The sequence below is a fragment of the Rhinatrema bivittatum genome, chromosome 18 (assembly GCF_901001135.1).
Source record: "Rhinatrema bivittatum chromosome 18, aRhiBiv1.1, whole genome shotgun sequence".
NCBI classification, from domain to species: Eukaryota; Metazoa; Chordata; class Amphibia; order Gymnophiona; family Rhinatrematidae; genus Rhinatrema; species Rhinatrema bivittatum.
The window spans coordinates 54,385,629-54,496,813 of record NC_042632.1 but is presented as its reverse complement, the minus strand read 5'-3'; the positions used below and the strand labels follow the sequence as shown (position 1 = coordinate 54,496,813).

Here is a 111,185-nt window from a genome sequence, read left to right as displayed (position 1 = left end):
GTTTCCCATGGAAAATTCAGGCCAGAAAAAAAAAATGCACATGCGACAGTGCGCTTAGGACAATGCACTTGCTTTAGCACAGGTGCAAAGTCCATACAGGAAAGTCCTCCTGGGGATTTGTTGCCAGGGGATGTGGTTAGTGCAGTTAGTGTAGCTGTGTTTAAAAAAGGATTGGATAAGTTCTTGGAGGAGAAGTCCATTACCTGCTATTAATTAAGCTGACTTTGAAAATAGCCACTGCTATTACTAGCAACAGTAACATAGAACAGACTTAGGGGCAGATTTTCAAAGGGGTACGCGCATAAGATACGAGCGAACCCCCCAAAAACCTGCCCCAAGCTCCCCCTGCGCTTGCCGAGCCTATGTTGAATAGGACCAGCTGTGTGTGCAAGCCCCGGGACGCGCGTAAGTCCCAGGGCTTTCCTGGGGGGCATGTCGGGGCCGACGCGTCATCGGGGGCGTTCCGGGGGAGGGGCCATGGGCGTGGTTCCGGCCCGGGGGCATTTCGGGGGCGTGGCTGAGGCCTCCGAAACTGCTCCCGGGCCAGCGCGCGCGAGTTACGCCTGCCTCGGGCAGGCGTAACTTTTATAATAAAGGTAGGGGGGTTTAGATAGGGCTGGGGAGTGGGTTAGGTAGGGGAAGGGAGGGGAAGGGAGGGGAAGGCGGAAAGTTCCCTCCAAAGCTGCTCCGATTTTGGAGCCACCTCGGAGGGAATAGAGGCAGGATTTTAGAATCCGGCGTACTCTTGTTTGTGCCGGGTGTGCGAACAAAAGTACGCACGCGCGTACTTTTAAAACATCTGCCCCTTAGTTTTTGGGTACTTGCCAGGTTCTTATGGCCTGGATTGGCCACTGTTGGAAACAGGATGCTGGGCTTGATGGACCCTTGGTCTGACCCAGTATGGCATGTTCTGATGGCTTTTATATTTGCAGTTTTATACTGAGATATTTTATGTGGTTATGTTATTTACTTGAGGGTAATTTTCAAAAGGATTTACACACTTAAAACTGGGTTTTGAAAATTGCTATGATATATACTATTTTTACGCATTCAAATTCTTTTGAAAATTACCCCCTTATAGGTTTTTCTTATTATATATTTTATGTGGTTATGTTGTACCTTGCTTTGAGCTGATTATCGCCTGGAAAGGAGAGTCATACAATTGACAAAATAAAAGATGAAATAAAATAAATGTCTGATGAAGGGCTGCTCAAGAGATAGACAGCATAGCAGAGCAACCATGGGGTAACCATCTTCACCAATTAATGAACCAACAGGGAACACAGCCCACGGTGAGGACAAAATATACCGGCCAAGAATGGCTGGTTACCTGCTGGGCCAAGCAGAACACAGGAAAACACTACAGATATATAAGTAACAAGAACTAGGCTGCACCGCAATCCCCAGGAGGGCCAATAACTCCTCCTGGAAACACAAAGACTCAGAAACGAATGGGGCACCAAGACCAGTGGCCCATATTTGACAGTTCGTTCACTTTGAAAATTGGTGTAACTTAGGCCTGGATTCACCATTCTATCACAAATGGTGAATCCAGTGAAAACGGGGGGCAGGCCTGCGAAAGCTGGCAGCCTTCGCACCACTGCGGCGTTTTCGCTGCCGGATTTCGCACCCATTAGCGCCACTGGCGACAATAACGTTATTAACCTTATCGCCGCCAGCGAAGACACCGCTGAGTCCGCCTCCTCACTGCCCCCTGACTCCTCCCCTCGCCACCCCGACTCCTCCCCTCGCCCGCCCGACTCTGCCCCAGCACGCGATAAGCCTTTGAAAATGACCCCCTTAGACGTGTATTTTATGGAAAATGTTTGCGAGCTGTTAGAAAATGACTCCCTTAAAGGCCATTCATATGATTGTACAGGTCATTCCTTGTCCTAGGTGTTTAGCTCAGACAGGAGCTTTATGTGACCACCCTTAACGTATTGTGTGAAAAAGAATCTCGCCGATGACATCCTATGGGATCAGGTCCCAGAAACAGTTTGCCAGCCAAGCACCTTCCATTCCCATTCTTGTGAACTTTCAGCAACTGTCGAATCTCAACAGACTGAGCGCAGACTGTCCTGTAATTTCATGAAGTGTTTAAAACTGATCCTTGTGTTGAGCTGCCACTGATACATGAGTAAAATGTCAGCAGTGACAGCCTTCCTCCTACTAATTATATTAATGCCTGGGATTAAACCCCCTAGAGCTTAGAAAATACCCTGGCGTTTTTGTACATGTTGAAAAAGAAATTGAACACAAGCAGGTTTCAGAGTCTGCTCGTCCACTACTGGAAAGGTAAGCACCTGCTATTTTTTTTTTTGTGGCAATTAAAGCAGAATTATTGGATATTAAAAAGATAAATGCACTCAGCCGTTTTCTTTTTGTCCTCCTGCTTTCTGTTTCATTCCCTGAAATAAATGTTAAATATGTTTCGAATCTTCTGCTCTGCCAGTCTCACCTTGGTGAGCCTCAGAACGCGAGGCTTCTGTTTTGCTTCTGAATCTGTGCTCATCTTAGCAGATGGGGCAAAAAAAAAAAAGCCTGCCTGATGTCCTGAATAAAACTGAAGCCATCTGGTAGCGGCGTTCCCAGCATGCAGAGCTCCTATTCAGGGTGGCGCCGTTCCCATCAGATGGATGCTTGGGATGTTTATGCTCTGATTAAATGACTTGAGAAGTATGGGTGGCAACGACCGGAGGGCAGTGGGGTGGGAGTCAGAAAACCAGGAATCACCCCCCCAAAATCTCTGACATGGAATCTGGACGGCAGTGCTGAGCGGGCCTGGCACGTTTTTCAGTGAAGTTAGTCCTCCCTGTTCAGCCCATCTCGGTCCCCTCCTCTTGGCAATGGGAATGGACTTCAAACTCAAAGAATGACTTGGAATTCCGGGGACCATTTTCAGTGCCGTTTCAGCGGGCAGATCGGGTATTTTCCTGGGTAAGTTGCTCTTCTCTAAATATCGCCCTCCTGGTGCGCACACATATTGTGTTCCTCAGGGAGCTGCAGTCTGTGGCTCTTGGCCAAGGATGGTCACTGCAATGGCCGGGCATTGTGGGGGAGAGGAGGGGGTTTAGAAAAATAGGGGGACACCCTAGTTCAATAGAGGCTCGATCGGATTGAGCTGGAAGCTGAAAGGAGCAGCAGAAAACTGTTGGGCCAAAGCATCCCCCATACACACCAAGAATATCACTGCAGAAACATGCACATGGTGACTGCTGGGACACCAAATCTCTTCCAGCGGGGAGGGCCTGACCTACAGTAGGTGGTGGCTTTTATCTCCCTTAATAAGAGGCATCCTGTGAGCATTCAGTTTGGGAGAGTACATGCACGTTTAGGGGTGAATTTTAAAAGCCCAGCATGTGCCAAAATCAGGAGGTACGTGAGTATGTCCGGCCAGCTCACAGCGAGCGGATATTAAAAGCCGCCCGGGTACGCGCATATCCCCCGGAATGTGCCCAAATAAGAAGTTGCAAAAAGGGGCGGAGCAAGGGAGGGGCATGGGCATTCCGGGACTTTAACATGGAATGTGTGTGTAAGTATTTACGCGTGCAAGCACACGCCGGGGTCCCATGCCGCGTAACTTTACTACCGCTATGGATGGCGTGTACGTGAAAAAAAAGCAAAAAAAAACCCAGGCTAGTCAGCGGTGTTTTAAGGGTTGGTTTAACTGGGGGGGTTAGGAAATCCTATCCCTTACCTGGATGAACTGGGAACGACCTGGGGAAACTGGAAATTGCATCGGCACGCATGTCTTTACTAAAATCCCCCCCCTTACGTGGTAGAGGTGGCATTTGCACACACATGCATGCGGCCATATAAAATTGTGTGCACATGTATGCACGTATAGCTGATTTTATACCATGTAAGCATATGCGTGCATATGCTATAAAATGACCACGTCGTTTGGCATGAGCTGGCATACACGTGTACATGTGCACCCGTGTACTGGTATCAAAGTTACCGTCCCTGTTTTCAAATACCTGCATGCCAGCTTGTTCCTGCACATTAGCAGGTGCAGAGTTCCACGCCATGCACTTACTGGGTGTTATCCTGCACGGAGCGGCAATTACTACCCTTAACAGACACATGGGGGTATCCTGCACGGAGTGGCAGTAACTACCCTTAACAGACACATGGGGGTATCCTGCACGGAGTGGCAGTAACTACCCTTAACAGACACATGGGGGGTATCCTGCACAGAGCGGCAGTTACTGCCCTTAACAGACACATGGTGGTATCCTGCACAGAGCGGCAGTTACTGCCCTTAACAGACACATGGGGGGTATCCTGCACAGAGCGGCAGTTACTGCCCTTAACAGACACATGGGGGTATCCTGCACAGAGTGGCAGTTACTGCCCTTAACAGAAACATGGGGGTATCCTGCACAGAGCGGCAGTTACTGCCCTTAACAGACACATGGGGGTATCCTGCACGGAGCGGCAGTTACTACCCTTAACAGACACATGGTGTTATCCTGCACGGAGCAGCAGTTACTACCCTTAACAGACACATGGGGGTATCCTGCACGGAGCGGCAGTTACTACCCTTAACAGAAACATGGGGGTAAACCTGCACGGAGCAGCAGTTACTTCCCATAACAGAAACATGGAGGTAACCTGCACGGAGCGGCAATTACTACCCTTAACAGACACATGAGGGTATCCTGCATGGAGCGACAGTTACTTCCCATAACAGAAACACGGTTAACCTGCATGGAGCGGCAGTTACTACCATAAGAAACTTGCTGGACAGACTGGATGGATGATTTGGTCTTTTTCTGCCGTCATTATTATGTTAAAGATCTGTGCAAACACTTTATCTGCACAAGGCTTTAGGTGCATAGTTATAAGAATCTTGACATTCATTCTCTCTCTCTCTCTCTCTCTCTCTCTATCTATCTATCTATGTCTGTCTCTGGCCATTATTCTTCAGATCCATTCTACTCATCCCCAGACTTAACTGCCAATCCATATTTTTGTAGAACATATTATTTATTTATTTATTTAGTAACTTTTATATACCGACGAACGTTGGGAACATCTCGTCGGTTTACAGAGAACAGAACTTAGCAACAGGCTTTACAATTTTTGCGTAATTAGATAATTAAATAAGGAACATTCAGAGCATACAAATAACAGATTAGATTATATAAGTAAAATTATAAAAGTGTGATACATGAAAGAGGTTATCTAAACGGGGGTGGGGAGGGGGAGATTCTGATATATAGGGGTGGGGAGGGGGAGATTCTGATATATAGGAGGGTATCCACGATTAAAGGAGGTATATATACACGTGATTGGGAACAAATTTTTTATATAGAAGTTTTTTATATACAATATGTAGTTCTGATAAATTCACTTTATGGGGGGGTGAGGGGGAAGAGGTAGTTTAGAGTAGAGGGAGGGGGTGAAAAGGAGGTGGAAAATAGGTGGGGGGAGGGGGAGAGATTAGGAGTTGTAGGGGGTGGGGTTAGAGTGGTTGTGTGAATATAAGGGGTAGAAGTAATTGAGGAGCTAGGATTGGACACTTACTTTGACTTTTGTAACACAAGGTGCATTTTTAGCTGTTACTATTATCAGACGTTTATTTCTCTTGCTTTGTGTGCCCAGATGACAGCTGGGAACCGTTGCATGTGTGTGTGTGTGTGTGCGTGTGTGTGTGAGACCTTAGGACTTACTGCTTGCTTTTTGTGTCATTTTCTTTATTCCTAGGTAACGTGACAATGTAGCTTCACCACTGACATCTATTTGTATGAACTGCTTCAGCGCTAACACCCGTCACTTGCAGTGATCGTGTGCTCAGGCACTTCTTGCATTTAAAGTGTGTTTGTCATGTTGGCAAAGCTGCCAAATGATTTATTTTCTGGAGGGATTATTAAGTCCAGGGCTCGTCTTTTTGACAACTCTCCCCCGTCTCCCCCCAATGCATTTTGGAAGGGAAAAAGCAGGCAGCACAAATATCACAATTGTCTGGAATATAATTTCAAAACCCAGGCATGGCTAGAACTCTCCCTCCTGAAAGTGGAGCATCTGGCAGTAGAAGTGCCAGGTTATTCTGGTGATAGCAGTCTGAGAAGTGAGGCAATTTCTTAAGTAGAGAATACAGAGCATAAACCTGTCTAAAACCACCCACCCTAAACAAACAAACATGTCTGCCTCGGGAAGTGACTGTTCTTAATAACTACAACTGCTATATAACACACCAGAAATAAACATATTGAGCTCCATTTTAAAAGCACTGTTTGTGCAAAAATGCCCACCTATGTGCGAGCAAAGCGGATTTTAAAAAGCCACGAAGTACGCGCATATATACCCGTGTGCGTGTCAAAAATAAGAAGGCGGAAAATGGGCGGAGCCTGGGCATTCAGGGGAGGGGCCAACACTTACACGCATAACTCTGTATTTTAAAACTGGAGAGCACAGCGCTTGTCAGCTTGTTGTCCGCACAGGATTACTGCTGCTCCTGATCAAGAGCAAGTCTGCAGATCTTGGGTTTTAGGGCTTACAGGACAGGGCGAGGGGTTTGGGTTAATTGGGGGCCATGCAGGATGAAGAACCAGATTGGATTTGAAGACCTTGCTGTTAACTGGACAAACTGGTGAACTAGCTGTAAAACCTGGGTTGCCCCGTGCGCGAGCGTCCTTTAAAATCCCCCCGCAGGCGCGCGTTAAAGCTGACAAAGTCCTCGGAAAGATATGCAAAGTACATTTTCTCCAGCAATCTCTTAAGATTAAGCCCATACTTTATGTGTGGGAGATGCAATCTAAAACAATCGCACACAACAGTAAGCGCACGATTTAAAACTGCAGCGTATCGCCTCTCGCGCGTGCGAAGGGAGGAGCAGGCGCGCTCGTTTTAAAATGACCCTGATTGTGAGCTCTGGGCTGGGATTTCTGGCTGCCAAATTGGGAGGGGCTGATCAGCAGGACATTCCAGAGCAAGGAGGGCAGGAGAAAGAGAGGTGTAACAGAGAAGGATGGTACAATCTGGTGCTCCCATGAGTCGTGCCATTAGAGACAGAAAGTGCCAAAGAAAGCCCTCTCAGAGAGAGGAACGAGAGCTGTTTTCTTTCCAGAGAGCAGGGATACCCCCCTAGTTCTCTGACGACATCTTACTTCACAGGTTGTACCTGCCTTGGGTCACCAGACGTTTGGGAGCAGCAGAGATCTTTTGATCGAGGGCATCTCTAGGCTGTCCCTCTCTGGAACTAGAGATCTAGGAGTGTCCATAGTAAATGCTGTGCTGGGAGAGAGGAAACAATCCCGGAGCGATATATAGGTGAACTGAGCAGATTGGAGTAAAGTGGACATTGTCTCAGTACTAGGAAAAAAACAAAAAGCTTTCGGTATTCCTGTTTGGAGTCTGAAGAGGAATCAGGGACTGTGACAGACATTTTGTCATCTTCTGGTTGTGAACCACAGTAGCAATTATCCGGCGTTAAAGAGTTCATCCATCCAATATCTGACTGGGCAGACAGTAAGTAGACTGGAAGGGGGACGTTTTCAAACACCCCGCCTTGTACTCAGTTTTTGTAAAGGAAAGTAGGTGTGCAGTGCACTTCCCTTTGGAAATCTCTGTGAGGACAGAAGGCCCCAGGCAGAGCTTTGCTGTAAAATGGCTTTCGTAGATTTAAAAATCCAATCCATGCGCGTCGTTTCTCAGCCCCCGGGAATGCCAAGTAGCACCTGCAGAATGGAGCCCTGGGAAGGACAAAGGGGAAACCTTCAGATGCCCAGTTTACCTTGGAAAAGGGCTGGGAACATTGCCCTCTAAAAGTTTTGATCATCATTAAAGTCAAGAGGACAACTTTGGGAACGATCAATTTGCTTGGCTGTGAATTATTAGAAGAGAGTCGGAAGTGAGAGGCTGGTGGATGTGTGGAACGGCCTCCCAGTGGGAGGTAATGGAGACAAGGACAGTATCTGAATTCAAGAAGGCAGGAGGTAAACACAGGGGATCTCTGGGGGAGCGATGGGAATTGTAATGCTAAATTAATTGAATGGCTGGGCAGACGACAGGCCATGTGGTCTTTTTCTGACATCAGATTTCTAGACGTGCCTTGTAAGAGCCTTGAAGCATAACCTCCCCCCTCCCCCCATGACAAAGGACCCGATAGCCCCTTGCATGCTGGATAGAAAGTCCAGACTACACGGCTTATTTTCCAATTATAGTTGGGTAAAGTGGCTCAGGACAGAGAGAAAATTAGCAATATAGCCAGAAATAGAAATTACTAGTTTCATTGGTGCCCAATGAGTTGAAATGTTTTAAATAATCCTACACCTTTGCTTACCATGACAGTAAATATATAAACTCTTACTTTTCCGGCTCAGTTTTGTGCAATAACTCTTTGGCTGCCTTGAAGGATTCACATTTCTATCCCTGTGGTTCTTCTTTCTTATTGCCTCCTCTTGCAGGTTGTGGGTAGTACGGGTTGAGGACGAGACATGGATTAAGAGGACACAGCCTGCTAGGAATTCTGCAAGGTGTTCAGGATGTACTGAGGGGGAATGTGAAGGATAACAATGAGACAGCTTTATGCAGATTGCCCTTTGCTTTGCCTCCTGGTAAGATTAGAGATACGTTGCATATTCAGCCGTGCCACTTTGGATTGATTGCCTGTTAGGGCACACTCAATCCTTTCAAGAAATCTGCACTGTTTGATGTAAAACATGTGGTGTGAGCATCATTACCACCGACTAGAAAAGTGGAACAAGACAGATAAATATTGTCTGGCGTACATTATTAAGAATGATCGCGCTCTGGCTGGCAGCAGTTTCCATGAGGTTGGCCAGGGCTGGGAATGCTCTGGAGGCTGTATTCAGAGATCTCCGGGTGGTGGGTATGGATTCTCAGGCACTGCTTAATGGCCGGACTTAGGGTGCACTGGTACTGGATTCCTGAGAGAGTCCTGGTCTGGCCTTCCTGCCCAAACACTGTAGGTAGGTGTGAAGGGAGGCTCCTGGCACTACAGATCTGACGTAGCTGGAAACCCAAAGAAGCAGAGGGAAACTGTTGGGCTCAAAGAAATAGAAAGACTTATCCTAATCTTTGGTTTTCTCCTGTAAGGAATAGGGTAGGTTACCTCTTCTGACTTTTTTTGTATGCTGTGTGATTATATGTAATTTGCAGAAAGCTGTGACTGTGCCTTTTATAGTAATTCACTTCAGGGTCCATAATGTGAAGCGGGCATTCAGAGCTGCGTTATAAATAAATGAATAGAAGCACTGCAGGTGGGAGGGACCCTCCCAGGCCAGCAGTCCAGAAGCCAAGAAAGGAAAGGTGGATAGGAAGAAGCCTATATGAGGTGAATCTGTGTGTGTGTGTGTCAGAGCTGATCAAACTAATCCCGGCCCAGACTATCACTCCTCTGATCAAAAGCAGCAGACCTTTGCATGTAAGAAGTCCATGCCATTCACTTGCCCTCCTGGTTTCTCCATGCTGAAGACAACTAGACAACTCTGCCTTGTGCCTGTGGTTGCACTGGGAGAGCAGCTCACCCCAATGCAATGTTTCAAGGAGTGTAAATGCTCTGATTCTCTGAGTTATAGGAATGGGTCTTGGATCTAATATATGCAGCTGTTTCTCATGAATATTCAGGGTGGAAATCCTAAAAACCAGACCTGTCTATGGCACTTGAGGGCTGGAGTTTGTCAACCTTGGGATAGAATATTAAAATGTCTTTATTACAATTTACCACACTAACTTCAGATTTGCTATCTTTTTTTCAAAGTAAAAGCACCCAAGTGGATTTTCATTGCAAGATTTCAGGCTTTGTGGTCTGCTAGTTTGTTTAGAGATGTACGGTAACGACACAAAACCTTCTGTGTCATTAGTTTGAACCCTAATGGGATTTTATTTGGATGGAAGGTGCTATATAGATCCATAATTACCTTATGAAAATAATAAAACAGTGAAAATCTCAAAGAAAAGAGCTTGCTCAGTCTTCGTACAATGCTGTACAATGCATAGGGGCTGGAAAGTGAACTGTTCTTAATCCTAACTACGGTTGCCATAGCTCTGCTCACCGGGACCAGGCAGTTCCAGAGCAGCCATAATGTTAGTTCTGTCAACTAAACTCTGCATCGTCCTGCGGTGAAAGGACCTTCTTTACATTAAAAGGTCACACGGACCGACGTTTGAGTGGTTTAAGGGTCAGGTAGCGCTATCTAAAACGCAGTTCAGTATCTCATCCCACTCAAGGTTATTGTGGGTGTTTATGGACTAAGCCTGTTTAGAAACATGCAAATGCATTTCTGGCTACAGATTCTCAATATGCTTTTGGGGTGTTTGTTTATTTCACTTTGCTTTCCTCTCAGTACGTCTGAAATATCATTGTCGCATGAAGGTCAATCACACTTGTTTGTGGGGGTCTCCAGATGGTTGGCCATCATGAAGAAGGATGAGGCTTGCTAGACTCTTTCTGAGTGACTGTGTGGTATTACAGACAAAATTTTTTCTTTCACGTTAATTAATGTTTTCATGTAAAAGAGGAACTTTAGTATTTAGTATGGAAGAATGTCCCAAGAATACTACAGCATGTGGGGCTTTTATGCACTCAAGTACCAAACTTGTACTGGTTTACATTTTTTTTTTTACTGTAACCCATGTGGCTTCTGATCCTAAGGAGTTTATGACTCAGTGGTGAGTTCCATCTCCTGCGTCCAGGCATTCTCGGGGATTCTCAATGTGAAAACCAAACAGGACTTGCAGAACCCATGCCCGGCTCTTTTGAGGACATTTCTCTATTTATTGGCAGCATTTGTTTTCTTGGTTAATGGAGGACTCACTCACATGTCCTTCTGATTCAGGATTTTAATGGGGAGAGGTAACTGCTGATGTCTAAGACTTGAGAAAATACCACATCTAGAGCATTGGTCTGAGCCAGTCTGACAGATCTTATGCTCTTAAACTCCTCTCAAATCAGCCCTAGCCACACACTGGCTACGACCATCCAGCTATTTTTGTTCTGGTCTCCCCTGAGACCTTCTCTCTCACTTTTTTTTGTCATTATATTACTTTTTAGTTCTCTATGATATGACTGACTTTTATGTAGTTTTATTATGTATATTTTATTTAGTAAACCATTTTGACTAATGTTTGATGTAAAGGCGGTATATAAAAATTTTTAAATAAAATAAATAAATAAATATTGCAATTACCTCCAGTGCAATATCCACTTACCCAGTGAGTTGAAAGGAGCTGATAACGCAGTGCCCCAACAGCTCAGTTCATGCCATCAGGGATTGAATTTGTCAGTTTGGAACACAAGGAGTTAAATTTTCATCAGACATTGATAAAAAGCATGAATGTCTCTTGAGACCAGCCTGTACCCAGTGATCTCAATCTGTGTACAGTACAGGGAACTCTCAATTTTATTTTGTGTTCACTTCTTCCTGCATTTTTTCTTGCCTGTACTCAGTGATCTCAATCTGTGTGCAGTCCAGGGAACGCTCAATTTTATTTTGTGTTCACTTCTTTCTGCATTTTTTCTTGCCTGTACTCAGTGATCTCAATCTGTGTACAGTACAGGGAACGCTCAATTTTATTTTGTGTTCACTTCTTCCTGCATTTTTTTCTTGTCTCTCAATGAGCCTCTGATTGCTGCTGCTATTTGTCTTCTGCTAAAGGTTCCCTGGCAGGACTGGTTCCTGCCTTCCCTCTGTCCTCACTTTCATCTCTCCTCTCTTTTCCATCTCTCCCTCTCGGTCTGTTTCGTCTCACCTCTCCATTATTCCTCTGTTTCCACCCTTCACTGCCTTTCTCTCTCCCTCCCTGATTCCTGCACAGGCTATGGATTTTTTAGTGGCTATTGCTATGAAAATAAACCCGATGGTCTACCGGATGGAAGAGAGTAACTTCGCTGTAGCACAGAACAGCCCCCCTGAGCCCAATGTAATAGGAAGGCATCCAGGAATTGTAGTAAAATAAGAAACTGTTAGCAAATTCAATTTATTGGTTGCAGGAGAGGAAAGTTCCAGAGGTTATCATTGCTGCATGAGCATCTGAAGTGGATCGAAGGCTGAGATGTGTTCTTGTGCTGCAGTGCAGAACATTACAGAGAGAGCAATTTCCATAGGTAAATCAGCTGTCTGACAATTTCCTACCCTCAGTGAGGCTAAAAGTCCACGGTGATGTGGGAATGTAACCTTCTTTTCGGGGGCCTCCCAGAACGCAGGGGCACACGGTTGTCTCTGGGGCCCCTTCTGTATCCAGATCTCTGGTTGTGACGGGGTCACTATGTCATAAGACCAGAGGAACCACAGGTGTGGGAATTTAAGGGTGGAGCTGGTGAGGCCAATCCATGGTTTCAGGGGGAGGGCCAAAGTGAGGAGGAGCCTTTCCAGGGCCAATCACCTATGAGTGGAGGAGGAGTCTCCACAAGATAAAAAGGACTCCCTAGGAGAGCAGTCTCAGTCTCCAGCCGGGGACTGAGGGAGGAAGGTCGGACTACCAGGCTGCTGTAAGGACGCTTTGATACCAGACAACCCGACCGTGTGCAGGACGACCAACCCCATCACAAGGAAGGTGAGCCAGGGGACTTTGTTGGTCTGGACTTGCAATATAGACACGTTTGCTGCGAGAACAGCCAGTGGGTGGTTGTATCCTTGGGAAGAGAAATACCCAACCCGAAGGATACGGTGGGTGGTGGCAGTTAGGCCCAACAGGGCCAGACTCTGGAACAATGAATATTGAACTGGATATTTGTTAAAGCTGAACTTGTAAAGCTGAACTTTTATACCAAACTTCAGGAACTGAGCGGTGGCTCAGTAGAGAAGGCATCTGCCTTCTAGTCAGGTGGAACAGGGTTCAAATCCCACCTGAGGACTTACCGGATAAATGCTAATAAACTGTTATTTGGAATTGTGGAGTATTCAGAGACGCTCGACCAGGGATTTGATTCCAGGAACAGACGCTTGCAGGCCAGTGCAAAGCGTCACACTGGTCCTCTCCACTTCACAATCCGACACAGTTCATTGCCAGCCACCGGGGTGCTGGGATTCATCCCGTTAGGGAGGAAGATGAATGTCCTGGGCTCATGGAGCTGGGGACCCTTGCAGTCTCTCAATTCCTTTGTTCACGCTTGGGATGTCCAAGTTTGAGGGCATCTTTCACACTGAAGAAACGTGCTGGGCACTGTGGTTGGGTGTTCAACAAAAGATTTACTGCAACCAAAAACACTCAAAAGTCCAGATAATCTTCATACAAAAGTAAAGAGTCTTTCTCAGTGCCGTTAACTGAGTCAGTGTCCCTTTGGATGGCAAGCACCTGAGTGGCAGGGAGCGGGATCACAGTAGGGCTGGGACCTCCTATCTCTCTTTCTCTCTGATGATAAAAGCTCCAATGGACTTCTGGTGGAAAAGCCCCCCCAAAAAAGTGTCAAAAATCCAGCAATGACTCTCTTCAAAGTAGGTAGGAACAACAGAAACAAAGCTCTCTGTATAAATATTACTTTCTTCTTTTCTGACAGTATTCTCTCAGGTCACTGCTGTCCCTTCTTTAACAGGACGAAGGGAGCCCTGCACCTTCCTGCCCTCCCCGAGGCAGGGGGAAGATCCCTCTTCAGGCAGGGCTCAAAAAGCAATAATCTCAGAAAACCAAAACAGCTCTCCCAAATCTTCTCCTTCACTCTTCCAAGACCATCCCGTCCAAATCCACGAGGAATCCTGCAAGGGCACAGTCTCTTCCCTGGTACCAGGCTGGGCGCCCAGAATTGGGAAATGCCAACCACCAAAAATCTCCTGCACTTTCCGCACTCAAACCCACGCCCAAAATAACTTCCCCCGGTATCAAGCTGGGGGCTCAAATATGGAGAAAGCTGCAAAACACAACTTAACTCAGGAAAAACCACGCTGAACCTGGTGCAGAGCCTGCCTGTCCGAGCCAGGCTGAGTTCAGGGAGGAGCCTGCAGGGATGGTCTGCCAAGTATTTACACACAGGGCGATACAGTAAAACTCACGTGGAAAACGGGTGCTCAGTGTTGAGCGTCCTCTTTCCTAATGCATGCACAGTCACCTGTCCTGGGCGTGCGATGCCGTACTTAAAGGAGGGGGTCATGTTAAAAAGGAGGCGCTAGGGATAATAGCGCGTCCCTAGCGTCTCCTTAGCAGCGGAAGCCCAGGACAGGTGGCTGTCAGCGGGTTTCGAAAACGGACGCTCGTAAAATTAAGCATCTGTTTTCCTAACGCTTTTATTTATTTATTTATTTTTTACCTTTTGGTTCCTCCGACTTTGTATCGCCACGATATTAAGTCAGAAAATGTACAGAAAAGCAGTATTTTCTGCTTTTCTGTACACGTTTTTTGGGCTGCTCAGAAATTAACACCTGGAGCGGACTGGGAGGGAACTGGGGGAGGCCCGGAGCAGACTGGGAAGGACCTGGGGGAGGCCTGATTGCGTTGCTGTGCGTTGCTTTGTAAAAATTCCCCCCCCCCCCCCGCTCGCGCGAGTCTCAGGCCGCGCCCGCACACGCATGCGCGGATTTTAAAATCTGCCACGCATGTATGTGCAGCCATTTGATTTTATAACATGCAGGCTCCAAAAAGCTGAATCGAAAAAAGTATTTAAAAAAAACCACAAAAAGCCAATGCATTAACTTACCATTATCCTACTGCATCGGGAGTTAACTCAATTTTTATCACATGAGTAAAGAAAATGTGAACTAAAATTGAAGCCAAGTTGGGGTCAGTACCGATTGAGCTGGAAGCCCACAGAAGCAGGAAGTGGCTAGGAGGCAATCAGTCAGTAACAGATGCAAAGATCTAGTCTGGTACCGTCATTCTGCATTGTTGCAGGAAGAAACAGGCCCACAAGTACCAGAAGAGATCAAATGCAGAGCTTTTGAATGAAAATCCTTCAACAGATGCTGCCTGGGCTTACTAACGTGGGAGCTGCTGTCTAAGAATGAAAGTGGCTTGGATTTATTAAGCCGTGAGTTTGCTGTCTGTCAGAGCAGACAGTAAGTCATCGTGCAGCGACTGAATCCTGCACTTCATGAGCTTAAGATCAGGAGCCACAGAGCTGCAAAGTCCACGCGCGGTTCTAATACGCCTGCTAAAAAAAACTGCATGAGGGACAGAGCTTAAAACTGCTCGCCAAGCTCTGCATCTGCTATTTGGCTTGGGCGGCTGAGAAGGGGGAAGATAGGAAAGTGTCAGGCCTGTGCGCTATTTTTCTGCCCCCCCCCCCCCCCCGACCTTGACATGCCCCGGCTAAAAGCAGGCGCGCTGTGCAAGCTCGGAGCATCCCTTCCGTTCCTGCACAGCCAGACTGCTGTGAAGGTTGCCTTGGAAGTGCAGATCACCGTGCGACCCTGGGTTACCAAGTGAGGGGGGAATCACATGGCCCTGAAGCTGGGAGTCGCAGGAGCCTCTGCCTTAGATAGGTTTATATATTATTTAGTTAATGAAAGTTCTTATAGACCACGCTAAGCACCACAGACACATTTCTGGGAGTGAGACTAAGGGGGCGAGAAGGAAAAATAAGAAACAAACAAGCTCCAGATGGAAAGGGGGCAAGGCCTCCTGGATAGAGGTCAGAGCTGAAATTAAAAGTTAAAAAGTCCTAGTGCAAACACGAGCCATTGAAATGTCTTTCGTTGGAACATGGCTGCAGTCCTGGTGCACAAATGCTCAGCTCTGGCCCCTTTTTGAACTGTTTAAGCAATTGTAAAGCCATAGCCTGGGAATATGTCATCCTTTCTTACATCAGGCTAATAAGAAGTGGAGGTGAAGAGCGGAATTCAGTTAGGTAAACACCATAGAAGAGGGTATAGCGCTATAAAGGTTCATGGATCCAATTTTTAAAGGATTCAACAAATCAAACTTGAGAAATTGATGAGATCAACACATCCTTCATTTATTAATTAAATAATATTCTTGCAGAGAGGTCTTTAGGTCCCCCGACACGGACTGTGTTTCGCCACAAGGGCTGCGTCAGGAGGGACAAAGCCCAATAGTAGAACAGTGGAATGTGTGACTTGACAAAGTGGGATATGTTGAATGTTGAGCATCAGAAATCAGTGTAGAGCCCTACGGAGGGGATCCAGAGCAACTGAAAACTTGCAAATATAAGCAGCAGCGTCTCCTTAAGGAAGGGTTTCAACCGAAAAGTTCAAATTTTAACCGATTCGACAAAAAACCAATTCAACGAAAAAGTACTCCACCTGAGTTGCCCTTGATCTTGGATCCAGTGACCCATAGAACCACAAGGAATAGGATCGAGTGCAGGCCTGGTGGATTTTTTCCCTCTTTCACCTGTGCTCATTTCTGGGTTACCTTGAAAAGGCAAATATTGGAGAGGCTAGGCAGAGAGGAAGGCATGTTTGTTTCGTGCTCCCATTGTGTATAAGGTAGCAGGGAATGCATGATGCACTGTTATAGGCACACAAAGGGCTTGACTTGATAGAAAACATGTGAGGGGTGCGAGGAGTAGGGACCAATTGTCAAGGCCTCAACTCCAGCTTCTGACTATTTGTGGATCTTTCATAAGCAATCAGAATTCAGTTACCTTAATAAGATACAAATAAAAATATCTAAAGGAACGTAAGCCTTGGATGGATAAGAAAGCCTGCCTTGGAGATTGTTTTTAAAGGCACCCATCAGAAAATAAATGGAAATATGAAGAGGAAATGGAGGTTTGCAGGGGAGTGCAATTGTCTGGGGAAAAGCCCATTTTTTAATGTAGCTAGGAAGCAAACTTGGGGACTGACATTGAAAACATAAAAATACAAGAAGACATTGCCAGAGAGTCTGCCACAATTAACTGTAAACAGTAATGCCTATTGATTCAGATAAGATAACATCCTCTAACATCAAAGAACTGTTTCTCAATCAATAATTCCCTTAGCAGGCAATGCTGATGTGATGGGATGACATAATTACCGTTTCCTCTTCCAGAATGGGATCCTAAAGCAACTAGAGACTGCCACTTAAACCTCCTCCTCCTCATTAACCCTTCAGAAGGAAACAGTAAGCTCCAGAGGAAATATCGAGCTCCATATTCAAAAACCATTTACACAGATAACATAGAGGTCCATATGAATATAGACCTCATCATTTTCCCTCAGTCCCCATTCCCTGCCTTGGGACATAAACACATACATACATGCACACATACTTACATGCACACATACTTACATGCACACATACTTACATGCACACTTACATGCACACATACTTACATACACACATACATACACATATTTACATACACATACTTAAATGCACATATACTTACATACACAAACTTACATGCACATATTTACATGCACACATACTTACATACACACTTACATACATACACACTTACATGCACACATACTTACATACAAACACATAGAAACATAGAAACATAGAAATGACGGCAGAAAAAAGTCCAAACGGCTCATCCAGTCTGCCCAGCAAGATTTCCCACTTATTTTTTTTCCTCATACTTATCTGATACTCGGCCTTTATTAGTAACTTTTTGGTTCTATTTACCTTCCACCCCCGCCATGGATGTAGAGAGCAGTGCTGGAGCTGCATCTAAGTGAAGTATCTAGCTTAATTGGTTAGGGGTAGTAACCGCCGTAACAAGCAAGCTACTCCCACGCTTTTTTGTGAATGCAAATCCTTTTTTCCACATTTCCTCTTGCCGTTGAAGCATAGAGCAATGAGGGAGTCGCATTAACCGTGTGTATGTTTATTGAATAAGGATATTAATCTCCAGGTAGTAGCTGTCATTCCTGCACCCCCATGCCTCTTCTCTTCATTCACATCCTCTAGACTTTATGGATCCACAGTGTTTATCCCACGCCCCTTTGAAATCCTTCACAGTTTTGGTCTTCACCACTTCCTCTGGAAGGGCGTTCCAGGCATCCACCACACATACTTACATACACATACATACATACACACATACTTACATACACACATACGTACACACACTCATACACATATACATACACTCATTTTTACATATACATACATACAAACACACATACATACATACACACATACATACATACTTACATACACACAATCTTACATACACATACTTACATGCACATACATACATACACACATAATTACATGCACACATACTTACATACATACACACACATACTTACACACATACTTACATGCACACATATTTACACACACTCATGCACACATACATACACTCATTTTTACACACACATACATACACACATACTTACATACACATACATACATACTTACATACACACATACTTACATGCACACATATACATACACACATACTTACATACACAAAATTACATGCACACATACACACATACTTACATATACATACTTACATGCACACATACACATACTTACATATACATACTTGCATACACACATACATCCCCTCACACACAGTCACACATAACATTCACCTTAAAGAGGCATTTTAACTGCTGAGTTTAAAAGCTGATATTGTTGAAATACTCCCTGAGGGTGTTTGGCATCCTCAAACACGGAAAATAAGTTTTGAATTAAAAGGAATGTGTCTCCATGAGAATGTAATGATATTTCCCACCTAACTTCAGAAAATAAAAATCATCTCCCACAAGTACACTGGAAATCTGTTTAGAAATGAAGACTATTGATCTTTACCCATCTTAAAGTGGTTTGCCGCAGCATGAAACATTTGAACGATAAGCTGCATGTAATGTTATCAAGCCTCTCGCTCAGTTGCAGGATTATTGTGCTCAGCTCTTGGTGGTTTCTGCAGTGCCAGCTCTTATTCATACTCTCCTCCTCTTCCCCATGCAAGATCTCAGAGGAAGGAGACCCAGACGGCTCAGCCTGCTATAACAGTTCCACCTGTCCACCTGCAGTCCCCTGCTGGCTTGCTATCGGTTTGATCCCATTCTCCGATTAACCCATGACCATGCCTGGGCGGACCCACTGTGTGGACAATTCCCAAGTCTGAGCAGGGCTTCTGCTCTGTCTCTGAGCGTAAAATAATTAATTGTGTGTAACAATGCAGAAAAGCTACCTGCACGCATTCAGCAGAAAGGTCATTATTTCTTCTCTTGCTGCAGCAGGCTTTAAGCAAATATTAGCCTGCAGCATTCCCCCAGGATGCATTTCAACAAGCAGCAATTTTCAAGTGAGCCCTGGGAAAGCTTGCATCAGAAGTGTGCTCAGGAGATGCGTAACCCAGGATGACTTTCTGCCAGGTCACCAACCCGGAACCTTTTCATATATTTATTTATTTTTTATTCAAGCTTGCTTCCTGCCCCCCTCCCCCCCCCCATGGGAAACAGTGGAAGATGGGGGCTGCCACAGAATCTGACCTGGCCATAGATTTTTCTTCTCTTCTCTGCTTCTGGTCTGACCCATGGTCAGGGCCGGACGTTAGCAGCAGCTCCAGGAGAAACAGTGAAGCAGAGCTCTCTCTTTTTACTGGGGAAACTGGGATGCCGGAGCTGACAAGGCAACACGGGGATACCCTGAGACCATGCAAGAGGCTTTGCTCTTCCCATTACCGGAGGACGGGCCCCTGCACGGTGAGGCCAGCTTCCGAGTGCTTGTGGATGATTTTGATGAAGGGAAACAAGAAGACAAAGAAGAACCACAAACAGATTTACAGAGGACCCCAAATGCTGTTAGTGTAGCAAAGAGCCGGGACAGATTCGGAGGGCCTTGGTCCCATGTGCTTCCCTGGCCATTGTCTCCTCCTTACGCCCATCCTTAATTTGGCCCTGTATGGACCCCAGAGAGCTGTCCTATTCTCCCCACCCACTTTAATCCATCAAACCATTGCAAAGTGGCATAGACCAGATTGCGTTTTAGATGAGATCTGGGATTCTGGTGATGTGAGGACTCCTAGGGAGTTTGGGTGTGATAACTGCTGAAGTCATTACATGTTAATTCCCGGCACTAATTAGCACTTTGCTCACTGTGGAATGTGTTAGGAGCAGTTTCAGCCCAGTCCTTTTTGTTCTGGAAGTGATGAGACAGGCTCGTTCCTCATCACTAGGGCTGTAGCACGGTCTCCCAGCAACCTCTGAGGGCCCAGGGGTTTACAAAGCGTTTGAATACCCTGCTAGTTTGCCTCCTGCACTAATTATTTCATGTAGAAGCTTGTTTCAGATGTACGTAGGTCCAGGAAGAGGTTCACTCCTGTGTAATGGAAGAGCTTTAAACATTTGAAAATTTCATGGTTGAGTAAAAGCCGGGAAATGCCAAAGAGCACCTCAGCCCGCAAAAATGGCCTTGAAACGTCTCCAGTGTTTTAGGAGCTCCGTCCCAGTAAAATTCAGAAGGCTTCCCAGTATAGCTTAGAACTGGGCATTTGCTGCCATTTTGTAGTACCCGGTAAGGTTTGATCCCGAGCTGCTCAGCCAATCTTTGAATGGCTTTTCAATACACGAGCGGCTGCTGCTGGAAGATATAGGGAGTCCCGGAAGAGCAGTGTAGTGTAGGTGAGAAACGGGAATAGTGGGATAAAGCAAACTGAAGGGGAACTCCATTCTCACCAAGGCTTGCCCTTGTGACCTCACAGCCACTTGGGTTTTTATGATATGTATGAGACAAATTTACCTACACTGGAGGCTCAGTATATCAGGGGTGGGCAACTCTGTTCCTTGAGTGCTGCAAACAGGTCTGGTTATCAGGATATCCACAATGAATATGTATGAGAGAGATTTCCATTATCTGCCTCCATTGTATGCAAATATATCTCATGCATATTCACTGGGGATATTGTGAAAAGCTGATCTGTTTGTGGCACTCGAATATATGCAAATTGATCTCATGCATATTCTTTATAGATATCAAAAGCCTTCAACTAGCTGTGGGGGTCCTCAGGACCAGTTTGGGAAGTCCTGGATGAGACATTACCTCAGACCTTCAGACCCTGTTCTTTTGCTGAAGCAGGGGTGACCAATGCAGGGCCTCATGCGCCACAAACAGACCTGATTTTCAGAATATCCATCATGAATATTCATGGTGCCCAACGCACGCAGAATATCATCCCTGGCTGGCGAATGTAATACAATACCACAATTATGGATATCATCTCATTGCACTCTGCTCTGGGTTTGGAAGCAAAGAAGATATATAAATTGAATGAATGAATGAGTTTCCGCCTCACCTGGTGAACCCAGAGAAGTGGTGATCCAGGACTGATTTTGCCCCGTTGCATATACTCAGATGCACTTCATACTTTTCTTAGGGAAATCAGAATGCTAAACCCATGCATGAAGTGGTACAAAGCCAGGACCAGATTATCCTGGGTGAAGTGGCAGGTCTGCAGATTGCTAAGGCACCTACAGTGTTTGAATGCTTTCAGATCAGCCTTTTCGCCATCAGTCAATTCATCCAGAATGGTTAACAGCAAGGCCATTTTGGGTACTGGAAGTATTCTGATAAAAATATTTCAGATAATTGGAGCTTTTACAATTATCAGTCCATATGAAGCCAAGGGTTTTCTGGATAACAGATCATGCTGTGGGGATTGTGATTTTTTTTCTGGATAATAAGCGTTTCCAGTTAACAGATCTCTGGCTAAACGCTGCTGAGCCCCAGCACTTTCAGTCTCTCCCTGTGATTAAAATTCATGCAGGGCTCTTTTAGGTCTGGGCTCCTGTGACATCATCTGCTGCTATCTGCACAACACGGGGCATTTCAGGGCTGTAGCTGGAAAGTATCAGGGCACATTTATGCTTCCAAAATGTGTGCTAGGCATGCTGCCCCTGTGTGTCCTTTCTACCATGGTGCAATGTGCGTTAGAAAATGACCTGGGTTTGTGTATTGTGTGGGATGGCACCCAGGGCCAATTTCCAAAGGGTTTACCTTCCTAACTTTTGGGCATTTTGAAAATTTACTGGAGCCGGGTGCCTAAAGTCACTGGGCACCAAAATGTAAGATCTTAAAAAGTGGGAGGCTAGACGGGCAGAGTTAGGGAAGGAAACAAAGTTAGGAGCTTAGCACTGATTTTCAGAACGAGACACCTAATTTAGGATTCATAAATTTAGGGTCCTAAATTTTAAAATTGTAAATTTTTTTTTAAATTTTCATCTAAAAACAGGGAGGATAACTTTCAAAGAAATGCACACAGTGGCGTATACGCCCATATATGGCTGTGAGCAGATAGAGATGCATTTTATAATATATGCGAATACATGCAATGCATTGAGACCATGTATATCAATGTGCGTATTTCCCCTACCTACTTTAAAAATGTGTGTGTGTATTTTACACGCTAAAATAAAATAAAACGTACATGTCATCCATTTTTAACATATGCGCATGTAAACGAAATCAGTTTACCAATTAGTCCACCAGTTTGCCCAGTCCTTCTCCAGATCATCGAGATCTTCCTGGTTCTCTCCAGTTCACCCGGACCTCCCAGCCATCAACAGCACACAATCGGCACATTTGATATCACTTCCACCAGATAATTAGCAGGAGTAAAAACACACCAGAACATTGGCAAATGTATGCTTGTCTTTTAAAATAGCAACTTACGTGCGTAAATACCGGCCCCTTGTTTACATGCGCGTGTAGGTGAGCATGCGCACAAGTGTTTGACTTTTATAAAACACAGACAACGCGATTAGAGGGTTCTTGCACGTGCACGTTCGGCTGAAAGTAGATGCCTACCTTAGACACCTAATAAAGGATGCTAAATTTAGAGGCTCAGCTTTTTTTTGAATGTCACCCGCCTGCCCAGCCCATTTAAAATGAACTCTTAGGAGCACTGCAAGCTCAGATGCGGAACAAAATCCTCAGCATCCTGTGCCCTGTAAGATGTGGAAAACAACACTGCCGGTCTGGCTGGTTTTACACCAATAGACTACAGCCCAGAATCTGACTACCAAGTCAGCTGTGGTCTGGGATAGCAGTCCCTATGAAACCTCGAGTCATTATGTTGTGAATGATGCAGGCACCTGTGCACGTGGAAGGGTTTTCCCCCATCTGCTTTTGGGTCTTCCATTATATTACCAGCTCAGTCACTCACTGGCACCCCCACCCAAAGCTTAATCCATTTGCTTTCAAATCCTTTGTCCATGTTAAATGGAAAAGAAGGAGCTGAGATGTAGTGAAATCATCACTGAATGTTTCCTCCTCCCCTCCCCTCCCCCCGCCCCCCCTTTTCTGCCCGGGGATTGGATGGAGCTATGCAGAACAAAGAAAATGGCTGCTGGGTTTGATACGTCTCGGCGGAGCGCTTTCATCCTCACAAAGCCAGGGCCTTCATTTCTTTCTGATTTATCAGGAATATTGGAGGTCACAGATTGTCAGATGAGTGAAGCACTCCTAAAACGCACCGTGCCACTGTTCCACCCCTAGCTAGAGTTACATCGGCACTGAACAGTAGTAGATGCAGTCATGAGGGCTTGTGAATGACAATAAAAGACTTCTGCATGTTTGGGTAAATGGATGCCTTTGTCTGCAGGCCTGCGTGTTAAGTGAAGAGTAGAAATAGAACAAGTAGAGTGTTCTACCTCTTTTATGCTTCAAATATTTTGTTTTCATGCCATGGCAAATATATCCTATAGCCAAATATCTCATTAGTTTCTGCTTTTATATCAGTTTCTATTTCGATTTTGTTCGCCATTATTCAGTGGTCAAAATGAATTTGAGTGAATTAAACACATTGTGCAGGTAGGCCAACCATGATTATCTTAACAGGGTGCAAAAATCCTTTCTCATGAAAAACTGCAGGCCAACTGTGACATTAAACTGCTAAAAGAAAATAGATTAAGAGAAGACTGGATTTAAAATGATGCATTTGTATCAGGTGTATGCATGAAGAGTACTAAACCCTGGGTGAATATGGACTAGGAAAGACTCTGTTACCGTTCACTGTCATTATGGAGAAAGGTGGAAATCCTTCGGAGCAAAGTTAGGATCAGTAAGGGGGCAACAGCTGTAGAGTGGAGCTCCTATCCCAGGTTTCTTTAGTGCAGAAACCAGGAGACCTGCGCGAATAGTCAACTTCTCTCTGCAGCAAGGCCTAAAAACCGAGCATGCGTAAAGATTACTGGCACGGCTTAGTAACTCAGAAAGCTCCCAGAAATCATGGGCTCAGGCTGATAAAAAAAAAAAAATCCCTTAGCTAAAGCAGCTGAGAAATTCAAAGCCACGGGAAGGGGTGAAAGTGAACGCTCTCCCTAAATTCAGTGGCGTTCAGTATGGGAGCTGCTTTTCTTGATGTCTTTTTGACATCAGACAATGAGTAATCTGCTGAAGCTGCTTCTTTTGTTTAAATAAATATGAATTACTGTGTATTAAGCACCAACAGAAGGAAAGAAGAGGCTTCATTTGCAGCCCCCGTCTGGCACTTAAAACGACACGTTGCTAGAGAGCTCAAAAGCTAAACACTCTGGGCTAGATTTTACAAATTTGCGCACACTCGTACTTTTGTTTGCGCACCAGTCGCAAACAAGAGTATGCGGGATTTTAACAGATACGCGCGTAGCCGCGTGTATCTGTTAAAATCCGGGATCGGTGCGCGCAAGGCTGTGCAAAATCGGCAGCCTGCACGCACTGAGCCGCGCAGCCTACCTCCGTTCCCTCCTGCAGCTCCGAAATCGGAGCGGCCTCGGAGGGAACTTTCCTTCCACCTTCCCCTCCCTTCCCCTACCTAACCCACACCCCCAGCCCTACCTAACCCCCGCCTACCTTTGTTGCACAAGTTACGCCTGCCCGCGCCGGGCCGGCCACCGGCGCACGATTCCCAGGCCCAGGAGCCATTTCGGAGGCCTCGGCCACGCCCCCGGGCTGGAACCATGCCCGCGGCCCCGCCCCAAATGATGCACCTCCACGACGCCCCCCGATACGCCCCCCCCAGGAAAGCCCCGGGACTTACCCGCGTCCCGGGGCTTGCACGCACCGCCGAGCCTACTCAACATAGGCTCGGCGCGCGCAGGGGGAACTTCGGGCAGGTTTTCGGGGGGCACGTGTGTATCTTACTCGCCTACCCCTTTGAAACTCTGGCCCTCTGTTGGGTCTTTCTTTTCTTGTTCTTATTCCTAGCTGCCTTTTCTGTATTTTTCCTAAAGTATTTTATTTCTTATGCAACCCCCTTTCTACTTCTGCACAGGACAAACGGGCACATCGGGGAAGCTTCTGGGCTCCCTGAGTTCTTCCGGCAGAGGGGAAGATTTGTTTCTGGGCCCCTGGAGACTGAGACACTCTTTGGGGATCCAGAAACGAAGACACATCCACTTCAGTTTGGGTTGTTCCAGAAATGAAGTTTAGTGAAACCTATGTTGAGTGATTAACAAAAACCCAAGTTCCTGAATGTCACGTCTACGATGAAGCAAAATACTGAGCAGCCACATACACAGAAAGCAGGGGCTTCCTCTGGCTCCTAACCCTATCAGGATATTCCTAGATTTACAGATCCACCTGTTGATTTCCTCCTCCCAGCTCAAATACTCCCCACGCCCAAGCTGCAGCAAGGAATACAATGCTAGGAAGATAAATATACAAAGCATGCCATAATCCGGCCAAGTAATCCATCACATAAGCACAGTCCATTGCAATAACATACTTAACTTTTACAATTAAAACAAAAATATCCTTATAAATCCTTGCACAGAAAATGTATCCACCTTACACATCCCACTATGACTTTGGAAAACCACTCGGTCACAGTGAGCCAATGATCTGGTTACGGGAGGGTGGGTAGTAACGGTGAGGGAGGGAGGCAGGAGGGCCTGCATGATCCCGCAGCCCAGTCATGGCTCCTAATTAGGTCACAGGCTGCCAAGGACACAGCACTGGATGCTGGATCCCGCTGACCTCCCAGCCGCATAGTGGTCTACATGGCCACACAGCCCTGCAGTATCCACTGCCAGCCTCACTGTTGTCCCCCCCAGTCGCTGGGACCTGGTGAGTTCCTTGGGCAGGCTGCCCAGACCCTGACATCCCGATTATTGGAACTGGCCATGCACATGCTACGGCGTTACCCATTTACTGCTTGGCAGAGGGCCTGTGTGACCCTTACGTGGTGCTCTGATGAGACCTTCCTAAATTAACCGTGATAGAGAATGTCCTAGCAAGAGGAACTTGCAAAATCCCAGCCCCATATCACCCCTCAGATAGGGGAGACCTTAATGATTACAATTGTCCGTCAAAATCTAGGAATTTTCTGCTGCTTTCTCTGCCTTTAGCTCTCCTCTTCCAGCAAACTGCTGATTTTCCTTTGATATGTGAAACGCAGCTATATTATGTCACTTCACTGTGCCAGTAATGATTTTGGCTTGGACCCAGGTCAGATCTCCGGCGCTGCGGGTTCAGAGCCGCGGAAGAGATTCGCAGGGGACTCACCCGGGGCGAAGGGTTCATGCGGGGAGGCAAAGGATGTGATCGAGGACCCGGCTCTCAGAACAGCGAGCCGTGCACGAGCTGAGACGACGACGATGATGATGATGATAGTAGTAATAATAATAATAAGGCTCCCGTGAATGGCACAGTTGGGGACGGTGTGATAACTTGTGTGACCAGTGCCAGACTGGATCCTGTTGCTAGGTTACCGATCTGTGCAAGGCAAGTCCCTGGCGACTTTCTGTTTGGCAGCGAATTCCTTAATCCCGTGTTGGGCTGTAGGTGGCAGAAGGAAACAGAATCCATGCCGACTTCGGCTTGAATCCTGTGATATTCTACTCCAGGATTTTGTTTTTCCAGGGGGGGGGGGTGGGGAATGCATCATGCAGTTCCGTGTTGTCGGCCCTCGTATCTGATACGGTATTATTGGGTGCAGAGCCCACGGGTGGGCATTTGAATGTGATTGCATCGCTCCCTCTTCCAGACCAGGCCGCAGTGTGTGTGTGTTCCAGTCACAGCACCTCAGAAACGCACACGCAGCCTCCTTTTATCGGCAGCTGTCGTGTCGGTCATGCACCGCCTGTGTTTGGTACGTGACTGACACGTCGGCTGCTGATGAAAGAGAATCAGCAGAGTTTTCCCACACTGCGCCTTCACAGTTATCAGAGATATTCAGTGGGATAAACCTCCGGCTGAATATGCTGAAATAAGGTTATCTTCGAAACCTGACCGGCTACATAGGAATATCGCTGCTTAGGTTTTTAAATTATCTGGAAATGTGATCCTGGGTAACTTTAACTTAGCTGGTTAAGTATTGAGAGAAAAAAAAAAAAACCCCAACCTAATGGGCCTGCCAGCCTTATCCCCCTCGAAGATAGTCCAAAAGTTTATGACCTTTCCAGCCGATAGCCACCCATTCCCTTCCCACAGATTGCCAAAATAAATAAACCTCTTCCTCTCTCCTCTCTTTTCCCTACCACCCCAACCCTCCCACCCAAAAAGGCACCCCCCAAACACCCTCCGACCTGCTGGGATCACGGGACATTTTTAATGGCCTCTGGTGGCTTCCAGAGTTGCTGGGTGGATCAAAAATGATGATCGCTCCTATGATGAGAGGCTACGCGGGAGAGGGCTCTTCAGCTTGGAAAAGCGACGGCCGAGAGGGGACAGGAGAGAAGTTCATACAACCATGAGTGGGGTGGAACGGGTAACCAAAGGTGATTAACCTTTTGAATGACACTAAAACAAGGGGACACTCCATGAAACTAACAATTAGCAAATTGTAGAAAGTATTTTTTTTCACTCAGTCAAGCTCTGGAATCTGTTGCCAGGGGACGTGGTCGAGGTGATGAGCATAGCGGGGTTTAAAGGAGATTTGGACAAGTTCCTGGAAGAAAGGTCCATAAAATGTTATTAGGCATGGAAAGCCATTGTTTTCACTGGCAGTGAGTAACAAGAAATAGATCTACATTTTGGCAATTGCTGGTTATTTGTGACCTGGATTTGCTGCTGTCGGAGACAGGATGAGGGTTTGGTGACCTTGGGCTGACCTTGCATGGCGTATCTTGTGTTCTGTTTAAATTGTAAGCTTGTTCTACCAGTTGTGTACTTGTTCCCCCAGTCCTCTATTGAGGGTAATTGACTGACAGTGCAAGTAATAATTCCCTGGTACAATCTTGGCTCCCTACAGGAAGGGGCAGATATATTTTCCCTCTTGCCTTAGAGTCTTATCCTATTAAAAAGGGTGGAGGCTTGCTTAAAGACCCTGAAGACTGCACCTGATAACAGTATATTGAGTGTCTGATGCTGATCGCTGCCATACCAGGCTTCTTGTGCTTTTCTGAAATAATATGAAATTATAAAACGTGTTGAGACCTTATTTGAAGAAACGGTGCTGAATACCATCCACATTATTGTTACAACAACCACGAGCAGAGCCTGTCCTGGCTCCCAATGTAATAGTAGTGGACTGGGATACATTGTTAAAGGCAAAATTGCCAAAAAAAAAAAGATTTTTGTAAAGCAGAATTTGATCAGAAACCGTTTTGCAGTTGTTGGTCTTCTGCTGATTTTAATGGAGACAAAGCTTTGCTGCTGAGGTAATTGCCCTGGAAGGAACCACAGATGCCGAAGAATAAATTAGTTCCTCTCACATCTGTATCTGAGTGATTTTTTTTTTTTTTTTTAAATCCTGCTTACAAGGAGAACATGTCTACAGTCCCTTCCCTGCCCCGGCCTGCTAAACATAACAGTTATGAAAATACGCAGTCCTGAAGCTGAATGATCACAACAGAAATTGGCATTTACAATGGAGTCGATTTTTTTTTTTTTTTTACCTGGGTGCCAAAGGTAATAAAGCTGAACTGGCAATGGCCCAAGGTTATAAGGTAAAAGCACCAGTATACCATTCATTAACACTGTAAATATTTGATTTCCCTCTCTACCATCACTGTGTCACCTTAGGCAAAGCAAGCGGATTGTAAATGTAGTGTGAATGCTGACGATATGCAAATATATTGTGGTCTCAGAAATGATCGTGGAGAGAAAAGAGAGAAACTGGATGCGTAACCTAACCTAGCATGTTTGTCTGGCTGCAAATAAACTATGAATCTCTCTGAATCTGAAAACGATATGCTTTTGTAGTCCATCTGTGGCAGCCTCTCGTCTTTTAGTTTATTCACAAAAGAAACAGTTATGCCAAGTTAAGAGAGAGAATTTCTGGCCGTGGTTTTGACTCCCACTTGACTTCCTTGCCCCGATTAGCGAGTTGGGGAAGTTTTTTGTTTTTTTTTCCCAGTTATGGGACATTCAGAATTTATATCCATTTTTGGAGATGGAAGAGTAGTTCGTGAAGAGATGGCTGCCTGCTTAGACTAACTCCTCAAACACAGATGTGCCTAAATCCCAACGAAGGAGGCTGCAGGCGATTTAAAATAATGACCGGACTCCGGGCCTACGATCATATTTCTCTTACTCTTAAGCAGGGGGCGGCTCAAGGCAATCTGTTGCCTGAGGTGAGGGGTGAGATGGCGCCCCCCCCCCCCCACCCACACAGGTCAAATCAGTGAGAGGGCAAAAAGGAGGGGAGGGGGGTCCCTTGAAGTCTGGCCTTTTGGGTGATTTGGGGAAGGGGGAGGCAGGGTCAGCGTTCCCAGAAGAGTGGCAGATAGCGTCAATGATAATATTTCTAGGAAGCTGACAGCTCTGTCACAATCCCAGGAACCCTAACATCTGCCTCTTACCCTCCCCCAGCATCTGCCCTGGGGAAGTAGATGGGTGAATGGTGAGGGTCTATGGGTGCGGTGCGCTCTCTCAGGGCCGGTGCAAGGGAGTTAGGAGCCCTAGGCAAACCTTACAGCTTTGTTCCCTGCCCCCAGTGCCCAGCCCTCCCCACACACAATTAAAATTATGCATTAATAATAAGGACAAAGGACATTCAAAGTAGAATCTTATGAGATAAAAACATTACTTACAACATTTATATTAAATTTATATGCCCTGTTATGATGCTAATGACAAAAGCATGCAGAAAACACACGTGGAACCCATATGGTCTATTTTAACAAGTGTTGGGTGTGGACTTGCCCTCCGAAAACCATGAGAAAACTGAACTACAATACTATACTAAGACAGCACTAACTGCCCAGCACTCAAACCCTACCTATGAAAATGCAGCACTGCAAATATTACATCAGATCCTAAAACACCAATACACCTACTATTAGGAAATGAACAAGCCAAGCTGATATAGATCTTATATAGAAACTACAAACTAGCAGAATATCTCACCTTGGTTAACCATGTAGAACACAGACAGATGTTCACCTATTACAGAATAAAGATCCATAAAATATAAATAGAGCATGTAAACAAAAACTGAATTGGAAACTACAACAAGCCAGACTCTGTATGCAGTGCAACAATGAAAAAACAAATATTACTATTCTTCATAAAACATCAAATAAAATCAAGAAATATAAAACATCAATCATATCAGTAAAACCATATTAAAAGAAAAAATATTTTAAAACAGGTGACATATAGAACATCAAATAATTAAAAACGCATGGCCTCCCCATTGCACACCCAGTAGTGGCTCGCCTGATCCCACTTTCCCTTCCTCTTTCTTCCCTCAACCCACAGCTTCTTACCCTTACTCACGCACATCCTCTTCTCTTTCCCTTTCCCTCTTACCTCATCCACAACCCCTTCCCCCTCCACCCTCCTCCACTCTCTCTTCCTGGCAAGCCTTTGCTCTGCAGGCAGAGGGTGGAAATCCAGCCAATGTGCAATTTTTCTTTTATTGGTGGGGTCTGGGAGCCCCCACTGGTACATCATCAAATGGCGCTGCCGCACCTGCATGGAACTCTCTGCCTACCGAGCAGTCAACAAATTGCGCCTTCCTTTTCTTGCTGGTGGGGGTGGGAGCCTCACCTGCAAATTGATAAAGCGCACCATCCTCTTACCAGTGGTGGGGTGGGAACTTTACCGGCACATCCATAAACCATGCCACTCACTTCTTGCTGAGAGGGGAGGATCGGGAGCTCCACTGGTTCCTCCACTTGCGTCACTGTGTGGGACTTTTACTTATTTTAGGCTGGGAAATGAGGCGGTCATCGAAATGCTGTTTTGGGGGGGGGGGGGGCAATTTTTGCCGCTCCAAAATTTTGCCGCCTGAGGCAACCACCTCACCCTGCCTCATTGTAGAACCGCCTCTGCTCTTAAGCCTTTATATTGGTTGCCAATCATGCAAAGGATTGAATTTAAGACAATAGTGTAGGCTTTTAAGGCATTAAACAATATTGATCCTTAATATATAATGTCCCAGCTTCATTTCTATGTCCCAGGGTGAATCCTGTCTTCCACTCAGTTATCTCTTTTAAAAATTCCAAATAAACTTAGATTGTCTTGTGCAGGCCCAGTTTGCTGGAATGCTATTCCGCAGGACCTCTAACTAGTCCCACAGCTTTCGATAAGCCGTGGCTCTCTGACTGTACTGCTCTTTGATTACTCGTGCATTGTTTATCTTTGGTTGTTACTTTTTATTAATGGTTTTATGATTTTGTGTTTTTAAACTGTTGAACAGCCTTTCCGGGAGAGGTGGTTTACAAATGTGAATACAAACCACTTCTTGAATATAATTTTGTTGGCAATTAAAATTCACAAAATAACTGAACTCCTCCTCTCTTTTTCACTCCTTCTTATTTTATTTCTGACATGTTTAGTCTTTCTGAAAGCTCTTCCTGCTCAGGCAGTCTTATCTGAAGCCCATGCAAGCTTTACGTGAATACACGGACACAGTGGTGCCAGCTAGAGAACAGATTGCTGACACTTTTCTTTGCTCAGTTTGTAGTTATGTGGTTTTTTTAAAGGAATAATTGTGAACACAAAGCTCTTACAATCACTCTCTCGATACGTCTTTTTAAATCTATTCATACTTTTCCATATTGCACAACAGGGTATTTACATCTAAAAAATAGGATTGTTTTTTTTCACTACAGCTTTGAGAACTAAATCAGTCTGCTGTTTAATATATGCATTCGTGTGGAGCAGAAAAAACAAAGTGTAATTTTGGGGGCTCTAGTTTCAAAAGAGCCACTGAGAGGAAGCATCAGATGAACACAGACCGCTGAAATTACGGACTCAATAATGGATGAGTTTTTTTTATATTGCCCGGTTTCTCTGGGAGAGTTTACGTGAATTTTAATTTCAAGGATTGAAACCTTCTGACTTTTGGCTGTCACTTTATATCTGTCACTGTAGCGCAGATGGTGCTGTCATCCCTACTGTTCACTCTTTCCCAGAATCTGATTTTCCTGGTAGAAATTCTGGTAGATAGCTACAAAATTCAAGCACAGTGCAGTCAATGATTCCTTCACCTTCTATCCTTGCTGCTTTGCTTCAGAAGGTAGGGTGTCCACACCGATTCGTTTCATATACGGAACAGCAAGCATTCAAGACACTTCCTTTCTCAAAATCTTCTGAGATACCTGGATATCATTTTTTTATGGAGTCTGCTTTATCAACAACAATAAGTTTCACCCTCCAGGTAAATGTCCCCCAGTGGGACCCACACTTCAACTAAGCAGGCCTCTTCAGCCCATCACTGGAAAATCCAAAGATCCCCTGTTCATTCCCTCAGAAGTACAATTCTGGGCTGAGATGAAAGTGTTTTTTGCACATGGACTCCATTTAGCATTGTAGCATCAGGCTAGTCCAGTGCTTTATTAATTTCCATTCACACAGCAGCCTCTGATGTCCCTGCCACTGCTGACACATTGTATGAGAAGACGTTCCACAGACTCTCCTGTCCTCCACTTGTGAAAGAAGAATTCTCTCCATGCTCCTGGGAAATGTCGATCCGCCTTCCCACAAGGGTCTCTGCATACCCTCCACCAGCAGAAACCACCTACTGCATATCCAGAGGGGTGCACAGAATCCCCTGCACTAAGTGCATCTGTTTCTGTGAATCATTATAGTGAGGTACCTTATGTGAAGACGATGAATGCCACTGAAGTCTCTGGAAGTGAATGATGTGGTTAAGTGGGTGATGGTCTTTGAGAGGGCAGAGAGAAGCATAGGAATATTCTTTGCTACTATTGTAAAAACTAGACATATGAGTATCCCTGGAGTTATGTCAATGTCCATCCTTGCCCCAGCATGCAAAATATACTGCTAGTCAGCATTCTTGGATGCCTTAGGGAATCAGCAAATTCATTTCATTATATTTCATGCCAAAGAAGTAGAACTAGGAGAATACACTGGGCTGCCACTGAATGCCTACCGAACAGCTGAATCTGACTAATTGATGCTTGAATTTGCAATAGCTTAATAGCAGCTCACCGCTTCTGAGCTTCCATATCACGAGTACAGGGCATACACTGGAACAGAACCTTTTCCAGATTGAAACGTTTGAAGTCGATGCCAGTGTGACAGATTCAAAGGCATACAAAATTCAGCTATCCAGGAATATAGAAATATGCCACTTCCTGGTGCCACTATTAGGAGTGCCAGTGCTGGCAGCTTGCAGATCCAGTAATGAACTCAGTCAATGAGCAGTTGCTTGCTTAAGGGGCAAAGCACTCATATACAAGACTCTTGGGGGCAATTTGCAAATAGCCTGTGCAGCTGTGAACTATGCGGGTGTTTTCCTTTGAAAATGTGCCTTCCTGGAGTCTGAAAGGACCCACGGACCTTGCACTTGGGAAATATGTCTGCATAGGTTTGAGAATCAAATCCACCTGCATTGTCTTCCCAACCGGGTTTCTCCTCACCCCTAGGAACCCCCTCCCTTCATGGGCTTACAATGTCCAGGCAGGGGAGGGCACTTTGCCACCAAAACAATGTACCTGACCATTAAATTCAAGTAAGCAGAATCACTATGTATGTTTGTTTAATATCAATAGCCCTTAGCCTTTGTCGGGCCTTACAACCCCTCCTCAATATACACTAAGGTAGGAAGGTGAAAGCCACTTCCAGTACAGTGCTCCTGTCTCCCATGCTGTGGGCCATCAGCCTTTGCTCTTCTCAGACAGGGAAGTGTAAGGAGAAGATGTTTTCTACAGATCAAACCCAGGACTCGGAACTCCATGGGTTCTATCCCTGCCTGTGCCATGGACAGTGTCGTGGAACTGGTCTAGGAACTGTAGCTCCTGGTGCCTCCATCTGCCCAGCAATAAGAGAGGGAGGGCATTCAAATATGTCAGATCTTTAGGGAAGAAAATGTGCTGCTCTATGCAGGCAATCGCGCCAACCCAACATTAATATGAAAAGAATGTGATTTGTTTTTTTCATATTAATACTGGATTAGAAGAGAGGCTTTTTCTTTATTTACATAACAAAGTAAAGTATTTAGGAGGTACTATGTGGCAGGAGTACCTACCCTGGGGTTGTTACTTTACATGGAAGAAGATCCATAATATAATTTGTATATGAAAAATTCTTTTTCATTCAATGCACAATTAAGCTCTGGAATTCTTTGCCAAAGGATGTGGTTAAGGAAGTTAGTTTAGCTGGGTTTAAAAAAGATTTGGACAAGTTCCTGGAAGAGAAGTCCATAAACTGCTGTTAATCAAGTTGACATAAGGAATAGCCCATGCATATTACCAGCATTAGTAGCAAGGGATCTTGTCGCGGTTGCTGGAGTCTGGGTAAACCACCCCAGGAGTAGTTCAGGACTGCAAGGCAGGACACCTAGCTAGCCCCCTCCCCACAGGCTCAGCCCTTGGCTTCTGGGGGCCAGTAGGTCTTTGCGGTGGCAGTGCATCATGGTGAGTCTGGACAGGCTGAAACAAGGCTGGATAGGCTGGAGCATGGCGTACTGGATACTGATACAAGGCAAGCAGGCAATAGCAAAACTGGACTGGGCAGGGCCTGACAAGACCAAACAAAGACATGACTGGACACGGCAGACAGACCAGGACTGGACAAGGACTAGGCAAGACAACACAGAACAGAGAACACAAAAGCCCAAAGGCAGCAAGGCTGAAGGCTACTAGGCTATAGGACCGAAGACTTCTAGGTACAGAGAGGCCAGAAGGCCGCAAAGCAGGATTCAAGACAAGAGCAGGCCCAGAGGCCACAAGGCAAGACCTAGGGTAGGCCACAGAGTAAGGAGCTAGGAATGGCTAAGATAGGCCACTAAGCAAGGTTCAGGCATAAGTAAGCCTGAAGGTTTCAAGGCAAGGTTCAAGACGAAAATGGCCAGGTCAGAGAGCTAAGGCTGACTCCATGAAGAGGCAAGGTGGTTCTGGCAAGACTGGTTACATAGGGCTGAGACTTGGGCATGGCGAAAGCAGTGAGGAGGAGGAGGAGCTTAGCAAGGCTAATGGTGAGGCTCATTGAAGGCCTCTGCAGGTGAGGAGGAGGAGTCATCGCAGGCAGAACCAGAGCTCGGAGAAGCTGTGACAGATCTATTTAATATTTGAGTACTTGTACACTGGATTGTCCACTGTTGGAAACAGGATGCTGGGCTTGATGAGCATATCTATTATTACAATGGCCATTAACAAAGCCTTTTCTGAAAACCCTTGGATAGAAGAGTCTGCTCTCCTATGCTAATTCTCGTTTCAAGGCCAATATAGTAAAGTGCGCTCAGCTGAGCACACTGTTTTACCCACGGTTGGATGCGCTTCCACTACCCCTTATACAATAAGGGGTTTAGCATGTGCCAAACATGTGTCCAATTCCCCCCCCCCCCCGAAACTAATAGCGCTTATCACATGCAAATGCATGTTGATGAGGCTATTAGTTTTTTTTACCCGGGATACAGAAAATAAAATGTGCACCTGATCCGCACTTTTTCCGCTCAGAAATTAGCACCTGCCCAAGGGCAGGTGCTAATTTCTGAACAGCCCAAAAAAGCAGCAGAAAAGCATAAAACAATCAAAAGGTTAAAAAAAATGTGCCGGCAGGTCAGCTTAGGAATCTGACGCCCAATTTTACAAGCATCCATTTTCCTAACCCGCTGACAGCCACCTCGCCTGGGCTTCCACTGCTAAGGAGGTGCTAGAGACTCGCTATTATCCCTAGTGCCTCCTTTTTAGCACTACCCCCTCATTTAAATACAGTATTGCATGCCCAGGAGAGGTGGCTGGATGCCCGTTTTCCCACGCACTTTATTGTATTGGGCTGATAGTATCCATGATAGGAGCCTGATGTAAACAACCTCCTTTATAACCTTTGATTATAAATGGACCTCCTCAATCACCATTCACATTAACTCCAAACTCACCACTTATATTTTGCCCCTAACCCAGACTCTGCCTTTAATCCCTGCCCCTCATCAGGATTCAACCTTCCATTGTAACATGGAGCCACCTTTAGAATTTGAGGTCTTGGATACTTTTACAAGCTGTTGGTGTTGGATTCACAGCTCTGCCCGATGTAATAAACCTTCAGCACAGGAATTAAACAAATCCAATTTAACAAGCAGCAAAGAGGAAAGCTTTGGACAGATTCTGTTGATCTGCTCTTGAACTTGCATTGCTGAGGATGCGCCCTCTTCCTGTTTACAAAGGGATGTTTAATTGCGGTCATTACTTTGAGATGCGCAGCATTGATTCTGAAATAACCCCCTTTTCCTCCTAATCCGATTACCTGCTGACAGCAGGAGTGAGGGGATGCCTCAGGGCTTTCACTGCTGCTGTGTCCCTCTCTTTTTCTGCTTCTTGCTGAAAGCCGGGGCAGGGAGCTGCTGTATGAGATGAGATTTCCAAGAGAATACGGGTGCTGTTCCCTTCCTGGATCATAAAGAAAACAGAAACCGCAAATTCATCTCTGGAGCTGTTTCTGTGACAGATGTTAACAATGCGAGGCGCCATCGCAGTTAGCAGCTCCAGGCGGCTACTTACACCGAGGATCCATTTATTGGCATCAACCTATAAGCAAGATATTGTGTATTGATGACACCACCTTGTGAAGGAAATGGTTGCGGTGGGCCCAGCAATATGAGCGATCTTATTGCTGTAGCAGGAAAGACTGAAGATGAAAGTAGATGGTTTCTGTTTGTAGTATAAAATGTCACACAAAGAAGACCTTTGTGTGGAGGCCCAGTGCGGTGCTCCAGAGGTCATTCCGATGCCTTCTCTTTGCAAGGGCAGAATGCAGTGAGAGATGGAGGCGCTGCAGACCTCTGCACATGGGGGCCCCTATGGTATTACTTCGTTAAGGCAGGAGGGAGAGCTGCAGGCGTAGCTTTCAGTGCTTCAAGCTGCCAAAGCTGGAAACTAAAATGCACATCTCACAACTATCACTCTGTTGGGCCGATACAATAAAGATCGCAGAACGGGCTGTCCGTGTTGAATGCCCACTCTCCCAATGCGCCCCCAGCCACCTCCCCTGGGCACGCGATCCTATATTTAAATGCGGGGTCATGCTAAAAGGAGGCGCTTTTCTGTACACCTTTCCAGGCTGCTCATAAATTAATGCCTGCCCTTGGGCAGACATTATTAGTGTAAAATTGTGCGGATTGGCCACACATTTTACTTACAGAATGCCGGGTGACTGACTAATAGCCTCATCAACGTGCGTTTGCATGAGATGAGCGCTATTGGTTTTCAGGGGGTTTGACCGCACATTTTCGAGGCGCTAAGCCCCTTACAGTATAAGGAGTAATAGACGCCCCTCGAAAACACGCGGCCAAACGCGTGTTGAAGAGTGCGCGCGGCTGAGCTGTGTAGTGTTCAGCAAGGCACTTACCTTTCCTGTGCTCAGAAAGGCTGTAAGCCCTGTTCCTAGGGGCTTTGTAATTGTACTATTTGGTACAGACATTGCTATACAAATAAGAGCACAGTAACGTCCATGGAGTTTTGCAGTCTTCAAAACACTCTAGACAGGAAGGCAAGGATTTCTGATTGGGAGATGGGGGTAGGCAGGAGAGGTCCTGCAAAACTGGGTCCAAACGTCATTCAGTGGCCCTGTTTACACCGTATTACTCTCTTCTATGACTCTCATTTTTGTGTTGACAATTTGAGACCATATCATGCCTATTTGTTGATCAAAGGCATCTGTTCTTGGTAAGACTATCTATTTTCCAAGAATACATGCCCCACAGCAAACCCAATCACTGGAGCAGCACGAGCTGAGCAAACTGGGCCAGGAGGGCAGCATGGAGATGGGACTCCCATTATTTCTGTAATGCTAAAAGTGATTGTGTGAAAAGGAGGGCAGTTTTGTCACATGCAGGTCATACCTGCTCAGTTTTCCAGCAATAATCATGCTTTTGTCTTTCCAGTTGCTGCGTCGCAAAAATGGATTTTGAAATTCATGCTGTGTTCTCTCTGTTTCCAACAGAATTGAACAATCTACTGGTACCAGTGCAGGTTGCGAGAAGGGAGACCAGACCTTCTGTTTTCTAGCTTACAAGGGTAATAAGAAATAATCTTTAAGAGAAGGTCACACAGCAGATGCACCTGTACAGAATCTGAGGATTACCACTGCTCAAATTGAGTCATTGCAGATAATACATAACAATATACATTGCATTAGTACTTAAAAACGTTGCATCACACAGACAGCCTTTGTTAATAGATCATCCTAAGTATATGTGATTAACATTGATTTCTGTAAAGCAGAGAAAAAGCAACTGTATAAAATAAAAATTGAAATGCATTTGTACAAGGTTACACTACCACACAAGATCAATAGACAGATTTGATGTTTTTTCAATGGACTTTTAGGTCTTTTTCTGTTCTAATGTGTTAATTTGTATGAATTGGTAATAACCCCTCACTGCTGAAGTCTATTTTTCTTTCTTTTAGGGAGTGGGGTGTGCAATTATAAAACCTAATTATCAGCTTTCTCTAAAGACTCGTACCAGCTGATATGTGCTTCTGATTGACCAGGCTGGGATGCTATTCAGCACCTACTTCCCACTGTAATTATTTGTATCAATCATCCTTTACTGCTTCAGCATTTGTGCTGTAATAAATAAAGGAAATACCATCAGAGAATTAACTTGTTTTTTTTGGAAAGCTATAATTTGCTAGGCTTGTTTTAATTATCAATATAATGTAGCTAATAGGTGCTGAGCAGCAGTTTGGCTTGGCCTCCTGTTCCTCTTGCTCTGATTATTTCATATTAAAGTTGTCAGATTGACAGGACTGCTCCCGAGGTCGATATTTCATCCACACATAGAAATATGGAATCTGACAGTAGATAGGGACCGCCCTTTTTTTTTTCCTTGTACGGTTCCTTAGACCCTTGATCATCATTGTTGGTCTCTGCCATCCCCATCATGTCTGTACAATGAAGGATCTTCGTAACCAAACTTTCCGTCACCCTTTTCCATAAAAAGTGTTTTCTAATGTCTATTCTTGAGTCTACCGCCCATCCCCACCCCAGGAACCTCATGCCATGACCTCTTCTTCTAACCTTCCTCTCCACCGACAGCTCTTTGCTTCTCGTGCATTATTTATACTGTTGAGTAATTTGAATGTTTCTACCCTGTCCCTCCAACTCTCCTCTCCTTGAGGGTCTATACATACTTATTTTTTTTTTAATTATTTATGAATCACCCTCAAAGTGATTTACAGAAATAGCATATAATACAATAAACATATAAAACTAACACTGAAAAATAGAGTAATACATAAAACACAATTAAAACATTTGAAACTCTTGCGTTTGTATACTTAAAGTTATCTTCACCTCGATTCAGCCCCATAAATAAGATTTTAATATCCTCTCTTCATTAACCATGTTTTTACCCCCTTCTGGAATTTCATCTAATCATTTTCTTCCCTTCACGCCACCCGTCATTCATCCCAGAGTTTCAGGACTGCAGAAAGGCTGGATTTTGTAGGTGTAGGTGTTTAAACACCTTCACAGATGGTAAACTTAATTGTGCTCAAAGGTGTGTCCTGGGCTTACATCTACAATGGTGTTATTGAAATCGTCTCCAAGATGAGGAGGACATACAAACCCCTCAATACTTTAAAGACCAGATGGCGGTCAATGTAACCTTAAAGGTAACTGGCATGCTGGCATGCAGTGGCCAACATTCCATTAATTCTGAACTACCTGCAGTCTTCTGAGCAATTTTTCAGGTAACCCTAGACAGAGAGCATTGCAATAATCAAATTGCGATAACACCAGGGCATAAGCCACCTTTTTTAATGCTCCTATTTCTAGAAAAGGTCTCAATTGTCTCATCCAATCTGTAGAATGCTAACTTAGCCAATGAAAGAATCTGTTTCTCCATTGTTAATAAGGAGTCCAGCTTAACCCCCAACAATTTAATCACTTCTGCCACCATCAATTTGATATCTTCATCTAAAGGGGTAAATAATACCTCCCTTTCACCCAACCTTAGCTAGGATTTAGAATTAAGCCATTCTTTCCTAGCCACTCCGATATTGCACATAAGCAATTATTTAGTCGTTCCACAGCTTCCTTTTCCTTATCCCCTAAAGGAGCAATCTGTTTTTAAGTCTCATCTCATAGAGCTTTTGGTACAGGTTCTGTACCACTTCAGCAATTTTTCTCTGAATGGTCTCTAGTTCTTTTCTTTTGGAGCTATGGCCCTATTCTCCAGGAGAAAGGTACGGAGACATTATCACTCTCCTTATGCACACCCCAGCATTCCTGCCACGACGAGGAAATCATCACCATGAGATCTCTTTCCTGGTTGGCATGCATCCTGTACCACTCCCTTGCATTTCTGCACCTCAGATGCATAACCCTGCACTTATTTGCACTGAAGGTGAGTTGCCAGATAAGACATTGCTACTGTGGCCTTACACAAAGTTGAAATAGCATGGGCAGTAGCAGTGCAAGCTTTGCCTGCTGAGTCACAGCAGAGTCTTTCAGTCCTATTTTTAGATTATCACTCCTGGGGTAAATCAACATCTGTGAACATTCAGTCTTGGCTTTTTGGCTGAGGCAGGCATCAAAATGTTGACAATGTGTTTAAAAATTCTTAATAGTTATACAGAAATTTTATCAGTGAGATTCTGGCCACTTTATAATCTGCAGTGGATGTCTGCAATTACATGGGCCTCATACAGAGTGACTGATCTAGTGCAATCTTTCAGGTTACCTAACAACCATAACTTTCTAAGACTGCAGTAGCTGAAGGGTGGCATGAGAGCAGCTACCAACAGAGGGGAGCTCTGCCAAAGACTGTTTGAATATAATCATAAACACACCACCTACCACCCCCTGTGTTTCTATTTGAACATGCCACCAACAATAAAAGTTTATATATATATTGTGATGCAGTACGACCTGGCCCGGGGCAGAAACAGCTGAGACACAGCCGAGCAGAAGCTAGTCGTACCAAACTTAGCCACCGGAGGGCGCTGAGGAAGGTAGCAAAGACTACACTTCCCAGGTTCCCCGAACCAACACCTGACCCCTGGCTGGAGCCTGAGCTGGAACAGGTGGAGGAAATTGGGACTGATCCCTATGACTCAGCAGAGTCCATGGAGGCTGAGGAAGAGGGCTTGCCACCGTGCTGGACCTGGCCACAAAAGCCCGGCTCCTCAGAGTCTTGGGAGGAGGAGGAGATGGAGGTAAGCTGGGGAGAGGAAAGCTCCAGCTGTTCCTCTATGGAGGTGGAATAACCAGGGGGTTGGGGGATGGTAAATCCTGTATGGATGTATGAGCAAGGCTGGAAGGGAATTGTGGTTTTAAATGCTGTGTACCCTGGGGCTTGTAAGGACAACCCCGCATTAGTATAAGGCTGCAGCCAGTGAGCTACAGCACCCCATTAAACTCCTTATTGATTAAGATCCTTTTTCTGTGAACTGTTTGGGAGTGCCTGGACTGGGCCTGGCACTCTGACTAGAGGCCGGGAGGAGTCCATAGCAGTGCTGTGCAGGAGCTGTGCCAGTGGACAGGAAGTAGTAGGAGCGAAGCCGGAGGCCTGAAGCCCAGCAAAGCCCCACAGCGTGCTGAGCGGAGGGGCCTGATCGTGACAATATATATATATATAATCCCTGTGTCAATATTTCTTTTGTTGAATTCACTATTTATTACGTATTATTTTACATAAAATTATAAAATTATAATATAATAAAATTATAAAATACAATAGTGGTTTTGATTATGCCAATAGTAAAGTCTGTTTGAAGGCACATCGCATTAAGATTTTGATGTAATTTCATTATGTAGCTGAAATCCATTGTAGAATTCTTTCAAGGTGCTACCTCAAAGTCTTTCCATTGTGCTGCTTATATGCCACATCCCTGCAGTTGCAGCAGATGGAAAATGGTGACATGATAGATCTGGAGCGGTGAAGGGCTAGGCACAATCCCAGAGCAGTGCCAGAGAGCTGGGAATAAACTATTTTCTGCAGTGACAAATGGACAGGAAGTTTGTTCCCTTTATGTTAGTGAGGTTCTGAGCTATTCTTTCAAATGGTCCTTACCCCATCAGCAGCACTCTTGTAGGTTTCTTTGGTGTGGTAGAGTCTGGGAGAGGAGGAGAGTAACCTAAATATGAAAATGTGTTCTCGGAACTAAACCCTTAGAACTCAAAAGGATTTATTATACAGAGCAAGACGGAATAAAATACTCCTCCCGAAGAATAAAAGCATCTAATATCCTGAATCTTAATCCCTCACTTGAACTAGCAGAGGTTGCATTTTTGGCTACAATGACAACTGAACCTTATTCATGTTTATATTAAGTTGATTATTGCTAATATCAGTATTATATTCAGCTGGGAGCAGACGTGTGAGTGTGGGAAGGGTGGTGACAACAGCAACGAAGGTGGGACTTGTGTTTGCAATGTCATATGGAGCTTTAGAATTCCAAAGAGGTGAGAATACAAGTGTATGGACAGAAGATGGCAATAAGAGTGCATCAAGCTCTCAAGAAAGCTGGGCTAACCTCCATGGAGCAGCCATGATTATTTATTTATTTATCATCAATACAATCAGGCCAATGCAATGTTGGCGCGGGGAACATGGGCGCTCGTGATTGAACGCCCACTCTGCTAACACGCACCAATTGATCTCTCTGGCGCGCCCAGTTTAATATTTAAATCAGCTGCCCTAGTAAAAAGCAAGCACTAGTGGAAATTGTGCACCTCTAGCACCTCCTTGGGAGTGGGCACCCAGGAGAGGCCGGTTGTCAGCGGGTTAGGAGAACGGACGCTCCATTTTATGAACATCCCTTTTCCTAACCTCACCATTGGCACACTTTAAAAAAAATTTTTTTTTAAACGTTCTCCTTTTTGTTCCTCCAACTTAATATCACCAAGATATTACGTCAGAGGAAGTACAGAAAATCAGTATTTTCTGCTTTTCTGTACACTTTTTGGGCTGCTCAAAAATTAACGCCTGCTCTGGGCAGGCGTTAATTTTAGACGGTAAAAATGTGCGCGTCAGGCGCACTTTTATTATTGTTTTGCATTGGGGGAGAATAGCTAAATGGCCTCATCAACATGAATTTACATGTGATGAGCACTATTACCTTTGTGGGGCGTTGGACACACATTTTGGATGTGCTAATCCCCTTCCAGCATAAGGGGTTGTGGATGTGCATCCAACCACGAGTTAACCTGTGTGCTCTGCTGAGCGCACTGAATTGCATCGGCCTGAATATGCTCTCTAGGCGATGCACAGCAAGACAAATAATCATAACAATATCAACAAATTAAAATAATAAACCATACAAACTAAAAATGAATCAATATTATAAAACTGACCGCAATAACTCTGTCCAATGACTAAACTACAAAGATCATTAAGATCCATGTTAAATAATCATATTAAGATAAGGGCAAAAATCAGTTGAAAGCCTCTCTATATAAGACAGTCTTGACCATCTTCCTAAAAGCTAAATAATCACAGATGGTGCGAGCATCAACTGGCAATGAATTCCATACATGTGGCATGATGCATGAAAAAACATGTTCTCATTAATCAGGCAATCTTTAGGCTGGTTTCAACTATCAAGGCTCTTTGGGATGATTTTAAGGTATATTTTGGTAGATACTAGTCAAATTGTTCTTTCAAATATACTGTTGTGTCTCCTTTCAAAGACAAACAGACAAAGCATAACACCTTAAAGCAGATGCAGTCACAAATGGAGTTCTGCCAAAATAGGCAACATCTTTTTTCTGAACTTACAGCTTGAAACAAAGCTCTGCACAAGCTGAATGCTATGAATATGCAGTATTTATTTGGCACTCTGATTAGGAGTGCATCTAATTGGACGGTAGTCTAATCTACTAATGCTTGCATCCCTTTTGATCAGGTCAGACTTTGCCAAGAAAAAGCCCAGCTGGCACATATGCACTGTTGATTGATGAAATCTGAAGGCTCATTGTCAGATCATAAAATCCCAAATTCTTAACTCATCTTTTTATTGGTGCCATAACTCCCCTGGGAAGGACAAAGCTATCCAAATCCAGGGAACTTGGCCTAGCAAATCTCACATGTTAGCACTAGATCTAGTGCCCAAAAAGACTGGTAAGAGCTTAGGGTTTATATTGGATCCAAAATTGTCAATACAGAATCAAGTTTCTGCAGTTGTTCAAAATGTTTTCCTCCATTTGCATCAAATCCACCAAGTACGGGCAATTTCTTGACAACGTAGAGCAGCCATGATTGTCCTCTCCCAAGTTTCTAGTCTGTTGGACTTCTGTAATGCTTTATTTCAAGGTCTAGTATACTAAATGAACCATTCAAGGTGGAACCATACAATCACCTAAAGACATTATCCGCCTGTGTTAAATGACCCTTATAATTAAAAAAAATGACCGGAGGGCCAATGGTAGAAAGCAAACCCTCAGGCAGATTCTTTCAAAATGCAGATCCGCATTGGGACAATCATGAACTTTGCATGATTCATGATTCACTTTTCCAAGGGTTATATCAAGGCATAAGAACTGGGCATTTTATTTGCATTGAAACAAAAATTTATATAAAAAAAAAATTATTGGACAAAAATGAACTTAGATTGACCGATGATTGTATGAAGGCACTCCATGTCACATTGTATGGTTTGTGCTAGCCATGCATGGAGGTTCACAAAATGATCTTTTTTTTTTTTAATTATGTGTCATTTAACACGTGGATAATTTCTTTAGGTTTTATCAAGGTCTTCCATCTCTACGCCTAAAAGGATTACAGCTTCTGCAGAATACCACAGCGCAGCCTCTGACTGGAGCAAAAGTGGTTCATCCTGTAACTCCCATTGTCAGAGACCTCCTCTGGTTGCCAATGGAGTTCCGAGTGAAGCTTAAGGTATTATCAACCATTTGTAAAAAATCTTTAAATTTATTTATTTATTTAGCATTTGTTTATATACCGAGGTACAGCTGACATAGCCTTCACTCCGGTTTACATTATAACCAAACCAGTTACATTTAAATTCATAACAGTGTAAAGAGAATGAATCAGAAATGGCTACGCCAGCGTATCTGGTGGATTTATTCTCGTGCTGTACTCCTAGATCACTCAGGTTCTACCAACAGGCTCTGTCAGCTGTTCTCTCTTTGACTTCTGCAAGGCTGGCATGTATTAGACAGCAAGGACTGGGATGTTTTCCTCTGGGTATCTGGAATTGTTTACCATCTGACCTTGGTTTGGAATCATGCTACTTATGGATTTGGAAAAACCTGAAGGCATGGTTCTTCATGCAGCCATTTGGTTAGGGGATTAGCTTGAATCATAGGAGCAGTTTGTGAGGGTGGCATGGAGAGATGTGGTCTCCCCAATTACTCCCAGGTGCTGGTGCTAAATTGCCCCGTCTCCGCCCCCGCCGATATGATCTCTCTATCCCTTGCTGCCCCCACTGCCAAACTAAGGGGCTCATTTATCAAAATGCACTAAGGTGGAAGAGTTAGGGGCAGGAGTGGGCTGGGTTTACCAGTTTGTAAAGTCCTATTGCACAGAACTAATGCTGATTTTAGTTACACCTTTTTCAGTAGTGTTAGGCTGTGTGATAGCAGTGTTACAGGGCAGTAAGGTGTTAGTGCATTTCATGATGTCTCCTGAAAGGTCTGTTTCAGTAGGATTGAAGCTCCCAGAGCACCAGCCTAGCCATCTAGGGGGGATAGGGGGAGAGAGAGAGACTGCGAGAGAGACTAGCCATAATACCTTCTCCCTAAATAGGTATTTATATCCCTGTGGGAGGCCCACCTAGTAACTCAAGGTGAGGTTTAGGTATTAGTGTAGGGGGTTAGGGGCCACTTTGACATTCAATGTGAGACGTACGAACAGAACAGTGCTCTCTTGTGAAGATTTGATGACCTTCGGAGAGAGGAAACTCTCCCAAAGATGAGATTGGTGCAATGTTCTCTCCACCTAGCTTGTTGGTCTCTCTCTCTCTCTCTCTCTCTCGTGTCTGAGCTCCCTGGGACCATTAAAAATGATCCCCCAGTGGTTGTATGCAGGAAATACAACCGGTCTGGCACGTATTGCAAAGTGTGAAAACGTTATTGCAATTTGTGCTAACTTAGCTCTTTTTGCTATTGCATGCGATACTTATCGCATTTTGATAAATCCAGGCCTAAGCTGGCAAACTCTGCCTATGGGATTAATTAGGGTAAGGGCTTCCAATGCATAGTGATTTTAAATTTTGTGTTTTGTATCTTGTAGTTTTTAATTATGACTATTGCTTATGATGTTTGCTAGTTTTGTTTTAATCAAAATCGTCAGCTATGATACCATCTGTACTTTTTATGGTACCTTAATTTGAAACATATTGAGAAAGATGAGTTTTCAAGCTGAACTAGTAACTAAATGAAATAACTTCTGTTTTAAAACAGTTTAATTTCAGTCAATTTGTGGCAATCTAGTCACTCACTGCAGTCAGATAAGCTGACAAATTCTCCTACCCCCTTAGTGGGGCATAAAATTGGATGGATAGGGTCTGTACAAAGCAGATACTGAATCCCAAAACTGAATTCACTTTCCTAGGGTGTGTAAGTAAAGATGTAATAGTACAGGGGAGATAACAGGCCCCTGGGGGGCTCATTTCACAGACCATTGCTTAGGGGAAAAATCACCCAGCACGACTGCTTGAGTTCTATTACAAAGAAATGAAGTGCGCCATTTGAATACTACACCACCAATCCCCAGTGCAGCCAGCACAGCAAGCAGTGCACTGTGGTTGATGGTATCAAATGCTGAATTGAAGTCCAGCAAAATCAATAATACATCATTCCCTCGATCAAGCTCGAAAAGAATGCCATCAGTTAATGTGATGAGGGTAGGCTCAGTCCCAGAAACAACTTTGAATCCTGACTGATACTTATCCATATAATTGCCCTTTTCCAAATAATCTTACAATTGAAAGGCCACACTTTTCTCAATGAATTTACTCAAGAATGAAAGGTTTGAGGCTGGCCTGATGTTATAGCCCTAACATCAACAAATCAAGGTGGCCAGATGTTTGGACAACAGTCTCCCTAGTCTTGGTAGCTGTTTGGATTATTGCAAAGCTTGAAAGTAAGACACTGGAGGGAGTGTTGGAAGATGTCTGGGTATTATAAACACAATAAAGGAAGATGAGAAGGGCTGAAATATCCAACCAGTGGAGGTAGTGGAGCTCAGCACTGTCAACGTGCTTGGGATAGATTTAGAGAGCAGTGAAAGGAGCAGGGCTGAGAGGGGACAGCAGGAGCTGGTGTTGGTTTAAGTCTGGGACTTCACCTGCTGTTTTGTTCAAAGTGGTAGAAAACCAGAGGGGAAGACCACTGGTGAGACTGGATGGGACATTTGGTGCTTATCTGACAGCATCCATTGTTATTATGAGCAGAACTCAAGAGTGACTGCCCGCTGTACTCTCCTCTCCCCACTGGCATTGACATAGTCAACCATGTCAATTTGAATATGAGTTAATAACATGTAATAGGTCAAATGTTGAGAAATCATCCAAATTCAAACACAATACTGTGCCTTTACTTAAAGAAGCTCAGTGTTAACAGAGGTCACTTATTATAGTGACTCTGATCATTGCGCAAAGTTAAAATGTACATACCATGAACAACAGCCATTATCAAACTTTGATTACAGGTCAACTATTCCTACTCTCATCTGAACATGAGAAGCCACAGGTTATATTATATGTACTGTATGTCATAGGTCCGCAATTGTAGCTTCTTATCATTGCTAGAAACCTTGTACACATTTCTAGTAAACTTCCCATTTCTTGAAGACTTTTACTGCCTCTGAAACTAGGAATTACAGAATCACAACATTTAAGAACATAAGAACATGCCATACTGGGTCAGACCAAGGGTCCATCAAGGCCAACATCATGTTTCCAACAGTGGCTAATCCAGGCCATAAGAACCTGGCAAGTACCCAATAACTAAGTCTATTCCATGTTACTGTTGCTAGTAAAAGCAGTGGCCTTTTTCTAATTCAACTTAATTAATAGCAGGTAATGGACTTCTCCTCCAAAAACATATCCTTTTTTGAACCCAGCTACACTAACTGCACTAACCACATCCTCTGGCATCAAATTCCAGAGGTTAATTGTATGTTGAGTGAAAAAGAACTTTCTCCAATTAGTTTTAAATGTGCCACATGCTAACTTCATGGAGTGCCCCCTAGTCTTTCTATAATCCGAAAGAGTAAACAACTGATTCACATTTTCCCATTCTAGCCCTCTCATGATTTTAAACACCTCTATCATATCCCCTCTCAGCCATCTCTTCTCCAAGCTGAAAAGTCCTAACCTCTTTAGTCTTTCCTCATAGGGGAGCTGTTCCCTTCCCCTTATCATTTTGGTCACCTTTCTCTGTACCTTCTCCATCTCAATTATATCTTTTTTGAGATGTGGTGACCAGAATTGTACACAGTATTTAAGGTGCAGTCTCACCATGGAGCGATACAGAGGCATTATGACATTTTCCGTTCTATTAACCATTCCCTTTCTAATAATTCCCAACATCCTATTTGCTTTTTTGACTGTCGCAGCACACTGAACCAACGATTTCAATGTGTTATCCACTATGATGCCTAGATCTTTTTCCTGGGTGGTAACTCCTAATATGGAACCTAACATTGTGTAACTATAGCATGGGTTATTTTTCCCTATATGCAATGCATTCCTATTACTCACAGCTCAGGGTTTAATTTCTTCCCACACCTGTAAACGGAGTCTTCACATTGCAAAAATAAACCATATATTCTTTTAGCACACCTGCTGTTTAAATGGTGGCAGGGCTGGCCCATCATGCTTTGTGGAAACCCTTGACCAGCTGACCTCATACCTTCTCATTTTTGGCATTTCTGGAGTATTTTCTTGCTTACCTAGTAAGTCCCTTTTTTTAATGCAAAACTGTTAAAAGGACTATGGGACCTATGTAATAAAGTTTAGTCTGCACTTTATAGGCATTTTGCATGTGCTGAAATTAGTGAGCTATGGAAAAAGGTCTTAATGCACATGCTAAGATGGTCCCCAACATGTTATTCCATATTTTCTAAAATTAACACATACCCAAATGCAAATGAGGGAACATCAACTAGAAATAAGCCTTTAATGAGCCCACACTAAACAGTAACAGTTCAGCATGGGCCGATTAAAGGACACAAATTTAAGACCTGCCTTGGACAAGATGTAATATTTTTGCAGTCACCCTGTGACTGGAAATCCATTATACCAACTGTCCCAAAATGAAAGTGCTGGTTAGCCCAGGGGATTCCCCCCAGCACAAGATACAAGGAGCCTCTGAGGCCTGACATTCTCAAACCCCTCCTTCTGAAATCATAGTAAGGGGGTCTTTGAGGCCTGATCCTCTCATTCTTCTGTCATAAAGAAGGAGGAGTTTATATGCCCTGACATCACCCATTGGATCCAGAATTAAACAGCCTTCATGCCCCAACATAATTACCCACACCTGGACCCAAAATTCTTCCTAGTCCCTGGCACTAGGATCAAGGGGTTGCCAAGCCCTGGCATCATCCCTCACTGCCCAAACCCATGCAGATGGGGCCTTCAGACCCTCACATCACCCTTGTATCCCCTGCCATGAAGAAGAGATAACATTCATGCAATAATATAACCTCCCTTCCCACTAAGCAACAAGATCAAGGGACCTCTGAGACTCAATACCACACTTAACCCTCCTGACCCAAGATCAAGGGGTCATCAAGCCCTGACATCTCCTAAACCCCCAGACCCATGATCAAGGGACTTCCATTTTCCCTTTCTTCCTCCGGATGTTTCTCTCCCTCAGTTTCTACTCTATCCAATGATGACTAGATGAAGATTAGGGCAGGAGAAGTTATGCTCTCTTTCACCCTGTTGCTGGTTATTTAAAAAAAAAAAGCAAAAAAGCTCTGGCTGACCTCTTGCATATGCTTCTCTTGAGCAATAAACAAGTCAGTGGTTGCTTCTCAGGAGAAAACAACCCTTCTCCATACTTTCTACACCATCTGTGTTACATCTCGAGATGTAGGGCTGGAGGTGTGACTGTTGCCCAGCCTGGCAGCCTGGAGGGTGGCAGCAGGGAAGGAAGGACATGGGCTAGTCCCAGATGGCCACACCAGGTGCTGCCTTGGTCCTGGATACCAGGCTGCAGGGGCAGTGGGGGAATGAAAGTGCTCCAGAAGTGATGATAAAGGAACTTGCTTGGGGCCCATAAGTATTTATTTATTTAAAAGTCTTATATCCTGCCCTTCCAAGATACATATGTGTTCAGTGCGGATGAAATAAAGCTGCAGCCCTGTTATATCAACCAACTAAAGGTGGATTGATGTTTTGGTGATGGGTTATGATGGTGACTGGTGAGGTGATGGGGGGGGAGCTCACAGATGCCTAAATTAATTCCAGATTATTTATCTAGGTGTTGATAAGGGGAAGCATGATCATTAAAATGATTTCTTCTAAAAGTTTCCTGCTGCACTGGTACGGTATAAATTGACGCAGTTTGAATAACAAGGCAGATCTAAGGAAGGGCTAAATAACATCTCATTTTAAAACAAGAGGTCATTTGCTTGACAAATCTTTCTTTCAACACAATAAAAACCCCACATTTGTAAAGCTGGCAGACCTTGTTTAGTGATTAGGATTTGATTTGTTGCTATGGCAACCTGGTCCTGAAAAGAATGGCAACCGACCATTTACGGCTGGAAATGTATTCATTAATGCTTGTGTCACTGAAACTTTATTCAGCAGGGAAGAATTAACATTTCCTTTCCTGCCTGTACTGGTGATTTATCCCAGCGTCTTTCGCAAACACAAAAAAAAAAATGTCATAAATGTTGAAAACGGAAGCTCTTTATTACCTGATTAATTCTCAACTTGTTATAGGGTGTATTCAATCTGGCATGCAATTATTAGCTTCAGTCGCTAGGCAGCAGTCGCAACGATTTGCAGCTGAGAGTGCCCTTTTTCTGTTTGTAGCACAGGAGTTTCTGTCTCATTGTGTTTGTGTAAGCAAAGTGTGCACTTTACACCTGTTTGGTAGAATCAGCACTTTTTCAGGGTTCTGAGTGTGCTCCATTATCACTCTGTGTGTTTGATGTGTTACTTCTTTGCCCAAGAATTGTTCTATCAGTGATAATGCAGTGTTACTGCATTATCACTGATGCACTGATTACCTAATCATTTTTCTTCTGCACAATGCAGCTCCTACCATTTTGCATTTTTGTTTTTATTATAGAAATCGTTGGGAAGGTGTTAGCAGTTCACCATTTCACAGATGTCCTTTTTTGGCACAGCAGACATGAGAGGGAATCCACCGCCTTAACAATGTGAAATATTGTTTATTACATAACAATGCATTTAAAAACTTTCCATTAGTAAAGATTTAAATAGATATTTGAACCCTTACTGCCCAAATTTTACCAATAGTTTACAAAGCAGTCATATAATTAAAAACCAATAGCACACATATCACACACATACCCACCATGCAAAAAACTTCAGCATACCTCAATCACACAGACAGATAAGTAAAAATATGTCTTTCAGTCACATTTGTAAATGTGTAAAGACAATCACCTTACAATGGTTCAAATCCTATTTAGACAATAGATCATATAAAGTTAAATTAAACAATATAGAATCCAAACAAATCCATTTGCTTCATGGTGTACCTCAGGGATCCTCACTTTCTGCCCCACTTGTTAATATTTATATGTTTCCTTTATGTAAACTTTTATCTGGTCTTAATCTTATGTATTTTATCTATGCTGACGATGTTCAGACTTTAATACCAATTGAATCTTCAATAGACTCTAAACATTGGGGCATTTATTTATTTGCTATTAATAAAGTTCTGATACGGATGAGATCTCTCTCTCATTGCTAAAAAAAAACCTGAGATTCTATACATCTGCCCCAATTTAAGTCCACAGAAGGAAGCTGAAATTTTAGAAACTGCAAAAAATTATCTCATCTCTTTTGATGTCAGAGACCTAGGGATCATCTTGGACTGTGAAGTGAATCTCAAAAAATGGGTAAATAGTATGATCAAAGACGGATATTTTAAATTAAATGTTTTAAAGAGATTAAAACTATTACACTTGAATGATTTAAGAACTGTTTTACAAGCCCTTGTCTTTTCCAAGTTGGACTATTGTAACGCTCTCCTTTTGGGCCTACCTGCTTATTCTACAAGACCTCTTCAACTACTCCAAAATTCTGCCGCTAGACTCTTAACTAACACAAGAAAAGCTGAACATATTACTCCCATCTTGAAAGATCTTCACTGGTTACCCATTGGTTGCAGAATTCCACATAAGGCTCTCTCTTTAATTCATAAATCACTTTACAAAGACAAAGTTGAATGGTTCACAGCGTCATTACATTTCCATATTCCCTCAAGAACAACACAATCAACCAATACTGGGTTGCTTCCAATTCCATCATTAAAAGCTGCACATCTGAATACTGTCCGGGAAAGATCACTATCGAGATCCGGGCCCCGATTATGGAACTCCCTACCACAAAACCTAAGGATGGAATCTAACATTAAAGTTTTTAAGAAAGGAGTAAAAACATGGCTGTTTAATCAAGCCTTTCAATCATTTTTTCTTTTTTTTTTTTTCTTTTTATAGTTTATTTCAATTTTATCAATCTTAACATCAATAAAAATAAGGAAATAAGGATTACATATTGAAATAAACACAAAACAGATACATTTCCATAATTCTTAGATTTTCATCCAACCTTAATACAAATCCACATCATAATTGGGGAGCACTACAAAAAGGAAAAAAAGAATATAAGCATTCTTACAATGAGAGATATTTATTTCTACTTATTCATTAAACATCTCAAACTATTCTCTAAATAACCTTTTTTGACTCTTTATCCAAAATGAAAGTTTCTAAATGTAAAGGTTCATAAAAAATGAACTTATTTCCAACCAAAGTGATACTACACTTACATGGGAATTTAAGTATGAATAGGGCTCCCAAAGAGATAACCCTATCCCTTAATGACAAGAATTGCTTTCTTCTTAATTGAATGACTTTCGCCACATCAGGAAAAACCTGGATTTTCCTCCCACAGATAGGAAATTCCTTATTTTAAAAGTATTTTTGCAATACTACATTCTTATCGATCTCAGTACTAAAAGTTACTAATAGGGTAGCCCTTGTTGGAATGTCATCTACCAATGCTTCCAAAAACGATGTTAAGTTAGAGCTACTTCCCTGTACTATATCAAACCCTACATCTGGCCCCAGTGAACTGGTTCTAGATCTCGGGATATAAAATATTTTAGAAAACACCATTTCTTTATATGATGGAATTTGTAGAACTTCCCCCATATATTTCCTTAATAATTCTATAGCTGATAGTACCTAGTGCTTGGAAAATTTAGGAAACGGAGATTCTTTGATCTAATTACATTTTCCATATTTTCTAACTGTCTTGATGTAACTAAACTATCTTTAATGAAAGATGTATTAGCCATTTGTAAATTTGTAACTTGTGAATTTACAGTAATAAAATTACTTTCCAAATTAGTTAATCTCTTTGCTTGATCCTGAAGCATGCTTTTAGTTTCGGTATTCATAGACCCAAATTGAGTCATTGCTTGAGTCAGTAACTTTTGCATATTATTCACTAACCTCCATACATCAAGCAAAGTCACATCTTTTAGATCAGGAATCTCATCTTGCACATTTTCCATAATCTCGTCCGAAGCTGTCTACGGCAGGGGAGTAACCAACAGCCCCTCAGCCGAAGCAGCTGTGCTACTTTGGAGAATTGGGTCAATTATAGACTGATTCAAAGGATTCAATTCTTTATCATTTCTAGAGTCTATACTTTGAGGTGATGAATGATGGCTGGGACTCTGAATAGAGCCTGAGGAAAAGGATACTTCCGGATCAAGATTTAAAGCACCCAAATTCATCCCATGAATAATATGTGTGTCCATAGGACCCCTTACCACCACCGGGGTTAGAGCTGAAGGAAATACCTTGATCTTCCTTTTCCTGCCCATGGATCTACAAAGGCTTTTATCGCTTACCAGTCATGTTTGCTGTATTCGCAGGGGGGTGTGGCTCAACTCGCTCCATGCAGGGTGGTGGTTTTAGATGTTACCCAGGCTTTCTTTTTAGTTTTTCTGTCTCAATAATTTTAATTTTAATTTAAGTTTTAATATTAGATTTTATTTGTTAATTTTAGCAAATTTTATAATACTATGATATTATGTATTTATAATTTTCTTTTAAATTTTGAATTGCAAATGTTTTAATTGACATTTGTCTATTGCTGTAAACCGATATGATATGTACACATGAATGTCGGTAAACAAAAAAACAATAAATAAATAAAATAAATAAATAAATACAACATTGTAACTGTCAGTAGATACAATGTGTCTTCAATCAACACTTATAGGTGCAAAATGTACACAGATGCAATGTATATTGAAAAATATCCCAACAGAGGCCACTTTTTCACTGTGAACAGCTTCATCAGGGAGATTTTTAACATATATATATATATATACTTCAATCATATCCTTGAAGCTTCTCCTTTGAAGTTTCAAAACAGCTGCTACAATCGGTTTAAGTTTGTCTACTAACAACAAATCGCTCAGGGAGTGGAAGTGGGAGGGTTTACATTTCTATTATCTGACATAGCTTTCAAATAAGAAAGAATAGCTTTGCATTTAGCTGGATATCGAAGAGAAAAAGAGACCCCCAATGTAAGAACAGAATCTCTGAATTGGAGAAATGCTTTGCTTCTAACCTGAGTTTGCTTGCATACTTCAGGGAAGATCCACCCTTTATGGCCCATAAAGGAATAATTGTGATTACTGAAAAACAGCCGCAAAATTACATTTTTTTCCAGTTTGGAAGAACATGTGACCAATAACATGGCTCTTCCTTAATCTTTTCAGAGGACTGTTCCAAAAAATTAGTAATATTAAGACTATTAATAGGAGAGAGAGATTCTCTCCTTCCAGACTCATTGTTTACCCCTGAAGGGTAAATAATAAGCTTTAAGGAAAGATGGAAAAGAGTCCTCAGAGAGACTAAGCCTTTCCTTTAAATATTTCTTCATTATCTCAATGGGAGAAATAAGGGAGGCCAAGGAAAATTAAGAAGATGCAAATTAACTATCTGAGATCTATTCTCAAACATTTCCAAACGCCTATGAATCGAAGCACTATCTTTAACAGCAGCAATTTTAAAGTCCTGAAGAGTTGAATTCTGAAGCTCCAAAGCTTGAATTTTAACACCATGCTCAATAGTGGTTAGATTGAATGACTGCAAATTGACCTTTAACCAGGTCAGCAGAAATGTTAACCTCATCCAATCTTTTACTTACAGTTTTCTCTAGAAATGTAATCATTTTCCATACATCCTCAAGAGTTGTTATTTCAGGTTTTGTGAAACAAGATTTCCAGGAGTCCTCAGGATGCTGTTGAGAAGGCACCAAGGACTGAGAATAAACTCCCACATCAGATGTAGAACCATCGCTATTCCTCATAGTGCTCAATAAAGGAGGTGGTGGATGATCATTGGGACTCAAGGTGGTTTCCAGTTCTGGCTGACCAGGCGCTGCCTCTAGCCTTGAATCTGCAATGACTGAGGCTGCTCCATAGTAGAAGACACATAAGTAATAGTTAACGGGGCAGAGCTAGGCACTGGGCCTGAAAAACAGACCTGGCCTCTTCTCTTGACCATAATTCAGAAGAGGGGAAAAGGAGCATAGCTTCGCTGAACTGTGAAAATACAAATACCCTGCGATAATGCAAAAGAAAAAGAAAGTGGCACCCAGGGGCGTGGCAAGCCACAGAGTGCTGCTTCCTATGCCCAGAATTGGCTCCTCCCATGGGCTTCACTCGCTGCTGGGGGCCTCCAGTGCAGCGGTGACACAGGAAGCACAGGGGTGAAGGGCGGGTCCCTTTCCTCCACACCAGTTGCAGGACACCTCTCTTCTTATGCCTGGAGTTGGCTCCTCCCACGGGCATCGCCCACAGCTGGGGGACTTCGGTGCAGTGGATTTTTTGTGCTTTTGACTGGGCTGATGAGCAGAAGAACTCAAGTGAGGAAAACTCCTAAGGGCCTTGAGAAAGAGAAATCTTATCTTCCCCTGTATGGGGCCTGTGCTAGATCATGAACCTCTCCATGAGCCCCTGTGCACAGGACCAGATCAGGACAGGGAGGTTACATTAATTTTTTTTTACATATTTCTAGAACTGTATGACCTGTTCTAACACTCTCCCTTTGCTTTTAAGTTGTGACCGTATAGATGCACAAGAACAGTGCTTGATAAATAATATCTGCTGTGCATACCACAAGTGGTTTTGTGGGGACAGTCTCCCTTTAAATATTTCAAGGACATATCACTGTTTCTTCAGCAGAAGTTGAACCACAGGTTTCCTGCAGCTCCCCAGCAGTCAGTTGTGAGCACTTTCCTTACATCATTGGATGGGAAATGTTGGATGCATTCTGACTGCCACGTCTTCCTGCTCTGCAGAACTGCCCTTTGCATTCCCTCAGGGGGAATTCCAGCAATGGTAGCAGCTCATCTTGAACTGTTTGATGCCCTTTATCTTGTGCTGCATAATGATCGCACTGTCAAGTATCATCCCATTGTATGGCAGCACTGTGAAGATTAAACCTGATCTCTAATACAGGACTCTGCACAATCAGACTACCAGGGGGCATTAGATACAATACAGAAAAAGATGAATATGCTGGAGAGATGTCAATAGCAAGAGAATATTACTCAGCTTCCATTGTAATGAAGCATTTCCTGGAGAAGATTAGAAATCAGAGTTTACCATAAACATACCTAATAAGAAGACAAAGCCGTGTTATTTCAGAAGGAGCACTGTGACATAGAAGAAAGAATACATTGAGGGTCACTTATTCTGCAAGGCACCTTGAAGCACGGTGAGAGTGCACACAGTCCGGTGCTCTCCCTTGGAAAGACACAGTTTGTGGTCGCAGCCGATAAACAAAACCGCGATTGGGCCCGATGGAAAAAAACCCACATGTGAATCGGAACCGGAATCCGAACCGATTTCCGGTTCCGATTCACATCTCTACTAAAAGCCTGTTTTATTGTGAAAGCTTACATGTGATTTTAAGATGCTGAGGTTTTATGATTATTTTAATTGTTTTATTGTATGCTGTGATGTTTTATGATTTATGAATGTGTGACTGATTGTAATCCATGCTGAATACATACCATGGAAGTGGTGGAGTATCAGTATATGTAAATGAATAAATAGTGATGGAGCAGCATCTGTGGCGGCTCTTCCAGCAGTTTACTAAGATGAGATGTAACATCTGAGCAATGAGTTCTGGATAGTCCTTGCCTGGTGTTTTGGCTGAGATCGAGAATCTATATACCTTGGGGAGTTAATGTCCTGCCACCTCACACCCCCCCCCCCCTCAGGGACACAAAAACATTAAAAACACAGCTGGCAGCAGCGGCTTCCCCAAACCAGCAGTCAAGAGGAGAGTGGCCCATGAGGCTGAAAGAAACATCAGCCTTCCACTCCCCTCTCCACCCTGGCGGTCAGAATAAACGTGGCCACGGAGCCACAAGAAGCAGCAACGGCCTCCCAACCCCCTTTCCCGTCTCAGCAGGCAGGAGGAGGAGCATGGCCAGCATAGTTGCAAGCAGAATCAGCCTCCCCAGCCCCCCACCTCTCAGCAGTTATGAGGAGCAAGACCCCCGGCCTCCCCCTCACCAGTCATGAGCAGGAGTATCAGGGCCAGAGCCTAGAAGCAAGGAGAAGAGTCTAGTGACTGCCCGGCTGAAGAAGGAAGTTGCTACTGCCCCTTGTTCTTACAGATGAGGATGCAAGTGAAAGCATGAGAAACAGAGGTAGGTGTGTGTGTGTGTGTGTGTATGACTGAGCATGAGAGACAGAGTGTGTGAGTGTACATATGATTGAGCATGTAAGACAGAGGGAATGTGTGTGTGTGTGTATGACTAAGCATGAGAGAATATGTATGTGTGTATGTATATGTCTGAGCATGAAAGACAAACCATGTGTGTGTGAGACTGAGCATGAAAGACAGTTTGTGAGTGTACATATGCTTGAGCATGTGAGACAGAGGGAACATGTGTGTGTATGACTGAACATGAGAGACAGTATGTATGTGGATGTATATATGATTGAGCATGTGTGTGGGTGTATATGATTGAGTATGAAAGACAGACCATATGTGGTGTGTATGACTGAACATGAGAGACTGTATGTGTGTGTGTGTGTGTGTGGTGTATGTATGACTCTGTGTGTGTGTGTGTATATATATATATATATATATATATATATATATATATATATATATAAGTATGAGAGATAGAGTGAACATGTATATGTATATGATTGAGAATGTGAGACAGAGCATCTGTGTGTATATGACTGAGCTTGTGAGACAGCATGTATATGTTTTATTGAGTATGAGAGACAGCATGAGTGTATGACTGAACATGAGACAGATTATGTATGTGTGTGTATGACCGTGCATGTGTGAGTGTGTATGTGTGTATGACTGAGCATGTGAGAGAGAGCAGAAAGTTTGTGTGCAACACTCCTCCCTTCAAATCTATGACATTCTCAGGACATCTAGAAATCAAAAGTTCCCAGGTATGGAAAGTGGGGGATTTTTTTTAATATTCTCATTAGTTTAATTTATTGGGTGTTATTTAGGTGATGCATTTAATGATTTGGAATATTTTATTGCTATTTGGAATATGTTTAGATGAGTTTTTAATTATTGGATGTTCATCAGTTGTTTTGAAATAATTATTCTTTTATTAGTATTGTTGATAGTTTATATTTCTTGATTTTATATGATGTTTTATGAGGAATGGTGTTGTTTCTGTTTTTCCAAACTTGCACTGCATACAGAGTCTGGCTTGCTGTGATTGCCAGTTCAGTTTTTGTTTGCACATTTCTATTTATACTTTATAGTTTCTTTATTCTGTATTTGATGAGGGTGTATCTGTGTTCTGCATGTGTGACTGAGGTGAGGTATTCTGCTAGCAAGTAGTTTCTGTGTAGGGATCTATAGCAGCCTGACTTGTTCTGTTTTCCAAATAAGAGCAAAGTGATTAGAAAAATAAAATGTCCAGACAGCAAGGGTAGAAAAAAGCATTTTATAGTCAGTTTAGTGAATGGAATATGCCAGCTTTGTGAATGTGAGGCTCATGATGCTTTATTTTGCACAATACAGGAGGAAATACATTTCTCTTTCTATTTCATAGAAATACAAATGCATTTCATAAATAAATTTCTCTGATGTTGCATGATTGAAAAAAAAATTAAAGCCCCTACATTTAACAATCTCCCAGCTTGTGGTATCATGTGTTGTGTTCAGGGTGAAGGCACATTTGTTTCACTTGGCCATAGGTACCAAATGGTCTGGCCACAGCTCTTATATCATTCTCAATCTCAACCTCAAATGTAGCAGGTCTTCTTATACAGTGGGACACTCTCTCTCTCTTCCCCGGGGCCTACTAACCCTCTAATCCCTGAGGTCTTTTACTCTGGTGACGACTCCTCCCTTCACCCAGGATTCCCTGTGGGTCTCAACCTTAAGGAGGACTGTGTGAGACACCTGTGCCCAGTCCTTAAGGTAGTCTGAGGGAGTTTTTTGCCCACTCCCTCACAGGGAGCTTCCTCCTCCTACAGATGTGTGCAGATCAAAGACCAAAATGAGTAGGGAGCAGTTCACCCCAGTGGTGGCTGTGCCACAATACATACTTAATTCATTTTACTGTGTCCTAAATGATGCACCACTGTTCACACTTAATTCACAAATAGCATGCTGTGATTCACATTGAATTCATGGAACGGTGGTCACAAGCTTACACCTGCTCCTGCTGCACTGGGATCCACACACAGCTGCACATTTTCAATGCAGATTTATGCACATTAAGCCACTTTGAAAATTCAGGCTAAAATCTGTTTTGGCAGGCATTGAATATTACCCTCTTAATGAATATTACCAAAGTCAAAATAGACCACCAATATTCATGTATGGTTCATATTACCATAACCTGAATGATACATTGCTATTCATGCTTAATTAATATTACTATAGCCCAAATTTTGCCTTGCTATTCACATTTAATTCATATTACCTTATCCCAAATGGTGCAGCATTTACATAGTTAATGCGTAGTCATGTAACATGGAGTGCCCCTATTTTCCCCCTTAAACCTGTGCAGGACCAGGCTAGATGCCTGGTTTACCTTAATTCCCCTTGAGAGAGAGCTCTGTGGACATGGCCCAGCAGGGGAAGGATAAGAATGAATCCAGGGGATAGTCAGACCAGGCGCAGCTCTCCAGGAGGAAGGCAGCTCCTGTAGAATAATGCTATCCAAGCACCGAGCTGCATTGAAGCTGTGAGTACTGAAGGAAGTGGTACAAGACTGTAAACAATGGGAGTACACTGTTCTGAAGTTAAGGCAGTCTACAAATGTTTGTTGAAGCTGCAAATAAAGTTTATTGTGCGTTTGAAAAGGCTGGAGTCATGCTAAGTTTGTGGATCCAGCCTGGGGATCGCCGCTTGGGTCCCACAGCTTCATATTAACATAACTTGCATGATGCATCACTGAACATATAAAGGGAGCAAATTTCAAAACTGCCCATATTGGGTCAAGGACTGTAGATATTTTTTATCAATGGATCTTGCACCAATTTTCAGAAAGAAAGTATGAACAGAATTTCCCTTGGAAAATAGCCTCAGGAAAAAGTACCCACTGAAAATCGCACCTGCTTTTTCCAAGGAAAACAGCATACACAGTTTTAAAACTGAAAAAGTACACGTGGTATTGCCTTCCTGACCTAACCTCACCACTGGGAATGCTTCTGCCCAATGTGGGCAAAATTATCATATATTGTAGAAGGATGTGCATAGTTTTACTCACATTGAGAATGGGCAATTCTCAAACAGTCAATTTAGGGCCTCATGTTAGTAAATGAGGACCTTGATAAACTGGCATTTACTTGGGCAAATAAGATTGCCCTTCCCGTTTGCAGTACAGTGGCCTGAACAAGGCCCCACAATTCACATTGCATTCATAGATCAAAGCATGAATGGGGTGTCTGCTGGGGCTTTTTTGTCTTTTTTTTTTAAAATTTAATGTTTATTGTGGTTCTGCAAAACATTAAACAAACCATTAAAACCCCAAACTCCTCCTCCAAAATGGAAAAACAAGCAAACCAAACATGTTTCCCCTGCACCTCTCTGGAATGGTGTGCGGCAATACCTGGTTAATTCATAATACTGCAGCCCTTCTCTATGACCCTGAGCAACTGCAAACGTTTCTTCATGATAAACCTTCCCTCAGGCTAGATTTTTCCTAGGCGTGGCTGTTGTTTAGCAGTGTCACCCTTCAGTGGGAGTCCGATAAAAATTAGGTATAAACAGTGCTCAACTCATGCCTTTGTGATCTTCTTGCCTCTTATTATTTTGGACTTGAGATCAGGTCATGGGATTAGCAATGTTTGCTTTGTTTCCTTTTGCGTCTTTTATTTTTTTTGACTTTGCAAATCTTAATGCTGAACATGAATTGATATTTCTGGGATATTGTTATCCCATATTGTTGATGTTAATTACTAAATTGCAATATAAATAAATAATACTAAAGCTCAAATGGTGTACCTCTATTCATGTTTAATTCATATTACCCTAGTCCGAGCATTGATCCACAATTCATGTTTAATTCATATTAGAGTATCCCCAAATACAAGTCAAGTCTATTGCATATTACCATGACCCAAATAGTATACTGCTATTCAGGTTTAATTCATATTTATAATGTCCAATCTCTGTGTCAATTTCCCAGTTTAATTCATATTATCGTAGCCCAACTGGTGCACCGCTATTAACAATTAATTCCACATTGCACTAGCCCGAATGATGCACTGCTAGTCACATTTAATTCTTATTTTCATAGCTTGAATGATGCAAGACTATACATTTTTAATTCAAATTAACATACCTCAAACAATTCAGCACTGTTCGCATTTAATACATATTCCCATAGCACAAATGAATGATCCTTTTATAGCCCATGGATGTTATTCTATTCATCAGCTATTTTGAAATATTTATTTTTTTTATGTGTATGGTTTTATTATGATTGATGTTTTATGTTTCTTGATTGTATAGTTTGATGTTTTATGCAGAATTGTGATGTTTCTGTTCTTCCATCACAGTGCACTATTACTAATAGAAAGGTATAAATGAACGGAGGGCCAGCCGCCCAAAAATAAGTTTCCACACACTGCAGACAGAGCTGGCTTCTTGCGGTTTCCAACTCAGTTTTTGTCTGCATGCTTTTATTTCTGCTTCATGTGTTTTTATAGGATTGCTCATAGGGGGGAGGGAAGTTGCTGATCGTGATTGAGTCATTATCAACAATCTTAGGGGAAGGGAGGAGGAGGGCCTTAGGGGGCCTGTGTCCTGGATCTTTCAGGGACCTGGGAATGCCTCTGTCAAAATATAGATCACAACTTTTATATTTAACTGCAGCAAAATTACATTGCATACTGGCTTTTTAAAGGGTTCAGCTCAATGTGAACACTGATGTGAAAGAATCCAGGAGACAGCCTGTTCCAGGTGCAGGCAAATAAAGAAATGCCAGGGCCTTGTCACCCTTTGATTCCCTGTTTTTGCCTTTCCTGCTGTATCACCTGGTCCTTGTTCTGCTCAGCAGAGTGTTAAAGATCACGATGCCTTGATAAAGAGTTAGCAAAGCTGAAATGCATGGAAATCCCATCAGGGCATGAAGTAGGGCAGCTAGCGCTGTTCTCTATTCCTCTCCCCTCCCCTCCCCCTCTCTCCCTTTATCCCTCCACCCACATCCTAGACTGAAGCCCATTTGTCATAAATAGAAAAGGATGCAATTGTCATTTCTCTCTGCTTTAAAACCAGAATGTGCTAAGAGACAATGAATGGCTTTCACAGCTCCAGTAATGACTGTATCTATTGCTTGTAAGATCACTCCTGACAGGCGCTAGCCCTGGTGTGATTTTAATTGTAATTGGTTACCATAGACACAATGATGACAGATTCCTATGGCACATTAGTGCCTCCGCACAGAATCCCTCACCTCTCATTTCAGTGAGAACACACACACACAGAAATTAACTCTAAAAATGCACACAAGCCCTTACCCAAATAACGTGATGTGATGAGACGAGGCACAGGCATTAACGTAAACAGCAATGTACCGTTGGAGCCATAGCAATATGAACTGAAAGGACTATTTTCAAATGATTCAATGTGCCTGGGTAGCTAAGCAGTTACATGGGTAAAACTGGGGACCCAAAATTTCCCTCCCTCTCTGCGTGTAAACACTCCAAAGCCATAAAAACATGGAAAGCGGGGAAGTCTCCCTTTGAAAATGGCCTTGCATCTACATCTAACGTGGAGCATCATTCAGGCTACGTTATTATGAATTCATTGTGTATAGTGGCGCACCATTGACAGGAGCGTCAATAACGCCACGTCATTTGCACTATTGCAATATGAATTAAAGGTGAATAACGACCGAGCATTCGGGTTACAGAAATAAGAATTAAATGTAAAGAGCAGTGCATATTTGGTCTATGGAAATGTGAATAAAATTCATCACCTCCCGCTTAGACTACTGTAACCTGTCCTTACACATCTCCCAGTGAGCCATCTCTCTCCACCACAATCCATCCAAATTTCAGCTGTCCGAGTTATTTTTGTCAAAGCCACTACACCCATATGACCCCTCTTCTCAAGTCACTACCTTGGCTCCTTAACCGTTCCTGCATACTGTGATGGAGTGCAGCGCTGCCGGGGGCAGGAATGGATAAGATATCATAAGGCGGCTGGTAATACTAGAGCCAGCCAGCAGGGGGAGCAGGTGAAGGCGAGAAACTACAAATCCCAGGTTCCTAGAACCACCACCTGACCTGTAGGGAGAGCCTGGAGGAGAGCAGGTGGCAGACTCTGACACTAATGAGTCACACAGGTGAGCCTAGGGAGCTAGAGGAAGAGAGCGTGCCTAGGTAGCAGCAGTGGCCAGAAAAAGCCAGTGCCAGGAAGCAAAGGAGAGAAGGAAATGGAGGTAGGTTCCGGGGGAGAGGAATCCTCCAGCTGCCTCATGGTTGCAGCCTAGCCAGAAAAGGGAAACTGAGAACCTGTACCCTAAGGGAAGTTAGGGCAGGGGTGTTTGCTGGTGAACTGGAGAGCCGGGGGGGGGGCCTCAAACAGTACCTTTGCTCCAGCACATGTGTTAAGGGGTTTGCTGGTGAACTGGAGAGCCGGGGGGGGCTCAAACAGTACCTTTGCTCCAGCACCTGTGTTAAGGGGTTAGACTGCTGGAGAGCGGGGGCAGGGTCATTTGTTCAGCTCCTGAGGGGACGGAGCCAATGTAACAGATTCAGCTACTCTGCTTTATAAAATTGCTTTGAGGAACCTCTCTCTCTCTGTGTTATCTTTGGGGGTTGGGGGACTGCTTCAACCCCACTCCGTTCAAAGAGGACCCAGAAGCCCCGCAAAACCAGGGCCAGTGGAGACCTGAACCCAGGGAGTCCTGTGCGACTGAGGGACTCCAGGGATATCCAGGACTCGCGAGGGGCCTGAGCTGGAGGCAGCGGAGCGGCACCAAGGTCAGCACGGGCGGTGAGCCTTCACAATACGTTACAGACTCCTCTTACTCACCTACAAAAGCCTTCTCTCAACAGCTCCTTTCTGCCTCTTCCCTCTGATCTCTCTACACTGCTCCTTGTGCGCTCTGCTCATCAGACAAGTCACAGTCCTTACCCTTCTCCTTTACTGCCAGCTTTTGGCTTGGGATAATTGAGTTTAAAATATTTAAACTGTCACCCAGAATGCGTGACGGCTGTTGCAGAATATTTAGAAATCCATTGTCAGGTACACTGTAAGGTATTATTTGTTCGCAGGTCTAGGACCTGTAAGCCTAGTGCCCACTCACGTTAACCTTGGGGTGGGGGGCACAAAATAATTATTCAGTTCTGGCTATGCCACTGCTGACAAGGTGAGCTTTTGACCAATATCCCATGGTCCATCCATGCTGCTCAGCTGGTATTGGGTTGCCAACCTTGGGAAGAGCGGATTGGCTGAAGTCCAACCATGGAGACACCGGGACTAGAGTCACTTCAGCTCTTTGATCATTTTAATTAATGGAATTCTTCATGTTTGCAGGGGTGAAAGCTTTCCTTTTCCTCTTTGTTATTTAAGTGTTTTATGTATAGGACTGAGGAAGTGTTTGTGGGAAGATCTTTGCGTGGTGTGGTGGGCATTGTTTGTTTGTTTATTTATTTATTGATTTATTTAAAAGAATGTATATCCCGCACCCTTCAAGGTTCGGGGTGGGTTGCAATAAAACATTCATAATGATTTAAGCATAAAATAGGACAACTAAAATAAAATACATAGATATACAAATAAAACATTGGTCATAGAATGTGGAAAGGTTATAGGTATTATTGCATAATTCTGGGAATGCTCGTGTAAATAGATAATATTTTAACGCTTTTTTAAAATCTTTTGTGTTGGACAAAATTCAGAGATTGGGGGGAATTGAATTCCAGAGGATTGGTCCTGAGATAGAAAAGGCCCTTTCTCTTGTTACAACCAGTCTAGTAGATTTCGGTGAAGGGGTGTGTAATAATAATTGATGTTTGGATCTTAAGTTTCTAGCAGGTGTATATATGTGGACTGGCTCATAGCCAGTCATTGTTATTATGGTGAATAATGTTTTGTATGATAGTTAAAATTTTGTATTTTATTGGGAGCCAATGTAAATTGAATAGTGTTGGGGAGATATGATCATTTATTTTTGTGTTTGACAGTAACCTCACTGCTGCATTCTGTATTAGTTGTAGAGGTTGTATTGTGGTTAGTGGCAATCCTTCATATAGGGAATTGCAGTAATCAATGTTAGTATCAGAGATTGGAGGATGGTGCGAAAATCAGATGGATCAAGTATCGGTTTAATGTGTCGTAGTAAGCGTAACTTATAAAATGAGACTTTACAACAGTTTTAATGTGAGATTGCATATCTAAATTTGGATCTAGTATAATACCAAGATTGGAAATATTGTTTGATATTGGGATGTTTATATTCTCATAAGAAAAACTGTTTGGTGCATCGCTAAATTGTGGATGACCTAAAATCATAATAGATTAAGACTGAGTTTGTTATGAGCTAACCATGTACTAATCGAGGAGAGACAGAGGATTAGAAATTGAGCAGTAGATTTCCAAATGGTATGAGTGGGGAAAAAGAATTGATATCATCTGCATATATTCAATAAGTGACTCTTATGTGTTAATGAAGCATTCCTGGGGGCTCTGCTTCCTACATGCCTAGAATACCTTTCTTTTTTTTCCAGCTGTGACATCTTTTTTTTTTATGCCAAAAAGATGAATATTTCTTTTTATAGCATCAGCTATTTGGGAAAAGCTGAATCATTACTGTTGTTTGGTCTCTAGAAGCCTAAATGAATTTGGGTGGATGGAACCTTAATGAAAAGTGGTAAGTGTTGAGTTCCAAGCAGTGGGCTACTTGTAGGGTGTGATATTGCATATTTACTTGGAAATTCCTCTGTATCTCAGTATTATAAAGTTCTTTGGTTTCTAAATATATTTTCTTTGCCTCTGGGGAATATCAGAAAGCTGATGTTTTATATTTTCACTGTGTTTCTAGTAACTAAGCATTTGTGTCCTTTGTATGAGATATCTCAGAGCAAAGGGACTAGTCTAGTGGCCACTGAATTTTATGATATAGGTCTCCTTTCCTTGAGCCAGCTGGTGTATAAAAGTAGCTCCTGGGAGAAGGGAGAACCAGGCAGTAGGGTAGCATTAGGACCCAAAGGACAAATCCTTAGGTAAGTTTCTGAATGGTCCACCCTATCATCTTGGTCACAGGTTGTTTTGGGGTTTATGACAATTTACGTATACAGATTTCCCAAGGGCCTTCAGATCTCTGCTGGATTTTTATATGTTTTCCTGAAGGCTCAGAAACAGGATAGTAGCTGTGCATGCCAAACTCCAGTAAAACCATGGAGATGGGGAGAAATAGAATGCGGATAGTAAGCTTGGTTAAACACGCAAACTTCCAAAAATACCTGGGCGTCTATAATGCCTGCCTTTGCAAATCGCATGGGAAACCCAGACTTTACTAAAATGTCATTTAAAGATTTAAAAAAAAAACAAAAAACAAAAAAACCCCCCAACAAAACTGTGTGTTGAAAAGTGATCAATAAAGGGCAAAAAACACTTGGCTCTCGCGCTTCTCACTGGTGTTCCATGAAGCCTGGCTTTGGCATTGCTGTTCAAGAGCCATGGCTATGAAATTGGGCAACTTCTCCAAGCTCAGATCTTCATTCTGATCTGAACATGTGCTTCGTCATGAGAGGGCCTCTCTGCTCTCCATTTCCAAGCACCCACTGAGACCGCGAAAGCACGAATTCAGCCTCTGTGGTGTGCAGATCTGTGCCCTCTTCTGCGTTCTGTGGGGTTTTTTATTCTGTTTGCACCTGCAGAGCATACATTTCTCAGGAGACGCCAAACATTTGTCAAGGGTGAAGCAGCAAACCATGACAGACATGAGAACATGATGGCCTGTTAGAGAAAATAAACCGCTTCCAAGATCCCAAGCATGCATTTGCTGCTGAGCCGACTTTAAGTGTGTCAGTAAGCAGATTTCTGAGAGGGGATGGAGGAGCAATTTATTTTCATCCTGGTATCTCCAGGTAGGGCATGAGGAGGAAATGATGCATGAAGCTGCCTCTGCAGAAACCCCTGTACACTTAAACATGCGCTTGGATAATGGTGAAGGTAAATCTTTTCCTGTAGGTCGCTCATATAAATAAATTCTACTGACTGCAAATGTAATCCTTGAATGAATGAGAAGCTCCCGGTAATAGCTCCAATATTGGTGTTAGCAGAATCATTAAGAAGATGGGCCAAACGTCAGCTTTTCTCTGTTTATTTCCCAGCAAGAACACCCAGAGAATGCGGTGGCAGCTGTTGCTCCATTGAGCTTAGAGCCAGCACCGGGCCTTATATTTCTCGGCTGTTTAAATATCTTTTCTTCTTTGGCTTTGATGGTTCGGCTTCATACTCAGCTTGTTGGGAGCATGCCCACATGTATATTCTCTTAGTTTGTGAGCTCTACTGATGGCTTTTGGATAGCCACAGTCTGTAAATACGGACTAAATAAATAAAATATATAAATAAGCATTCACTTGGCCTTCTACAAACTGAAATTATATCTTTCTTTCTCCTTGTGAGAGACTTGCTTGCATTTGAGTTTCTTTCCATGACCACCACTGAACTGAAGAGGGTCTTGGCTTTGCAAGATTCTTCACGTGATCTTGAGCAAATTTAGTTTATAATGTGTTTATTGACAAGTCACCATTTCCTTGAGTCTCGCATGATAGGGGTATACCTGGATTCAGTGACCGGCGGGCTAGAGCCTAGGGGATGCTGTAGGCCTCATTAGACCAGGAGGAGCCCAGTAGACCACTAGTCATATCCTCAGAACGGCAGACTAGGGTGTGTCAGGGATTCAGGGGAGGGGTGGCTGGCTGGCTTCCTTTATTGAAGGGATCCTTTTGTTGATAGGGGAAGGGGATTTGGTTAGGGGGTGGGTTGTCAGTGCACCAATTCTTTTTTTTTTTTTGGCTGCTATTTTTTGGCTTTTCTCATTTGGGGGTGGGGGGGGGGGGGGGCTAGTTATTTTTGGCCAGTGTAGCCCTTTAAGAAGATGGTGGCCCTGATGAAGGGAGCCACCATTGTGTGATGTTTTTTTTTTTTTTTTTCATATTTTCACTGCGGTATTTTTTCCTTCTGAATTTTTCCGTGGTGGAAAATAATTTAGGTGGTTTCAAGAGCTGAGGTACCCAGTACTGCAGCTTGTGAATCTCCAGTAGTATTTTTCCCTTAGATTGTAAGCCCTCTGGGTATACCTGAATGTAACTAGCCTTGAGCTATTAATGAATAGGCATGAGCTAAATCAAAATAAATATATTTAAAACAACCCTTCCAGCACTTGTCTGGAAGTGCCGGGAGCAGATAAGAGAGTACCTTGTTCCGGTCGGGGGGGTGGCGGGGTTGTACGGGTTAATCAGGTTGCAGATGAATAGAGGATGGGGAAGTGGGGCAAGAGGAAGGCTTATTTTACAAAAATAAGAACAAAACAGGGAAGGAGTAGATTGGGGCAATCCGCGACCCCCTAAAAACATTTTTCACTCTTTGGTGGGGATTTGGGCGGGGGGGGGGGGGGGGGGGCTGTTCGCCCCAGTGGGGCCAGTCAGCGGCGGATTCCCGATGACGACCGGCCCGGGGATTCGCCGCCCCGGCCGGCCACGGAGATACCACGTGGTCTGCCGAGCGCGGCTCCGTCACGGCCGCGCTCGGCAGACCACGTGAGTAGAGTGACCAGCCCACCGGGGGGATGCCCGATCCCCCAATAGGCCAATCCGCCCCTGGGGCCAGTTAAAACATTTTTTGGAGGGGGGGGGGGGGGAGGTGGAAATCATGCCTCATGCCTGCATATCGTTTCTTTTTTTTAGGTTTCACAGGGTTATTTAAGCAGATATCTTTGAAGGTATCCAGTTAAACAGCAAGTTATGCAGGGCCGGATAACTAGAAAACCTAACCGGTCATATTCAAACGTAGCCGGTTAGGTTTTAGTTATTCGGCTACAAGAGGCCGGGATAGCTTTAGGCAGGTATGCGGGAAGTTTATCTTTCTAACAATACCCGGATATCTTGCCCGCTTGCCGGCTTACTGAATATGGACCTCTGAATTTACAACAGGAAGAAGTCACCCGCTTGAGAGGAGGATTGACAACTGGCCTTGCTTTTTTCTTCTTCTTCCAGAATGAGAGAGCTTCTTCGTTAGTCTGTACCTGGCCTGATTGAATTCTCAGGGTGGGCTGCTCGGGACAGCTGCTAAATTCTGCTTCTTACCTTTTTGGTGCGGAACTGCCAGGGAAAGAAGACGTAACCGAAAGGAATAAAGGAATCTCCCGGGCCGTGAAATGCGATTGCCAGGTTCCAGCATCTTTATGGTCTGTTTGAGCACATAAATAAGATCCGTAAAGGACAGCATTGGTACTGAGGAAGTCGTAGTTCTCTGGCACAGTGGGAGGAAAACAGAGGACAGTAAGACAGGCTGGGAATATGTTTTGGCAGAAGATAACAGCCAAGATGTGTCACTACTGGTTTCCTCTACGAGGCAAATAACTTTGTGAAGCTTTATTTCTTTTCATTTCTGGGTTTTCTTCTTTTTAATTTGATCATTTCCTCTGCGCCTTTTGAGCTTCCAGTTCAGTCAGACCCAGGGCTGGGATTTAGTGCCATGAGCTGTGATTCATGACTACTTTGGGTTTCCCCTCCTGTCCTCCAGCCAGGGCGGGTGCAAGGGTACAGGGCACCCTAGGTGAATCTTCGTGCGCCTGCTCCCCTGGCCATGGCCCCGGCCCCAGTCCCGACTCCTCTCGCTCACGGCCCCACCGAGTGTGTGCTTATCTGGGCCGCAAGCAGTATGCGTGCCGCCCCCGGCCCGCCGAGTCTCTGCGCGCCTCTCTGCCGTGAGTGGGGCAGGCTCCGCTTCTGGGCTGCGCTTCGGTGCACCCTGATGGTGAGCGCCTTAGGAGACCGCTTGGTCATTGAGTGCTGACCCTGGCCGGGAGGGTGGGGGGCCTTGTTCTCCTTCTGCAGCCCTGCAGTCGCGGGCCACCGAGTGTCACTAGAGTCTCTTCCCCGGGGGGGGGGGGGGGGGGGGGGGGTATCTTGGCAGCTGCGACATTGAAAATTAAAAAAAAAAAAATTCAAGGAAAACAAGCACCATTTTGTTAGTTTTTCTTTTGTTGTTTTGGATATTGGCGCGCAGAGAGCGCCGCAAATCCTTATAAAAGAATTACAAATACAATTTATTTTGTGAGCAGAACTGCTTCTTTACCTTTGTGGCTAAAAACATTTGACCACCCCCTCCTGCATTCTCCAATGCCTTTCTCCTACGTCTCCTTTGCTTGTTATGAACCTGCAGTGTTGGCACTGCCGTAGCTTCCTGGACGGGGATGTGTGATGCGCTGCATAAATGCAAATTATTATTTGTATTGCTATTAACACCTGGCAGATCTCTGCCTCCACCATCTGAGCCGCTTCTCCCTGGCCTCTTGCTGTCATTCTTGCAGTGGAAGCCTTTCAGGTGCCAAATTGCCTATTACGTCCCAATTAAATGATTCAGTCTGACTATTGCCACCATATGGGCTGTTTCAGTGAATTCCTCTCTTCTCATTTGGCTTCTTGTGCTGCCTCCTGGATCGCGAGGCTGGACCGCTGCTTCTGCACCAAGCGCAGAATTCCAGCAGGAAACCGCAGCTGTCAGGACTGCGAGGGCTGCTTGCCGCTCAGTGCAAGTGCAAATGATGCAATGAATAAAACACAAGCCAGCTTAACTAAAACTCAGACCACATTTTCTCCCTAGGGAACAAGACAATAGAAATGTATAATTCCTGGAAATGAAATGAAACAGAACTCCTTGTTAGCTGCTGAAATCCCAGCAGGGCCAGAAAGTGAGAGGCAGATAATTATCACGGTGACACCCGGCCGACGGGGAAGGAAATCCTGTGAAAGCCAATAAGTGTTCTATTACTATGGATCAACATTTTATTTATAATATTTTTCAGAAAGATTTTAAATTGATTGGCATTGTGGGATGGGAAAGAATCACTCACCCCTCCCCTCATCTTTCCTGCTGCAAAAAAACACAAAAGAGGAAATCTAAATTCCTACCAAATGATAAAAAGGAAATATATGGATTCTTTAATTCCCTCCCTCTCTGCCCCTCACTCACCCACCCACCCATCCACCCCTCTTCTTGCATTTCTTCATATACTGTAGATTGTTAGTGGGGCAGAGATCTGATTTTTGCAACTTCCCTCTATCAGATACACCTATTACCCGCCTTTGGTATTCTCCAAACGCTCCTGTCTGTCTTCTCTGTCTGTCTTTATTAGATTTGTAGCTCCACGGAGCAGGGACTGTCACTTACGTGTGGCTGTCCATATTTGTAGTGCTACAGAAATGACTATAAGTAGTAGTAGCAGCAGTAGTAGTGGTTCTGTGCATGCACTTAATCTTCACAAGACATGACTGAGGCTTTGCTATGCTTGAGTTATGGTGACGGGGTTCCAGAAGGTTCTGGGTGATCAGCAGCTGTGGAGTCGGTACCAGCGAATTCTGGCACTTAAACTTTGATTTAAAAAGAAATGGAGACTGCAAAGCCAGGACTATTCTGGGGCATTAAATGGAGGATTGATCTTGCCCACCCTAAATTATTTGAAACATTCCGGTAGACAATTTCAGTAGATTGCTAGCAATGAGTACATAGAAATGAATACTATTTGTTATTGAGGGGTAGAATCCTTCCAATCTGTGGCACACTCAGGAGAAACAGTTAGTCCGTGCTGAGCTCTGTCTCCAAGCTTGGCCCCTTGGTAAGCCTTAACATAAATAGAATTAGCCACATCCAGAACAGTGGATTGAGAAGGACAAAGTCATTAGATTTCAACAGCTCTCGATTGTGGAAGGATGAAAAAACTTTCTTATATTTTGATCTCTGCAATATTTAAAGAAGTGCAGGTGCATTTTTTTGGTGGATTATAAAATACACTTGCAGTTACATGGTGATAATGCAAAAAATAGCATCTCACACATCTCACTAAGCAATAAGATCACTGTGCCTTAAATATCCAAATGACCACATTGCAAGAAGACAGCTCCACTGAAGCACATGACTATTTTCCTAGAAGTGAACCTTGGCCATGAGCTTTCAGTACAGTTCAATTTAACCTAAGGGCCATGAGCCTGGATATGGACCAGACTGCTGCTAGTGGCCTTGGAGCTCTAGGATACGTTTAGCTGTGATCCATTTGTGGTTTCGCAGCTGTTTATGGTAATTTGAAAGACAAACACAGTTTCCACCCTGGTGATTCCTCATGGAGCAGACATACCATAGGTACAAGTAATGTAAAGAATTGGATAATTTGCTGATCATTCTCTGGAAAACATAGTTGGAGCTTTACAAGCCACTGTCTCTGGGGAAGTATCAGTATGCAAGAAGACTCACTAAAAAAGAGAAAAGTTTCATGGGCTTTAGATACTTATTAAAACAAGGCCTTTTTAAAACAGTGTCTGCGAACTTAAGATGGAACTTTCTTTTTCTCTTAGTTTTCCTGCTAAACTTCTAGCCTTCTAATCCAGGCAGGTCTTGTACGCTGATCCTGTGCTGCTCTGCAGTCAGCTCCTGATTCAGCCCAAGTAGGGCTACCAAGATCTGCTTCTCATCCACTCTGCCCTTCTCCTGTGTGGTGCTTCCGCCTCTCAAATGCTCTGCAGTAGCTTTCCCCTCTGATATCTCCTGAACATTAAGCAAAGACACCTGAGTTGTGTTGGTTTTCGTCCAGGCTTGCTTTGAGGTCCCCAAGTGGGCTGTTAAATGGCATTTCAGTGCCTCCCTCCTAGTCAGCTTGGCTGAAGTGCCTGATGATCCTGTGCAGGTAGGAGACTTTGCCCTCCACAAGGGTGCAGGAAATGAACAGACCTTGCTGGTCCCCTTGTTATGATCCCCGCAGAGGCTGCAGAGAACAGGCGTGAGGGAGGATGGGAGGCCAGAGAGAAAGAAGATGGTGAGAACTATTTGCAGGGCTCATGCCTTATCTTAAATCTCCTTCAGCCATTAATTTCTCGATGGAGTTCATAAGCGCTACTCAGAGCTCCAGCGTATTCTGATTTTCTTGCCACAGATGTGGAACCTGAAAGATTTGCTCTTCGGCAGCCTATGCACCTTTCTAACGGTACAACTGCTGCATTGCATATCATTTGACTGGTTACTTGGTACCTTTATCATTAACTGCTTTATTTTGTAAACCCCTAGAAAATGCTTATAGTCAAAATGGTGACGTGCTTGCTACTGGTATGTTAATAGCTGTTTTGATTTTGAACACAGTAGTGCATTATGTAAGCAAAGCTTCCTAAATACAGAATAGCATCTAATAATGTTGGTAACTTTCTTATTTATAAAGAATTAGAGGTCCATATTCACCCATTGGGCAGCTGGCAAAGTTAGCTGTTTACACGTAGGATAACTTCGCTGGGATTTTCAGTGGCGCATGTGCTAGGGATGTGCAATCGTTTTCCCCAAATTAGGCAATGTCAATGAAATTGCCTAATTCGGAATGGTTCGGGAGAACCAAAAAACGATTGAATTTTTTTCCACAATTTCAGAAAAATTCATTTTTGAGTTAGTGCGCACTAACTCCCAATAGTGCGCACTAACTCTGCCAGGTTAGTGCGCACTATCCTGAAAATTGGGCCCCCCCACAAAAACCCCCGAACCACGGGAAAAAAGTCCTTGGAGTTTAAACAAAAGTGAATTAGTCAGAACATTGTACTGGAGTTTTATCTACGTAAGGGCATACAGAAGTTCCTGTGAACTTCACAGGCCAATTAATTCTTTCTGGCTTTGAAAGAAAATTAATTGTCTGCAGGCATTTTTAATAATTAATGTCAATGAATGAATACAGTGAAGTGGACATGTCCAAGAGAGAGAGAGTGCTGCAGAGAAATATATTAGTAATTGATAATTAAGTTTTAATTTCAACTAAATGAATTAACTTTCATATTACAGCTGTAAGATGCACAAATGATTTCTTTATTCTCTCCTTTAAGGAAACCTGAAGGGAAGAGAGAAAAAGGTTTTGCAGATCGCAGACACCACCTCATTCCTATACATGTGAATGAATGAACTGAAGTTTTCTTTTTCAGAAAGTCCCTCATATATTTGCTGTGAAGATTAAAACAAAAAAACAAAACAATTCTTGCAGCAACTAATAACTATTTTGAAAACTTTTTAACAGAGTTATATTAAAATCTATTTTGCTTTCCATGGGAATTTATTTTAATACATCCAAAGAATTCTTTCAACAAACTACAGGGTCCAGACGTTCTGCATTTTTGAAAGATCTATTTTCTTCTGGCTCAGATTATCTTATCCATGTTTTTAAAGTATATCTTGTACATTTTTCAACTAGCTCAACTGTTTGTGAATATGTTATTCCCATAATTAACATTTGTAAGTTTGCATTATTTGGCAAAGAACAAGAAAAAATTATTTACAACAGATCTCTGCTGAGGCTGGAAGAATCAAAATGAAACTCTGTGTTTATTTTATCATTGGGTTTGAGATAACAGCATTCAGAGAAGAAATTTCAAAAATAATAACTACTGGAGTTAATTACAGAAATAAAAACCTCCTTTCTGAGGACAATTGAAAGCCACAGAGAAAGTTTACTGAGTTTTATTATTAGTGGGATATTGACAATGCAAGAATTAAAAGTTTATTTTTAGCTAAATTGTGACTAAATTTCATCAAAGTCTATGAATCATTTTGTTATTGTGTAAACATTATTAGTTCATTAATGGCACTTTTATTGCTTTGTATTATACATAATTTTTTCAATACAACTTAGTGGAGATTAAACATTAAAAGATCTTATTGATTTTCATATTCTTACTTTTCATTTATATTAATCATTATTATTGTTGTTAATTTCTTCCAGTTTACATATTAACTGGAAGTATCAAAGAAAATACATTTGTGCTTCTTATGACTTTTAGGGTATAATTCTGATCCCATGAAGATTCGTGCATGTGGTGTGCTCGACGCACCTCTGCAGTATAGTGGCTATTATTTTTGTATGCTGGTTTTCACAAAATCACCTGAGAATGACCTGCTTTGCATGATTTTGCATTTAAGCAGCTCATTACTGTAGGATTTGAAGAAACTTTCATGCATAGTTTTGCAATGATTTTTCACAAAAGGGGCTTTGTGTGAAAATAGTGTATGATGCTGACATTTTTGTGTTTTTGCACTTTTTGGGGTGTTTTGCACAATGTTTTGTGCAAAACGCGCTGCTGTGAAAACTTTTCAGCTTAGTATATTGGCCTTTTTGTCTTTAAGATCTCGTCAGATGCATCTCATCTTTCACCACAGAAAATTAAAAGGGGATGCTTATTTGCATTGACCATGTCATTATTGTTATTTCATTATTTTTAGGCATGGGGGCGGTAGGCACAGGCAGGCACCTAATTTCCTGAATAGTAGCTGCTGTTTCTCTGGCTCATTTTGCATTGTCTCTTGCATGACACTCTCTGTGTCTCAGGTACTCGCCGGGGTCTGTCCCATCACTTCTGTGCACTGAGAGCACAGTGTCCTAAGCCTTTCTGATGACCTCCTGTTTTTTTCAGCCTTTGCAGTGCCGGATTTAGACATAAACCTTCTACACTACCATTTGGGCACTCCGATTAACCATACAAGAGGCCTTTAAATCCCTCCAAAATTGTTAAATTTCTACATTTTTTTGGGAAATGCTCAGACTTGAGGTAGCTTAGGGACGTATTTTCTAAACTATCGCGGCTCTGTGAATTTGGCGGTACCGGGGGGGGGGGGGGGGGGGATGGGGGCGGTACTATCGCTGCCGGCTTTCCCAACCAATAGCGCCACTGTGAAAGGCGGTGCTATTGGGCGCGCTACTGGCAGCGATAAGGTGTCCTACCTTTTCGCCGTCAGCAAAGTCGTCGCGAAGTCTGCCCCAACGCCACCCCGACTTCTCCCCTTCCAGTGCGGACTCCACCCTGACTCCGCCCCGACTCCGCCCTGATTTAGCTATCGCACGCGAAAAGTCCCTTTTCGCGTGCGATCCCTTTGGAAAATGACCCCCTTAATGCGTCTTTTTGCGTGTCTCCCGTCCCTCCAGTATCTGCATGCCAGGGCTGCTCCATGCCCTGCGAGACCCCCAGAAAACCTTGCGCTGAACAGCACGAGCTTCCCCTTGGGGAGAGGGATGTGAAATACTTCACAGCAGATGATTGGAAGGAGGTTTTCTCTTCCTACCCTCCTCATCTGCCCTGTGCATTACTAATTCGGAAAGGGGGTTTATAGACCGAAGAAATAAAGTTAGAAAATGAAAGAAGGCAGCCCCTCCCCGCTCTGTGTATAGTGCAGAATCCAAGTGACTGCAGATCCTGAAGAAAACTGGGGTCGGTCTGTGTTGTGACAATCGTAAGGTCTCCTCCCCTTTGGCATTTTCATTGGAGGGGGGTGGGGGAATTTTGCACATTTTTTCAGTACCAAAGGGTTTAACCTTTTTACTACTTAAATGTTTATGGGGTCACTTTTCAAAAGGATATCCATGGGTAAATTGAAAAAAAAAACCCCAACCCAAACCCTTCCCCCTCGAATGTGAGAGAAAAGGGATGGAGCTAGGCCGGGCCCCTTAAACTACTGGCAAGGATTTCCCTTCTGCAGTGCCGGACTGGGGAAGGGAAGCTCCGGGGGGAGCAGCAGCATGCCAGCCACCACCGGGAGGATGCACGCTGACCTTCTTCATTGTTTAATTTTAAACACGCTTCAAAATTAAGTCTGTGGCTCCTGCACTTATTAGTAAAATAGCAAGGAATATTCCTGCCTCTTGAATCCCATATATGTCCAATCTGCACTATCACAGAAGATCTTTCCTGGGCTTGGAGAGCCCGTACAAGAATTTCTCATAATGTAAAGGATATTGACCATAAGGTCACTTCTCCAGTTTTCAAAGTGCATTCTGGGACCTGTAGTTCTCCTTTCTCTATTAGCAACAATGCAGTGAGAGGACTTGCTTGAAAGTACATATACATATATATATATATAAAAAGCTTTGGGCAGCCAAATCAGGCTGGCAAAGTGATTTACAAACCTAAGAAATAACTAAAGTCTGCATTAGACACAACCTTAGAGGACCTTCCACTCCTGCGCAATGAGATGCAGCAGGAACTGCTTGAAATGTTATTCATTGTTTAGTTTATTGATAGACGTTTGGTATTCTGTTTTTGTAAGAAATGGTCCCAAGACAAGTCACAAAAAAAGTTAACCACAGTTGTATTCAGATTTTAGTTTACAATTATTGCAGGTTCTTAATTGTAAGGCAGACTAAGGAGGAGGAGAGGAGCAGAGTTATCTGTGGCCTGGCAGGTCCGAGGGACTTGTTGGTTAGCAGTGTAGGACAGCAGAGTGGAACTGAAAGCCTATAGAGGGAGCCTTCCAGCACCAGCAGACGACGGATAAGAGATGCTTGGTAAGAAGTTAGAATAAATCTTTGGGTAGATCAGTGACTTTAGATAGGATGGGCTTAGTGGAGGAGGAGGAGGAGACTGTGTACTGCATTATGACATCTTGCTGGAGATCTCCAGATATCTCTGCATTAATAGAGGTGGATGCTGCCTCCTGGGCTGTAGTAAAGAAAATAAGAAATAGGTAACTTTCCTGCATTCAGTTTCGCACTGTACTTTTAGGTCTGCTCCAATTATATTTCAGATTTGTGTCTCTGCTTGTTTTTTAATTGCATCTTTGTGCCACATATTCCGGCATAGGAGGGAGAGGCCTGAGTTACTGCAAAAAGAGGATAATAAATCCAGACTGGGGGTGATTTCTTTTCCATGAGGAGACACTAAGTGCCGTCCAGACATTCATTAAGCAATCAGTGCCATTTTTCTGAAGAGCTGACGTCCGGCTGCAGGAGAAGCTGCAATTACCATTCATTCAAATTGACAGATGCCATTAATAACAGGGCCGCTCTCACCTGCTGCTCGGCAGATGCTGCAACAATTCACATCATTTTGGCATTGGCTTACCTTAAGAGTCATATTTTGTAATCTATTTTCTTCTTGTCGTTTTATTTTCAGAAGGAATGGAGAGTTAAAGAGTCATTTGCATCTGGCCAGCGCAGTCAGGGTTAGAGTTTCTCCTCCTCTGCCAATCTCAGGAGGCAACTCACAGGCCGGCGCTGCCAGAGGCTTTCGGACAGGAAGTTACTTCCATGTGAAAGGTTTATACTGTGCATAACCCAATGCCTGGCACGAGGCTTGTTCCCTGCCAGGCCCCTGTGGCGTTGCGGCTCTGCAAGCTGCTAAAGGTAGGGGAAGGGGGTGGGAAAAGGAAGCCCATTGGTGGGTGTTTGCGGGGGGTAAAGAAATGTGAATGGGGAGCGAGGAAAGTCAGAAATGAGAGAAATCTGAGGCGGGAATCGGAGGCCTCTGGGGAGGAGAACAGGTCCTCATTCTGGGAGCTTGTAAGGCGCCATTAGCACTGCAGGTGAATAATGCAATGGGACTTTAATACTGGTGGGGTTCAGCCTGGGCCTGATCAGCTGAAGCCATTTGGTGACCGCAGTTATGTAACAGATGGGGCTGGGGAATGGATATAGACAGAGCTAGGGTAGAGGGAGAGAGAGGAGAGGTCTGAAAATAGGGAAGTACGGATGATTTACTGGAACTGAGTGTTACGGAAGCAGACAAGAGCATGAGAGGGAATTGGAAAACTGCCTTGGTAAATCAGGCCCTGAAATAGTGTGTCCATGAAATGCAATAAATATCCCTCACCTCACTTAACAGCAGCGAAACCGCAAGACACCTTTGGCACTTAAAGACAAATCAGAGGGAGAGAGTCCTCCCTCTCTTCCTACCACCTGCACCATTCTAAACTTTTATTGAAAACCTCTGTTAGGGCCTCATTTTACTAAAAGGTGAAATTTAAGACCCGTGTGCGGGCACACGTGTGTGCGTACGCCGGCTACCACCAATGGATGTGGCCATTTTATAAGCATAGGCTCACATATGTGCTTATGTTATAAAATCATCTATATGCGCACACATGTGTGCTCAGTTTTATATCGACTCGTGCATGAGCGCACAAATTCTGCACAAACTGCGTAAGTGGGGAGAATTTCACAAGGGATGTACATTGAGGCTACTTACCCTTTCCCCAGTTCATTCCCAGTTCCCTTATTGGTAGGAATAGGACTTCCTAGCCCTCCACTGGCTAGCCTCGATTACTTTCTGACTTACATGCCAGCAATAGCAGAAGTAAAGTTACGCAGTGGGGACTCCCGGCGCATGCCTGTGCGTGTAAGTATATTGCGACCGTCGGTCTTCGATGGCTTCGCCCCGCCTACCTCACTCTTCTTGCGGCTCCTCCCGCTCACCTCGGACTACCTGCTGCCGTGGCGTCTGTCTGCCGACCTCTCTGGCGTCCCCAGACCGGCGTTGGTGCTGCTTCCCGCCATGTTCCTCCAAGGTACCATAGGGCGCGGGCGCACGCCGCCCTCATCTTTATTTCCTCGTTGGCGCGAACCTCAGGGGCGTCCCCCTGAGATGACGTCACGCTGCCCGGATATTTAAGCCTACCTCTTTTGCTAGCTCATCGAGTTAGCAACAACTCGGATTGCTACGGATGGGATTCCCTCTCCGTACCGAAGCTACTCTGCCACTCCAGCGTTATCTGGAACTTTTATTGCTAACAGGGGACCCGCTCCTCGGGGGCCTCTTCTGCTTCTTTCAGGTGCTATCAGGAAACCGGTACTCGCTCCTCGAGAGCCCATGTTCCCTGAGTCGTTGCCTGCATCTACCACCCTTTCTACTTGGAAGACTTCACTAACAGTTTCCATCTGTGAGTACAACTTCCATCTGTTCCACAGTACTGCTTCCCTGGTACCAGGTACTCGCTCCTCGGGGGTCTGCCCTCTGTTCCAGTGCCAGATCTCTCGTCTAGTGGAATCGCGGTGTGAGTACAATACCACTGAGTCTCCCTGCTCTAAGGGATCAGGCACTCGCTCCTCGAGGGCCTGCCCTCTGTTCCAGTGCCAGATCTCTCGTCTAGTGCAATCGCTGTGTGAGTACAATACAACCGAGTCTCCCTGCTCTAAGGGATCAGGCACTCGCTCCTCGAGGGCCTGCCCTCTGTTCCAGTGCCAGATCTCTCGTCTAGTGGAATCGCGGTGTGAGTACAATACCACTGAGTCTCCCTGCTCTAAGGGATCAGGCACTCGCTCCTCGAGGGCCTGCCCTCTGTTCCAGTGCCAGATCTCTCGTCTAGTGCAATCGCTGTGTGAGTACAATACAACCGAGTCTCCCTGCTCTAAGGGATCAGGCACTCGCTCCTCGAGGGCCTGCCCTCTGTTCCAGTGCCAGATCTCTCGTCTAGTGGAATCGCGGTGTGAGTACAATACCACTGAGTCTCCCTGCTCTAAGGGATCAGGCACTCGCTCCTCGAGGGCCTGCCCTCTGTTCCAGTGCCAGATCTCTCGTCTAGTGGAATCGCGGTGTGAGTACAATATGTTTATTGTAAAGGAAAACACAGCTGTAATAGTTAACTTTGAGACTTTATTAGGGAAAGACAGAGACCAAGGGAATAGAGACAGATACTGGAACAAAGTACAGATAAGTTTGTTCCAGGGAGCGACAGGTCCATACAAATGTATAATTGCCAAGTCACTCAAAGTTCCAGTAATGTGTAGAACCTTTTATACCTTCCATACTGACCAATCAGAACATACTGAGAGTGTTATTTCTAGATAAGTGCAGGGCTTCTGATTTGGGAATATATTAGACCAATCAGCTAATGGGTCTGGGGTGTTGGCCGCATTCCAGCACGTAGCAGAGATGAGGTACTTCAGAAAGTCAATGCACAATATCACATACATTAATACCACTGAGTCTCCCTGCTCTAAGGGATCAGGTACTCGCTCCTCGAGGGCCTGCCCTCTGTTCCAGTGCCAGACCTCTCGTCTAGTGGAATCGCAGTGTGAGTCCAATACCACTGAGTCTCTCTACTCTAAGGGATCAGGTACTCGCTCCTCGAGGGCCTGCCCTATGTTCCAGTGCCAGATCTCTCGTCTAGTGCAATCACTGTGTGAGTACAATACCACTGAGTCTCCCTGCTCTAAGGGATCAGGTACTCGCTCCTCGAGGGCCTGCCCTCTGTTCCAGTGCCAGACCTCTCGTCTAGTGGAATCGTAGTGTGAGTACAATACCACTGAGTCTCCTTGCTCTAAGGGATCAGGTACTTGCTCCTCGAGGGCCTGCCGTCTGTTCCAGTGCCAGACCTCTCGTCTAGTGGAATCGCTGTGTGAGTACAATACCACTGAGTCTCCCTGCTCTAAGGGATCAGGTACTCGCTCCTCGAGGGCCTGCTCTCCCTGCCTTGGAGCTTCTCCTATTCTACCTGGGACTCTGAATGCTTCTCATTGTGTACTCATAACTCTCAGTCTGTGCTGTAGAAGCAAATGATCTTCTGTTCCAGCGACCTGTGGGATACCTGCCCAGCAGGGCTCAACATCTAATACTCATTACTGCCACCTCTGGTGGTTTCCAAAACTGTTTAAATAAAGATTCAATCTGTGTTGTGTGTCCAGACTCTAGCCTGACACCGTGGTCCCTCACGGGACTGCCCCCATGGGCGTGGTCAGCTGCCACAGTGTCCAAGGATCCACCCAAATCACCAATAACCATAACAAAGTATTTAAGCGCACATCTCTTGGTCTTCTTCCACTATGCCCACGCCCTGCCAAGACCATGCCCACACCCAGTCTGTATGCATATGGGTGCGTCTTAAAATTTGCATGGCACGCACTGACCCGAGACACGCGTATGTGTCCGGGCTTTGGTGCACATTTGGCTTTTAAAATCTGCCAGTTAGAGTACGGGGAAAAATGAGCCCTCTGGGGACAGGGAAATACTTACAGTACCTGAATATAATCTTCTTTAAAGTGGGTAAAATGCAAACTATAAATAAACACAGGTTACCCCTTTTCATTTCCAACCATTAGTCAATAGGGATCTTCATACCCTTTTGAATTCCATTACCATTCTTGTTCTCACTACCAGGAGGCCTTTCCATGCATCCACCACCCTCTCCATGAAGAAATATTTCCTGACGTTGTTCCTGAGTCTACTCCATTGGAGCTTCATATTATGTCCCCTAGTTCTTCAGCTTTCTTTCCATTGGAAAAGGCTTGATTTCCATGCATCATTAATATCCTTCGGGTATTTAAAAGTCTGTATCATACCTCCCCTGTCCCTCCTCTCCTCCAGGGTCCTTCAGTCTCATTTCATAAGTCTTCCAGTGTAAACCCCACACCATTTTGGTTGTCTTTCTCTGGACCACCGCCATCCTGTCTCTATCCTTTTTGAGATACAGGCTCCAGAACTGAACACAGTACTCCAGGTGAGGCCTTGCCCAGGACCTGTACAGGGGCATCACTACCTCCTTTTTCCTGCTGGTTATTCCTCTCTCTTTGCAGCCCAGTATTCCTCTGGTCTTAGCCATCGCCTTGTCACAATGCTTCAGCACCATCAGATCATCAGACACTATCACCCCGAGGTCTCTCTCCTGGACCATGCACTCCCGGTCTTTCACTTCTCATCTCATAGAGCCCCTTTGGATTTCTGCACCATGCATGCATGAATCTGCATTTCCTGGTGCCTTGCAGAGTTTCCCTGTTGAAAATGAGCTTGCAGATCCATGGGTACAGATCAATGAGCCTGCAAGCTCCTCATAGGGTCTGATTATTGCCCTCCCTATGCCTGTGTACCATAGACTTTTTTTCCCTGCACAAATATCCAATGTTTCAGACCCAGAGCAGGGGAAAAATTACTATGAGTTTCTCCACGAAAAATAAGAAGGTACAATGGAAGAGGTCTATGGTATAATATAATTATTAGAGCATGGGAAAGATAGTGGGACCAATATATGCTGTAACATTTGCACATGAGTTGCTAACACACAATTAAATAAAATCTACATCCCCAAATCAGTTATAGCAATACTGAAATTGTACTGAGATGTGTAACAGCAAAGGAAAGCCTCTGGTGGAGGACTAAAAAGCCTTTTATTTTGCATGTACTTGAGAGTAAATCCTGCCATGGTGCTCAATGGATACACTTAGCCGTGTCCATGGAAATTGAATCAGCTGAAGGGTCGCTGTGGAGTGGCAGCTCTGCCCTTTGCTGAGCGCTGAGAAGTGGATTGCCCACTGCGAGAGGGAGAGAGAGAATTTACCAAAATGTTGGGGCTTTTGCTACTCGATCACACTGCACCCAATGGCCAGGGCCCAGGGACCTTCGGGAGACGGAGGGCTCACTTGGGGGGGGGAGGTGGAAATCCACCTCCGAGACGGAGTGGCACTGCTGCACTATAACACTGCAAACACTAGAAAGGGAAGGCTGAGTTGTACTTGCATTGTGTATGAACTTTGCTTTTTAATGAGAACATTCATGCTGGGACGTAAATGTAAAGTGGATAATTAAGCATATTGTAGTGCATCTAAATGTAGAGAGGCTGAAAGGACCCCGATGGAGCTCTTCCAAACATCATACAGCGATTAGACAGAAATCTAGAACAGACAGCGCTGATGGGTCTGGTAGCATTAGAGAATGATAAGAAGCTGTAGTAGTAGATAGACTACGTGGATAGGTTCGTGCCCTGTGGGAAGTTCAGAACAAAGTATGGGATGGCAGATGATACATCCTCTTGCAGTATTTAACTTGGTTATTCATTTAGCATTTCTTATATTCCGCTCTCTCCATATTATGATCGACATGGAGCACAATAGAACATTCATAAAACAAAATTATAAAACAGATTAAAATAACACAGATTAATACACATACAATAGGCATTCATACATTACCTACAGCATTAAAAACATCATTAAAATAAAACTTGCTTGCTTCCCGAAAAGCTTAATATCCTCCATAAGGCACAGTTCTTTAGGTAACGCGCTCCTTAACGTGGCAGCTGCAGAAGAGACGTTTAAAGGAGTCATACGTTTCTAGGGAGTGAATCTCATGATATGGGCAGGCCTGAGGCTGTTCTAAAACTGGGTTCACGTTAGCTGAGCAACAGATAGCAGAAGTGTGTGCTGCTGTGTAGGCACTCAGTGGGGGGATCTTAACGTCTCGGGTCTCTGCTTCTGATTGGACACTGACCAGCTCCCCAGTGAAGACTGAACTTTCCTACTGAAAACCGAGCTGTCGCCGACCTTTTGCCTGTGCTGGAGGGGCTGTTGCTTATTTTGTTATATTTTGATTAGTGTGTGTATGGGGGGGAGGGATCATTTTCAAAAGGATTTATGAGCTTAAAACTGGGGTTTGTACATGTAAATGCGCTTTACCTGTGCAAGTAGGCTCATAAGAACTGCTATGATAAATGCCTCTGCATTGTCACTAGGTTTTACCCACATTAAGTGCACTTAATGCAGGAAAATGGCTTTTGAAAATTGCTACGAGTATGTTACATTTACGCACATAGCTCCTTTGAAAATGACCTCCCCTGTGTTTTAGTGTGTGCTCATTTTTCAGTATGCACTAAATTGCACATAATGCACGCTGAAACAAAATGAAATAACAACAACAAAAATCAAAGACAAAACCTTCTCCAAAATGAAGCAAAAATTAAAAAGAACATTTTTTGGTTGCACACCCTAATACCCAGGCTGACTGTAGGCCAAATAGTTCCCTGTGCAGAGGGTGGAGGAGGCTACAAATCCCAAAAGCCAGGCTTAATCCAGCCTTATGGGGACAATTGTGTAGCAGATCACATAAATTACATGGAAAATATGCACATAAGCTGCACCAATTTTCATATGCGTACACACATACTTCCTCTTTTAAATTTTTATTTTTTGTATATTTCGCTCAGGCCTTTTCATTGGTAGTTCAAGGCAAATTGCATTCATGCGCTGTAGCTATTTTCCTGTCCCCAGAGGGCTCACAATGCTAAGTCTATATCTGAGGCAATGCCAATGGAGGGTGAAGTGACCTGCCCAAGATCACAAGGAGCATCAGTGGGATTTGAAGCCTGGCTTCCCTGATTCTCAGCTCACTGCCATAACCACAGGCTGCCCCTCCACTGAAACTACCCACTCACAATTACACCTACTATTCTTAGTTTAACCTACATCAGAGTCAGGATGACTTTGTGAATTGTGTTTTGAGAGAACTTTTCCCATTTCTAGTTTCAAGTGCTTTGGTTTTTTTTTGTTAGGGAGAAAGGGAAGATGTTTAGTGGTATCCAGCACGTACAAGTGCGTGTCAACCTTCTGCTGCTCAGATGCTTTACAAAAAGGACAATTCAGTCAGCGCGTAAGTGCTCATGGAAGAGAACTTTCTGTACGGCCATCTCGTGAACCTTGTACAGCCTGTTCTTGTCAGCTCCACTGAGGGAAAAAAAAAAAAGCACACTTGTTTGAACATATCCTTCTGAACAGTAAAGAGATCCGGTCTTCCCTCGGTCCAGATTACCAGCATAGGAAATGACATTTTTTCAAGGCTTCCCTCAGACTGACGGGAATAACACAGTAACAGAGGTCCATATTCTAAACGTTTTTGCCAGTAAAATCAACTTTTAGTCCTCATAAATCTGGCCCTATAAATAAGTCTGTCCTTTGACTGTAGGGTCATTATCTTGAAGGCACGGGTCTGAATCGGATAACTGCAGACAGAAAAACCTGGTGGAAAAGGGGATGGGCTGGAGGCATGGCCAGGGCAAGATAAGATGTTTAGCAAGATAACACCACATCAAGTGTTGTTATGCATGCAGACTTTTGAGTTGTGCTCACTTTGAGCTTGCTGTTGATTGGCTGGCTTGGGGGTGGGGTTGTGCTGGTGGTGAGAGGAAGCAATAGGATAGAAAGATAGAAATGTGACGGCCTATCTAGTCTGCCATCCCTACCCCTCCCTCACACATTTCCTGTGCTTGTCCCACGCTTTCTTGAATTCATTTACTGTCCCAGATTTCCAACACCTCCATGGGGAGGTTGTTCCACGCATCTGCCACCCTTCTCTGAAAAATATTTCCATAGATTACTCCTGAGTCTACAAGGGTTACCAGCTGGCTCCTGAGCTTCAGGACTGACTCATCCTGGACTGGTTTTACCACATTGAAGTCTTGCTTTTCTAAGGGGAGTTTATAGAGAAGTCATAATGGTTATACCCTATTGCACGTCCCCACATGCAGTGAGGGTATAACCAGGACTGAATCAACCCGGCCTGAAAATCTGGGCAACCCTAGCGTCTGTCCCCCTTCACCCTCATCTGTCCCATCCCCTCCTTGCTAATCCACACTTTCCTCTCTCTGCCGCCACCACTTTTCCTCTTCCCGTGACGACCCCATGCATTCCTCCCTCCCTGACCCCAGCCCTCTCCTTGCTCCCACCCCCTTATAAATCACAGCTCACAAACTTCAGCTGAGTCCCAAGCCCTGGAGCCACCGCAGCAGTTTTCCCCTCCAAGCTGCCTGCAGCGTGCGTGCTCCAGGCTTACTCCTCCCCTACCTGCAGGCTTACCGAGAGGGAGCGGCTGGAGCATTAAATAGAGAAGCCAAGAGCTTTGCTGCTTTCCCCAGAGACCTGGAGATTGAAGCAAGTTCTCTTTAGAGAGTTCCCAGCTGTGGCAATGCACAAAGGCATCCCAGGAACACTGGATCTTTGCTTAGCACATCAGCGTGCACAGCCTCCGAGGCAGAGTGGTTTTGTCAAATCTAGAAATAAAGGTCAACAAATACGTTTGAAGTGAGACCTTAATATTGAGCGAACTTCAAATATTTGTGTCATTTAGAAGTGACTTGTGTATTTATTTATTTAGAAAAGCTGCATTCAAACAAATACATTAATGTAGACCAAACAACAAGAGTCGCACAATAAACAAAAACAAATTGTAAAGAAGAATGAACAGCTGAAATCAAATAACTAAACATAAGCATTACACCTTAACCTAGGAAACTACCCAAGTGCATTAAATAAAAGATTTTAAGCTTCACATTCACAATCCCCCCGGCTAGTTTTTAAAAGGCCATTTACGTGCATAAAATCGGGTTTCATGCTCGTAACTGGCTTTGATTCATTTGACTGGTCATTCTCCAAGAGTTATAAACAGGGCCATTTGTTAAGAATTTCAGTAAATATGTTTATAGAAGATCAAATTTTAAAAGCATTGCTTGTGCTAAAAAGTCCATAAACGTGTGTGGGCTACGCGTGAGCGACGCACATTTTAAAAGCCGGAAGTTGTGCGCATATATTCGCACGGGTCAGTAACAAAAGGGGTGGAGTTGGGGGCGGGGCCTGGGCATTCCGGGGCGGGGCCCACGGTTTACGCGCGTAAGCTATGTATTTTAAAACCGAAGGCCTCAGCGCGTGGCGGCTCGTTAGTTGTAGAACTTCACTGCCGCTCCTGATAAGGTGCAAGTCTGGAGATCTTATATTATATATTATATATATTATATATTATTATAACTAATGTATTTAATGTATTTATCATATGTATTAACGTTAATATATTCTTCTTAATTCTTCCTTTATTTTCCCTCTCCCTCCCCTTCCCTGTTTGCATTCCCTGATCCAATTTTTCCTTGTTATAATCTCCTAATGTCCTTTCTAAGTTGAATATTAATTGTAAAGCACTGCCGCTATTTTCTATCTGTTCCAGCGCTGCTGCTAAACTTTTGTTGAATGTACACCGACATGATGTTACTAAACGAATGTCGGTATATAAAGAACCCCAAATAAATAAAAATAAAAAATCTTGCATTTTAGGGGTTGCACGACAGGATGAGGGATGTGCAGGATGAAGAGCCAGAGGGTCTGGATGACCTCGAGACTGACTGGGCAAACTGGTGGACTATTTTGAAAAACGGGGAATGTCCTCTTGTACGCGTGTGTTAATGCCAGTAAAGGCCTGTGAGAGAAATGTGAAGCAGGTTTGCTTGAATAACTTCTTAAAATTAGGAGCATACTTTTGCATGGTAGGCGCATTTTAAATCCTACGCGTGCAACTGCATGCATGATTTAAAATTCAAGTGTATCTCCGCTCGCACGCCAATAGTATGGGTGCACACACATTTGTTTTAAAATTCACTTGTTAGAGGTCAATATTTGAAAAAAGCACCGAGCGACTGACTTAGCAAGCCAAAATTTGACTGGCTAAATTAATCAGATTTTTGGCCAGCTCTAGCGGGCTAGATTTTTGGTTTAAAATACTCCTAAATCTAGCTGACTAAAACCTAGCTATTTCTGGGATGCTCAGCCATGTGCTCCTGAAAATATCTGGCTAGCGCTGTAAATCGGCATTGGCAAGCTTCATCTGCAACCCTGATCTTCATCCCATTACCCCCCCCCCCCCCCCAAATCTCAATATAAAAATGTCACTGGCTGGCCAATCTCCTTCCCATCTACCCTACAGCCCCCCTCCTGCCATGACCAGACTGTCTTCAAACTCTCAGACTTCATCATCCTTCGCTCATTCTGCACGGACTTGGTGCAGTTTAACTCCTGAAAGCTGCTTGGGCCGATAAAAAGGGAGCACTGGCAGCTCGTTTGCTGACTTTTATTCCTGCACCGGGACTGACGAGTCAGCAGCAGAGGGACAGACCACCAGAAGCCTGCCCAGGCAGACATTATCGTTATAACTTGAAAGCCTTTTGTAGGGGAGGGTGAGATGGAGAGGAAAGGAAAGCATCACCATTTTTCATGTCGCCGAGCTGTACGGTTTAGCTGTGTGGGTTACCTGCACCATCCTTTTTCTGCTCAGACCCTGCTGGCTGTGTTGTATTCTGGCAGTGTCTTGCTCATCTGGTGCTGCTTGACCTCCCTCCAACGCAGCCACCCACACACATTATTGCTGTTAACATTCAGGAGGAGGGAACAGCTAGGACCCAAGGTTTAGACTGAAGTCTGGATAGATATGGACTGCAGGGACCATGGGCTCACTTCCTCCTCTCCTGCTTCCCTTCTCCTCCCTGCACTGTAAAACCTTCCAGGATGCAGACTCTGAGGCCTTTGCTTTTGAGTTGCTTTGAATGGCAGAGGCCAGAGCACAGCCTATTATGAGCTCTTTCTGCAATCATTATAGCTCATGAAGTTAGCATGGGGCACATTTAAAACTAATCAGAGAAAGTTCTTTTTCACTCAGCGCACAATTAAACTCTGGAATTTGTTGCCAGAGGATGTGGTTAGTGCAGTTAGTGTAGCTGGGTTTAAAAAAAGGATTGGATAAGTTATTGGAGGAGAAGTCCATTACCTGCTATTAATTAAGTTGACTTAGATAATAACCACCGCTATTACTAGCAATGGTAACATGGAATAGACTTAGTTTTTGGGTACTTGCCAGGTTCTTATGGCCTGGATTGGCCACTGTTGGAAACAGGATGCTGGGCTTGATGGACCCTTGGTCTGACCCAGTATGGCATGCTCTTATGTTTTTACCTAGAAGCCATGGCCTTGCATTGCTAGACCTTAAGTATTTGAAGCTGGAGTTTCAGCATTAGAGGGGGGGGCAGTTACCAGCTGTGCTGAGCAGGTTTTTCCAGAACAGCACCTCAAGGGCTTGTTGAAATGTGTCAGATGCTGGCTCACTGCTGTCTGAGGCCAGAGAGGGAGTCACTGGCATCCGATCTCCGGCTTATAGTGATGGAGAGCAAGGTGGCGGAAAAAGGCTGTAGAGCTGTGTTGAGACTTCTGAACCTCAGCGATATTAATTATTTCATATTGTGCTGTTTTCCTTCCGAAATGACCCAAAATACAAACAACATTCAGGTGAATTTTCAAAGGAGTTACATGTGTAAATGTAACATACTATCATAGCAATTTTCAAAAGTCATTTACACACATAAAATGCACGTACACATGCAAAATCTATGGACAATTCGCTGGCATATATTGTTGCAATTTTCAAAAGCCCACTTACACCATAAAGTGCATTTACACTCGTAAAACCCGGTTTTAAGCCTGTAAATCCTTTTGAAAATCAGGCCCATAGTGCTTTGTGCTGCTATGTCATTTTAGCACACACTAAAAGAAACAAACAAATGAACAAAATGATATGCAGGGGAAAAATGAAGGAATAAAACATCATCAATCCAAGAGGGCACAGCATAACAAAACGAAATCACATTTTCTTGTCTATGCACCCCAGCCTTTTTGCCTGAACCCAGCTGTTCACCTAAATTGGCTGAAAATTTCAGTGAATGTTTGCCAAGGAAGATTTTACAGACATTTAAAAACCGCAAGTGTTTCAAAAACCTGTGCACATTTGCAGTTCAGCTTTTCTTAAATGTACGGAGCACTCAGCAAAGGTTCCTGGGATGGTCATTCACCTGAATATCACATTTAGCCTGACCAGGACTGGATTTAGGCACAGGTAACATACGCACATGTCTAGGGTACCAATTTAAGTGCTCAAAAAAACAGGGGCTTGCTACTGATTCCCAGGGGAGAAACCCCCCTACCCCCAGTGCTCTCTCTGGACGCCATTAATCTTGACTAGACCTCCAAGGAAACCTGACGGAAATCTGAAATTGCATTTGACTTGCAGGCCCCAAGTCCCCATCCGCTTCTGCCTGATAGAGATTCATTGCGTGACCTTCTCTGGAATAACCCTAAAAGCACGGTAGCCCTTGCTGAGGACACGTTAGCTGCCAGGTTCAGGAAGGGAAAGGCAGGAGGTTTATGGATAGTAATTATGATGATTGCTGTTTAAGCTATTCCTGAAGCAGTAAGAAGACACCGTCTGGCAAGCTGCACCCTTTGGTCTGCATCAAGTCTGATTCCCTGATTGCACATCCTATGCTTGTGACCAGAGTTGGAAATGTCATTAATTGCAAACCTTGTTTACTTTCACTGCAGAAAAAGAACGAGAGGGCAGATGAGAGTAGACAGATCGCGCAAGAAAGACAGAGAAAGAGAGGCTGAAGAAAAGGGACCTGCGTGGTTTTGAGAGGTTATTTATTTTCGGATTATGCTTATCTTGGGCCAGTAGATGGTGTCAGAACCTGCAAACACTGTGGTTTTCTCCTTCTCTTCACTATCCTGAAGTAGGGTTGCCAACTGGCTCCAGATTCTCAGGACAGGTTGATCCAGTCCTGCTTTTACTCCCTTGCATGCAGGTATAGTCTTGCTTTTCTTAGGGAATACAATTGGGAAATCAGGACTGGATCAACCTGTCCTGAAACTCTGGAGCCAATTGGCAACTCTAGCCTGAAGGGGCAGAGAGCTTCCTTGGCATTTACATTGTGATTTCTTCCTGTGGTTGACCTCATGTCCCATAACCTCCTGTCTCTAGGATGTATGAGCCTGTCTCCGAGCACAGCCGAGAGACAGGATCAGGATCCCTCAGGAAAGCACCGCACCACAGAGCCCCTGCTAGCTACCTCCTCTTCTCAGCATTTTCCAACTTAGCATAACAAAGTCAGATTTTTAATATCTGTTCTGCTTGCAAATTACAATCCTACTTATGGAGCTGACCTAATTGGTTTTCTTTTGGTTGTTATGAAACAACTTATGCAAAGGAAGTGAGTGTTTTTTTAATACAATTTTAATATGCATCCATAAAGCCTCATTAGTTAACGCCATTCTCCCTCCTCCCATCCCTTCCCAAGATGTTAAAATTCCTGAGGTATGAATACTGCATCTCTCTCACTTTCTATCTAGAGGGTATTGTTCTGTTGGTAGAGCTCCCTCCAGCGTTTGCTAGTTTATTCATTCAAAGCCGTTGGAGCTTGCCGATTCAGCCAGCGGACTGACGGATGTAGCACAATGCGCTGGATTATAGCTCATGGAGAAAAAAAATCTCATTTTAAACATTTTACAGAATGAATTCCTCCACTGCATACTTTCGCAATTTGTGTCTTAGAAGACAGAAGCATTTTGTGTATAAAAGATAAAGGACAAGGACTGTGTTTTAAGGCCATAGTTTCTAAAGCTGGCCATTCACAGTGAAAATAGAGCGCATGGCACATTAAGTTGTTTTATTTTTTAGCGCACACATGCTAAAATTTTAGCATAAGCTTGAATGCCTAGGCCCCTAAATTAATACAATTAGACTTTATCTAACTCCTGTCATCATGGTTCCACTGCGCTTCTTGGTTTAATAGTTCAGAGATAAACCAGCAGCCACCTCTAGGGTGGAAGACAACACAAAGGGTTTCTGATGCATGCCAGCTGCACAACTGGAGGCGGGGGGTGGAATTGGTGATGTCCGTACCATCCAATTACAGTCAGGCTACTTGAGCCAGGGCAGAGGAGGAGGAACTTTCAAAGCCACTTACAAAGGTTAAAAAACAAAATGTTTTCCCCATGTAAATGACCCATCTATCAATGCAACAGTTTTCGTCATATAGCTCAACAGACTAAATGTCCGTCCCAGCCATTGTATATTAATTCGTGTTAATTCTCCAGTTCTTCCTGCCCTTTGTTTCCTGGCTACTCTAGCCCCCAAGTTTTTATTCTCCATGTTATTTGTATCTGCGCTTCGGCCTTCTTGTTTTATGGTTCTGTTAAGTTAACCCGTAAGTTTGATGTAAACCGGCCTGTCATGAAGTTCGGTATAGAAAAAAAATGTTAAATAAATAAATAAACAAATCTCTGAAATCTGATTCAAAGTGTACGCTATTCCACAATGCATGGACTTTCGACTGCTTTGAGGTGGCGTTCCTGGGGACATGTTCAGGGTAGGGAGGAGCCTAATGCGTGTAGACAGCATTTTCAACTCTCTGTGGGCTATTTCACATAGAAAGAAGTTCATGCAGGGAAAGCAGGTGGAAGAGCGGGCTGGCACTTTCAAGGTGAAAGCACTTGTGTATTTTGTGCACGTTCACTGTGAAACCTGAGGAAAAGTCTGTGTCTCAAAGAGAGTAATTTTCAAAGGGACTTTTGCAGACACGATCTTTTACAAAAATGTCCACCTGATGTGCAGTTAAACTTACGTGTGCATGCCCAGTATGTGCAGATGTTTACCTGGATTCGGCGGAGGTGTTCTGATGGGTGCAGTTGGGGAGGAGTTGCAAATGTTCCCCATAAATCTATCTGAGCCAAAAGTGTGGAGGTAAATTTGGTGGCAAAATTTTCAAAGTGGTCTTTTGCACACGCTTTGACGATTAGGACTGTGTTCCCAAATCCTGCCAGATGTATTCATGCACGCGTACAGGTGGAGGTACATGCACGTTCCTCCAAAAATCACAAGAACCCCAACTCTGTCCCCTCCCCTTGGAATGCCTTTTTTGTGCATGTAAAAATAAGCGTCTGAGTTATGTGTGGACTTTTATGCATACAGTTTCCTAGGCGGTTTTCCAAAGCTCGTTTATGCAAGTAAATGCTTTTGAAAATCAGGCCCATAATGCAGAGTTTGAGAATGCCCCAAACATGACTGGGTCAGGGTCAGAAAGAGAGTTAGAAGGAATTTTCATTGCTCAGTACTTTAGACCTCATTCTGTGTACAGCAACATACGCTATTCTTGCCAGCTTCACTTACATTATCAGTGCTCTTGTCAAGATGATCAGCTGTGTATAACCACTTGACAAGGTGCTCCTTTCTACACTGGGTTGGATAGAGGGCACTTTATGATTGACTAAGAGATGTTATGAGGACCATGGGACACCTGAAATCTACCATCCACTACCAATACCACACCAAATAAGTATGCAAAATGAGCATTGGTTATAATAGTTGCTGTGATCTGAATTCCTTTTTCTGTGTTTTTCCTTGACCTGTAAATTATTACAACATGGTTCTGAAGCAAATAGGATTACGAGAAATAAGAGGTAATAAATAGAAGTGATAATTTAGCAAGCTCTTTGAGTCCAATGTTGCCAAAATGTGATGCTTGCTGTATACTTTAGTAAAAGAGAATTTAGGGATATTGCCTGCTGCACACAGCAAAACCTGATGAGTTAACTATGTTACTCAGTTGATAAAGCAACATTTCCGATGTAGAGTACTGTGCCATCCAAAATAATGAGTTTCTTGCCAGCTGTGTAGCTAACCCCAGACTCCCCTGGGCTTATAGTATATCACTGTTATCATTTAATAAATGACACATTTAACCAACACGGCGTACAGCAATTAAGTAATGATAAAATAAGAGAGTGCAATAGAAGAAAACCATAGCAGGCAGAGTTGCAATAGGGATGCTCATGGCTGACTGGGCAGCAGTAGAGCACAGATGAGGTTTAAAGATTGACTTCAGTAGAACGATCTGTTGTTGGCTGGATCCCAGATGAAGGCTGATTCCATTGCCGGGGGGGGGGGGGGGGAACAGGACCAAGGAGGCCCATTTTAATTTGAGGAGAGAGGTCTGGAATGGACGTGTGAGATGCAACGGCAGACCAAAGGAAAGCAAGAGCATGGTCGTGAATTGTTTTCTCTCCTGTGCTCCGCCAGCCATTAAGGGGCACCTGACGTGGCCTGGCCTGTGGCCCTTGCTAGGATTTCCCCGAGGAAGCTTTCCTGCAGGGGACGGCGGATCTTCCATGCTCTGCGTTTCACCACGGTCGTTTGTGTCTGGCTGATTCCCACTTCCGCTTGTTGCCTTTTGACCTGTTGACTCATAAAACAATGAAGGACTTGATTAAGTTATATTTTTCAATGTCACCAATATTCTCTGTGCTGCACAAGAGAAAAGAGATAAGAGGATGCAACCTATATAAGCTCTATACAATGATATCAACATCACAGAAGCAAGCAGGCATAGACCAATGGCTTCTGACCCAGTGCTGAAGGCCAACCCAGCCAGTCTAGTTTCAGGATCTCCCAATGAATATATGAAGGGAAGTAAATCGATCAGATCAGTTTAAACTGCTTTAATTCTACACAAAAATTCACCTGATGTATTCACTCCCCTCAGACATACAATATATTTGTGTACATTGGAGACCCAACATACGCAAATATATCTCATACATAATCATTGTAAATGTCCTGATAACCAGACTAACTGGGTAGAACTTGCGGAATGAATTGTAAACCACTTTCATAGAGCACAGAGGTTCCCTACTACAAGGAGCTTATGGTCTAGATGACTCACTAGGGAATATCGATAGGAGGGGGGGAAATAAAGCAGGGACATCTGGGCTTCTTTCAGAACGAGGAAACTGATAAGATAAGCAGCTGTGTGAGGCCTTGTGTGGAAGACTGAAAGGGCTGCTGCCGATGAGAGTAATGGGAAAGTCCAACCAACCTGAACTGTAAAAATACACATTGAGGTTTTTACTAAATGCAAGGATTAAAAATCACCATTTTTGAAATGAAAAATACTTTTGAGTCTTGGTGAAGTACAATAAACGAAATCGTCAAGCCTTAGCAAAGGCCGATACTTGACAGATAAGAAAGATGTGCTGGAGGAAAAGCATCAGAAATGATTTGAGATGAAAGAGTTAGATTGATGCATGAACAGTGCTCTGTCTGAGTTGGTTTCCTTCTTATATTAATTTTAGTAGCACGTGCCAGACTCTGGAGCCCTTCAGACAGTGCTGCGCTGGCTGTTACAGAGCTGCACACTCCTAGATGATGTCTGGGTGTCTCTGTTTTAGAGGAAGATGCCAGGGAAACAGAAACTCTTTGCAGACAATGTTATTGTTGGTGGAAAATCTTCTGAGCAGTAGGCTTGCTTCCATCAATCTTCGTCTACGACTCCAGAGCCTGTTTTGTATGTGGTTCTCATAGGCAGAGCTTAGCTTCTCATCATAGACATCTGGTGCCTGGCAATGAGCATCTCTTATTGGTTGCCTGGCATCTTGTGGCCAAGCCTTCGCCTATGGGATTGGATATGACTGCCATGTTGTGATTGGCTTCTGCAAATCAGGGGCATGTCCTGCACTATCAGCAGCTCACTGTCAGGCCTTTAATTAGTTAGAGTTTATTTCAGGTCAGATTGAATGGAAAGGACATTTTGCTTATGAAATCAGTTCAGTGTCAGACCAGCGAAGCAATGTGGGCTGCATAGAGAGAGGAATAATCAGTAAGGAGAAGGAGGTGGTGATGCCCTTGTACAGGTCCTTGGTGAGGCCTCACCTGGAGTACTGCAGTCAGTACTGGTGCCCATATCTCAAAAAGGATGAAGTCAGGATAGAGGCGGTCCAGAGAAGAGCAACCAAAATGGTGAGGGGTCAGCACTGGAAGACTTATGAGGAGAGGCTGAAGGATGTGAATATGTACACCCCAGAAGATGCAGGGGAGATAGGATACAGACGTTCAAATACCTGAAGGGTTTTAATAATGCACAATTGTCAAACCTTTTCCGTTGGAAAGAAATCACTAGAACTGGGGGTCACAATATGAAACTCCAGGGAGGACGACTCAGAATCAACATCAGGAATTATTTCTTCACAAAGAGGATGGTGAATGCCTGGAAAGTCCTTCCAGAGGAGGTGGTGAAGATGAAAACAGTGAAGGAATTCAAAGGGAGAAGGGATAAACACTGCGGCTCGCTAAAGGCCACAGGATGGGAATGAAGTAAAGAGTGCATGGGGGTAACTCGCTGAGGTGGATTTTGCTACCCTTAATCAATTAATATTTTTGATGCAGCTCCATCATTGCTCCTCTGCTTCCACAGCTGGGGTTAGGGAAAACTGGATTCAGACAGCATCCGAGGACCCTGGGAAACTGATCAGCATGGGCTACCAAAATGATAAGGGGAATGGAACAACTCCCCTATGAGGAAAGACTAAAGAGGTTAGGACTTTTCAGCTTGGAGAAGAGACGACTGAGGGGGGATATGATAGAGGTGTTTAAAATCATGAGAGGTCTAGAACGGGTAAATGTGAATCGGTTATTTACTCTTTCGGATAGTAGAAAGACTAGGGGACACTCCATGAAGTTAGCATGGGGCACATTTAAAACTAATCGGAGAAAGTTCTTTTTTACTCAACGCACAATTAAACTCTGGAATTTGTTGCCAGAGGATGTGGTTAGTGCAGTTAGTATAGCTGTGTTTAAAAAAGGATTGGATAAGTTCTTGGAGGAGAAGTCCATTACCTGCTATTAAGTTCACTTAGAGAATAGCCACTGCCATTAGCAATGGTTACATGGAATAGACTTAGTTTTTGGGTACTTGCCAGGTTCTTGTGGCCTGGTTTGGCCTCTGTTGGAAACAGGATGCTGGGCTTGATGGACCCTTGGTCTGACCCAGTATGGCATTTTCTTATGTTCTTATGGGGGTGACCTGCACAGTGTAGCAGATACTGGCATAAGCTTGCTGGGCAGACTGGGTGGATCATTTGGTCCTTTCCTGCCATCATTTCTATGACTATGTTTCTATGTACTTGGTGATCACGGCCTTTTCAGCGGTACTTTCCACAGTTGTGCATCCGTGGTCGGACGTCTTCCAGCAATGTGCTGAGCTATGTGCACTAAAGATCCAGCTTGTGAGCACCTCCGGGTCTGATATTTTGGATTTAAAGCAGTCGAATCCAAGTCTGTCCTACGCACCCATTCATTCCTCCCTCCCACCTCCTTTTGCTATGGTTTGTAACTTTTGGAAAGGCAGGAAATGGCTGTTAGTTGGAGAAAAACAGAGGAAAAAAATCTGTCTTGTTTTAAATTCTATATAAAAAGTGGCTAAAATATCTGATTGACCACTACTGACCGTTAATAGATTCACCTGTCCTGAAAAGCACATAGTGATCAGGAACAGTAGGAGAAAAGTGTTTTACCATGGCAAAACCCAAGATGTAAGATTAAATTTAAATCCAGCTATGTGCAAAATGGCCATAGTAAAATGTGTGCCAGTAAAGAATCAGGCTGTGGGTGATAATCTGGCAGACTGTCAGTTACAAAAGCAGTTTCTTGAGTTGACAAACTTGCCCCCAGCTTGGCTTTCTTGTCTTGGCTCAGCTGAAGAAATGCTTTTGTTACATTGAGATCTCAGGTTTCTTGCTGAATTATGATTTTAACTTGTAGCCAGAGCTGTAATGGTTAATTCCTTAGAGGACTCTGTCTCTTATCTTAGGCCTTCATGACCCCTGGACAGAGTCGAGCTTTGATGGATAAATGTGAGGCCTGCAAGCTCATTCTGTACTCGGCAGGGCTTACAAACATGTAAGGTCTGATGTAGGACTGAGTGGTGCCAAGCCTTTGTTTTCAGGTAGGACAGCTTTAAATAAAAAAAAACAAAACAACCTTCAGTGAGTTGTTTGATGCATTCAAAAGCAATATGCCCTGCCAATTCCTGCCAATTTTAAGATAACAATTCCACGAATAGCTTGCATTGCCTCAGCAGCCAGCTCTGTGAATGCAAATTAATTCCTAGAAGTTGACAGCGTATGTCGCAGTGCATTGAGAGAGCTTTGTGCTCCCTGGCGCTGCGGAAGGGCAGACCTTGCCCGTTCCTGTTTCCAATCACGAGCATGGCTTTCACTGTCACTGCCCGGTGAGCTGATGTGTGAAAACCCACCTACAGAAAGGAGGGGAGTCAGTAACTGGGTTAAATCCCTGATGATAAGGAGATTAAAATATAAACATTGGGGGGAACCCATTATGTCCGTAAGGATGAAATGTGCCTGAGGGCTGGCCTGGGGACTTAGTGACGGTGCCGTGCCCTGCCACCTGGAGGACCTTCTGCCAGTTCCAGGGAAAGGGGTTTCCATTCTCTGCTTCTAATGCACAATTGATTAAAGGGCATGAAGCTTTTACTGAATTGTGCTTTAAAAGCGGCACTTTAATTAACTAACTCGTCTGTATTAATGTGGCTGCAAATGCAAACATTTCACTGCACGCATCAACCCTGGCCTTACTTAACACAAATTCTGCCAGACCTTCCCTGTGGAGCTTTCTAGGCTCTCCCTGGAGCTGAGGATCTGGGTTCTGGTTTTTCTGAAGGGGATTAAAGGCCTGACAGCTGGACAGGATTTGCCCTCCTATAGGTTTCTTGCAGAATTTTCAATATTAATTCATTAGGTTTTTATCTTATGCAAATATAGTAATTGTATTGAGAATTTCGGTATCTCTGTGATTTGTTTTACTGTCTAAGATTTACCCCAGTGTTGGAAGATGACCTTCCTGACACCCATGCTGAGGATTTGCTCAAGGCTTGCTTTCAAACAATCCAGGCCATAATTAATCATTGCTCTATAAACTTCCTTGTTGCTATTTCTTCAATATTTTTTTAATTGCAAATAACTTAGTAACATAATATCAATGGCAGAAAAGGTCTAAATGATTCATCCAGTCTGCCAAGCAAGTTTCTTACCATAGTAACTGCTGCTCCGTGCAGGTTACCCCCATGTTTCTGTTAAGGGCAGTAGCTGCCGCTCCCTGCAGGTTACCCCCATGTTTCTGTTAAGGGCAGTAACTGCCGCTCCCTGCAGGTTACCCCCATGTTTCTGTTAAGGGTAGTAACTGCCACTCCATGCAGGTTACCCCCATGTTTCTGTTAAGGGCAGTAACTGCCGCTCCCTGCAGGTTACCCCCATGTTTCTGTTAAGGGCAGTAACTGCTGCTCCGTGCAGGTTACCCCCATGTTTCTGTTAAGGGCAGTAACTGCTGCTCCATGCAGGTTACCCCATGTTTTCTGTTAAGGGTAGTAACTGCTGCCCCATGCAGGTTACCCCCATGTTTCTGTTAAGGGTAGTAACTGCTGCCCCATGCAGGTTACCCCCATGTTTATGTTAAGGGAAGTAACTGCCGCTCCGTGCAGGATACCCCCATGTTTCTGTTAAGGATAGTAACTGCCACTCCTTGCAGGTTACCTCCATGTTTCTGTTAAGGGCAGTAACTGCCGCTCCGTGCAGGTTACCCCCATGTTTCTGTTAAGGATAGTAACTGCCGCTCCTTGCAGGTTACCCCCATGTTTCTGTTAAGGATAGTAACTGCCACTCCTTGCAGGTTACCCCCATGTTTCTGTTAAGGGCAGTAACTGCCACTCCATGCAGGTTACCCCCATGCCTTCTGTTAAGGGCAGTAATATTTACAATCAAAACCAAGGGGTTTTGATACAGGCTTAGCTCTTCTTTAAATTTAGAAATGTTTCCTTTATGAGTCAAGTGGGAGATGTTCGCCTGGATTTCTCTCCGAGCATTGCAGAATATTAGGAAAACATTTCTGGATCTGGATCAGCAGGTCCTTAAAGTTGGAGCGACTTGTTCCCTCACATACTCCTGCAAGAGCATCACGAGGTACTGAGAAGTAAATATCTGTTTTTTTTTTCTGACTCCTTGCCATTTGATTAATTTCCTAGGAGATAAGCCGAGGCCTGAATGCTAGCTCAGTTCCCCCAGATAATGAAGCGAGCAATAACGCACGGGGTGGGGGTGGAGATGGCAGAGGTATCACAAGAATGTGCTTGGGTGTCTGCAGGGAGGATGGGGATGCTCTCTCTTCTATTCTTCCTTGTCGCTTCCTGCTTTTCTCTCTGGTCACTTGGATTTCTCTGTTATGGACTTCATATCTAACATGGATGATATATTATCTTATTTATCCTTCGTGGATTTTCTTTCTTTATTTTAAGCATGCTATGATATTTTCCTTCTGAGGTTTACTTTGCATTTGAATTGTTTAATAAATATAAAATTTTTAAAATCCTCATTTAATTTAAATTAAAAATTGATATCCCGCCATGCCATGCTTCATGGCCAGGTACAGCAAAAACAGACATAAAATCACGTTATGTGCGTCTAGACTAGGAAATTTCATCTTTCTGTCTACACAACATCAAAATGTGCTTTTGTTAGAAATCAGCAGGTTGGAAGGTCTGTCATTTGTTTTTTGCTGTGTGCTGGTAGTATGCACCTGAGCTGAATAAAGATAAGTCTTGTAAAACTGGGATTTTCTTGTACTTTATTTCAGCCTAGGGACATTCCATGCACCCCTCCAGGATAAATTTTGCTTCTGGTACATGAACCTGCAAACAGATTAACTAATTGGGTGGTAAAATGCTTTTTGGTGTAGTTGCATGAGCTAAACCAGTACAGTAGAAATGTTATTCCTGTGTTACAGAATTGCCAAGAACTTAAAGGGACAGGAGGAAACGGGAGGCAAGCATGCAATGCTTTGTGGTAGGGCTGGCCTTGGTTGGTTTGACCAGACGCTGTGGAACCTTTAGCTGCTATGAGCTTAGCTTTCTGAAAAATCAATTTTTAGTTGACAGTGTAAGTTATTACTAGGCAGTTCCTGGCTGCACAGTAATAACTTATAAGGGCTGTCAAGCTGCAGTATTTTGGCCAAAAGGTTCACTTCAATATGAAGTATCCCTTATAAAGGATGTATAGCATCCTTGCAGAAGATGGAAGCACCAAGTCATTAAGAAATAATGAAGTCAGGCTTTGGAAGGATAGAGAAAAATGAATAGATTCTGGTTGATAACTGGTCAAAGTGCTCTGAGTTATGTTATTGACAGGCACTTTATGTACCAGACAGAGCTGAAGATACACAGCATACAGTACATGACCTCTGCGGTGCTTTGGAATTATAGTTATTTCAAATGAGTCATGTTTTCGGTCTGCATGGAGAGGCAGAATTATAGTGCTTGCTATGACAGGTAGACATCCCAGTGCAGCACAAACCTCTAGCTGGTGAGAGGGCTCTAGGATTAGAAAGAAACTTGAATGATTCTTTCTTCTTGTCAGAGCCCCAGTGGAAAGATTAGTCAGTTCATTGTCGTTGTAAGAGCCAGGCCTGACTGGAGGGGTAAAATAGAATTGTACTGAGGACCAAGCCTTAGCGTGGAAAGAACAGAAAATTACATAAGAACCTCAGATCTCTGCTTTTCTTTACTTCGCTCCCGACTTCTTTACATACTTTAATGTTCGGATGAGGGGAAATGAATGTCGACGCAGGGAAGCCAGCAGTGGCACTTGATGCTGTGTTTCCAGCCTCCACCAACTCAGCCCTGCAACTGAGCTGCAAGGAAGATGGGGTAAAGAAGAAGCATTATGGGCCGTCCTATAAAAAAAAAAAAAAGATGATGGTGCATCCATTTTTACTGGAGCTGTTTACAGGCCTCCAAATCAAATGGAAGAACTAGACAGAGATCTGGTTGAAGACATCCAAAAGGTGAGAAAGAAGGGAGAAGTGGTGATTGTTGGAGATTTTAATCTGCCGGATGTAGACTAGAGGATCCCTTCTGCAGAATCTATCAGAAGTAGAGAGACAGTGGATGCCCTGCAAGGAGCTCTGTTCAAACAAATTGTTGTGGAACCCACGAGGGAGGGAGCTAGACTCGACCTAGTGCTCACTAACGGGGATAATGTCTCTAATATCTGGTTGGGTGCCCACCTCAGCACCAGCGATCATCAAATGGTATGGCTTGATATTACAAATAGGATACAGAGTTTTGCATTTCAAAGAATATCGACTTTGTTGGAATGGGGGAGAGCTAGGACTGGGAGAAAATGGGAGAGGTGGAACAACAGTGTGCCAAACTAAAAGGAGCAATTACAAAGGCAACAAAATTACAAAGGCAACAAAAGCAAGAGAAGAAACCGGTCTGGTTCTCCAAGTAGGTGGTTGATAAAATAAAAGCAAAAAGAACAGCATTCAAGAAATATAAAGGATCCTAAAGGGAGGAACACAGGGAAGAATATCTGGTGCAACTGAGGGAGATGAAGAAAGTAATCAAGAAAGCAAAAAGTCAAGCGGAAGAAAGAATTGCCAAAGAGGTAAAGCAAGGTGACAAAACATTTTTCAGATACATCAGAGAAAGGAGAGAAAGGTCCAAAGTGATATAGTGAAATTGAAAGGTGAAAAGGAACAATGTGTGGAGAGAGATGAAGAAATGGCAGAAATATTAAACAAATACTTCGGTGTTCACTAAAGAAGACCCTGGAGAAGGACCATTGCTAGTTAACAAGAAAATGGAGGGGGTTGGAGTAGATGAAACTCTGTTTATAGAAGAGAATGTATGGGAAGGGCTAGGAAAACTGAAAGTGGACAAGGCCATGGGGCCGGATGAGGTTCATCCCAGGATACTGAGGGAGCTCAGATGTGCTGGCGGATCCGCTGTGTGACCTGCTCAATAGATCCCTAGAAACGGGCATGGTGCCGAGTAATTGGAGAAGAGCACTGGTGGTCCCGCTGCTTTGGTATGGTATTTTTTTATTTATTTATTTTATTTATATTCTGCTTTTCGCACTTTTTTCAGTGCTTCAAAGCAGATTACATTCAGGTGCTGTGTCCGTGGAGAAGCGCCTTATGCGTGTTTAGCGCTTTACATTGCTTCACAAGAGTGGGAGCAGAGAGGAGGCTGGAAACTACAGGCCGGTTAGCCTCACCTCGGTGGTGGGAAAAGTAATGGAGACGCTGCTGAAGGAAAGAATAGTGAACTATCTACAGTCAGAAGAATTGCTGGACCAGAGGCAGCATGGATTCACCAGAGGAAGCTCCTGTCAGACAAATCTGATTGACTTTTTTGATTGGGTGACTAAAGAATTGGATTGAGGAAGGGCACTCGATGTGATCTACTTGGATTTCAGCAAAGCTTTTGATACGGTCCCACATAGGAGGCTCGTGAATAAAATGAGAAGCTTGGGAGTGAGCGCCAAGGTGGTGGCCCGGATTATAAACTGGTTGACGGACAGAAGACAATGTGTGATGGTAAATGGAACTTTCTCTGAAGAGAGAGTGGTGTTAAGCGGAGTGCCACTAGGATCGGTTTTGGGACCGGTCCAATATCTTTGTAAGTGACATTATGGAAGGGATAGAAGGTAAGGTTTGTCTTTTTGCGGATGATACTAAGATCTGCAACAGAGTGGACATGCTGGAAGGAGTAGAGAGAATGAGACATGATTTAAGGAAGCTTGAATGGTGGTCAAAGATATGGCAGCTGGGATTCAGTATCAAGAAGTGCAGACTCATGCATCTGGAGTGTGGTAATCCAAAAGAGCTGTATGTCTTGAGGCGTGAAGGACTGTTGTGCACAGAGCAAGAGAGAGACCTTGGCATGATAGTGTCTAGAGATCTGAAGACAGCAAGCAATGTGATGAAGTGATAACTAAAGCCAGAAGAATGCCGGGCTGCATAGAGAGAGCAATAACCAGAAAGAAAAGGGAAGTGATAGTCCCCTTGTACAGGTCCTTGGTGAGGTCTCACCTGGAGTACTATTTTCAGTTCTGGAGGCCATATATCAAAAGGGACAGAGACAGGATGGAGTCGGTCAAGAGAAGGGCGACCAAAATGGTGGGTGGTCTCCATCAAATGACTTATGAGGAGAGACTGAAGAATCTAAATATGTACACCCTGGAGGAGAGGAGGATCAGGGGTGATATGATACAGACCTTCAGATACCTGAAAGGTTTTAATGATGCACAATCGACAAACCTTTTCCATTGGAAAGAAATCAGTAGAACTAGGTGTCATGAAAAAAACTCCAGGGAGGACAACTCAGAACCAATGTCAGGAAATATTTCTTCATGGAGAAGGTGGTGGATGCCTGGAATGCCCATCCGGAGCAGGTGGTGAAGACAAAAGCGGTGAAGGATTTCAAAGGGGCATGAGATAAACACTGTGGATCCCTAAATGCCAGATGATAGAAATGAAGAAAAGAATACATGGGGTAACTTGCTGGTGTGGCGTTTACTACCCTTAACAAATAACCCTAACAACAAGGCAGAATAGATGTAGAGAGCAGGCTCAGGGTTGAGAGGTTGTGTGAAAGACATGGTATGGGGGGAGGGGAGGGGAAGCTGTGTTGCTGTGAAGTATTGTGATTCATTATATTCATTTATTGAGGGGCCCAGTGTAATATGGTGTGCTTGGCAGAGGGTGCAGTTGTGTGCACAGAACAGTGTGCACTGCTTAGCACTCTCACATGAAAATCTCATGCAAATGAAGACATTGGGTATTATCCCCCAGTGCAGGGAGGTGCGCTGGTTTAACTTATATTTTCTTAGTGCTGTCAATTTTAGCCTTGACCTGAAGTGGAGTAAAGTTTCCAGCGCTGGTGTTACTCTATGGGCAGAAGCAAGAATTTTGGTGCCAAGACCTGATGTCAGTATTTTATGTGCAGAGCGCATGTTTTGTATGCATAAATCATATTTTCTGTACATAAAAATATGTTATGCGCATAAATCATGTTTTTCTGTACACTAAGCATTTTCTTTGCATGCATTTTCCGTTTTTTTGTGCATTTTGTTTGACTCCTAATGCACTGGTATCTGGAGATTAAAAATTTAGCTTGCACAAACTGTGCGCTGAGTTTCCGTGCGCAGTTCTATAACTCTGCTAATTGCATTGGCCCCTAGAGTGGTAGAGAAGCAGAGAGGATGAGCTAATTAGTCTTCATCTGCCTTCCTTTACCATGTTGTTATGTTCTGTGACTGAAGAGAAATATAAGAATCATACATCCAGTCTGCCCATCATTTCCAGCTGATGTCTGGCTTTGCTTTGCTTCCTTGCAGCTAGGAGGGATCCTCTATGCTTATGTCAGGTTTTCTTGAATTCTCTCACTTTTTTGTTTCTACCACCTCTACTGAAAGACCATTCCAGACCATGCATGACCTTTCAAGCCATGTGACCACTTCTTTTCTTTCCTCGATGAAATTAATCAGGACTGGGCATGACTGCATTAAAAACAACATGGGATTAATTTATTTTAAAAGGTGATAACTAAGACACCTGAGAGTACTTGGAACATATTGGTATCCTCCATTCAGTGTCTCTTGGTGCTTGTAGATGGGCAAACAAGCAGTGCAAATGGGACTGGCACTTTCCACATCTGTGCAAATGCAGAAAGGAGTGACTGCATCAAGAAACCCAGCTGTTGCTGGGGAAATGAACCTTTGGAAGAGCCAGGACTTGTCTTCTCTGCCTCTTGTCAGTTCAAGCTGTCAAAAAGACAAGCTCTGGGGACTATTTGTGTTCAGTTCTGGTACTGGGACATAGTTGGATAATATGCAAATTGCATGATGAGGGATCTGCTGAGCTGTGAGTACAGATCCTCACATTTCCTGGCCCTACTGATGATATGGAGAATAGCAAAAGAGTTGATTATTTTGGGTCATGTGACCCACCACTCAAATAGTTACACTGCAGCTGGTAAGTCAGAGCTTTTATAAATCCACAGCAATCACCACTTATAACTGTGGTTGAACAAGCTGATGATCACTGATCAGTGAAGACAGCTTCTATTTAATGTTTTTTATATATATATATATATATATATATATACTGTGTGGTTCTGGTCCTTCACTTGTGCTTTCAAACCATGGATTTTCCTTTTCTCCATTTCATCCTACACCCAAAATAACATGCTGGGAGTCTCAAAGTATTAAAACAACTAAGGTAATTTAATGACTGGATATTTTTGTCTGAAAAACTTCCAGTGCCATCTAATTAATCCCATTGTTGATGCTAACCTGGTTCTTTTGTAAGACCCATAATTTTATCCTTCAAGCAAATTTTCCTTTGATCTGTTGGTCTTGAAAAAGAACACTGAAGTTTTTATCAAGTGTTTTTGGCTTCTGCTCTAAGCTTGCATTAAAAACACTTTCCATGCCAACAGGTAGCAAGATGAGGGGGAAAATGTGTTTTTCTGCAGATAATATCAGTGCCTGAAATGGATAGCTGAGCTATCTGTGTGTTTGAGCTATAGTACTATAGCCTGGGGTTATTAATTACTTATCCTCTCCCCCCTTCTTACAGGGTAGCAGCTGCTGCTTTGAATAGTAGTTATCCCTGCTGCTAAAAGGGAGCTGGTGTGTCAGGAAATACAGAGGCAAACACAATGGTTCCCCCCTTCCTGGATTGTTGCAGGGGGGGATCAGAGCACAGATGCAGAGCCACCATGGAGTCAAAGCAAACAAAACAGCCCTAGTATGCTGGAAAAACAGAAGCTCTTGGAAGGTAAGGAGGATAGCAGTTAAGAGGACACAGCTAACTGTTAGGGAAGAGAGCCAGAGCCAGTCTTTTGAGAAGGAAGTAGCTGTTTTAAAGCTGCTTCTGAAAAGAAGTACCTAAGAGGCACATTATGAGCTCATATAAGAGAGAAAGGTTTGCTTTGTTGATTTTATCTGTGGAGAAGGATAAGCAACCTGTGTAAACTGGTGCTAGGGCAATTCAGTTACTTACACTTTAGGAAACTTAAAAGGGAAAAGACCATGTTGAGATTCCCTGACAGAGAAGCAAGTGCTGAGTAAAAATTTCTAACCATGGGGATTTTGGCAGTAGTTTAATTCCTGTTACCTGGTAAGGCGAGAATTGTAAATTAATTATGTGGAATATAGAAATCAGGATGAAAGTGTATTCAAGCTTCAGTCTTTAATTGGAAGAAGAAGGGAGAGAATCTGAACAGAGATTTATTTATTTAAAAATTCTTATAACCCACATCTAAGCAAGTAGCCATTTGAAGTGGGGAACAGTTATACATAACTACACAACATAAAATAAACAAGAAGTTGACCAAATGCTTGCTTAAATAAATGATACATCAAGTCATTACAAATTAGCTTTAGGTCAGTGATTGCTCACAGTTTGAATGGAAAACATTCTATAATGTTAGCTCCATTATGGAGTAAACTCGCTTGTGAGTTGTCTGTAGATTACCATGCTTCATGTGATAGGAAAACTGAAGGAGAAATATCTTCTATGCTAAAGCTATATGATAGAGGTTTACTGGAAAACTGAGTTAAATATACAGTGCTGGCAGAAATATAATTCTACATTTTGCAGAGTGGCTGAGAGTGTCAGCTAAACTATGTAAAGGAAAGTGTGCCTCAAGGTTTATTCACTTTGGGGAAAATTCAGAATAGAAATAGGACAATACTTAATTTTTGTTTCTTAGCTAAAATACAGCTTCACTAGGGAATCTGGTCTATTAAATTAATACATTCTTTTTCTAGATTTTTGGAAGAAGGGTGCAAGAGTTTAGACAGATTTCTTTTTTTTTTTTTTTATTTTGCTTGAGAATAGGGGGACAAGTCCCTTCATAGATCTTCAGCAGTGAAAGTCAAGAGATCAAAGAACAGCTACCACAAGGATGCAACCCAACTTTGACTTGTCTAATATATCTGTGAAGACCATTACCACCTGCAAGGAACTAGAGAGTGGATCTAAAGTTTTAAATTATTTATTACTTGCTCTGACTAGGGGATTCTGCAGACTTTCCTGGGTGGGGCTGAAGAAATAAAAGCCTTGATGAGATTTCCTGGGATCCTAGTGTTGTGGAATTGAACTTAAGCAGCCTAAGGCTTGGGTCTGCCTATGTGATTTGATATTCTAGAAGAAGCTCTACTGTTTTTGGATCTGATTTCTTTAGACTGTGGTGGGATTTTGATTTTTTTTTTTTCAGTAAATTTTTCTTCTGTTTTGAAACACAGTCTTTAGTGTACACTGGTTTGTTTTTTTTAATTTTCTCTTTATTAAATTTTCAAAATAATTACAAAGCATTTAACATCTTTGCACAGAAATATAACAGAAAAAAAATTATATATGATTGATCAAACTGATCTTTGAACAATTTAAAGAAACCATTGTTTTTAACAGCCCACTAGTATAGATTAAAGGGGGGTGAACTTAATTATAAACAGGCTGATTCAGTAAAGTCCGCGGGAGAGCGGGCAAACTCCCGATCTCCCGGCGCACGCACAGGCCACTCGCCTGTGCGCGCGATGCAGTATTTAAATTAGGCCCGGCGGTAGAAACGGGCAAAAGGAGGCACTAGGGACACTAGTGCGTCCCTAGAGCCTCCTTTTTGACAGGAGCGGCGGCTGTCAGCAGGTTTGACAGCCAACGCTCAATTTTGCCAGCATCGGTTCTCGAGCCCGCTGACAGCCATGGGCTCGGAAACCGGACGCCAGCAAAATTGAGAGTCCGGTTTTCGAGCCGCCGGCCGACTTCCAATTTGTCTTTTTACTTTTTTTACTCTTCGGGACCTCCGATTTAATATCTCCATGATATTAAGTCAGAGGGTGCACAGACAAGCAGTTTTTACTGCTTTTCTGTGCACTTTTTCCCGGTGCCGAAAGAAATTAGCACCTACCTTTGGGTAGGCGCTAATTTCTGAAAGTAAAATGTGCGGCTTGACTGCACATTTTACACACTGCACATTTTGCACACTGTTTTTTTTTGTTTGGGGATCCCTTGGACCCCACAGGTGAATCCTGCTTCCCACAACACACATCTGTACATTTTTCTAGAGGCTGCAATGAGTTGGCTAGTGCTCAGCAGCCTCTGACAGTAACCCCCAATGAAGGGCGGACAGGGAGTTACAAATACAGAGAAGATACATTTTAAAAATGTTATCTCCCTATAGGAAGGGGGGGGGGGTTAGTGTACCCTAGTCATAGTTTGCTTAGCCAAACCCAGCACAGTCCATCTACACCAGCCCCCTCATAGTGGGAAGTAAGCTTCCCTATCCTCCATAGTGCAGTTGGCAGAGTAATAAGGTGGATGTAGAGTTAAAGATCATCTCTAGGACTCCCTTCCGTTCCTACCACTGAAGGGCCTTACTACTTAATTTAAAATAATGATCCGAACAGTGGGTTTCCTGCCAGGATGACTTTGTTCTGCAATGCCCTCAATGCTTCTCGTTGGACCTCGGTGTCTGTAAAATGAACTCTCACTGGCCACCTGCTAACACAGTTATCCCCTAAGAGTGGCAAGAACAGCTGGCTCTGATGTAAGGGGAGGGCAGCTATGGGAGCACTTGGCAGATTTGTACAGCGTGGGATCTTAAAATCCCAAGGTTTGCAGAAGATGATCTAGCACTCCTGGACTGATTGTGCTGATGGCCGACCATCGGTGCCAGAATTTGGGAATCTTTCAAATCTCTCTACAAGAATTGCATCTTTGTTTTCCTCTCCAGATGTTGTCATCTGTGTCTGTTACTGCGGTTTCTGAGTCTTGTTTAAATAGGGCAGGCCTTGCATCGGTTATTTGCCAGCCACGGAGCACGTGACTATTTTGCAAGAGATTTACAGTGAGATGAATTAGCTCACTGCAGTACTATCCTTTCTAGGCTTAGGCTATTTCTCAACACCGATAATTCAGCTCCTCTCTGCACAGATTTATTGCTTCGCCTGTGTTTCTGCAGCGGTGGGAATGCTGTGCGCTGCCATTGTTTAAGCTCCATCATTTTAATTAGTACCGTTGTTTACCTGTATGATGCAGCAGAGAATAAGCACCTTAAATACTGCCTGGAAAATGAAATAATCCATGATTTATGATTCAGTGGAAAAACGAGACAGCGGGACTGCTGTTCACAAGCCCAGCCTAATGCAACAAGCATTCGCCAGCAAAGCCTGAGAGTGATTTTTTTATTCAGGTGGGGGCGGATATTCATTCGTTTTTCAGCAAGGACCTGCAGCTTTATCTCATCAATATGAATATTGATGAGATAAAGCAACTGGAGTGTCAGGCAGCTTCTGGGGTGGAGTCCATGGGGAAAACAGTCG

At 43.7% G+C, this 111,185-nt stretch overlaps 2 long non-coding RNA genes across 3 annotated transcripts; both read left to right on the top strand.

Annotated features, from left to right (window-relative positions):
• Nucleotides 1-12,426: 12,426 nt before the first annotated feature.
• Nucleotides 12,427-75,699, top strand: LOC115079869. 2 transcript variants are annotated; one of them, XR_003853423.1, is made up of 3 exons: nt 12,427-12,525; nt 44,833-44,989; nt 74,896-75,699. It is a non-coding gene; the product is annotated as an uncharacterized LOC115079869 (long non-coding RNA). The 2 variants fall into 2 exon arrangements; XR_003853422.1 differs by lacking the exon at nt 74,896-75,699 and adding an exon at nt 53,973-54,392.
• Nucleotides 75,700-106,977: 31,278 nt separating this feature from the next.
• Nucleotides 106,978-109,108, top strand: LOC115079623. Its single transcript, XR_003853342.1, has 3 exons — nt 106,978-107,076; nt 107,437-107,637; nt 108,703-109,108. It is a non-coding gene; the product is annotated as an uncharacterized LOC115079623 (long non-coding RNA).
• The last annotated feature ends 2,077 nt before the right edge of the window (nt 109,109-111,185 follow it).